The 143,566-nt window shown below is 47.2% G+C and overlaps 1 protein-coding gene across 12 annotated transcripts; it reads left to right on the forward strand.

The window, feature by feature from the left end:
• The first annotated feature begins 24,861 nt into the window (after nucleotides 1-24,861).
• Nucleotides 24,862-108,888, forward strand: RNF152 (ring finger protein 152). Of its 12 annotated transcripts, XR_011482617.1 has the most exons (4): nucleotides 71,389-72,029; nucleotides 85,546-85,680; nucleotides 87,679-87,862; nucleotides 88,510-89,123. XR_011482617.1 is itself a non-coding variant. In XM_070452428.1 (3 exons), the coding sequence occupies exon 3, from the start codon at nucleotides 101,043-101,045 to the stop codon at nucleotides 101,655-101,657; it is 615 nt and encodes a 204-aa protein (XP_070308529.1). In that variant the 5' UTR covers nucleotides 71,777-72,029; nucleotides 85,546-85,680; nucleotides 100,906-101,042; the 3' UTR covers nucleotides 101,658-108,888. The 12 variants fall into 12 exon arrangements, 8 of the variants coding, with proteins under 8 accessions (XP_070308528.1, XP_070308530.1, XP_070308531.1 ...); XR_011482615.1 differs by having other exon boundaries at nucleotides 71,391-72,029; nucleotides 87,679-89,123; XR_011482616.1 differs by having other exon boundaries at nucleotides 71,391-72,029; nucleotides 87,690-89,123.
• Nucleotides 108,889-143,566: the final 34,678 nt, after the last annotated feature.

Genomic DNA, 143,566 nt, shown 5'->3' on the forward strand with positions numbered 1-143,566 from the left:
GTAGGCTTCTATGTTGTTCAGTCGCTAAGTTGTGTCTGACTCTTTACGACCCCATGGACTGCAGCATGCCAGGCTTCCCTGTCTTTCATGAACTCCCAGAGTTTGTTCAAACTCATGTCCATTGAGTCAATGGGAATCTCAAGTTAAGACAGTGGACGACACGAACACACTTGTCAAATATCTGGATGACCATCATGCAGAAGAATGATTTAGATTTATTGTTCGAAGAGAAGACTTAGGACCACTAGCTAATGGATATTAGGAGGTGGGTTTTAGCTTGGCATGAGGAAGAATTCGATAATAACTCAAGCCTGTGATGATAATTTTATGTGTCAGCTTGTTTGGGTCACAGGGTACCAGACATTTGGTTAAACATTATTTCTGGGTGTGTCTGTGAGGTTGTCTGCAGAAGAGATTCACATCTGAATCAGTAGACCAAGTATAGGAGACGCCCACACCAAGGTGAGTGGGCACTAACCCATCCATTGGGAATCTGGAACAAAAAGGCAGACGGAGGGCGGGTTCACTCTTTCCAATTGAGTGGAGTCATCCTTCCTCAGATGCTCCTGGTTCTCAGGCCTTCAGACTCAGAGAGAGTCACACCACCACCATCCTGGGTCCCCAGCCTTCAGACTCAAAGGGAGTCACACCGCCGCCCTCCTGGGTCCCCAGCGTACAGACTGCAGATCACGGGACTTCTCGGCCTCCATCCTGTGCGAGCCGAGTATACATGATAAATCTGCTCATATGCACTGGCTCTGTTCTCTGGAGAACCCTGACTAATACGCTGTCTCAAAGTGCACCGGGTTGTCTTGGGAAATAATAAGCTCAATGTCACAGGCTGTTTGCGCAGAGGCTGGCAAACCACCGGGGACGCGTGATTGATGCGAGGCCTAAACTAAGTGACTTCGAAGGTCAGGGGTGGGCTCGCTGCGAAGCCAAGGAAGCTGAAAGCTTTGAGGCCCCTTTCAAGCCCAAGCGCTGTGCTTGCATGATCACACATTTCTCTGTGTGCAGGGCTTTGTATTGCAATGAATGAAGACCACTGCTACTACTGTGATGTCATTATTTTCTGGGAATTTCTTGAAACCGAGTTTATCTGAATCCCAGGGGTTGCAGGTAACACAATGTGCAGTGCTGCTAGAGATGCAGACAATTGTGCGTAAGGCTGCATCTCTTTCATGAATCCCAATGCATTTGAGTTGGGATAATTTTAAAATATCTGACGTGTCTTGTCTCGATGAAATTCGGTGGTTCCAGATGAAGTAGCAAGATCACCACCAACTCAGCAGAGTGGTCTGAAGAAACAAGTGACAATGGCAAAAAAACGTTCCAGCAACAAAACTCTCGTGACTTCCTGTGAATCTAAAATTATTTTAAAATGAAAAGTTAAAAAAACTCTTACACTGAGAATAATTCGATAACACATGTCAAATACACAATATACAACACAAAAGCAATTTGAATTGCTTTTGGGCATTTAAAAATTTTTTGTTAAAATATTTTTCCATAATTATTAACCAGCCAAAAATTTAAAATATGACAGGAAGGAAGTATCTTAGTGGAAATCCTAAAGGTAATCTGAAATAAAATGAGTATAGTATTTTTCAGGTTTTAGAAGTTTAAAAGCTATTATTTGTTGAGATTTCTTTTCTCATCTAGAGTAAAACTCACTCTTGTGCCTAATTTTGCATCCATAAAGTGCCCATCTCATGTTCTTTTACTTCGAGGGGTCTACAGATCACTGGGACCTACCCATATCTGAGAGACTTTTTAGAAAAACTGAAGGATAGTTGATGTGCAATGCTGTTAGTCTCAGGTGTGCACCACAGTGATTCAATATTTTTTGCAAATGATACTCTGTTACAGGTTATTACAAGATAATGGGCGAGATATTTTTGATTCTGAGACATGAATTCTCTTGTTTCTATAAGGTGAATGGCTACCATATTCTTGGCTAACCTGATTAAGAATATTTTTAGAGTAGAATAATGGGATTGTGGTGCTTTAACTGAAAAGTGCAGAGAAAACTGCCAGTCACGCTTTTAACCGAATCTTAAAACACAAAGCCAAGGTAGGCCAGACCATCTCTCTGTGGCTTTGTCCCCATAGGGGGCCATGAGTGTGGATGCCTACCCACACTTTCTACAAAGAATCTCCTAAGCTAAAGGAACTCGGTAAGAGTCTTGTTAAAAGTGAAAGTAAAATGGTAAAAGCTCTTTTTTAAGAGTAATTATTTTTTGGCTGCACAGAGTTCACTGCTGCACGCGGACTTTCTCTCGTTGCGGGACCAGGGACTGCTCTTCCTTGTCGTCCGCGGGCTTCTCACCGCGGCGGCTTCTCTGCAGAGCAGGGCTCCAGGGCCCGCGGGCTTCTCTGCAGAGCAGGGCTCTAGGGCGCGGGCTTCTCTGAAGAGCAGGGCTCTAGGGCCCGTGGGCTTCTCTGCCCAGCAGGGCTCCAGGGCCCGCGGGCTTCTCTGCAGAGCAGGGCTCTAGGGCCCGCGGGCTTCTCCCTGCAGAGCAGGGCTCTAGGGCATGGGCGCGTGGGCTCAGTGGCTGTGGCTCATAAGTTTAGCTGCTTTGCAGCACGTGGGATCTTCCTGGACCAGGGTTTGAATCCATGTCCCGTGCATTGGCAGGTGGATTGTTCTTTTTCTCATTTATTTTTATTAGTTGGAGGCTAATTGCTTTACAGTATTGAAGGGGGTTTTGCCATACATTGACAAGAATCAGTCACGGATTTACCTGTGTTCCCCATCCCAGTCCCCTCTCCTGCCTCCCTCCCCACCCACCCCATCCCTCTGGGTCTTCCCAGTGCACCAGTCCCGAGCACTTGTCTCATGCATCCAACCTGGGCTGGTGGTCTGTTTCACCCTTGATAGTATACTTGTTTCAATGCTATTCTCTCAGAACATCCCACCCTCGCCTTCTCCCACAGAGTCCAACAGTCTGTTCTGTACATCTGTGTCTCTTTTTCAGTTTTGCATGTAGGGTTATCGTTACAATCTTTTTAAATTCCATATATATGCGTTAGTATACTATATTGGTGTTTATCTTTCTGGCTTACTTTACTCTGTATGATGGGCTCCAGTTTCATGCATCTTATTAGAACTGATTCAAATGCATTCTTTTTAATGGCTGAGTAATATTCCATGGTGTATATGTACCACAGCTTCCTTATCCATTTGTCTGCGGATGGGCATCTAGCTTGCTTCCGTATCCTGGCTATTGTAAACAGCGCTGTGATGAACACTGGGGCGTGTGTCTCTCTCAGATCTGGCTTGCTCAGCGTGTGCCCGGCAGCGGGATGGCAGGTGGACTCTTACCTCTGCACCCAAAAGGAAGCCCTCCTCTGACTGCCTTCTGATCTACACAGTTCTGATCCAGGAGCGAAGGAAGGTGATGATTGCATAAATATGCATAAGAATCTTAATCCAGATGGTCAGCACAGAGAAAATGGAACAGTAAGACCACTCAATTAAAATTGAGTTGTTACAAAAATGCATTAAGCGTTTCTTGATTGTAAAGAAAATTTTGTTGGCCTAGAGCAGGAGTTAGCAATCTATGGGCCAAGGACCAAATCTGCTTCTGACTTGTTTTCTATATAAAATCTTATGAAAACACAACCACACTCACTTACTTGCATATTGTCTATGTCTGTTTTCATGCTACAACCTGAGAGTTGGTATGACGGAGACTTTGGGCCTGCAGAGCTTAAAATATTTGCTATCTAATAGAAATTGTCTACCAGCCTCTAGCCTAGAGGTAACCACTGAATAGCACAAAATTACTCTGTGGAAGTTAATAACATGAATATGTTTAGGGAAAAATTCGTTTTCTGTTAAAAATTCACAATAAAAGTTATCTTAATTTTGTAGTAGAAGAACTTTAAAAATTGAAGCATATATGTGTGTGTGTGTGTGTGTGTGTGTGTGTGTGTATTTGGCAATGAAAGTTGTGAAGCTTCTCTATATTTGAGTCAGGTTATGAATGATGACTGAAGAAGGGCGGAAAGATCAGGTTTAAAACTAAGGCTGTAAAGATAATTGGCATCAGCTATTAGCATAACTGGAAAAGCCTCTACTAGCCTCTTTATTTAAGCCACAGTTAAGATAGAAAAGCTTACCCTTATCCCCCAGGGCTGGGGCTGTTTAAAATGCAGGACTAGTCTATGTCTGAGGGCTTCCTCCCCACCAGCCTTCTAAGCTGCTCCTTCCCAAACAGCGTGTGTGTGAGCCTTTTCAGTGAACACCTGCGCTCAGCTGCTTCCATTGCCGTTCTTGTGCCATCAGCCACCACTGCCCCGTGACCCCACGTGTGTGCACGTCTGGATGTGGGTGGATACCCACATGCACACTCACATGCACACACACACTCACACACACGCTGTTTGGCTGCGTTAACCTCACGGCCCTCACACACGCCATGAATTTTCACGCCTCCTGTGTCTGCTTTTGTGATTTCCATGCCTCTGTACCTGTTGAAACCACTCATTTGCCCCCTAAAATGCAACTGTGAAGAACATGAAACCAAACTCACTTTCTCCTCTGAAGCATGCTTCAGAAATATCCTCTTCTGTTTCTGCCTCCCATTTCTGAGCTTTCATTTCCAAGCCTTTGGGAAAATGAGAAAAAGCTCACAAGGTCCAGTTAGTGGTCACGATTCTAATACTTTAGAGGAAAAATCCTAAATTCATGCAGGGCTAGAGTCTACAAACCACAAGGAAGTTTCTTGATTCTTTTTCAGGCAAGAACTAAAGTCTTTTCAACTTCAATCACCACTTCCCTATTAGCTCTATTAGAGCAAAGTCACTGTTTTATTCTTTGAGTGGCCACTGAGGTTTATGAAGGCATGTAATGTGTTTATCGCGAGAAAGAACAAGCGAACCAGGCTGTGTAGATGCGGAGGAATGCTTGGTGGCGGACGAACTAGTGTAGCCAGATTGTTGTCTGGTGTCCTGGCGGCGTGTGAGCCTCCACCGTGTCTGGGGCTTCCTCTGAGACACTTGTTCGCCGTGGCTGCCTTCCCACGGTCCAGGGCACGCCCGCCGTGCCGCCCACCTCTGGGATGTTCAGGGTACGGGCTGACCTGCCGCCTGCGGTTGGCCTGAGGTGGTGTTATGAGCAGGGATTTTGAGGCACACGTTTCCAGGTCCAGATCTGATCCCCACCTTTCAGCATTTACCAGATTACTGACCATGTTCAAATTCCTGAAAGTTCCCCAAACCTCCATCTCTTCACCTTTGTTGGCTGTTGTTTAGTCTCAAGTCGCGTCTGACGCTCTTGCAACCCATGGACTGCGGCCCGCTAGGCGCCTCTGTCCCTGGGATTCTCCTGGCAAGGACACTGGAGCAGGTTGCCATTCCCATTCCAGGGGATCTTCCCGACCCGGGATCAAATGTGCGTCTCTTATGTCTCCTGCGTTGGCCGATGGGTCCTTTAACACTGGCCCCACCTGGGAAGCCAGTTTCTCATTGACACCATCTGTGGGATGAGGAGATTGGATAACGGGCTTGCTCAGACCCCTCAGCCTTTACATGTGATGGTGTCAAGTAGCATCTCGAAGTCCAGATTTGCCGAACCTGACTTCAGGAGATTTTTCAGTAGTAGGGGCTTGCGATAACTGAAGGAAGGACGGCGTCAGCCCTCACAGGCAGCCTCCACGGCGTTGGCCAGGGCGGGCTCACTCGCTGGGCTCATCTCCTCAGTGCCCTGGGGGCAGCCTTCCCAGGGGAAATTTGCTATTGTCTCCTTCTTTCACTGCTAAACCACTGATACTATTTTTTATTTCTTTTTTTATAAAACCCAGCTTCATTTTAGTAGGGTCTACTATAGGGTTCAATTTTACATAGTTTCTATTGAAATTTCTGAACACTATTGAGAGCGAGCGTAAGACTCACAGGTTTGGGGGGCGGTGGGACGGATAGGGAAGCCACTCACGGGACGACCAATGTATTTGTCTTTATGTCAAGTCTTCAGACACCCAACTCTTCTGGAGGGACCACTGATGTGTGTCCATGTGGGTCCCTGGCTAAAAATAGAGATTCACATCTCACATGAACTGAAGTAAGGAAAAAGGAATCCTTTAATCTAGCAAATACTCCATAGAGAAGACTATTTGCTTTGTTTCTATGAAGCAACTGAACACTTCATAGCCTGAAAGAACACTTGGCGTGTCCCTAGAAATTTATTGTTAAATAACTTTTAAATCCCAATACTGCTGGAGGCTCAGAAGTTGTGATTTTTACTATGAAAGATAGCATTACCTAGGAAACAACCGCTTTAACCACACTCTTTGTAAGGATTATGTTGACTATACCATGAAAGGATAGATTTTTCTGTATGCATGCATTAAACAACAGAAACTTGCTAAATTGATTATGCAAATTTTGGAAAAAAGCAAGTGTTTACTGCATAAATATTTCTAATTTCTACACTCTATATTATATATGCTAGGAACCATATTTTGCTTTTTATTAAGTTTTGCAAGTAGGACTTAACAATAATAAAAATGGCCAAAATAGCAATGCAGAATTTTAATTGAGAATAATAATGTACTCCAGAGCCCAATAATGAATATAAATCTCATACAACCATTTAATCTCTTGATTTTTAAGGAAAGTGTCTGCAAAGGTAAAATTCATCTCAGTTCCTATTAAGGTAACACTGATTATGAATTAGTGGCATCTGAATACATGAAGTTTTATTTTGAATGAAACTTTACTTTTTAAAAAAATTTTGAAAAGCAAGAAGAAGTATAAGGGCACGATATTAAATTATAATGGAAAGGGAAAAAAATTTGTTTTGGACTTCCCTGGTGGCCCAGTGGTTAAGACTCTGTGCTCCCAAGGTAGGGGGCACCGGTTCAGTCCCTGGTTGAGGAAGATCCAACATGCTGCATGGCACGGCCAGAAATTTTAAAAACTTGTTTTAAATTTTGTTTTGATTATATGAAAGTTTTCTGTAGTTGCATCCATAATGTTACCAATACCTGAGGATCCAAAACGCCCACTGTGAGGGTCTCACTGTCAGGGCCATCATCACATCATATCGTATCGTGTTCTCCTACATTATTTGGGATCGCTGCTGGCTACGTTAATCCCGAGCCTGTGGCCCCTTCCACAGCAGTCTGCTTTCTTCTGATGATTGGGAGACAGAGTGGTGCAGAGTGAAGAACTTGAACTCTGGAGTCAGACAGACCTGAGTGCAAATCACATCTCACAGCACTCTAGCATGCGACCTTGGCCTTCCTTAACTTGCCCAAGCCTCAGTTTCCTCATCTGTAGAATGGGCCCTCCTTTGTAGGAGAGTTAACAGGGCTGAATGGGGTAGAGCTGGGACAGTGCTCTTCAGCGTACCATACAAATGTCAGCCGTGGCATGGACTAGCGTGAGGTCATGTTCACCACCCCTGCAGTGACCGATGTTCACAACTAGCTTATGGGAAATGTTTATGGAACAAAGTTGAAATGACCACTAAGTGTGCTGCAGGGTTCCTGGAGGTAAGAAGGGAATGAGCCTCCCTTTATTTTACTCTGGGAGAGTTGGTTTGGATTAGAGGGTCTCGCAGAGCCATCTCAGCTTAATGCTATAGCACCTGGGTGGTATAAAAAGAAATTAAATATCTGGTTTTTGTCCCAGATTCCTGGACAGAGCTCCTAAAACTCTTGGAATTTCCTGAGTTTAGGGATGATAGGATCATCTTTTTTTTTTGTTTTGGTTTGGCTGCACCGGTCTTGGTTGCAGCATGCAGGATCTCTGGTTTCATGGGTGGGATCTAGTTCCCTGACCAGGGATCCAGCCTGGGCCCTGGCATTGGGAATGTGGAGTCTTAGCCACTGGACCACCAGGGAAGTTCTAGGAGCATCCTTGGTCGTTCATGGGAAGCTCCTTTCAACCATTCAGACTGAATTTTTGCAGATGAGATGACTTTTGTTGAGGTCCTAGAGGTGGTGAGCTTCAGGATGAGGGGTGGTGGCGAGAAAGATCAAGTCCTTGTTCAAAGGTTGGCACTTTCGGGCCCACTCCTAAACCTCTGAGGAGGGGAGAGGGGCTGGAGTTCATCACCAACAGCCAGTGATAGAATCAATCATGTCTGTAGAACGAGACCTCCATAGAAACCTCCAGATGAGGGCGTTCTGGGGTCTTCCAGCTTGGCGAGCGCACCCGTGTGCCAGGAGGGTGGTGTGCTCCACTCGTGTGCTCAGGACTCTTCTGGATCTCGTCCCGTGTCCCTTTCCACGAGCAGGCTGTTCGCGTACACCGTCCATAATGAACTGTAATGCTAAGTGTAGCGTTTTCCCTGAGTTCTGTGAGTTGTTCTCGCAAATGGCCAAAGCTGAGAGCAGAGTGTGGGAACCCAGGATTGCAGCCAAATCAGAAGTGCAAACAGCCTGGCATCCCGCCCACTTTAGAAGGGAAAGGGGCCTTGTGGGACTGACCCCTTCCACCTGTGGGGTCTGAACTGACTCTGGGTAGTTGGTGTCAGAATGGAATTGACTTGTTGGATGCCCAGTTGGTGCTGGAAAACCAGAGAATCTGAGCGTCTATAAGGACCATTTCTCATAAGTTTTGCAACCCCATCCCCCTGTCACCAGCCACCACTGCATCTCTTGTTTCTAGACCACCCAGTAGAAGTGGGGACAGAGTTTCTCAGGCTTCTAGGCAGTGACCCAGCGACACTGATAAGGGGGCATCTCTCTGCTCTGGATGCCGTTTTCACACGGACATTTCAGGGTGAGAGGTCAACAGCCTAAATGTGCAGCCGTGGCCCAAGAGTCAAGAAAACAAGGAAGTTAGTTAACCACGGCCAAGGTCATCCTTGAACAGGGGGTGGTGGGGGGAGATACTGCCGGTAACATCTCTCGTGGGTACCATACTTAGTATGACAGTCGTGCAGCTTTGCATATGTTCAAAATACTGCCTGGTCCAGACTGAAAAGACGCCCTCTCCTCCCCGGAATTTTCACACTCACTACAAACCCCCCTTCTGGAAGCAGGTGGGGTACAGCAAACACAAACACATAAGTGAGTGCATCCCATCTTCACGATTCTGTAATATCACCAGGATGAATCTCATTCCAAGGAGCTTCTGTGCCCTTAGGAATCCTGTGTCTGCCCTGTGGTTCACATTTTTTATTCTGAAATGCTTTCCCACAGACCATTTTCTTCCAGGTTCTGGGCCTGTGAAGCGAAATTAATTCACTCACCTCTTTGCTGTGGTGTCAGCTCAGCCCTGTTAAGTTGGATGCTAGAGGACATGTGTTATAACGCTCCATGAGAACTAAAAAATGTTTTCCAGCTTGTAAATTGCTTTTTGTTTATTTAATTTTGTCTTTCACGGACTATATATTCAGCATATGCCTCTGGGGTCTTTTATACATTAACAATTCAAAAACCACTGACCTGTTATCATATTAAAACTCTCATTTTATCTCCAGTTTACCCATAATAGAATCCTCTTACATGAGTTGGGCAGAAGCCTTGTGAATAGATAATCTCGTCTCTAAAATGCTAGGGCTTTAAGGAGTAAGCAGGGATTGTAAATTCAAATTGTGAGCCATTTTATTATTGTACACTCTGTCATCATCATACGATTGCAAAGCATTTCAGATTTTATTAGTTAATTTATATAGCCGTCCCCTGATCAGTTTAGGGTTTTGTTTTCTTCTTTTGGTCCGATTGCTGACTCTTCCAAGAGGTGAAAATGAAAGCAGTTCACAGTGAAAGAAACTCCTTCCCGGTTCCTCACAGGTGCTGAATGAGACCCGAGCATTTTATGTCTCAGTGATTCAAAATCATGTCCATTTCCACCATCGCTCAGGGGGTTGGAATATGTCACTCAAGCATCCTGTCCTTGCCAAAAAAAACCTACTTGCAAAAAAGTAGTTTAAGCTCAGGACATTTGCAGGCTTGGCTGAAATTTGTTTCTCTAGCTAAGCTTTGTCCTTATTAAGCATGGAGGTTAGTCCCTTGGCCTGTTTCCGAGTGGAAAACCGAAAGTGTTTTAAAACAACAGTTACGTTGAGCGTGTGCCAGGTTTTGATTATCCAGATAAGTCGTAATGTCAAGTTAATGACAGCTTGATCCAAATTTCAATGTTCAGTGTTATTGAGAGCTAGATTACGAGAAAAAGGGGAAAGAAGCCTAAAGCCGCAGCTATCTATGGTCAGTCAGTCAACCGTCTATGTGTGCAATTATTTGGAATACCAGGTAGTTAAGCCAACTGGGTCATCACAATAGGGGACGGAATCGACCGTGTAGCAGCATCTTTATTTTGGCCACATCAGGACACATGAGGTGATGCTTTAAGGCAACGTAGCCAGTGTGCTGACTGGGATGATCTCAGTGGACTAACCAGGATGTGGCATTATCCATGTTTCCCTTCACGGCTCTCTCAGCACCACGGGCAAGTCTCGTGGCTTCTGGGGTGGCTTTCAGTTCCAAGAGTCATCTCACTTGGGAAGCAGTGACTCATCTTTCAAAAGTTAAAATGTCTCCTCTCATCTAACTCAAAACTTCAGTCTCCCGTTCAACCTGAAGCTTCTTCCTTCCACGCCTCTGGCCTCACCCTCTGCTCGGGGACAGTCACGAAGGGCTGGGTCCTTGCCCTTTCCTGGCCTCCCACCATCTTCTTCTTTTTGTTATTCTTCCTTAGTTAATTGATTTCTCTGGCCGCCCAGGTCTCAGCTGGGGCACACAGGAGAGTTTTGGTCTTTACGCGCATGTGGCTTCTAGCTCCCTGATGAGGGATCGAGTCTGGGCCCCCCCCCCCCCCCCCCCGCACGGGGAGCTCAGGGCTAAGTCACTGGGCCGCCAGGGAGGTCCCCCCATCTTCTTCAAGACCCCCAGCCTCTGCGCGGGGGTCTCTCAGTGGCCCCCACTTCTGGCCTGGAGCGGGAGGAAGACCTCCCTCGGCCACTTGGTAACTCTCTCTGGTTTACCCTTTCCTGGTCCCAGTCTCGCTCACCTAAGCCGCAGATGGAGGAGGGGATTGCTGTGCAGTGGTTCTCAGCCTGGGGCTGCCCACAATATATGTCAACAAGGGAAGTCCCGTCAAACATCTGTTCACGGGCACGTAGACCGCAGCACCGGTGCGGTCCAGGGCAGGAACTTCACTGCCTGGGGTCAGAGAGCTCTTCACAGACCCGCATCATTCTTGGAAGTTCTTCAGTTTACTGGGAAAGAAAGAAATGACTGTGGAAGTACGTGCTAGGAAGAACAGCCCACACTGAGCTCTGAGGCCGTCCGTCTGCACTTATGGCCCAGGGGAGCTGAGGTCTTCTTGGACCACCCCCTGGGCACAGAAGGTGGGGTGAGCGCCCCCCACTTCTCTGAGACAGGACCTGGGCTGTCTGGCTGCCTTCGGAGCCGCCCCTTTGGAAGTGGGGGGTCTGAATGAAGCGGAGGGGACTCCTGAACTTCGTGCTCGCTTTAATTTGTTTCTATTTTCATTTGACTGCTCTGCTGGGAACAGTAAATCAATGTGCATGAATTTTGAAGAATGTAATCTAGAAAATTCAATTATTTAGTGCCTGGAAGGGTTTCAAAGATTAAAATGCTGTGTTAAAAAAAAATGTATAAGCATTTATTATTGAAATTAAATGTTTGCGCCTTACAATTAAATTGCAGTGCTGAAATAGTTTGTAGAACTCCTCAGAACACATTTTTGTGTTATTTTTGTTTCGACTTTTCCTAATTCCCCCAGGCGGAATTAGAAACTGCTGCTCCCTTTCCTTTTTCTCCATTCTTCTATTTTAGCTACGCTCGGTTCAATTTGATTTGATTTAGTTTGAAATAACATTTACTAAGTGTAAACTGTGTGCTAGTTACTGTGCAAGGCCCCAAGGAACAAAAAGTTGAGCTGCACCTTCCAGCAAATATCTAGTATATATAAGTATACACAAATGTGCCTGTGTGTGTGTGCGCGAGTGTTAACTTGATTGCAATTAGGTCCACGAGAAAGAAGAACAAGATTCGAAGGAGGCAGACGGAAGGGAATACCTATCTGTGGTCCAGGTGCTGTGAGGTTCGAAGATGGATGACTTCAGATGTGCTCAGTTAGCCAGGAGAGCCTTCGGAGAATCTGGGACCCTCTCCGTTTGGGAAGATTCAGATCTTTGTGGCTGGGTGGAGAAAACACTCCTCCTGCAGCCCCCCAGAGGAGGCACAGCAGAGCAGGACGGGAACACACTTTCCTCCCCGAGTTTTGCCCTTGAGCTTGGTGAACACAGCTCTGCAAATCAGAAACATTTCTGAGGTTTCCAGGTTGTTTAGTTTTCCAACAAGTGTGCCAAGTGTGATGGCAATCTTCTTCTTGGAGTCAAAAATTTTCTTCCCTTGCTCATAACTCTGACTTGTTTATTGAGAGTTGATCTAGACTATTAAACAGTTGGTATTCAGGAAAATACTGGTAAGACACAACATTCATGGGAAAAAGTCAGTGCAAGTGGAAGAATTGGAAAGTGGAGATTTTGGCATAGCCCTTTGAGTATCTGCAGAGATTTTAAAAAGGAAAGACATTAACTAAACTAAACAAACCCAAACAAATTACATATTAGAGTTAAAATACAAAAAGACAGGATTATATTCACAAACCATTTGCTTTTCTTAAAAAGCAGGATAGGTGCCACCCACATTATAGATATTTATTACTGAAAGTTTGGATTCTGGAAAGGATGAGAAAAACATCTTCCTGTTTACTTCTTATCTATAAACATGTTTCATGGCCTATTAAAAGCTTCTCAGCAGCAAAAAGACTTTTTAAACAATTTTTGTGAGGCAGCAAGTTTGATAGAATATGAGGTTAACTGAGTGTAAAAGACCAATAAAATAAATAAATGCTGAAAGATGGGGTAAAAGAAAGCGAAGGGAAGGATTACAAAACAAATGGGATAATTTCCATTTTTTATATGCTCTGAAACAAATCACAGAGGACTTGAATTTCCATTCCTTGAGAAAGAATCTATTAGTAAGATGATCTGGTCCTGGAACTTCCGGGCAGAAGTAGTTAATAGTTTTTTTCAGTTTATTTTATTTGTATTACTCTAGTCCATTATATTATCTCTGGTATCAGTTTTGGAAATATACATTTTTTCAGCAAATTGCCAGATTTTGAAATTTATTAGCATAGATTTGAACATGGTAGGAGAATTGCATATGCATGTATATGCTTATCTATTTAAATTTCTGCCCACAGTAATTGTTGCTTACTTTATCATTTCTAACCTTGTGCTATTTCTATTTTTTCTTCATTTAATTTGTAAGGAACCCATTTTGCTTGTTTTTCCTCAAATATAAAGCTTTTGAATTTGTTGACCAATCGCTAATCTTTTTAGAGATTTCTCTCTCTCTTATTTTCTTCCTTTTCTTCATTTTAGATATTATATGATCTTTTTCTAGCTTCCAAATTCAAATGGTTATATTTTCTCTTTCAGCCTTTCTTGAATAACAGTAAGAGCTTTTAAAACTTTGGAGTTTGTTTTTGGGTAAAATTGTGGCAAAATATTTTAAGTTTTAATATGTGTGGTTCAGATTTCTATTCCTTCTCAACAGTTGTATTTTTATGGTAACATAACAAGAAGTATATTTGTTGTCAGATAGTGGAGTATTTTTCATTTAAACTTTTTTCTTATTTGCATTAATTGTTGTTGTAAGAGAATATGACCTGTACAATTTGTGCTACCTGGAATTGATTGAAACTATCTTTTTCCTTACTACATATGTAGCTATCTGTGTGTGCATGTATACATACATACATGTACAGGTGTATATACATGCACATATGTGTATGTATACACATACACATATGTGTATATATATGTCCTACGGATGCTCATGCACTTACATTTTTGAACAAATTCAGTTTTTAAGTCAAACTTAAGCAAATGCATCAGTCAAATAAATAATTCCTAGACTTCTTCCTTCTCAGTGGACAAACACACGCAAGTTTCTACCAGCCTTGGGAACTTCTCTCAGAAACGCCGCCGCTTCCAGCTGGCTCTGGCTTATCCTTACCTGCACTGATGAATGTCTGGAAGTGGTAGCTACACGTACTATCTCCAGCATCGCACTGCTGAGCCCTGCTCAACTTTCGTAAAGTTCAAACCTGTATAAAGTACACGTGTTTACTGCACAGGGAACTATACTCGATATGTTGTAATAAACTATCATGCAGAAGAATGAAAAAACAAAGAATATAGATATATACATCCTAAGTATAAGCAGATCACTTGGATACACACTTGAAACTAGTCCAATATCGTAAATCAACTGTACTGTGATTAAAAGGAAAGAAAGTGCTTCCCTGGGGGTCCAGTGGTTAAGACATTGAGCTTCCAAAGCAAGGGTCATGCCTTCGATCCCTGGTCAAAGAACTAAGATCCCACATGCCGCCTGGTGTGATAAAAAAAAAATTTTTTTTTGAAAGAAAAAGAAAAAAATCAGACCTTTAAACATTCATGGAGGACCCATCAAGTTCACATCAAGGTCCTTTGACTTGGTTTGGTAGAAGCCAGCTTCACACCAAGGCTAGTTAGGAAGGCTGTATGACAAAGTCAGAGGAATGGCTTCTCTGAGTAGAGGCGTTACTGCACCCTTCCCTTCTTTCATCTTTGCCCCAGAGTCGGGGTGGGAAAGCCTGACAGCTTTGAGCAACTCTGGCCTCGAGGGCAGAAGCCTGTGGGGCAGAACTCGTCTCCACAAAGCTGGAAGGGGGACCACCCATGAAGCTGCTGGAAACGTTTGCGTCTGCAGCTGGGTGTATTTGGCACCCAGGGAAGGAAAGTCAGAAGTCTGGCTGATAATCAGTTGGGTCTTCCACCCAGGGTGATACACTCTGGACCCCCAGCCTCGTGTGTGTCAGAGATAATATTGGGGGCCTCATCCTGGTCCCTCTCAGCCTCCATGGATACATTGTAACCACATGAGAGGTCCTGGACCAGAACTGCCTGATGTAACCACTTCTGGATTCCTGACCCCCACGAAGTATTGGGGATAATAAATTTTTTAAGCTGCTAAATCTGGGAGTAATTTGTTACAGCAATTCACAACTGTTACAGTGCAATAGGGTTTTGCAAAGAGGTGCAATGAGGGTTAAAGAAAGGAGCCATCACATCCCCGTGGGAGGACAGTCAAAGCCTCCGATGAAGGGGCAGGGCATCTGAGATGGGCCTTGCAGAGAACTGGGCATGGAGGAGAAGAGGAATAAATTTTGGGAGACAGAACAAGGAGCTGGAAATGTCAAGGTTGTATTCAGGAAATAGGGATGGGGTCAGCGACTGCGTCTTTATGGAGAGTCAGAAGCTGATGGGAGATGACTCAGGAGGGGTGCTGGCCACAAAGAAAGCACTTGTGCGGTTCCTCTTTCTCACCCAAGCCCTGAAGGACAGTCACTTTGCACGGTGTGGCCCTTGAGCCTCTTCTCTTTCCTTGCGGAGTTTCTTGGTGGCCTCAGTCACACCAGTTTCTACCTCGGTTGTTTTAAAATCTAACCAGTCCAAGCCTTAGTGAATCAGTCTCACATCTCCAATTGCTTCCTGATTTTTTCCACCCAAATGAAATGTTTCCAGCATCTCAAATATCTTTGACTCTTAAATCTATCTTCCTCTCTCGCCAGCCTCCTTAACTGACTGCCTACCAAACTGAATCTACGACTCCAGACATCCTCAGATCAAACCCCAAAGCACTTTCCTAGCCTGCTCTTCCATCTCCTACATACAGCCTACATGTACCCACCTACCAGCGAGCAAGTGTCGGAGCTCCATAGCACAGTGGCATCAACCTGCGGGGAAATGTGCAGATGAATCAGAGGCAGGTGAACCAAGCAGCTGGCTGAGAACAATTTCATAGGATAATTAGTTTTAGTTAAATGTAATCTCCAAGGACACCTTTAATTTCTCAACTCTCTGCTTCTGCCTCCTCTGATGCACCTGTGTACACAATGCAAATTGGGCCTTAAATGGTTCTTGAACAAACTTTAAGAGATAAGCGAACATAAATGTCATTACTAAATGGTAAAATAAAAGGTGTCTATCTCCCAGCTGGCTTCAGGGACACGTGACCTGTGCCCCACACTCTGCAGAGTACAATGCTTGGCATAATGCTCTCTTGTCACCATCTCAAAATTCTTAATGACTCTGGGGCAGGGGCCCCATGTTTTCGTTTAGTCTTGAGCCCTACAAATTGCATAGGAGGTACTGATAGCAAGGGACAATGTTTGATTATTCATTTATGTTATTTTTGTTCTGTTGTTGAAAAAGAATTTAAGGCAGCATAAAAGATGACTCAAATGGAGGAAGATAAGTGTCTTCTTAATGAAGCAAAGGAAAAATAAAGTTAGGAAGTTAAAATGGAGCTGGACTTAGTTTATTACATTAAAACCAAGATAAACACTCGCCTGCTAGAAGTTGCGGACGAATAAGGTTTTCAGACTTCTGGCAGCAGTGTGGGCAGGCAGGAGGGACGGGTTGTGAGGAGCACGGTGTTCCGGGCCAGCGTCTCAGGATGAAGCACAGATACCCCGAGAGGAGGCCAGAGGGCGTCCCCTGGGGCTCAGCTGGCAGCCAATCCGCCTGCAGTGCGGGAGACCCGGCTCGACCCCTGGGTCGGGAAGATCCCCTGAGAAGGGATAGGCCACCCACTCCAGTGTTCTGGCCTGGAGAATCCCATGGACGGAGGGCCTGTGGGCTACAGTCCGTGGGGCCGCAGAGAGTCAGACACGCCTGAGCGACTCTCCCACTCACAGGAGACCGCAGAGGACCTGGTCAGGGAACTCGATCCCACGTGCCGCCACCGAGAGGTCACAGGCCACAGCTAAAGGTCCTGCTGCTGCAGCTGAAGGTCCTGAACGTCGCAATGAAGATCGAAGTCCTGCAGCTAGGACTCCGTGCAGCCAAACACGTCTTTTTTCTTTTTTTTTTCAAATCGATTTGGAAATAACCCTAAATCCCACTCTGACTGAACTGGAATAACTGGGTTGTAACAGATTTGTAAAGAAACAACATAGAGAAAATCCCCTGACAGGGGATGTAGGGAGCATGAGACTCCGCAAGGAACAAAAGAAACTCCTGTTGGGTCATTTTTGAACACTGATTGAGCGCTGACTGTGTGCACGGCTTGGGCTCCCTGTTCCTCACGACGCTGAGGGATGAGTGTATGACGGGGTGGACGAGGTGAACACACAGCAGTTCCCGGGCTGAGGGACCTATTGATGTTGTGCCTGTTAAGTAGCTTCAGTTGTGTCGGGGACCCCGTGGACTGTGGCCCGCCAGGTTCCTCTGTCCTGCAGTGGGTTGCGTGCCCTCCTCCAGGGGATCTTTCCAACCCAGGGATCGAACCTGCCTTTCTTCCATCTCCTGCACGGGCAGGCAAGTTCTTGACCTCTAGCACCACCTGGGAAGCCTGGGTCTTAAGCGTTGCTGCTGTTGAGCCGCAGAGTCGTCTCCGACTCTGGGCGATCCCAGGGACTGCAGCGCGCCAGGCCTACCTGTCCCTCCACTGGAGGAGGGAATGGAAACCACCCCAGTTATACTTGCCACGAAAATCTCACAAACTATCGTCAGAGTGCATGCTGTCAAATCCAAGTTCACGTGCCTGACTCAGGGGCCAAACAAACCAAAACCTTGGAGTTTGGAGCAGAAAAGGTTTACTGCAGGGTCAAGCAAAGAGAACAGATGGCTCATGCTCAAAACCCCAACTCCCTGATGGGCTGGGGGAGAGAAACTTACAGGCAAAACGGGGTGAGGGCTGCACGGTGCCTGACTTTCTTCTGATTGGTTGGTGGTGAGGTCACCGGCAGGCATTCAGGCACTCGTTGCTCGGCCTGAGGTCACCAGCCTCCACCGGGTGGGGGCCTGAGTTCCTGCAGGATGCTCAAGGCTGCTGTTGTGTACGTGCCTTCTGGAGGAACCGGGACCTGCCCCACTGCTGCCCTCCTGTCTCCTGATTGTTCCTCCTTTGTTTCTGCATTCCCTTGCTTCCTGAATCAGCCTTTTGGAACTCTGGAAGGTGTAGGAGGCTGAATGAAGCCAGCCTATTTTCTATAAACAGGAAACAGGGGAATGTGGAAAAGAATTGTACCTGGAGGGCTTCACAGGATTTCATGCACAGAGGTAAAAATGAGTCTAGTTGGAGAAATCTGAATGAGCTTTAAAGGGACAGGGGTCAGGGTGAGAAGCAGCAATGTAAATACCCTTCAATTCAGTTCAGTTCAGTTGCTCAGTTGTGTCTGACTCTTTACAACCCCATGGACTGTAGCACGCCAGGCCTCCCTGTCCATCGCCAACTCCCAGAGCTTACTCAAACTCATGTCCATTGAGTCAGTGAAGCCATCCAACCATCTCATCCTCTGTTGTCCCCTTCTCCTCCTGCCTTCAATCTTTCCCAGCATCAGGGTCTTTTCAAATGAGTTGGTTCTTTCCATCAGGTGGCCAAAGTATTGGAGTTTCAACTTCAGCATCAGTCCTTCCAATGAACCAGGACTGATCTGCTTTAGGATGGACTGGTTGGATCTCCTTGCAGTCCAAGGGACTCTCAAGAGTCTTCTCCAACACCACAGTTCAAAAGCATCAATTCTTTGGCGCTCAGCTTTCTTTATAGTCCAACTCTCACATCCATACATGACCACTGGAAAAATCATAGCCTTGACTAGACGGACCTTTGTTGGCCAAGTAATGTCTCTGCTTTTTAATATGCTGTCTAGGCTGGTCATAACTTTTCTTCCAAGGAGCAAGTGTCTTTTAATTTCATGGGTGTAGTCACCATCTGCAGTGATTTTGGAGCCCCCCAAAATAAAGTCAGCCACTGTTTTCACTGTTTCCCCATCTATTTGCTATGAAGGGATGGGACCAGATGCCATGATCTTAGTTTTCTGAATGTCAACCTTTAAGCCAACTTTTTCACTCTCCTCTTTCACTTTCATCAAGAGGCTCTTTCGTTCTTCACTTTCTGCCATAAGGGTGGTGTCATCTACATACCTGGGGTTATTGCTATTTCTCCCAGCAATCTTGATTCCAGCTTGTGCTTCATCCAGCCTGGCATTTCGCATGATATACTCTGCATATAAGGGGGGTCAGAATGTTGCCAAAATTGTGACTCTCTGTGCACCAATACCAAGCAGAAATACAGAGAAAGAGTGGCTTTATTACTTTGCCAGGCAAAGTGGAAACACAGTTAGCTAGCACCTCAAGAACTTTGCCCCCTCCCTAGTGAGTAGAAAGAAGTTACATAGTCAGGCAGGGGTATGTGATAAGGATCAAGACAGTAACAGTCTCCATTTCTTCTTCTGTAAAGTTTCAAAAGGGTGGGGCTGCTGATAAGCTTCCCAGGTGGTGCTAGTGGTAAAGAACCTGCCTGCCAATGCAGGAGACATAAGAGAGGTGGATTTGACCCCCTGGGTCGGATAGACCCCCCTTGGTGGAGGACATGGCAACCCATCCAGAATTCTTGCCTGGAGAATCCCATGGACAGAGGAGCCTGGACGGCTAGTCCATACCGTTGGGAAGAGTCGGACACGACTTGGCGACTGAACAACAGAGGCATGCTTTCCTCCCGCAACCCTCCCGCACACTGCACCCCTGGGAAGAGAAGGGGGGAACAGCATAGGAAATCCATCGAAGCAAGAAGAGGCAGGAGGTAGGTGAAGAACGTCCTGGTTGGCATCATCCCGCACTGACCTCTAAAGGTCTGACCTTGGGAGACGCCACCGCTCCTCCTGACCACGAGAGGGAGCTCTGACTTGGTCCTCCGGCTCCAGCAGCAGAGAAACACGTTTGGTTCCTTGGAGTTTGAATGCTTGGGGCAGGAGGGGACCAGAGCCTGCGGGAAGAAGAGGGTGGGGGGCCGGGTCTGGGCCTGTGGCGGGGGCAGGGGCACCAGACCAGCCCCGGGGGGACGCAGGCGAGGACAGAGGAGCGGGTCCTGGGGGTCGGGGCCGGCTCTGGGCCCACAGGGCGAGGCCCTGGATCCAGACCTGGGCCTTGAGAAAAGGTGGTGGGCCTTCTCTGCTCCCCGCTTCCTTCCGTCTCACAGCCGCACTTTTGCAGTAACTGCCGCTGCAGCAGCAGGCTTAGCGGCCACATGTGAGGAGGAGCCAGATGGGCGCCAGGAGCTTCGCAGCCTGAGAGGAGAGACAGGAAGGAGATGGGACCGGCCCGGGTGGCGAGAGGAGGGCGCGCGTGGAGGGAGAGCGCGCAGGACCGGTGATGGGGGGCCAGGGGGCTGCACTCCCGCGCCTTTGCTGGCTGAGCCACTGTGGCCGCTCCCGCCCGCCGGGCAGTGAGCAGTGTCTCACGTCAGTGGCACGAGGACCGGGTACAGTTTATAATGACTTCCCTCTGCCGTGCTTACAGCAGACACATTAGTGACTCCCTGGAGGGAGTGACGAGCCTACTCAGCCCCAGCCTGTAAAGAGGACGTCCCTGTAGGTCAAACGGTAAAGTATCTGCCTGCAATGCAGGAGACCCGGGTTCGATCCCCGGGTTGGGAAGATCCCTTGGAGAAGAGAATGGCAACCCTCCCCAGGATCCTTGCCTGGAGGATCCCATGGACAGAGGAGTCTGGCGGGCTACAGTCCATGGGGGTAGCAAAGAGTTGGACACGACTGAGCAACTAACATACAACCTGTAAATATGAGGAGAGAGCAGCAGATACTAAGAGTGAGGAGGGGTCCAGAGGCCCGTGCTGTTATTGTCAGCTGGCACTCAGCCAGGACACTGAAATGGCCATTATCCAGATACATTGGCGGCTGCCTGTAGCTGTTGACTATCACCCCTGCTAATGGCCACGTAATTCTAGCCAGCAGTTTTGGAATGTGTATTGTACATATTAAAGATGAGGTTAAGCAAAAAGATGGCTTTATTCAACCCATTTCCACTTTTAGAAAAGCAGTCTGGATATGGTTCCTGTGAAATCCTTTGGAGTTTCCAGGATACTCCGCAATTATTTCGTTCCAGATGAGGCCTCCTAGTCCACAGATAATACCTAGTTCTACATAAGTAAAGATCAGACTGTGTTTCAAATATAGCAGCTCTCTCAGACAACACCTTACTGGTATAGTTAGTCTGTTGAGATTGGTTTATGTAGACCCCCTAAATAAAAATCAGTCCTGAAATGTGCACTATCTAACAATCATTAACGATCAACTGTCTTAGACTATATGTACTTGAAGACTGTTTTCTACACGTTTAAAAAGACTATGTATACTTTAAGGTGGCGAGAATCACACAAAGGAAAAGTAAATTTGCAAATTCAGAAGGAAACCCTTACTTTCTCCTGGGTGTTTCTCCTTCCCTCTCAGTAGAAGACATCACTCTGACACTTCTGGTTGCCAAACGTGTGGCCTTTTTTTCTCCAAGACAAGTAATTCTCTGTGACATCAGCTGAGCATCCTATAGTTTAGCTCAGTTCTGACATATCTACCTGGAGATAATGTCAGATCCCCGAAGTGAAGGGATTCAGTCCTAGGGGACTGCATCCCCTCCCAACTTAAGACGACAATCTCAGGCCCAGATTGTTGTCTGTGCTTCCGACCCTGCGGCTACAAGTCAGAGATTCCCTCCTTGGGTTTGATTCATTTGCTAGAGCAACTCACAGAACTCAGGGACACCGTTTACTCACTGCTTACCAGTTTATTATAAAAGAATAGAGAAAAGGAAACGGACATTCAAATGGAAGACGCGCAGAGGACACGGCATGAGGGAAGGGGCGGAGCGTCCACGTCCCCTCCATACCTGCCCCTCTCCGCGTGCTCACCAGCTCGCAAGCTCTCTGAACCCTGCGCTTTGGGGATTGTACGGAGGATTCATCACACTGGCATGATCCATCGGTACTGGCATTTCCAGCCTCTCTCCCAAAGTTCTTTGGGGTACAAGGAGTAGGACTGAAAATTCCAGGCTTCTGATCGTGTCTTGGTCTTTCTGATAACCAGTCCTCATCCAGGAGCCCACCCAGGGTCATCTCATTAGAACGAAAGACACTTCTGTCACCGTGATGTCAGAAACCAGCACCGAAGACCAAATGTTAGACCAGAAGATGTTCCCGGTGTTCGTATCACTTGGGAGCTCTGTGCCAGGAACTAGGGGCAGAGACCAATGTATACTTTTCCCTGGTATTTCACCCAAGTCAGCTTGGTTTAATCAGTGATTAGGAAGGATGATGATATGTTTGGTTCGACATGCATCTTCGGGTTATTTACAGCACATGAAAGCTGTCTGAATGTGGCTTCTACCTCAATGTTTTGAAACAACGTTAGGTATAATTTATGCACCATAAAATCCGCTTGTTTTAAGTGTACAGCCATCACCATAGTTCAGTTTCAAGATGCGATTTTAATATGTAAAACTCAGCCATGTTGAACAAAACTTCACCCTCACTGTTGGCCTGGATTGGGATCTTCAGGGGCCGTCAGCACCCGGGAGGGTCTGCTCGTTTCCCTGTGCTACTTTCATCTCTGCCTCCCTCTTAGAACATCAGGCGCTCAGGGAACAAGCTGAAATATCATCTCTGCCCTCGAAGATCAGGAAGACAGTCATGAAAAGGGATAAAAAAAGATTATCGCATTGTTTGTGGAAGTATCTTCCTGATAGAAAGGCTGTCCTGGGAATCACGGGGCCACATTTATCTCAGCCCCACCTCATGTTCTCGGAGATTTAAGGGTTCAGCTCAATAAACATTTATTGGATATCTGTACTTGATGCTGTGGGTACAAAGATGAATAACTCATCCCTGCCTGGATTTTAGCAGCGGTAATTCAGCCTCAGGTGACTAAGCATCAGTGTTATTGGTTTGACTGACCTTGTAACCCAGTCCCAATATTTCAACCTCCACCCAGGGGAGTGGGGTGGCGGGCAGGTTACAGCCCCCTTCCTGCACCTCGTCTGATAACAGGAAATCTTTGCTCAGATCGCTCCTCAAAAGCATCTTCTCAGGGGCCCCTTGCGGCTGCCAAACTAAAATTTCAGCTTTCACCCAAAGAAAATCTCCATGCCCCTCTTCTCACTCAACTCCCTCCTGCTTTTCACTCCCAGCACATACTTTCTTGTACTCGTTTATTATCTTGTGTGTTCTAGGCTTCCTCCATCAGAATGTAAGTTCTGTGAGGGTAGGGGTTGCGTCTGTTTCCTTCTCTGTCTTGATGTGAGGGCTGGGCTCTGGGTACAAAGGCCAGCCACCAGGAACATCTGTTAGTGAACTCGGGAGCGTCTGATCCTTAGCTGACTCCCCAGAGCCAGGGCCTCACCCTGATAACCGCGGATCTTCAAGGCCTGGGATCTTGAAGACCCTGATCACATCTCATTCCCACACATGGGCAACGCCTCAGTCTGGGGTGTGATGCCTCCTGAAGCTTCGACCATGCTGCCTGCCAGCTTCTGGCTCTGAACCCTGCCTGCTCCGAGCTGCTTTGCTCCTCCAAGCATCTCACTGAAGAATCCTCTCCGACATGTAGTTGCCTGTGTCTCCCCTGCCCTGGCGCTGGCCCCCAACTAATCTTAAGGCCGGCCGATCCCAGTCTGCCCGCGGTTAATTAACCCTCCCTGTGTGGCGGCTCCGCGAGGTTGGACAGGAGGCAGGACACCCAGGATGCAGCGTGAATCCAAAGACCAGCCGCTGGGAATGCATGAGGAAGGGTGGGAGAGTTTACTGTACAATGGACTGAAGGCTTGAATCCTCCCAAAGGATTGTTTGGAAAGCAGCTGAAAAGAAAGATTTCAAACACTTTGGAAGAATTACCCACCCCTGAAAGTAGCTTCTTCAACATAGCATTTACTGTCGCTTTTGTATAACGATAATATTTCTGGGCTAAATTTTTCTAGTAAAATCTTGCTGTGTTGTCACTCCCCATCCTATTCAAAGCTGCTGGTTAGCAGAGCTTTCAATATGCTCATTTCAATTTTGTCTCATTAAAGAGACAAAAATAAGGACAAAAAATGTGTTTTCAGGCTCCGAAAGTTGAGCCTGGAAATAAAGACTCCTAAAGCTTTCTACTGTGAGAATATACGTCTGCTCTTAGAACAGACACAGCGCTTTCACTCCTGCCAGGTATACAACAGAGGCTATAACTTCAGGGAACAAAAGGACGTGAGTCAGCCAGGCGAACGTTTTAATTGGGATCCTAGAGCGGCCTGACACGGGTGAAGCTTTATGCTTCTCGGTGACCGATTTCTGCACGTGCTGAGTGACCGTACATTTGGAAACACTATTAACAGATGTTATTTGAGTGACAAGACAAGCAGGGTCTGTTAAGCGCATTGTAAATTTTAGTAGGTCACATAGGGTGCTTCGCAGGCTGTCCATTTCATCATCTTGGCAGAAGCACTTCAGTGAGATGTGGGAGAGGTCCTTGCCCGTTGGGCAAGACAGTGGGATACAGAGACAGCTCTATTCCAGCAGCCGGCAAATCCAGCAAGCCAGCTTCGCTGGACGACTAGGGAGCACTCCGCTGAAGCCTGGTGAGGGAGATCTAGGAAAGCTGGCAGGCTTCACTTTACCAGAGTCACGGAATAGACTTCGGGGTTTCCAGGCTGTGTAGACGTCTCTCCCAGCGACCTTCCTCCTCCGTTCTCCTATTCTGAAATCAACATCAGAGGCACGCCTCGATTTTCTTAGAGGAACTAGACATGCGAAGCTTGTCCCTCAGGTAGGAGTTAGGTTTCAAGGTGGAGAAATAGGGCGGACCCCCAGGCCCCAGGTCCCGCTGGTTCCTACGGCCCTAGGACGTGCCCCTCCCTGCTACCCCCGCCCCGAATCCTGGGGCGCCAGGTGGCTGGTGTCATTCCGGCTTCTGTGGCCGCACCCTCTCCTCCACCAAAGCGAGAGCCCGCCCTGCCTGGGCCACAGGAACCCGCAGGGGCGGCCGGAGAGGAGCAGCACCGACGCGGATCCCGACGCGCAGTTTCTGGAAACGTGACGGTCTCCCGCCCCGCGCGCTCCGGGCCCGCGCCGCGGACCGGCCCCCGCCGCCTCGCCCCGCCCCGGCCCGCCCCCGCCGGCGGAGCCCGGCCTCCTTCACACCTGACTCGGGCCAGCCCGGGTCCCGCGCGCGCACAGAAGGGACCACGACGCGTCCCCGCCGAGGTTGGGCCCCTGGGGTGCGGCGCGGGAGGACAGGCAGCTCTTCAGCCCGGGGGTGGTCGGCGATTCCGGACAGACGGACGGTGCGGACCCGCGGGGGGTGGGGCCGCCGGGGAGGGGCGGTGCCGCGGGGAGGGAGCCGGCCTCCGGGTGTCGGAGCCCGGGCGGGGACGCCACACGCTCCGGCTCGGAGCCGAGTGCTGGCGGCGGTGTCCGGCCCGGAGCGCAGAGGGCGGCCCGGCAGGTGGGGCGCCTCCCGAGGGGCCGTGCCGGGAGCGGGGGCCGCGGGCACCGCCGCCGCGCCCCCCGCGCCCGCCCCGCACTCGGGGCGCGCGTCCGGCCGAGCGGGGGGCGGGCGCGCGGGGACCCCGGCGATGCTGCCGCCGCCGCCGCCTCTGAGGGAGCTCCCGAGCCCGCTGCGGGGAGAGGTCGGTGAGTTTCGGTTTGTTCCTCCGTTCTGTCCCTCTGGGGTTGCGGGCGGCGAGGGGAGCGCCAGGGGATGTCTGCGCCCTCTCAGCGGCCGCCCCCGGAGCTGGGCCAGCGGGAGCGGGGAGGCGCCGCCAGGGACTAGGTGGGGACGCCTTCTGGACCCTGGAGTGGGGGGCAGAGCCGCGGGGCGCGGGGGAGGTGGCCCCCGGAGTGCGCTTCTCCGAGCGCGGGCGGAGTCGGGCCAGCGGCCGGGGCGGGGAGCGGCGCGCCCGGCGGCTCCGCTGAGTCCTCGGATGCCCTCTGGAGCCCTGGTCCCGGGAGCTGGTCTCGGGCCCGCGCCGCGCGCCCCTGGAGTGCACGTGCGTGTGCGCGCGCCCCGACCCCGCGCCCCCTGGGGATGCGTCCCTGGGGCGTCTTTGTCGAGCGCCTTGCCCGCCCCCTGAAGTTGTCCCTGCTGATCCGGCCCCACCCGGGAAGAGAGGCGGCGGGGGAAGGCCAGATGTTAGGGGTCTTTTGTGCTGACCCCGCGCCCGGAGCGCTCGCTCCGGGAAGGGCAGCTGCAGGACAAAGGCGGCCGGACCCGCGGGACGCTGCTCGGGAGGCGGCCGGCGCCCCTCCCGCCGAGGGTGGGCGTGGGGCGGGGATCGCCGCCCGGGGTGGAGAGAGGAGAGACCCAGAGCGAGCAGTGGGACAGTGACCTGGGGAGGCGGTGGACGCGGCGCGGGGAAGGATGCTCGCGACCGCGGCGCTGGTGTCGGCCTGGGCGGGGGGCGGCGCGCCCCGCGCCCCCGCGTAACCGGGTTAACCTAGGGTATTTTGCTCGTGCTCCACGATGCTGTTCTGCGCCTTCTTGTTTTTCTTTCTGAGGGGCTACCGTTGCTAGTTGAGGTTCTGCCCCCGGAGGATAATTTAGGGGCGGGGGAGACTGCGGAGGACCGGGGGGCGGTGGTCACTGACCCTATAAAGACAATTACGACGCGCTACGCCCCCTCGGCGGCCCAGCCCGCCACACCCCCGCCTCCTGCACCGGCCCGGTGCCGCGCTCCGCCGCTCTGCCCGGGAGGACGCCTGCGTTTCTTTGCTGCGCGTGTCTAACCCTTACTGCGTGTATTTCACTGCAGGCTGAACAAAGCTCGGGCTCAGTTGTGCTTCCTGCTTGTCAGCCTCTTGCCTCCCAAACGCGTGCCATTTCCACTTGATGTCATCACGCAGAAGGGGGTGAGAGGGACTCGGGGACGGATGCAGGTAAAACCCTGATAATCCGGGTAGGCGCCTGGGTGTCCCCGGGTCGTTTGGATCAGCGGGGTCTGCAAGGGGGAGGCTTGGGTGGTTTCCGCGCCACACCATCCATTCCTGTCTGTGTGGAGGGGAGGGCACCGCCGAAACTCCTGGTCCAGAGAAAGAAATTGCAAATGACTTGAAACCTTCCTTTTGAAGAAGTCATTGAGGGCAGGCTGCCTTTTGAGTTGTATAAATTCCACCGGGTTCCCTTTAGGGCAATTTTGATGTAATCGGCAGTTGTATGGGAATGTGGGGTTTGAATATGTCTGCTTTCCTACCGGTAGAAATACATTTTGGCCTCAGTCTGTAAATGGAATATCATGTGTTGAAAAGGGCATTGGTCACATGTAGTAACCTTCTTATGAAATGCTATCTCTTCCCCCATCTCTTCATTGTAATAATAATTGCAACAGCAGGAGGGATATGCCAGCAGTTAAGTTCCTGGGAGGTGGGTGGGAGGGCTGTTGGGAGAGCAGAAAGAGAAGGGGAAATGGAGCTTCAGCGAAGTTTCCGTTTATGTAGCCGTGAACCATTAGGCTCTCAGTCTGCGTTTTATCTTTCTTCTTTTCCAAAAACCGTGGCCTGTTCTTTTCTTTCCAAGGATAGTTCTGTTTTGATGGTAGTGTAACCAGACCTGGGGTTATCTTGATAAGGCTCTGTGAAAGCCTCACCTTCAGACGGCTCAGGACACCTTGGTGTGGGTATTGTGTCCTGGAGGGCACAGTCCGGGCGTCCTCCGTGAGAAGCAGGGAAGAAGAATGGATAGGAGTGGATCAAGATTTCTCCTGTAGGCGGAAGGGGTGGCGAGGACCGGAGGCCCGTGTGCTGTCTCTCACACTGCAGTCCCCGCGCGACATCTGTGGCACATTCTCCCTTCCCCTTTCCCTCACCCGAATCCCCCCCAAAAATAGAATTTAAAAACCTCAAAGATCTGTCATTGCCCTCTAGGGTAGTTTTGTTCGGAAAGGTGACTTCAGAAGATGTCAGTGATGCTGGTATTTTTTTCTTCTACTGAGAGCATTCAGGTGTCTCTGGGAAAAGTAGATGAGTTTCCAGCCTGTCCCAGCTGAAACAGAGACCTACGCTTTGGAAAGATCAGAGGTGCAGTGGGGCTAGGGCAGAGGTACTTTGACAAGTGATTTTGATGTCAGCGATAATGCAGGCTGTGTGCTCAAGAGGAAAAGCCACGTGATGGGATAATAAAGAGTGTAATAATGCAATAGAAACAAAGGGCGTGGCTTTTTTTAAATAGAAAAAATAAATACCTCACAACATAAAATTCCACATGGGAAAAACAGCTGCCTGCACATGTAAACGCAAGTCCAAGAACAAAGAGAGCCATGGCTCGGGGTTGGCGTTCATGGTGATTTTCAGCTGAGTCTGGTCATAATTCCTAATCAAGCATTACCTTGATGTTTAACTGTCCTTATAAGTGCAAGCTCCCCACTCCCAGATGTGGGCAGTGGTGCATTTTAGTTTTTAGGTTGGAGCAACCCTAGAGGTTATGAGACTGACTTTGGCCTGAAGAGCTGAGTTCTTCCTACAGTGTTCACTTATTTCATTTGGGAGATGTTTATAGAGTACCTGATGGGTCCTGGGCTTGCTGACAGCTGTCAAGGGCTGGCCTGGGGTGGGGTGTGGAGACGCAAAAGTGAACCACCTCCAGGGAGCTTTCGGGGTGACCAAGAGCTGCAGACCTGACTCTCAGCTCAGGGGATGTTAGAGAGGGGGAACAGAGCAGGGTTCTGGGCCTCTGAGGAGGCGGCGTGTGTGGTCACTCGGCCTCTGTCTTGAGTGTTTCTTCATGAGGGTGCTCACTGCTTCACACGAGACTGGGCCTGTGGTTGGACGGGGACCTTTTCTTCATAGTGTTCTAGCTCTGCAGCTGAATTCCGTGCGGATGCTTGAATTTCCCCCTTGTTGATGGCCCTTCTGTTTTCATCCCTTGCTCTCTCAGAGACTGTGAGCTGCCAGTCTGCACTCTTGGCACCCTCTGCATTTCAAGGTGTTAATTTGGGCCCTGCTGCACTTGAATTTTGAAGTAAATTCTGCTTTTCTGTCTTAGAAAATGGGTGGCAGGGGGACGGTGGCAGGTTTTGGTTTTTTTTAAGCAGTGAGGTACCAGCAAGATTGGTTGGGTCGTCCGGCCGTGACAGGTGACTTCCGGATCTCAGTGGCTGAACACGGCTTCTTTCCGTCCCACGCTGCATGTCCAGTACGCTCATCAGCTGGGCCTGCTCTTGGTACTCACTCGACCCAGCTTCACAGGGCGGGATCCTGACGGGGGTCTAGATGAAAGGTCCCTGCAACAGGGCTGGGAACCCTGGAGATCTCGCTCTGACCAGGACACGGTCTGACCCGGAAGTGACTTGACTCCGCTTCAGCGGACTCGTCCCATGACCCCGTTTAACTGTAACCTGCTGCTCCTTGCACTGAACAGGGGGAAGCGGTCTAGGTGAGCAGCACCAGCCACCTTACACCTGTGGCCCGGCCTCGTGTGTTCCTGCAGGGTCTCGGTGAGCACATTGAGAGTTACATGAGTGTGGACTGAATGAACAAAGGGTATGTCTCTTAAAGAATCTGATCCTACTCAAACCTACTTTTAGTAATACTTTGATGTTCTGTTTGCTAGTAGGATTGCACCTTGGTCATCAAATGCCAAAGTGACAATTGTTTTCTCTTTTCGCCCGCTCTTGAGTCATGGTTTATTCTGATGTGATGGGCCAGGAGTTAAGGCCGGTTCCGGAAGGTTTCTGTGCTAAGTGTTATGTAACAGAGAGGTGTAGCTCACAGACTCCTTCTCCCTCGCCATCTGCCTCTTGTCTAAGCCTTCCTGAGCTTGTTTGGAGCAGCTGAGGGTCGAAAAAGAGCAAGAGTGGGCCTGGCGTCACCCCGGGCGGGGCTCCGGCAGCGAAGGCTGCGACAGAGAAGACCTCGAGGGGTGGGGGGCATGCAGGGTAGCTGTGGGTCACCTTTTGATGTTCAGAAGAACGAATTTGGGTAGGAGGCGTTTCCTGGTCACAGGGCTGATAGAGCAGCACCCGAGAGTTTCGGGACATTTGGACTTTCATCTGCGACCTCGCTGACTGTGAGGATGGTGCGTTTTTAAGTCTCCCTGGCTCCACCCTCCTTAAAGACCGCTGGGCGCTGGGGAACGGGCCTTGTGAGGGGCTGCGGGCTAAGCAGCTGCTGGCGTGTTGAGATTGTGCTGTGCGGAGTGCTGGTCCCTCAAGCATCTTTGCTGCGATACAGGAACTCATCGGTTAGAATGTCTAGGGTTTGACGTGTCCCTTTAGCATAAGGAGACTTCCCTGGTGGCTCAGAGGGTAAAGTGTCTGCCGACAATGCAGGAGACCTGGGTTCGATCCCTGGCTTGTGAAGATCCCCTGGAGAAGGAAATGGCAACCCACTCCAGTATTCTTGCCTGGAAAATTCCATGGACAGAGGAGCCTGGTGGGCTACAGTCCATGGGGTCGCAAACAGTCGGACACGCCGGAGCGACTTCACTTTCACTTTAGCGAGTATGGAACTGCATAAGATAGTGCTGATTCTGGTCAGTAATCATGTGGTTGAGGTTGTCTTTACAGACGGCTCTCTGTAGATGTGCTGCTGTCCGTGAGTTGCAAAAAGTCAGATGTGACTGAACAAAAACGACTTTGCAGACAAGTGCTATGGTAAACTGGCCGCTGGCCCCTGGCTCACAGTGACTTTCAGTGTTGACTGAAAGTCCAGAGGCTGCTCTCCAGTCCAGCTCCCTTCAGGGACAAAGGAGTGCACCCACCGGGGCTCAGACGTAGAGATGAGAGGTGAGAAACCCGTGGGAGATCCAGGTGCAGATTCACCTGAGACCCCCAGGACCCAGCAAAGGACGAGGTCCAGAGTGAGCCGGGGGGGAGTGAAGCCCTAGGAACTGGTCTGGAAAGGTCTCTGGGAAGCTCTGAAATACATGTCTCTATCATGTTTGGCCTCTGAGTTCCTACTGTTTTACTTTCACCATGAAGTCGGCCATCCAGGCCGAAGACGCTGGTGGAGGGCACGTGGCTGCCGGCATGTGGGTCTCTGTGTCATGGAAGCTGGAAGGGAGGAGGTGCTGGGGTTCGGGACCCTTCTTCAGGGCTTTGGGAGCTGCACCCTGTATTCCAGGATGAAATAAGTACTTGTTATGTGGTTTAGGGTTTTCTTCTTCCAGTTGACTTACTGTCATTTTTAAGGACAGAGTCATCCTCTGTAGATGGGACTTGCATTTCCTTTGGGTAGTTATTGAGGCCTGGGATTTCCTGGTGGAGCCCTGATGTGTCTGCCGTGGCCTTGGAGCACATTCTTTGTGGAGTTTTGTGTGTGTGTGTGTGTGTGTGTGTGTGTGTGTGTGTGTTGGGGTGGCAGGGCTGCGGGATATCTGTGGTCTGCTGGGAGTGCAGGGCTGAGTGGAAAGGATGCCTTATTTTCCACTTGATTTATAAATCCCTGCATGGGTGAAGCTCATTGCCACATCCTGCGTGGTAAAGGTTATTCTAACATCACATGGGATTCCTGGGGGAGCAGGCTTCAGGCAAGGAAGGGGATGATCAGATGCAGATGGGCTGCTGGTGGGACGAAGTCGTGATGAAATGGAATCTATGGACACTGTGTTCTGTGCTTGCGTTGTCTCTTTCTACGACTCCCACCCCCATCCCCATCTTATTCCTACCTTCCAAGGGAATGTAACTTTTCTGCCTCACTTTCCGTTAATAAATTCAGATAACCACACATCATGTACTCCTCACTGAGGTTCTATGAGAACTGATGAGATTTTGGTAAAAGCTTTGAGAGATACTGTGTAAATATATGCTGTGCAAGCAGGGACCATGGTTTTTGGCGTTGGTGTTCTGCTTTTTAACAGATGAACTGGGCATCTTTAGTGACAATTCCCACATCTTCCTTGATTTCTCCCTCCTAGCTGAGAACTCTCACACCTGGCTTTCCCACCCCCAACTTCCTGTCCAACTTTGACTTTTGCTCTGCCTGGCTTGAAAACACCACATTAACTGGAATGGTTAGCCTACTAGTCCCCCAAAATGCTTTCCATAGCCTATTTCTTAATTCTGGAATATTCTGTGGCCTGCAACGTCCTCTCCCACATGATACCCAGTCATTAAAGGTGACTCAGCTCTTAACTCTCCTGAAAAGTTTTAACTCCATCATTTTAGTTTATAGTGATCCTTGACTTCCTCCAGCATTCTTTGGAAAAATTGCCTGTCTCTCATTTCACTCAATATTCATTCATTCATATGTGGTCATCAGACCACATATCACAAGTCATTGCTCAGCTGGGGGAGAAGGGTTAGGGGTACAGTTCTTTCCAAGGGGTCTGCAGGCTGGCATGTGCAGAGATGGAGACAGCAGAATCTCAGTTCTCTTATAATTTCCTTGAAGATGAAGACTAGATGAAGTTTCACCCTATTTTGTATTGCCCACCATGTTTGCACAAAGTAAGGGCTCAATAAATACTAAATCATTGATAACAGAGAAACAGTTTTGACGTACTGGGATAAGGGAGTTGTAGATGCTTTTGGCCTGTGGAATTAAAGGAAGTTAAGAAGAGAGACCCTCACTTCTAGAGCTCCCCCGGCCAGCACTAATAGCGAGGAGGTGTTGAGTTGGGTTAGAGCTGGCACCGTGCAGTGCGTGCGTCCCAGTGGTCGGGAGGTGGACATTCTCAAAGAGCCATCGTTCTAACAAGATGAATTGTCATTGGTGGCCTGTTTTTCAACTTGAATTGGCCTGTTTCTTACAAAACAACAATAAAACAAACCAAAACCCCCTCTTCTTGGGACGTACAGTCATAAGCATTAGACCTCAACACCCTCGCAGGCTGGCCCACAGTCTCAAGGAGGAGACTGGGTTTGCGTTTGACACAAGTGATGACCCTTTGCCCACAGCTGGCTGCTCCACCTGCCTCCTGGTTCACCTGTGGCCATTAGTGCCTTTGGGAGAAGCGTCTGGTTTCCCTCACCTCTTTAGATTCTGGAATACTCATTCACATGATAGGAGTGCTTGATCATTATGGATAGTGCTATTGTGAAAGAGGAAATGTGTTCAGCTGCTTGGAGAAAATGGCCAGGAATACATTAACATTAACATAGTGTTCTCTGTTTGACGGATAATGAATGGAATGGAGATAAATGTCTCAAAACCAAAGTGCTTAGTGTGATATTCTTCTGCAGTTGTGTTGCTCTATAGGTTTGCAGATTGCTTCCTTTGAGGTGGAATGAGATTAAAAGTGGTTGGCGATCATGAGGATAGATCTCTGTTCCTTTTTTAGAGAATTGTTCCCTTTGTTGTATGATCCATGAGGATAACCGTCATTTTAAGTGAGTAATAGCCAACTCAGCCATGCAGTAGGGAGCCCTCAGTGACCGGGAGGAGCGCCTGTCCATCTCCTCCTGCTCCATCACACTCCACCTTCAGAAGCTTCAGGTAGGAGTCCATCTAGTCACCTATGGCGGTGGGTTAAGTAGCCTTGGAAACCCTGAGCATCAATAACTGAAGCCTTATGTTAGGGATGCAGTTGTATTTATTAAATTTATCCAAATATTGAGTGTCTGCCGCTTACCGGGCACAGTGCTGCTCAATTCTCACTGAAATCATAACCTTGCCGTAGCTTAATGTATGAGCTTAACTCAGCCGATTTGGTTTTCGGCCTTTTTTTTCTCCCCTTGCAATGGCAAAACTAAAAGTGGAGAAAATAAAAGAAATGTATCCGGTACTCTCCTCTCGTTACTATATATATATATATGCCCACCTTACTTGAACCTAATTCAGTTGAAGTGTTGAAAACATGGAGCTTTTGAAGCAAGATAGTTTGGGTTCAAATATGAACTCTGCCATGATGACCTTGAGCTTTGGTTTCTTCACCTGGAAAACCTTGGTCCGTCAACCTCATTGAGTTACCATGAGTATAAAGTTCCCATAAAGTGCTCAGCGTGTTGTCCTGCGGTCAGAGCACTGTGCAGTGTGGCGGCTGTCAGTAAGGTCTGTTCTGTTCAGTATTTACCACCCCAGTCTCGGTGCTGGATTCCAGAAATCTTGGGTGAATAGTTACGGTATAAACTCGAGGAGCTCTGAAGCTAGCCAGGGAAAAACCCACATCCCTATAACTACAGCCTTCAGCATTTATGTAAGGATTTCTTGTGTGTGTCGTGTAGTTGGAGTCCTGTCATTGGAAAGTCTTTGTAAAGCTTTTCTTAAGTGGCGTGGTGTTTAAGATGATAGACCTTCTCAGGAGGATGAGAAGGTGGATAGACTTTCTCAGGAAGATGCTAAGGAAGCCATGAGGATCTGAGATAGCTCACAGGCTTTCCTTACAGGGCACCAGATAAATGCCTTTCCCCGCTGGCCTCACTCAGACAGGTGAAGGACCTCCTGTAACGTCTGCGCCTGCCTTTGCTGGGGTGTGCTTTCTTAGGGGTAGGGAGACCCACCGACTCGGTCGTCCAGGACGAAGAGGGTACTTGGGTGGAAGGACTTACATTTTAAAAACCAGAAGAGTCCCAGGAAACCTGGGACCAGCTGGTCACCCTACTTCGGGGTCCTGCCCTTGTGCCACGGTCGTTGTTTGCCTCCTGAAGCAGGCTTTGTAGGTCTTTCACGTCGTTAGGGACACGGCCATCGGAAGGGAATGGGCAGGAGAGAACCGAGCGGGGAAGGATGGAGAAGGCCGCGTGGCTGGTCAGCCTCTTTATTTAGGCATCTGCTTTTGGGTAGAATCTGTATTAGCATTAGTGTTACTTTAAAGAAGAGAGCACTTTAATAAAGCCACAGAAGCTGGACAGTGTAAACTGGAAAGTTAATGAAATCTTTAAAAATTCCCCTTGGTCAGTGGTGCTTGCTGTGTGCTCAGTAGGGCTGTTGCCCAGAGCTTGGTACATAGGAGACGTTCAGTAAGTACTTGTTGAAGGAATGCTGCAATCAATGTAATCTTCAGAAACAGCTTTGAGAGCTGGGTTCCAGTTCAGGCTGGATTTGAGTCTGGGCCCTAATTTGAAAATGTGCACGCCGAGATCCGCTCTGGCTTCCTTATCGCGCTGATATCCGAGTGCATTTGTTATTATTGAGGAGCTTAGGCGCTTCTCAACCTGTCTCTTTTTCTTCTTGGTGGAAACGCCGGCCACCGGCAGATGAGTCGCCTTGTCTTTTGTTGCAGTGGGCATGCTTCTGGAGCGAGCCTGTCGTGCACACGTGATGGTGGAGTGGGCTGTGATGGGGCATTTGTGTACACAGTACTTTCCTCCCAGTGGTTGGGAGGGATTTCCTGCTGAGTCTGTTAATTCCAAGCGGGGGTTGGCAGGGGACCACACCTGGCTCCGTGAGCCTGGGTGGCAGCATCCAGAGCTGGGCTTCCGTTGGCCAGCGTTCCCGCTTTCGGAATCTTCATTTGGAGGGTTGGTTGGTGGCAACCTGATCAGGCTCTTAGGTAAGCCGTAGATTTTTCTAGTCTTTAGCTGCGGCTTCAAGTGATAATCCTTTGTTTTCTGTTTCTTCTTGAGAAGTGTTAGCCGTTTATCTGGGGATGTTAGGACCTGCAGCAAACTGCCAGAAACAGTAATTAGTTTGCTGGTTGCCAGTTCTGTAAATCTCACGCGCAGAGCACGCAAGGGCAATTGTCAGACGTTTACATCACCTTCCCATCAGACTCCCGTCTCATCATGGTGTACACTGAGAACTCACATCCCTCATGCTCCTGATAAGACAGATTTATTTCTTCATGGTTCCTTACTTCACCTAAGAAGAAGGTAAGCAGTTTGTGGAAGAGGAATCTTTTGGAAACAGAATTCATTGACTAAAGTTGTGTTTATTTCTACACACAAAATGCTGAATATTAGTTCAGACAGTGTTGCATTGCAGAATCCATAGTTTACTTTTTTTTCCTAATGGTGGAGTCGGAGCTCTCAAAAGTTAATTGGTCATACACCTTAAGTTTATATAAGAATAATAAATAAGGTCTTTGAGAATTGCATCTCAGGCCAGTCATACTTCCCTACAAGAAGTTCATTGATGTACAAGGAAAAATGTCTTTACTAAGAAGTTAAAAAGAACACATCAGATTTGACTCTAGACTGATTATACCTTGTTTGTGAAATCTGTCCATGCAGATGCCAAGCCCTCTTTTTAATGTACTCCTTAAAATAACATCTTCTTGGGGTCCAGTCCAATCTGCAGTGGAAATTGAAGAAGACGCTGTCCAGACAATTTAGAGTTCCTTGTAAATTAGGAGGGCAGTGATAATCAATTTTGAAGTCTAAGTGTGATTCAGCCTCATTCTTCTGGTTGGCTTGGCTTTTGTTTTATTCCTTGTTCTTGACTGACTGCAAAAGGCATTGCCATGTGCTTCTTTTTCCACTTTTTGTGAAGGTGGTCGGGATTGACTTCGCCGGGACCCTAGATGCCTCCCCTCACCGTAGGAGGAAGCGGTTCTGAACAGGCTGACTTTCCTCTGGGTTCTGAAGTCTGCTTCCTTCTCATTTTAACTTTTCTTTAGAGATTCTGACGTGAAAAGAAGCAAATATCTTTTATGAGGCTAGTGTCATTCAGTATAATCTGTGTACTGTTAGATACACTTTGTTTTCCCAAAGCTGGTCCAGAGAAAAAGAAGAGTTAGAGACAAGAGTTTGGGGGAGGAAAAATGAGTGAAAAGAACAATGAGGGTAAATAATTGCATGGGACTATGGTATTCTTAAAATTTTAACTTTAGCTTTAAAAATAAGAAACACCGTTGTTTACATGGTGATATTGGTTTGTAATTAATAGCATCTTGCCCAAGCAAATTGAAGTTGCTATTAATAATCTACAAAACAACATGAAAGTTCATCAGGTGCTTTTTTCCCCAAGCTCGGTTGGATTCTACAGTATATTTTATGACAGTTGAAGGACAGTTTTGGGGGGGGAGGAGATGGCTACGGTAGATATGTTTGTTATTTGTTTCAGGTGAAGTGCTGAGAGTTTTAAGCATATTATTTGGGAGGGAAGTTTCCTAAGATTCTGGAAACTTATGTAACTTCTTCAAGGTCACACAGTGAATTTACACCAAAGCCAGGATAGGAACCGGGGGAGACTGTGCTGGGGAGCCGGGAACCACTTTCACAACTGGGACTAAAGATGGGAAGAAGCAGCCCTTTTCTGTTGGGACCCAGCAGGCTCCGTGCAGTGTGATTTAGGAGGAGCTCTGCCTTCTGCCCTGTCCTGTCTTGGGAGCAAGGATGGATGCGTTTGGTCAGCCATCTGCCTGAGTCAGTCGCACGTTGTCTTGGAGGCAGTGTGGTTTGGAAGACTCCCCGACAGGTCCTGTTGGGAAATTTGCAGTGAGGTTTCCGGCTATTACCTGACTTTGCCCTGTGCTAACAAGTTCCTATGGAGTCTGACGGTGGGAAGTGTTTCTCTAAAGACCACTTGACTGACAGCCAGTATGTGTGGCTGGGAACTTGAGACTTTCATGAATACATTGCTAAAAAACATTGAACAAACAGGCATTTTTTTACTCACCTTCCTCTCCTAGTTCCTCTTTCCCCCCCAAACAAAAAGGGAATAAATCATATCCTTTCGCATTGGCATTCCTTTGTTTTTGCAGTTACCTTTTTCCTGGAACCACTTTTTCTGTCTACCCCTCCCTGCCAATAAAAACACAGCTTTCTGATGGAAAACCATGAGTATACGCTTCCTTCAAGACATCTTTCCTGTTCCACTTGCCCTATGGATTCTCTTCCAACTCTCTCAAAATTAAATTTTCCTTCCATTGTTTCCCTTAAATCCCACTTATCCACATATCTGATAATTCTACAAATGCTTGCCTCCGCTGCTCCACTGTGAATTCTTTGACTGTGGGACTTTGTCTTGTTTAGGAGCTTGGGTGAGTGAATGGAGGGACCAGCAAGTGAGCGGATGAACAGACTATCGATACGTGGATTTGCTGGGATTGGCGAGAATGTATGGTTGTGGGAAACGGTGGAGGATCCAAGCGCTGATGTGTGTGTGGTTCTGGACACTGGCTCAATGCTTACCAAAGTCTCAGCATTATCGCCGTTTGGGGCTGGTTGACTCTCTGTTGTGGGGAGACTGTTCTGTGCCCGGGGGCGCATCCCTGGGCTCTGCCCTCCGGGTGCTTGTTACCCAGCTGGGCGGCCAAGGATGTTTCCAGATGTTGCCACGTGCCCCTTGAGAGTCAGAGTCGCCCCAGTTGACACCCACTGTACGGGGCTGCTTTCCGCATCGAGGCGGGGCCACGTGACTGGTTCTCACCAAGAGGACATGTGTGGGAATGAGAGGCGCCGAGAGGAGGGGTGCTCCTGCCCATCGGCTCTCTTCCCGGTCTGCTGGCCGGCTGCAGGGGGCCGGGGAGAACCGCGAAGCCCTGGAGTATGGGGGAGTCGCAGGGGGAAGGCGCCTGAGTCCTGCCTGACCGCGTGGAGCAGAGCCTCGGGTGCCAGACTGCGCCGGGCCGCAGTGTGAAGGCGTTAAACCACACGGCGTTAGCCAGGGAGGCCTGGGGGCACTTGTTTTGGCAGTCAGTCTACCTTCCCTCGGGATTTCCCCGGTGGTTCAGGGATAGAACAGTCGGCCTGCAATGCAGGATCCGTGGCAGGAGCCGTGGGTTCAGTCCCTGGGTTGGGAAGATCCCCTGGAGAAGGAAACGGCAAACCACTCCAGTATCCTCACCTGGGAAATCCCATGGCCAGAGGAGCCTGGTGGGCTGCAGTGTGTGGGGTGGCAAAGAGTCGGACCGGTTTAGAGACTAAACAGGCGTACCCACTGCCTCCCTAGCCTTCCCTGACACTTGGGATTGCGCTGAGGCAGCCTTGCCAGTATTCCAGGTAGTGAGTAAAAACAGACATTCTAGCCATGGACAGTGAGAGTTTGTTCCTGTGTAAGCAGTAAGACATCAGTCTTACTGCTAAAATTCTTTTGCTCTCTAAAATTTATCAGAAAATAAGAGTGTGGTAATGTGGATTTATTATTCCACTAGTCTAATAATTCTGACCTGTGAATAACAACTATCCCTGAGCTATAAATATTTTTAGTAAAAAGTAATAAAACATCAAACGTCCCAGCAGTTCTCATTTCCCCAGGTAGGAATATGTGTCTGCAACGCAAGTTCAAGTTCAAATATTTGTGGTAATTTATGTTTAATGCATCTTTGTATTGGGCGGGGGGATGACAGATGTTGATACCCTACAGTCACAGCTGTTCCCCACACCGTTAATAAGCAAATCGCTATATGGCGTGATGGACTTTGAAAATGAACTCATATATGCTTCTTGCCGCTGAACGCGGTGGATTAGTATTCTTTAAAAAGCTGAACCCACGGCTCGCTTATCAGACCAGAGTCAGCGCCTCGGACTAGATTTCCTTTGAAGCCATTGATTGTATTTGTGGTTGTGTCTACGTCGAGCGTAAGTCCGGAATGCATAAGTCAGACGGTTTCCTTTGACACCCCTTTGGACGACAGCGGTGGGGTTGTTTGTGGGAGACCGTGGCTGATTGTGGGTGAGCCCTTCGTTGGCTGAAACCTTTGTGTTGGAGCCAGTGGTCCAGCGCCTGCCTGTTTGCATACCGTTCAGCCCACTATACAGAGAGACACCCCAGGTGAATGTCGCCTTTCCTGTCAGTCAGACACGCCCACTCAGCAGATGGAGCAGCTTTGGCTTGATGACTTTAAGACGGTGAAGCCTCTCTTTTTTCTAGAAGAAATCTTGCTAGGCATCCTAAGTACCAGATATTTTTGGTTCTTCTGTTTTTCATCCCATATAAAACATTTTACAATAATAATAATAATAACAGCTAATACAGTACTTTGGTCATCTGGTGCCAATAGACTCATTGGAAAAGTCCCGGATACTGGGAAAGATCGAGGGCAGGAGAAGAGGGTCAAGAGGATGAGACGGCTGGACGGCATCACCGGTGCAATGAACATGAACTTGGGCAAGCTCCAGGAGATGGTGATGGACAGGGAAGCCTGGCGTGCTGCGGTCCATGGGGTCGCAAAGAGTCGACACAGCTGAGTGAGTGAACAGTAGCAAGCTGATACAGGTGGCACTAATTCTGTGTCGGGCTCTTAAGTGTTTTGGATACAGTATGTGATCATTATTATAGTCGTCTTAAGGGGGAGCTACTATTACTATCTCTAGTTTAATTTCTTCGTTTACAGGAAATTGAGGCACAGAAAGGCTAAGTGGTTTACCCAAGGTCACAGAGGAGTAAGTGCCAGAGCTGGGATTAGAACCTGGCCTTCGGTGGCTCCAGAGTTTATGCTGTAAGCCACTGCGGTATCTGCTGCAGACTTTCCATTCTGTTAAGATGACTCACTTTCTCTGAGATGTCCTGTATTTTTATGACTTCAACTAACATCTGTATGTGATAATTAAAAAGAGTTATTGATGTTATTGCATTATTTTTTTGCATAGGTTGAGCATCATTTCCTTGCTAAGCTGTCAGCTGATGGTCTTGTGTCTTCTATAACTCTCGGCACAAATGCTTCCTTGTAAGAAAGTGCTAATTTAGCATGTCGTTTTGATTATTTTCATATGGGAGGTGGGAGTTTCCCTGACGGCTCAGACGGTAAAGAACCCACCTGCCAATGCAGGAGACGTAAGAGACACGGGTTCGATCCCTGGGTTGGGAAGATCCCCTGGCGAAGGAAATGGCAGCCCACTCCAGTGTTCTTGCCTGGAGAATCCCACGGACAGAGGGGCCTGGAGGGCCTCAGTCCCTGAGGCCGCAAAGAGCCGGACACGCCTGAGTGACTCACACACACAAATGGGAGGCTACCGCTGCGGGAGGAAGCACGGCGTGTGCAAGGGACTCAGATGCCAGGTGATAACTGGATGAAGTGGCCTTGGGATTCAGAGGGGGACAGATGGCTTCCTGCTGGAGAGTGGCCTCCTGGAGGAAGTGGCATTTACCAACTCCTGGACAGGTGGGTAGTCATCTGGACAGGCGGGCAGGTGCAGCGGCATTTCTGCAGAGCAGGTGTAAGGTGGGGGGCTTGTCTTCTGGACAGACGATGCTCTCCAACTGACGTACGGGGTGAGCAGGACTTCTGGGGGGAGGACTAGAGTGGTTGGTGGAGAGGGGCTTTGGGATTCCTTTGGCAGGAAGCCACTGACGACGTGGGGGCCGGGAGGACGCGGTGTGGAGCTGTGCTCTCGGAAACTTACTCTGGCCGCGGTGAGTGTGGATCTGCGGGGACAGGACAAGGGTGGGGAGGCCGCTGGGGGCCGGAGCAGAGACGGGGAGACGGCCTCCCGGGGCGCGGAGGAGGGGAGGGACGAGTGAACACGGGCGGCGTTCCAGAGCCAAACTCAACCGAGTGAATGGGGGGGGGGAGGTAAACAGGGCTTCAAGTCTGAGGTCCTGGGTGAAGAAGGGTGCTAACAAGTGTAAGACTGCAGAGGAAGGACCGACGTGGCAGACAGCAGGAGTCCACTCTGGGAATCCAGCAGCGAGGTCAGAGCTGCCCTTGGAGGGCAATCCACATCTGCGTGGTCAGCCCGAGGTTGAACCTGTCGCCATGGGTGAGAGACCCTCTCGAGGTTTGGCTGTGAGAGGACAGAGGTCAAGAGGATGGTGGGAACAAGGGAAAGAATTACTGGAGCAGAGGATGCCTGAATGTGTTGAAACTGAAAGTGGCTTATGACGTGTTGGGGCTTCCTTGGTGGCTCAGTGGTAAAGCATCGCCTGCAATGCAGGACTTCAGGTTGTCATATAGCTTGATTTCTATTTATCACTCCCTGACTGGTTATGATTTCTCCTAGATTTAAAATTTTCATAGACTGTGCATGAGGGTTGCTGTCTATAGGACCCTGCCTGGAATACAGGGAACCTGGTTGGAAGACCCTTTCCTCATCTGAGCCGGTTCGCTCTGGCCAGAGGGCGTGTGCGCTCAGTCATGTCTGAATCTTTGTGGCCCCATGGGCTGTAGCCCACCAGGCTTCTGTCCGTGGAATTTTCTAGGCAGGAATCCTGGAGTGGGTTGCCATTTCCTGCTCCAGGGCATCTTCCCAGCCGAGGGATCAAACCCGAGTCTCCTGCATTGGCAGCTGGATTCTTTAAAACTGCACCGCGTGGGAACTCACCAACTCCTAGACGTGCTTTTGGCCAGCCAACCTGCATGCTCTTGTATTCAATTCTGTCTTCTATTCTTCTGTGCTTCCCGCCTGCCAGTGCAGGAGATGCCAGAGACGTGGGTTAGATCCCTGGGTTGGGAAGATCCTCTGGAGGAGGAAATGGCAACCCACTCCAGTATTCTTGCCTGGGAACTCCCAGGGATGGAAGAGCCTGGTCGGCTACAGTCCACAGGGTCACAAAGAGTCGGACACGACTGAGCACACACACTTTCTGTTCCTCTATCCTCCTCCATCCTCTTACTCAAACTATAACTCTTCCTTTAGTTTCCTGCTCAGGTCTCTTCACCGAATCCCCGATTATTATTTGTGTGTGTGCTCAGATGTGTCTGACTCTTTTCGAGGACTCCAAGCAGTAAGACTGGAGTGGGTTGCCGTCACCTTCTCCAGGGGATCCTCCCAACCCAGGGATCGAGCTCGGGTCTCCTGCCTGTCTTGCACTGGCAGGTGGGTTCTTTACTGATGGCACCCCTGGAAGCCTTGATAATGGCCCCTAAAAGCGACCCGCACTGCCTCGTGTGTCTCTCAGACCTTCGTGCAGGTCCCAGGCACAGCCAGCTGCGGTCCAAGGGTGGGTGTGGGCTCTCTGAGGGCTGGGTCTGCCTTATTCTTCTTTGCAGTCCGATGACCTAACTTATTACTTTTTTGACCAGTAAATATGAGTGTGAACTGTTATGCCTTTAACTAGTTCTCAATCTCCTTGAGGATTGCGGAGATCTAACTCTTTTTATTTTTTGTATTTCCCATGCCCTTTTGGATATCTTCATAGATACTGGTCAATTAAAGGCAGTGTCCTCAGAAAGTTTCCTCTTTGGGGACACTGAATCTTGGCAGCTGAATCTTGTGTCTGCACTCAGAAGTGTAATATGTTAGTTACCACCTTTGACTTAGTTTATACTTGTCTGCTATTGGAAAGACGTAGTGACTATCTTGATAGATTCTTCTCTTGATGTGGTGTTAGGTTGTGGCTGCAAGGACAGTCTCAGGGCACATTGCCACGAACTTTTTGTTCAACCCAGTGGTTTTCCCTTTGGGTTTAAAGTAAGATATTGAGTTAGGTTTTCAGGAAACAAAATATACTCAGAGCCGAAGTGGGTACAAATAGAAGTAGAAGCATGAAATTCATTTTTATACTTCTAAAATTAACTTAATCAGACAAAATTCATTAAGTATGGTATGAAAAATGGTTGTGAATAAACAGAATTAAACTATGCATGTTAACATAGATTAGGAGAATATTTTGGAGAGTAAAGCAGCTTTAATTTTCCTTTCCTGAGGTTTGTTACTAACACAGTCTCGGCTCCATCAGCCTCAAAAAACTCCTAGCAATTAGTACTGATTAACTAGAATCTGCTGGTCTGGGCTCTGGCCTATTTCATTTTCTCAGAAAACAAGCCCACTTTCTCTGGGTTACAGAGAAAGAACCTTTACTCCTTCAGAGAACGTTTGGTGGGCTGATGCTCATAACTCACTTGTGAATAGTGAGACTTTAGTATGTTGGAAGAGAAAGAAGCAAGTGGGGGCGTTGGCCCCAGTGCTGTAAGAGGTAAGCCTGCCAGTCTTTAAGTTTGGAGATTGCAAAATTTTGGGTAAAGTATTAAATACCTTTGAATTGGATTTGTACTTTATGTGAAAAAATTGCTACTGTGTACTTCAGTTAAGTTCAGTTGCCCAGTCGTGTCCGACTCTTTGAGACCCCATGGACTGCAGCATGCCAGGCCTCCCTGTCCATCACCAACTCCCGGAGTTTGCTCGAACCCATGTCCGTTGAGTCGGTGATGCCATCCAGCCATCTCATCCTCTGTCATCTCCACCTTCTCCTGCCCTCAATCTTTCGCAGCATCAGGGTCTTTTCCAGTGAGTCTGTTCTTCCCATCAGGTAGCCAAAGCATTGGAGTTTCAGCTTCAGTGTCACTCCTTCCAATGAACACCCAGGACTGATTTTCTTTAGGATGGACTGGTTGAATCTCCTTGCAGTCCAAGGGGCTCTCAAGAGTCTTCTCCAACACCATAGTTCAAAAGCATCAATTCTTCAGCGCTCAGCTTTCTTTAAAGTCCAACTCTCACATCCGTATATGACTACTGGAAAAGCCATAGCTTTGACTAGATGGACCTTTGTTGGTAAAGTAATGTCTCTGCTTTTTAATATGCTGTCTGGGTTGGTCATAGCTTTTCTTTCAAGGAGCCTTGCTCCTCTTTTAATTTTTGGCTGCAGTCACCATCTGCAGTGATTTTGAAGCCCAAGAAAATAAAGTCTGCCACTGTTTCCATCGTTTCCCCATGTATTTGCCATGAAGTGATGTGACCAGATGCCATGAACTTAGTTTTCTGAATGTTGAGCTTTAAGCTAACTTTTTCACTCTCCTCCTTCACTTTCGTCAAGAGGCTCTTTAGTTCTTCTTTCCTTTCTGCCATAAGGATGGTGTCATCTGCATATCTGAGGTTATTGATATTTCTCCCAGCAATCTTGATTCCAGCTTGTGCGTCATCCAGTCCAGCGTTTCTCATGATGTGTTCTGCATATAAGTTAAATAAGCAGGGTGACATATACAGCCTTGACGTACTCCTTTTCCTATTTGGAACTGGTCTTTTGTTCCATGTCTGGTTCTAACTGTTGCTTCCTGACCTGCATACAGATTTCTTAGGAGGCAGGTCAGGTGGTCTGACTATGTACTTGGCAGTCACTAAATCTAGTCTCTTGTGAAACTCAAGTCACCCAATGTAACCCTCACGGTAATTTAGGAGCAGGTTTCGTCCGCATTTTTTGGATGACCGCGCTGAGGCACGGAGAGGTTTAGCATCTTGCTCAAGCTTGTGCTATCACGTGGCAGAATGGAAACTCAGTCAGTAGCATTGGTGTGTCAGTGCATTATGATACAGTGATCTTTCAAAAGCTTGCACTGTTGAAAAGTACCGGTAAAAAGCAACTGGTGTCGGCACTTCCTGGTGGTCCAGTGTTAAAGTCTTCCGGGTTAAGACTTTGCCTTCCAATGCAGGTGGCTCAATCCCTGGTCAGGGAGGTAAAATCCCACATGCCAAAAAAACCAAAACATGAAACAGAAGCAATATGGTAACAGATTCTATACAAACTTTAAAAATGGTCCACATTAAAAAAAATCTAAAAAAGGAAAAAAATAACTGCTATCAGAAGCAAGATATATGGACAGCAAGCATCTTCAATGAGCATACTAAATATGAAATTCTAAAAAATTTAGTTTTCATGTCAGTTACTCTGTGCTCTGGTCAGGATAGCACTGTAAGTATTTATCTTATTATGGCTATTTTGTTTCTATACCAGAAATTCATCCTGAGATTATAGTGCAGTGAGTAGCCGCTAAAAGCATGTGATGGTAGAGGATACTGAGGTTATTTTGAGGAAAGTGTTCTCTGGTGGAATAGTCAGTGCTTTTCCAGTGTAGGCCAAGCCAGAGAGAAAGGAGGCCTGATGATGGATTTGTAGCATATGATGGAAATGGGTCGGTTTTCAGCGGTGTTTTGGCGATTAAAAGTCAGACTGCTCAGAGTTCATTCAGAAATTTTAACCATGTGTATCAAGGTCATTAGCAATACTTTTTGGCTGGGTATTAAGTTGTTTTTTTTTTTTAATAAACGTTGTTCATCTCTAGCCTGCTGTTCTGTGAACCCCCTTCTGAGTGTCGGGGGTAATGAACACCAACAGGTTTGCCCTCCTGACCTCAGGACCCTTTTCTGGAAGCTCCTCATGAAAACTTCGGCCTTTTGCCACGAACACTGCACGATGAAAGCAGCTCATGCCCTCCCGAGTAAACGGTTTCCATTTGATAGTCAGGAGAGTCTGGGTCTAAATGGGGTGAATTGTTCGCCTGAGGTGGCTGCGATTCAGAGACGGCGTGAGTGAGCCCTGATAGGACATTCAGCCTGTGTGGTCCCAGCCGCGCTGCAGGAACCACCTGATGCCCGCTCGGGTCGTCCCGCCCTTCCTTCTGACGATCTGCCATCTGCAGACCGCAGAACCCCGCTAGCGCACGCTCACCCTGCAGCCTGCCGGCCTTGGTTTACCATTAGGCGTTCATTCCTTGTGGTGTGCAGAAGACGACATGAACTGGCCCTGGTGGACTCAGAGCTGCACGCCTGCTCTGCTCCTGTGAGCCTAGCAAACCACCCCGCGTTCGCAGCTCGCGGGGTCGCTGCCGTGGAGGCTCATGCCGATAACCCGGTGCCTGGCCCACTAAGGCGCTGGGGGCTGTGTTCATTATTGCATGCATGTTAGTCACTCACCCTCAGAATAAGGCCGAGGGAGGAATCGGAAGCGGGCAGAGAAGTTACGTGATGTGTTTGAGACCGACAGTCAGTATAAATTAGTTCTTTGTTCCTTTTGGGTTTTATGTCCGTGAAAGTGAAAGTCGCTTAGTTGTGTCCGACTCTGTGACCCCACGGACTATACAGTCCATGGAATTCTCCAGGCCAGAAAACTGGAGTGGGTAGCTTTTTCCTTCTCCAGGGCATCTTCCCAACCCAGGGATCAAACCCAGGTCTCCCACATTGCAGGTAGATTCTTTACCAGCTGAGCCACAAAATGCTTTGCTAAAACGTGAGTGCCCTTGCGTAGGGTTACTATACATTCACCTCCGTAAGGGTGTAGCAGCTAACCCTGTGATTCAGGCTTCTACCAACCCCTCTGAGAAGTGGGTGCAGGGCTTGGGGGTGGAGGGCAGAGGGCGGGCCAGATGGAGGGAAGGCGAGAAGGAGGACGCAGGGTGTAATGTGATCCGAGCTGGTACAGGCCCTGCTGAGACTTGAGGATGGGGTGTGAAGGAGTCAGGGGAGCTTCAAAGCCAGGCAGGAGGTCCAGATCCGGAAAGGTGGGGGCGCCCAGTCCCAGCTGGACCTCTGCCTGGGGCAGAGCTGGTCCCTTACTTTGCCTGACTTTTTTCTCGATCGGACCTGAGCAAGTGAGGCCTGCAAACTCTCTGATGGGAAGATAGGACTTGGATTCTTTCTGTTTCTTGGTTAAACTTAAAAGAAGCCTTGGTCTCTCCATACCCTTAAAAGGAAGGAGAGACGAGTGATGTCCTGAAGCAGAATCTCCAGGCAGTGGCTCTGGGGAGACACCCGGGGCGCGACTTTTGGGGGGATTTCAGGGGTGTGACGGGGCCACGCCAGCGGTGAGGAAGCAGGGGTGAGGGTCGGCTGGGTGGGGAGGTGTTCTCCTCGGGTAGAAGACAGCAGAGCAGGTGAGAGCACTTGGTGGAGACGGGCTCTGTGCGAGGCAAGCAGACGTGGACAGGAAGATTTTTAAACTGCCGTTGCACGTGTATGTTTGCAAGAATAAATCCCACCCTCAGAGCCTGTGAGCGGTGACGTTTGTTTGGAGAGCACAGGCCACGTCACAGCTGCAGTGAAATCTGGCCGCTGAAGGCTTCCTGCTGTGCTGTCTACGCCCCACCCCACCCCAGCTGAATAATCCTTAAAGCAGGGGACTCGTGTTAGCTGTGGGTCCAGTAAGGTGCTATTTCCGTATTTTCAGTTCTTTCTTTCCAGGAGAGGCTTGAGAGGAGCAGGAGGATGTGGCAGGAAGGACAGGTGGCGATGCTGGACTCGAGCTGGTGAACGTGCCCACCTTTTCCTTCCCGAGTTGAACTGAGGAGGAACAAGCTCAGCGTCTAAGGGTGTATCACGGAACACAAATGCTTGCCGTGCAGCCCAGTCACACGACCACCGTCGTAGCTTCCCGTCCAAAGGTGCCTCTGCTTAGACACTTTCTCATCTTGTCTTCATCTCATGGTTCCTTGTATTGTAAGCAGTTGAAATTTGAGAGAAATTTCGCATGTCTATGGATTTCCATCATTAGAATTTTGTGATGGAAATGGTTAAGACTGGAATTCCTTGAACTAGTCCTTCCCACAAAGAAACAGAGAACTTAGGATATTCCTAGAACACACAAGCTTAACCAAGATGTCAGAATGTTCTGAAACCCTTTTCTGAGAACCTGACATGCTTATGAAAGATCATTTTTATGAACAATGGATGCTCTTTAGTTTTTCTATTTAATCATTAAAGTGGAAACCCTAAGAAACTCAAGAATAGGCAATTCTTTGTCTGCTTTTAAGTCCCTTGGGAAGAGTGCTGTGTGCCCTTGCCCTTTCTGTGGAGCAGCCTGGAACGCCTGGTCCTGACCATCCTGCCCCGCATCCTTCCTCTGGAACTGCAAGGCCAGATGCCGCTGCATGTGTCTCATCATTCAGCCGACAGCTCGGAAGGTGCTTCTAAAGGCCATGCTCAGCCTGGTGACCCGAGGGGGCCTCTCTGGATGCCCAGGGCAGTAGGTGCCCTGCAGGGTCAGCCCAGGGTGTCTGGACTGGACTGCCCTCTGTCCTGACGTCTCCAAGCTGACACTGAGCAGGCGGGGCTGCTCTGGAGACACTGAGTAAACGGGGAAGAAATGAGACAAGTTAGAAAATATCTGGCAAATGCTTCTCCCTGGGAGAAACACCCCTGAACGTAGCCCAGATAGTTGCTGTAAAGCGACGGCCAACCTCTAGGATCAGGAGCTTGCTCTGAAGGCCTGTGCCGGCTGCAGGCGAGGTGCAGGGACAGGAAAGCCAGCATCGCGTGTGACGCTGTTACCAGGAGTCTCCTTGGAAGCTTTTACCAAAGAGACACGGGGCATCCAGAATGCCCCCCAGGGGCTCGTTAAGTTCTAAGAAGGTGAGGGAAGATGATTTAATGTAGTGTTTGTTTTAGCTAGGGTATGAGCTGAAGGTTAAGTTTACATAGCAATCCAGCGTATTTTTGTGTGTTTTCCCAGTACCTCGGAGGAATCACATGCACTGGACGTTTGCACCTGTTCTAAGGGGGTCACAATTTATGTGATCACCAATAGTTGCAACTGTTATTTGTGCTTTCTGTGTTGTCTGTGGCATCTGGGTTTGTTTGATGCCAAGTTCGTGGTCAGGAACGGAGGCCTGAATGGTTGGGACTGGTGCTGTGGGGAGTCCAGGCTGCTTTGCATCAACTCATCCCTGCAGAAGGGTCGACAGACCTCCCTCCTTAAAATTAAAAACGAGACAGCTACAAAACCCCCAGCTTCCAGGTATCTCTTTGCCCTCCCTTCTGCTGCCAGGAAGCAACAATAAAAGCCAGTTGGAGCTGGGGATTGTTTGTCTCTCTTTGCTTTTGTAACACATGGGTGACTCTTGAGTTTCCCCCTCTAAAGATTATCCCTGGCCGATTTAAAATCCGAAACAGGCTTGCTTCATAAACCCATTCGCTAGTGAGCAGACAGCTAGGTGTTCTCTCCGTCACATGGTGGCCATGTTTGAATGCCTGATGGAAAAAATAAAGCTCCCTGACAGGCAGAGCTTTGAAAAAGTGCACAAAATCCCTTGCCCACTCTTAAGGGTCCTGAGTCAATTTGGCACAAGCCCCTGAGTCTGTTGTCTGCTTTGGCTTTGAACGCGTTTGTCACGGCACATTGTCGGTTCCAAAGGTTTAGGGACCACCTCTCTGCGGCCCTGCTGTGGGTGCAGGGGCCGGTCATGGAAGAGCCAGAGTTGTTGCCTTGGAGAAGCAGTTCGTGGATTCGAGGGGGAGACTCACGTGTGCCCCCAGTGTCGGGGAAAGTCACTCAGTCGTGTCCGACTCTTTGTGACCCCATTGACTGTACAGCCCATGGGATTCTCCAGGCCAGAATACTGCAGTGGGGAGCCTTTTCCTTCTCCAGGGGATCTTCCCAACCAGGGATCGAACCCAGGTGTCCCACGTTGCAGCCGGAATCTTTACCAGCTGAGCCACCAGGTAGCCCCAGCGTCAAGAGTAAGTTGTGAACGGTTGACAAGGGGGATGCATGTGGCCTGCAGGAGCAGAGAGGGGGGTGAGGGGAGAGATGCCCACGGGGGTCTCAGGAGCCCTCCTGGGAGGAGAGGCAGAGAACAACAGGTGTGTAGTCTGGAGAAGCCAGAGTGTGGGGAAGATGGAGCAGCTGGAAGTGGAGCCAAGCCGCCCAAGTGTCTACAGACCTCGGCGGGCGTGTGGGCCTTGCTGCCTGATCATGAGGAGTAAGGCGGATATTCGAGGCTGGGGGTGGCGTGATCAGAGAGTCCACAGCGTGGGAAACTGGGCAGAAAGTGTGGTGTGGATCCTGGCTCTGCCGTGTTCTTGCCCTGTGACCTAGGCAAGTGCATTGAGTGTGTTTGCTGACTTGCCTTGCCCTGCATTACGGGGACCCTGAGGGCGCCTCCCCTGGATTGTCCCCAGGGGTAAGGCGGCATCACATTAAAGCCCTGGCGTGGAGGAGTGCTCCCGAGGGCTGCCTGGCCTCTGACTTGCCCCTGAGGACCAGCGTGCAGGGTGGGGAGAGAGGGGGAGGTTGGAGATGGGGGACCCAGTTTTCCGGCTCTCAGGGTGGTCTGGACTGCAGTTCCCCGGGAGATGTGCCCTGTGGGACCTTGGTCTCTGGGCTCCTTTGTGGTCACGTGGTCAGGAGCATCCCTGCTTCTCCACCCTGGTCAGGGTGTGAACCCTGGTGCTGGCTGCAGGAGCAGACCTACGTGACGTTCTAGGAGGCAGCACAACCTGGGCTCCAAGCAGCTTTGGAGACTTCATATTGTCTTCTCTTTCGGACCACAGGGTTTGTTCCAGCTCCCAGTTGTTCCAGCAGGGAGATATGTAATTGACTCTCAGCTGGCCAGCCTTCCTTGCAAACTAAAAGAAAGCTCTCATTTTTAGAGTTTTATGCAGGTTTCTTTCAGGAGGACATGGACAGATACCACCTAGATATTTGCCTTAAATTTAAAACTGCCTTGGAAATTCATCAGACTATACATCTAGACTCGAATGTGGAGAAAACTCTTTTTTTCCGAGGCACCAAAGGATTAGTCCATCCTGAACCTCTCTGAGGCAATAGAGATGCTAAGAACTAGATTCTGCAATGAAATGGAGGCTGCTGGCAGGGGATTATTTAGAACTTGGGTTTAGACGGTTTGCAAAACAATTCGGCAAGTCTGTGAAGGCAGTGGGGAAAGAGTATTGCTTTTCTGTGCTGCCAGCCAGGTTTGTCACTTGGATTAGTAATTTAGATAGGAACAGCCGTGAATCACCGCTCAGCGTTTCACATTTAATTTTATCCTGGAAGCAATTTCCCTTTCAAATTCTCGAGCTGTAGTTATCATTAATGAATTAAACATTATGAAACCCAGAGAACTACTAATTCATTTTGAAATAAGTAGACATTTAAATCTGAAAAAGAAACCTTAAATTTCCTTCAGTGGTGTTTAATATTTTCAAGCTGACAAGTTGGGGAGGGCACTTCGCAGAGGAGATTTCTCAGGGTGCAGGTGGGGAGTCCTGAGGCCTCCGTGCCCGGCATCTTGGCCGCGGGTTTGGGGGCGGGAAAGGCATGTTTTCTCGGTGACCAGTGGTGGGTGTTCTCCAGAGCAGGAGGATTGTAGTGTGTGGAAGAGGCAGCTGCTTGGAGTCAGAGCTGCCCACCCAGCTCTCCTCGCCGGTGCTTTCCGCCTGGTCATTTCCTGGGGTCCCTGCCTTCCCTGCTCTTGTTCAGAGATGCTTTGGGGAAGGGTCCGGTCCCTTCCGTCGTCACAGTTGTTGGACATGAGACTGTGGTGCTCCAGCTTCTCACTCTCTGAGGTCCAGCTTGCCCGGGGTGATGGTTATGAAGGGTCCCCTGCTTGCACAGATGCTTCTGACGACTGGGAAGCCCCGAATGAGACAGAAGGCCAGCGTTCTTACGTGTTTGGGGGTTCCCCTCAAAGACACTTGACCATGCTGGTCAGAGAATCAGCAGATCATGTCCACAGCAACGTTATCTGAACGACTGAAAAAGATAAAGGTCTACTTTTCAAGGCCAACAGGTCTGATTCCCTTTGGAACTTTTGTTTGACCCCATTTTTTTTTTTTAAGACGAAATTTAGAGCTTTTTTTCCCCCCATGCCCGTTGCCATGCCTTTTGGTTTGTTAACTGAACTTCTTTGCAGGATGGTCATTGCATCTGTGATCTTATGTGAGCCTCAGTTTCCTTGTCTGTGAAATGGGAGTTATAATACTTTCCCTCATTCCCTCTTGTATGAAGATGACACCAGACCATGCTGTGAAAACACCCATTAGTCTTTCTGTAAGCATGTGAGCAGGGAAGGGACTGATGGTCAATATGCAGGAGGCAGGATTTTGTAAGTAGGGGGGAATAAAACCTTCCATTTCTATGGCCCCCCCACCGCCACCCTGTTCCTTCCCCTCCTTGGGGCCTGAATTAGATGGTCTAGTTTCTTAGGGGAAGGAAGGTTCCTTCCAGGGATGCTGGGCCTTGTCTGTCTTCTTCCAGTTCAGCCAGGTGGGCTACCACACTATGAGAGATGTTCCTGATCACAAACATCTACAGATCTTCCTTGGCTTACAACCAGGTTATATCCCAGTCAACCCTTCGTACATCAAAAGTATCATAGTAAAACGTGGTTTGAATACACCCAACCTGTTAACACCGTGGCTCAGCCTCGCCCACCCTAGACGTGCTCAGAGCACTTCCACAAGCCCACCGTTGGGCAAAGCCGTTGAGCGCAGAGCCCCTCCCTTCTCCAGAGGATCTCCCTGACCCAGGGATGGAACCGGGTCTCCTGCATTGCTGCAGATTCTTTACCATCTGAGCCTCCAGGGGAGCCCAACGCAAAACCTATTTTGTAATAAAGTTTTGACTGTCTCGTATAATTTATTGAATGTTGTACTGAGCGTGAAAGACAGAATGGCCACCTGGGTACAGAGCGGTCGCTTACGCTGGTGATCGCGTGGCTGGCGTGGAGCCGTGCTCGGGGCCATTGCCTGGCGTCAAGAGTGAGGACCAGGAACCCAGGATTGCTAACTTGGGGAAAGAGCAAATTCAAAATCCAAAGTTTGGTTTCTCGCAAATGCGCATTGCTTTCACTCTGTTATGAAGTCAAAAATCCTAAATCGAAGCATCCTCAGTTGGAGACCGTCCATATCTCCTCCTTCTCAGTCAAGAGGTTTTTGTGATCCCCCAGTTGTTCATTTCCCCTTTGCTTTCCTTTCCTAGGGATGTTGTAATGAAGTCTCACACACTGGGTGGCTTCACACAAGAGAGTCTTATTGTCTCGCATTTCTGGGGGCTGGGAGCCCATGCTGAAGGTGTGGGCAGGGCCACGCTTCATCTGAAACCTGTAGAGAAGGATCCTTCCTTGCCTCTTCCAGCGTCTGCTATTGCCAGCAACCTTGGCTCATAGATACATCACTGATCTCTCCCTCTGTCGTTACATCACCTCTCCTCGTGTGTTTCTTCTCTTAAACACATCGGTGCTCTTGGATTAGGGGCCCCCTAATGCAGTGTGACCTCATCTGAGCTGATGACACAGCAGGCAGCAGCCCTGTTCCCCAGTCCAGCTACATTCTGAGCTCCCGGGCGCTGGACATCGTTTTTGGAGACACAGTTCAGCCCATAACATTGGCTTCTCCCCCAGCAGACGGCTTGATGCTCATTCAGGTCACAGCTTCAAGTGCATTTTAGAGGGTGGCATATGCCGCCCCGCACCCGGACAGGGACGCAGCTCAGCTTTCCGGAGCTGGGAGCTGTGATGGAGCGTCTCTGATGACTGCTTCGTGGAGCCCCTGGGAACACGCTCTCTGAGAGGCACGCAGCGCTTCGGAAGCAGCTGAGGGTTTGAATCAGCACCCAAACAGCCCTCTCCTGCAATGCTGCCTATTTCACTTAAGTCAACTAAGCCTGAAACCAGGGACTTAGATGGTGCCAGTGGGAAGTACAAAAGTCCTTCCAGTTTTATTAGAAACAGTTGGTTTTATCAGAAGTACTCAAGTGGGAATTTGAGCAAATGCCTACCCTGTCCTGCTCTGCGAGGTGGAATGAGCTTGAGATGGGTTCTGCATGGGGCGTGCAGGTGACCTGGACGCCAGGGAGCCCCAGCCCTCCTCAGTAATAGGGCTCGTGTCTTAGGGGCATCGGATCAGCCCGCGTGGCTTAGAAAGTGCCTCCCCGTCCTCTCATGCTCGGTAACTGACCCAGCATAGGGTTACCCCAGATAGGATTCATACAGTAAGAAGGAAGCCAGGTCAGCCTGCACTTGGTCCTGCTTTTGCCTCAGTCTTGCCAACGGAATCTAAGCACATTTCTTATTAAAATGGGATCCCAGGTTTCTCATCACTGTGTGAAAATACTGCAATCTGCTGCATCATGGTGTCTGCAGGCAATTAATAGATGGCCGTGTGCAGGCCCCTGGCTGATCCCAGGTAAACAGTGAGGGTGGTGAGGACAGCCTTCATGAGCTCTGTCTCCACGAATCAATAGATGTTAGGCTCAGACAGAGGCACTTAAGTAAGAACAAGGTCGGAAGTGCAGAGTGTTGGTTGAGAAGAAGCTGCTGATCTTTTTTGGGGGTCAGGCCCGGCCTGGAAGGAATGCGTGGTGAGGGCCCTGGGCGGAAGTCCACTTCCAGATAAACTGGAGGAGCTGCAGGAGGTCTGGGGCCAGGGCTGCGGGTGGTAAGGGAGTGGGGGGGGGGGGGGAGGGGGCGGCAGGGGGTTGCAATAGGAGGCTGAGGGAGACAGAACTGGAGACTATTTCTAGTCACCAGCATCTCAGGACAGGCTCCCTGTCCTGGGGTACATGGTTGTTGTACACTCACTGAGTTTTGTGTCCGACTCTTTGCGACCCCGTGGACTGCAGCACGCCAGGCCTCCCCGTCCATCACAAACTCCCGGAGTTTACCCAAACTCATGTCCATTGAGTCAGTGATGCCATCCAACCAGCTCATCCTCTGTCGTCCCCGTCTCCTGCCCTCAACCTTTCCCAGCATCAGGATCTTTTCCTAATGAGTTGGCTCTTTGCATCGGGGGGCCACAGTAGCGGAGCTTCAGTCTCAGCATCAGTCCTTCCAATGAGTGTTTAGAGTTGATTTCCTTTTGGAGTCACATCGTTGTAGGGACAGCAGGTCCAGGTGGCTTGAGGGACAGAGAGGCCGCCAGGAGTACAGTGAGCTTCAGAGCCGAGGGCTAAGGACCAAGAGAGGGCTCAGGTTTAGGCAGGGGCGCCGGGGCAGGTCACAGCGGAGCCCGCACTCGGAGGGGCTGGGAGGGCGTGGTCCCGGGGGGCTGCACCAACGCCTGTGTCTGCATGGAGGGTGGGGCTGGTCCTGGAAACTGGGGTGGCTGGGTGGGGGGAGGGGACTCCGGCTGTGAGAAATGAGGGATGGGACAAACCGTGTCTGGGACTCGGCGTTTGCCTACCTGGCTCCTCTCTGGGTTTCAGCCCTGCTTCATTTATTTCAGTGGATTTAGTGACAGTGAAGATCGCAGAAATAAAGCCAGGCTCATATCCACCACCTCAGCACAGGCTGCTGCTGCCGCTAAGTCGCTTCAGTCGTGCCCGACTCCGCGCGACCCCGTAGACGGCAGCCCGCCAGGCTCCCCCGTCCCTGGGACTCTCCAGGCAAGAACACTGGAGTGGGCTGCCATTTCCTTCTCAGCACAGACTAGAGCAGTTAAAAAATAATAACTTTATTTTTAACTGCTTTACAGTAGCGTGTTGGCTTCTGCCAAACATCAGCATGCATCAGCCACCCCGTGACCTCCCCGCGCCCCCTCCCCACCCCGCCCTCTAGGCTGTCCCGGGGCCCTGTTTGAGTCTCCCTGTCACTCGGCGGGCTCCGGGGCGACTCTCGTCCGCCCCACCCTCCCCTCCGCCGCCAGTCCCACCCCGTGTCCAGAAGTCTCTCTATCAGCCGTGTTTGCTGCTGCCGTGTTGTTTTACTTATTTGATCATTTATAATCACGGGGCAAATGCATTACTTTGGCAAACGCTATTGAATGTAGATGTTTATACACTTCCATGACAAATTTACTTTTAAACGGCTATTGATTAACCGGGCTGAGGCTGAGAGGTGTTTTGCGCGATATGGTATCACCCAAAAATAGAATGAACAAAGACCCACAGTCAGATTTTTGATTGCTGGCCAGGGCCTGGAAGCGGAGAGGGGGATTATTTGCTACTTTTGTGCCTCTATGTGATTAGAACATGACCGCCAACCTAGGCACGGTCGTTTATAAGAAGTAACAGTGGGTTAGGAGGCGGACTGCAGGAACTACGACAGACTGCCAGGGACCTGCAGCTGCTTGGAGAGAAAAATCCCATTTACATGGCAGTTGGAAATACACTTGGTTTTGAATTGAAGTGAAGTCAGTCAGTCGTGTTCCGACTCTTTGAGACCCCATGAACTGTAGCCCACCAGGCTCCTCCATCAATGGGATTTCCCAAGCAAGAGTACTGGAGTGGGCTGCCATTCCCTTCTCCAGGGGGTCTTCCCGACCCAGGGATGGAACCCGGGTCACCTGCACCGCAGGCAGATCCTTACTGGCTGAGCCGTGAGGGAGGTCTTTTTCCCTTTTACTTCATTTTGCCCAGATTCAAATCAGAGTGTTCTGAGGCCCTAAAGTTCAAAGGCAAGGCCCAGGCAGAATATATGACAGCCTTTGATATGTAAATTATTTAGGTTTCACCATGCAAATGAAATCCACGAGACACACTGGGTGGAATCCTGGAGGAGTTTTTGAAATGAGGAATTCGGGGATCTGGGTTGATTGTGACTCAACTTTGGGCTCACCTTTCAATATCCTTAAGTCTCCTTTTTCTCTTCAGCAAAATAGAAGAATTTCCATTTCTAATACACTGTCTTCCCCTCCCAGTGTTGAGGGTTATCCAACGAGTCATGCACAAAACAGTCTTTGAAAACTGAATTGTACAACTGATAAGTAGGAATTACCAGCATGAAGGTAAAAAAGTCAGATTCCTTCTCTTTGATGCCTGTTTCCCTGCGTCAGTTTTAATTATATTCACACCAGAGTTTTGATTGAAAAATCCTGGTTTTTCCTCATTTTACTACTTAATTAATTTAAAACACGATCCTGAGTAATAGCAGTGTCTCTTGATGAGGGCTATTCAAAGATGGGGATTGTGCAGAAGGATGTTTGTAAATAATGCTTAGGTGACACACTATTGTGATAATTATGGCTTTTTGAAGATGAATTTTATAGCAAGTCCTCAATTTTCCTGTCACTTTCCCCCCCCCTGAGCTTTCCCACTTAAGCTAGTGTATTTGTTCCGTGGAGCTAGCAGCTCGGGGAACTAAATCCTGAGAGAGCTCAACAGCTCTTTGAATCAGCTTTCCATTTTCTGTGGCTACTTTTCCGGGCTCTCGAGAGGACAGAGGTCGCCTCCCCTCTCCGCAGAAAGTGTAGCAAAGTGATGCCCAGTCTCTGGTGCCAGTGAATCAGTGGACCAGGGTGATCTTGAAAGTTATGTTCGGTGGTCAGACGGGCCCTAGTGACGATGTCTGTGTGGGATCTGAGTCCTGAGTCCTGAGTCCTCCCCCCGACCCATCCCTTTGGTACCTGGGAGGCTCTGAGCGCAAGAGGCCAAAGGAATGAAGACCTCCTGCGGATAAGCTCTCATGACCTCCAGGCTTCGTAGCTCTCCCAGCAGGGGGACCTGATGTGGATTTCGCCGTGTCTGCTCACAACTTGCACGTGTTCTCCAGGTTTTAGTTGTTGAGAGGCTCGGACGTCAGCTTCATTGTCTTCTTTTTACTCACCAACTCAATCAGAATCTCATTTCAGATAGAAGTCAGCCAGTGAATTTTCTTAATGGATCTTTGGAAGCTTTTAGAGCTGGAATTGGAGGAGCCCTTGGAGGTCATCGTAACCAGCCCTCTTCACTGTACAGATGAGAGCTCTCAGATTCAGAGAAATTGAGTGATGATGGGTCCAAGCTCTACGGTGAGTCAGGGGTCAGAGTCAGGTCAAGGACCCAGGGCTCTTTAACGACCTGGAAACATCGTGTGGTCATATAAAGTACGGGGCAGGGGGTCCCTGGGAGGTGTGTGTGCCCGTGTGCTCAGCTGTGTCCAGCTCTTTGTGACCCCATGGACTGCAGCCCGCCAGGTTCCTCTGTCCATGGAATTTTCTGGGCAGGAATACTGGAGAGGGTTGCCGTTTCCTCCAGGGGATCTTCCTGACCCAGGGACGGAACCCAAGCTTCTCGGGTCTCCTGCATTGGCAGGAGGCTTCTTTACCACCGCACTTTGAATTCTTCCCCATGACCTTTACAAGCCCTGTTTTGCTGCGGTATTATAGTTTTGGAGACAGAGACAATGAGTTCTCTTAGTCAGGAAAATCATGTAGCTTGCTGATATGATACCAGTTGCATTCTGATGCAGTGCAACATTGATTTTTTTTTTTTTCTTCACCACCATTTTCACATTAGATTGAACACAGACACAGGCAAGGTGTAAGCTTGGCAGTGAGATTTGCTTGGCTTATTTTCTCCCATTGTTAAAGTGCCTATGATTCAGCATCAGGTTCTCTCCTCCATGATGTGTGAGTGAGAGGAGGGGATGGGAGACCCCAGGCTTCACGGTGTGAGAATACCCTGATGGCCCAGCTGCAGTCTCACCGCGCACCAGGGGACCAGCCATGGGGCTCTAAATACCACACCCCCAGCCCTCTTTGATGGCTTCCCTGCGAGCTCAGCTGGTAACGAATCCACCTGCAATGCAGGAGACCCCGGTTCCATTCCTGGGCCAGGAAGGTCCCCTGGCGAAGGGACGGGCTACCCACTCCTGTATTCTCGCCTGGAGAATCCCAGGGGGTCCTTGGGGGTCACAAAGAGTCAGACACGACCGAGCAATTTCCACTTTCAGTTTCAGCCCTCTCTAGTTCTCTCACTTGAGAGAAAGAGAGACAGGAACCGTGGATGATCTCCAAGGGGACAGTTTTCTGTATTTTCTAGTAGATTGTTTCTAACTTGGAGGATAGAAATGGAAGTCCTTCGTCATAAGTTTCACTTGAGGCTGTTACTGGCATGCGTAGGTCTTCTTGGTGTTGTTCAGTTGCTCAGTCCTGTCCAAACAGTGGCACGCCAGGCCTCCCTGTCCTTCACCATCTCTTGGAGTTTGCTCAAACTCACGTCCATTGAGTCTGATGCCATCCAACCATCTCATCCTCTGTCGTCCCCTTCTCCTCCTGCCCTCAATCTTTCCCAGCATCACGGTCTTTTCCAATGAGTCGGCTGTTCGCATCAGGTGGCCAAAGTATTGGAGCTTCAGCTTCAGCAAGTTCGGATTGTTTTCCTTCTTTAAAACTGAGAGCTAGCTCCCTTCCCCATATACATTCTTTTTTTCCTTTAAGTTTTACTGAATTTATTATACTCTTGCTTCCGTTTTATGTTTTGGTAGTTTGGTCACGAGGCATGTGGGATCTTCGTTCTCCGACCAGGGATCGAACCCACACCCTCTGGGTTGGAAGCGGAGTCTTAACCACTGGACCACCAGGGAAGTCCTCATCTCCCATAGCCTTTCCTGTGAGACCGATCTCTCCGGCAGTTGTTACGGTGGAGTCTGTTAATGAATCTCTGCCTCCGTGCCTTGCTGGTTTTGCTGGGCCAAAGGGGAGGGGTCAGACTCGAGGCAGGCTTACCGGCACGGGTGCACAGAACTGGAAATTTCCACCTGGCATTTCTGGCTGAGGAGCAGTGATAATGACTGGGGCAGGGTTCAAACACTTCTTGTTAACGGTGTGGCGAGAGCCTGGAAAAGGAAACAGTATCACAAACATGGCCTTATCTGGGGAGGCACCAGGAGTGGCTGAAAGAAGTGGGGCTTGGAATTATGAGATCAGGTTTGAATTCAGCCCCATTCCACACGGGGAACCCGGGTAAGGCAGGCAGCCCTGAGCCTCAGTTTCCATTGAAAGGTGACGATGGTGAGCAGAGGGGTGAGTATTGTGGTGATGGCGGTGACACGGGCCTGACTCTGACAGATTGAACGTGGGCCCCCAAAGACGTCCTTGTTCTAATCTCTGAAATCTATGAATGTTTGATTAAGGGTATGGAAATGGAAAGGTTACCTTGAATTATCCGACTAAGAGTCAGACACGACTGAGCGACTGGACGCAAGTGTAATCACAGGGTCCTCATAAGGCTTCCCGGCTGGCGCGCTGGTAAAGAGCCTGCCTGCCAGTCCTGGAGATGTGGGTTCGGTTCCTGTGTCGGGAAGATCCCCTGGTAACACACTCCAGCATTCTCGCCTGGGAAATCCCGTGGACAGAGCCTGGCGGGCTACAGTCCGTGCGGTCGCAGGAGAGTCGTATACGAGTTAGCGACTAACCAGCCTCCTTATAAGATGGAGAGAGGGAGGCGGCTGAGGAACTGAGGAAGGGCTGTTTCTTATAATCATGGGTAGCCAATGAGAGTCTTAGGGAACAGGGCAGAGGAAGCTTGTTGGCCCATTGCTGGTGCTCCAGGTGGTCCCCTGGAGTGGACGTGGTTCTCTGATCTGATTGGCTGTATGGTCAGTCATGTGTCAAAGCAGACGGGTGGCTGGGCATCTCCATTTGCTCGATGCTGCACCAGCTGTTGGGGTCCCTGGTCCCTGCCCAGGTGGAGACCCCTGAGAGCCAGGCGGCCTCCTGGGTGAGGGGTTGGGTGTGGATGCCACATGGGAGCTTCTGGAAGCTTGCATCAGGTCCCTGAGCTCAGAGAAGCACGTGGGTATTTTATGATTCATGAAATTGTTTCTTTTATAACTTATATTTTTAGGTGCCATTCACAAACAGATTTCCCTTACTGACATGAATTCTGTCTTTTTTCATAGAAAGTGGTCTGAAACGAAATCTTCTTTTCCCAAGATTTCCCTTGGTACGCATTTCTTGTGCTGTAATCAAGCCTATGGAGCTTGGTCCTGCTTTTTAGCAACTTGGGTTTCGTTAGCCATTATAGCTACTAATCAAGTTTGGTGGGATCACGACAACTGTGTGTGTTATTTTCAACTCTACTTTTCCAGAAGAGAATTATTTTAAGGAGAGAAAAAATTCTAGAGAATGCTCAAGGAAAGTTTGTTCTTTCACCAGACCCACTTAGAGCTGCTTATGAAAAATGATAAGGAGAATGATAATGATGGTAATGACTGCGATGATTACATTTGCTTTCGAGTGGTTATTCCATGCCAGACTGTCCTGCGGGCTTTGCATGCATACTCACGCTATCACCCGCAGTTGTGCGAGGTCCTGCTTTCTTAGTTTTCACTTTTTACAGAGAAGGGGCAGTAAGGCACAGCAGAGTTGGATGTATTGTTTAAGTTCGAATGGGGTTCAAGTTCAGGTGGCTCGTCAGTGAAAGGTCTAGCGTTTTATTTCCAGATGAGTCTGACTCAGACTTGCTTTCCACACTGCTGTATTATTGCCTGGGGACAAAATCCACAGTTAGGAGGCTGGGAACGAAGATGCTCTGAAGGAGACAGGAAGGATGTATTAGCTAACTCACCTCAATTTGTCCCTGGCAGGCTTGAATGAGGAAGCATCGTATTTATCTTCGAGTTAGGGACACAGAGCTGCTGAGAAACTGTGGATTGCCTGAGGCCTCAGAGTAAATCATTGATAGAACTTAATCCAGAAGCCCGTGCTCCTCCGCCTCGTTTGGTGGGGATGCACAGTGGTTCAGCTGCGTGGATGACGGAGAGATCTGTTTTGCTTTGGGTCATCTTAAGTCAGAGGTTTAAGAATTCTCAATTTGGATTCATTTCTAAAGCTTCCTTTACTTCTTTTCCCGTTTTGGAAAACTGCATGGGCTTTGGGGTCTGCTCGGAAGTCCCTCTGCGGAGCTGTCGGGAGGGCTGCGAGTGGCCCTGGGACTCTGGGCATTTGCTCAGTGACGGGTCACTTACTCTGCATTTGAGATAACTTTGGAAGAGAGAGCAGGGCTCTTGAGACTGTAGTCGTGGGTCTGGGGGATTCTTCAGGGTCAACATCAGGGTGGAAGGAATGGAGATTTTCTAAAATGGAAACTCTGGCCAAACCACATAACAGTTCCTTCTGTGTTTGTGTGTTGGGTGCTGGAGACCATCTGCTTTGGCTGAGGGACCTGGTGCTAAGGTTATGAACCAGCAAACAGCCCCCCACCCCCTCAAAGACGGGACCTCCCTCCAAAGGCTTGGCTGAGAAGTCCTGGTGGGTCCGCAGCTCGCAGTGAGAGGTGCGGAAAGCTCAGGCCCCCTTCCATGCTCGTCGCGGGACCAGACTCCAGGACAGCCATGGGCTAACGGGTGTGCCGGACCTTCCCCCTTCCTTCCGGATCATTCTCTGATCTTCCCAGGTTCTTGGGCTGCGTCACCTGGGCTCCCTTGCCCTCTGGCTCGAGGTTGAGCCAGGCCACTGGCTGGAGGCAGAAGGACAAGAGAAGAGAGGTGTCAGAACACGTCTCCTGGCCCGCTCCAGTCCTGCCCGAACCTGGGGTCTCTGCCTCTCTCTTGCCTGCTGCTGGGAGCCTATGCAACAAGCGTTTGCTGAGACTGCTGACAGCAGGCTGCTTGCGCCCTTCGGCCCCGGAGGTGGTGGGATCTCCCCCGGAGGCTGATCCCTGGGGGTATGGATAGACCGCTCCACCCTGCACAGCCCCTTCCTTAAGTCTCTTCTCCTTAGGAGCATGCAGCCATGCCCAGCTTCAGCCACACAGGGACAGGTCCCCGTGTGTTAAATGGAACGTGGGTGTGGCTCACTGTTGTCAGTGACTTCCAGCTCTCTTTGGGGGAAGATGATGGTCAACGAGTGGTATTAACTTTTTCTTTGCCTATATGTGACATAGAAGGTATGGGTCCTTCAAACGTGGTGTAGTTACTAGTGGCCTGAAAAATTATGGAAGCAGTGATATTTCCTGCAAAGTGTTGAAAAATCTCAAAACTAACTAGTGTGATGGGAGAGAGAGAGAGATGGGGACCTGTTTTTCCTGCCGTCTACTCGGACGTTAGTTGGCTGATGTAACAGAAGTCCGGAAGCATTTTTTAGTCGTGTCTAGGGTGTGCTCCGCAGAGTTCTGGGGGCTGGGGTACCAAGTGAGATGTACAGGGAACTGTACATCTGTTCTGGGGGCTTAGACTCCATGCAAAACCGAATGAACGGAGCGCATCAAGTGTGAGGAAGTGGCATGTGTCTGGGGGGCATAACCCAAGAGGGGGAGAGGGGATGCTGGGAGCGTTGGAATCTGTGAACAGGCCGGCAGAGGAGGCTCTCTGAGAAGGGGACCGAGCACAGGCCTGCCAAGCCGAGGAGGGGAGACACAGTGCACCTAAGGAAGTCTCCGCAGAGGGCCCGGCCCGCGGGGCGGAGGGAGCGGCGTGGGCGGGGCCGCCGCTTGGTGGGGTCGGGTGGCGGGGTGGGCGGTGGGCGGTGGGCGGTGGGCGGCGCACGGTGGGGTCGGGCGGTGGGGTGGGCGGCGCGCGGCGGGGTGGGCGGCGCACGGTGGGGTCGGGCGGTGGGGTGGGCGGCGCGCGGCGGGGTGGGCGGTGCACGGTGGGGTCGGGCGGTGGGGTGGGCGGCGCGCGGCGGGGTGGGCGGCGCGCGGCGGGGGCGGGGGCGGTGGCGGGGTGGGCGGTGGGCGGTGCGCGGCGGGGTCGGGCGGTGGGGTGGGCGGCGCGCGGCGGGGTGGGCGGCGCGCGGCGGGGGCGGGGGCGGTGGCGGGGTGGGCGGTGGGCGGTGCGCGGCGGGGTCGGGCGGCGGGGTGGGCGGCGCGCGGCGGGGTGGGCGGTGCGCGGCGGGGTCGGGCGGCGGAGTGGGCGGTGGGCGGTGGGCGGTGCACGGTGGGGTCGGGTGGCGGGGTCGGGCGGCGGGGTGGGCGGCGCGCGGCGGGGTGGGCGGAGGGGTGGGCGGTGCGCGGTGGGGTCGGGCGGCGGCGCGGCGGCCTGTGGGCCCCGCAAGGGCTGGGGTTTTACTTCTCACACGAGAGGCTCCTGTGGGGCTTCTGGAAGGTGGTGGTTGCAGCTTCCTCTGACTTTGTTTTAATTCTATTTGTTTTTGGCTGTGCTGGATCTTCACTGCCGCACGGGCTTTTCCCTGTTGCAGAGGGTCGGTCTGTGCGCTTATCGCGGAGCCTGGGCTCCAGGGCGTTCAGGCTTCCGTGGTTGCGGCGCGTGGGCTCCGTGGTTGCAGGTCCCGGGCTCGAGCACAGGCTCAACAGCTGAGGCGCACGGGCTTAGTTGCTCCAAGGCGTGTGCGACCTGCCCTGGCCAGGGACTGAACCTGTGTCTGCGTCGGCAGGCAGACCTGAGCCGCCAGGGAAGCCCTCGCTCTGACTTCCGTTGTGACGCCCGTTTGGGCTTCCCTGGCGGCTCAGACGGTAAAGAATCCGCCTGCGATGCAGGAGACCTGGGTTCGATCCCTGGGTGGGGAAGATCCCCTGGAGAAGGACATGGCCACCCACTCCAGTATTCTTGCCTGGGGAATCCTATGGACAGAGGAGCCTGGCGGACTACCGTCCAGGGGTTTGCTAAGAGTCAAACAGCGCTAAGCAGCTAACACGACCGAGCGGCTAACATTCCTCTGGACCCGGTCCTGGGAGCAGGCAGGCGGCAGGGGTAAAGAAGGGGCCAGGACCAGAGAGAGACGGGACTAGTGTGCAAGGTGAGAGGGGTCGGAGCTTGGACTGAGGCGGGTGCCGCGGAGCCGAGAGTAGATTTAGGACCTTCTTAAACAGATGACGCTGAGGGGGGTAGATGGAATATGAGGTGTGACCCAGAGGATGCTGAGGGTTTTGGCTTGAGCTGCTGGAAGGATGGAGCTGTTCTGGGGATGCAGAGTCAGTTGAGTCAGCAACAGAGATGGGGAGGGTTGTGGGAGAGCAGGTTTGTGGGTGAGTTGGGGGTGGGGGCAAGAATCCCATTCCGTGAGAAGTCTATGAGAAACCCCAGTGGTGAACTCAGATGTGACTGTTGTCTGTGTTTAAATGGCAGTTTTTCGTTTCAAATTGTATCACCCTTGGTGGCTGGCTTCCTCTGAGGTATGTTTTAGGAAAAAGAAATGTTTATACCGTGGCTGTAGTGATTTTGCAAGTAAGCCTCAAGGCAGAATATGCTATGCCTATATTTTCCATTGATGCAAACCCATCTTTGCGTAGTTAACAGATTCAGGACACTTGTGGGAATTTGTTCTGAGCCAAGAGACTTTTGGCACTGTTTTACCAGCCTGACTGTAACGACACCAAACCTTTTTAGAGCAACTCTGCACATTATACCATCAAGCAGAGGGGTTCAAGCTAGCCACAGAAGCAGACCTTCTGCAAATGGAAAGCACTCTTGTAGCGAAGCCTGTCTGCTGGTGTGTTAAAGCTTTTGCTGTCCTTTAAGGTTTGTTTTTTAGTGTTATTCTGTTATGTCTTCCTTGTCCTTCCCCCCACGCGCTTCTTTCTTTTTATTTGTTTCTGAAAGTTCTCTTTTCTTGTTGGCAACATCACCGTTGCTCCTGAAGTGAAGTTAGACAAAGCGTTGGGGAAAGCGCCGGTGTTTGTGGAGCAGCTGTGATAGGCGGCCCGGCGGGCACCGTCCTAACCCGTCTCCTCCTCAGAGCAACATCCTGAGATAGGTGTGGGTGTTTTTGCTTGTCTGACAAGGAAGCTGAAGTCAGTGAGGGCGAATGACTTGCAGGAGGCCTGGAACTGTTTAGTCAAAAAGTTGAATTTCCGATTCTGAACCGTGAATTTCCAAGGTCCGGGGGCCCCAGCTCGGTCCAAACTGAGTTCTCTCTTTGGACAGTTCGGTGCTCCTGGATGCCAGTGCCTTGCTCTGTCTGCCTTCCTACTGATGAGGTGATGTTACGGGTCCTCAGGGGGCTTCCATTCCAGCAAATGTCGCGTAAGGAACCACTTGGGAGAAGCGTGGCGGGCAGGGGAAGGCGGTGCTCTGAGAGCGTGCATGTGTTCTGGGACCACCTTTCACCCAATCTCAGCCTCTCGGCCGAAGAGGTGTCCAGCTGAGGAGATGGTGAAAAGGCTCTTTGCAGTAGGAGCAGCACCAAGCAAGGCCTGAGGTTGGGCCAAGACTGGATTAAAGGAGACTGTGCGGGCGTAGTGGGTGGGAAGCAGAGAGAAGGGGTAGATGAAAGTGGTCCACTCTGGTACTAACTGACCCTTGTACCTTTGGTTATTTTTAGTTCATGATGATGTCACCACTTTTCAAGATAGTCTCTGGGGATTTTTTAAAAAGATTTAGGAAAAAGCCAAGAATGAGAGCCAACACTGTTGGACTGAGAATTATAAAGTGTGCATGGGCTAAATTTTTGAGCAGGCTTTTGAGACTAAACGGGCTACCCTGGTGCCTCAGCTGGTAAAGAATCTGCCTGCAATTCAGGAGACCCCAGTTCGATTCCTGGGTGGGGAAGATCCCCTGGAGAAGGGAATGGCTACCCACTCCCGTGGGGTTGCAAACTGTCGGACATGACTGAGCGACTAACACTTTCACTTTTCATGGGACTAAACAACAACAATGGTCAGGTTCACCATATGCAAAGATTATTAGGAGATGGTTTTAACTGGGAAGCCTGTCAGCCCAGCTGCCTGTGCCTCTGCTATAGGAAGCCAGTGTCTCGAAGAGTAGGGTGTGTGAGTGCTCAGAGGGTAGTCATCCAAACCGGGCCGTGTCTGCTAGTGCGGATAAATGTATCTACCCATGTAAGGGGAGATGCTAGAGAAACTGTCAGAACTTGTTGTAAGGGAAGAAAACTTTTTGATTATAAATGTCAAATTTCAGCACTAATTAGATGAAAGGTTGATGTTTTCTAGCACAGACGGCCCCAGGTGGCCCTGGTTTGAGTGGCGGCTTGAAGGGCACGCTCTGTATGCCCCGTTGGCATGGGGCTGGTGTGGGGGCTTGGCGAGATAGCTGGCACTCTGAGCCGACTTCATTGTTCACCGAGTTTTATCTCATATCCCTAGCATTTCCCTTCCTCCACAGCATGGCCAGAGCTGTCACCCCTGTAAATGAACAAGAAAATCTTCTTAACCCAGCCTCTCTCCTGGCATAAAAATCCTACAGTGTCACCAGCATCGTTCTGCCCTCAGATCCACTTCTGGCCCAAGGAATAGAGGGAATTAAATGAATGAAATAAGCCCTTTGTTACTTGCCCTGCATAAATTGTTCATCACCGGGGTGAGTAGGTGAATAAATGCCTTTTTGCAATGCTGTTGTGAATATCTAAAGCAGTCATCAGCGCTTTAAAAACCAGGATAACATGCATTTTGCAAATTCCCTTGAGAGAAAAAGTTTCACTGCATCTTATTGCTCTCCTTGGAGGTAAAAGTTTAAGCACATATGACCCACAGACCCATGCTTTCAGTATTCCTTTAAATAAAAAATATTATTGGAGTTGCTTTATTCCTCTTATTCCTCATCACCCTCCAGAATTACTGGGTAGACGTAAGATGAGTAATTTGGTAGATGGTGTGTGCTGGGAGTGTAGAAAAGGAAGCTTCCCTTCCAGGTAAAACGTTCTGCTGTGAACATAGCAGACTCAAACATGCTTCTGACACCAAATAGCAAAACAAGTACTCAGAACCCACCACCGTCGGTGTGGTTTATTGCTCCAAGCCATGCCGATGGACGGCCTTTGCCATGTGAAGGGTGGCGGTAGGGGATCATTTTTATTATTTCCAGTGTTCTGTTCCTGATAACTCTTTGAATTAGTTGGGATTTTATAAAAGACATTTGCTCATGAATTTGACTTTGGCTCTCATGTGAAATGATAACCTGATCTGTGCTCAGGAGAGTCTTACTGTTCTTCTCAGACACCTAGACTACCACATAGGGCTTTTTATACCACAGCGACATTCCTAAGGGAAGCTGATATCTAATTTGGTGAGGCTTGACTTGAGAAACCAAGAGAAATGTCTAGAAATAACACTGGGAACCTAAGTCATTTCTAGCTGGAGCTGGTTTTTCTATGGGAGTGTGCATGAGTTCTAAAGAAAATAGCCTTACCAATCGCTCAGAAATGGTTATCCACGTTCCTCATCACACGTACAAGTCCACGTGAGCCACTCTACCATCCTTTCCGTAGCTGGTCAGCCAGCGGCTAGCCAGGTCTGAGCTTTAAAATGCAGGCCGCTTGGGGGGAAAACCCACCTAACCCACTTCCATCCTGAGGAGTCGAGTGGTTGTGCTTGATGGATGTTCAGGACACCCATCCAGGTCGCCTGGGAAGGCACTCCATAGTCACGCGTTTAAGCTTCGGCCACGAAGGCAGGGTCAGCCGGAGGGGAGCCTCCTGTGGGCCCTAATTTTTATGAAAACAAGTCTCCAGGGAAACACAGCCCTGTGCCTCTTGGCCTGAGTCTGACAGCTGCCAGGCTTGTTAAAGAATGACAGCAGAGAAACGGCGGGCGGCGGGGAACACGAGAGGCTGTGTTCTGCTTTTCCATCGTGCGCGTGGTCAGCTGTCAATTAATAGAACTTCGCTGCGAGTCAGAGAACTGGGCCACAAGAGGTCTTTCAGGAAATGTTCGTAATGTGGAATTATTCTGATCCTTACTGTGTCAGTTGAAAAATGGAACAATGGCTTGTTCATAACACGTTGTTCAGTAGGAAGAAATATAATAATGGGAATTGCTGGGTAAGTAAATAGCAGACTGAATCTGACATTTGTGGTAGAAATAAGTGCGAACCCTTAAAAAAATCAGAGCTGAGTTGAGTTTTGTGATTTGCTGTTGCTGTCCTTGTTCTGACTTTGAAGTGGTACCTTCCAGTGTATCCCTTGGGCCAGATGCAGCCCGACTCCTGTCTCTGTAAATGAAGTTTTGTTAGCACACAGGCACGGTGTTGACTGTGGCTGCTTCCTGCTACAGTGGCAGAGCTGAGCAGTTGAATACAGTAGGATCCGCAGTGCCTAAGGAATTTACCATCTCTCCCTGTACAGAAAAAGTGTGTTCATTTCTGTTCTAGAACATAGGCACTCAGAGCAGCCTTGGTGATTCATTGGCACGTTGAAGTCTGAGAAGTAACGGCCTAGGGCGTTCTTTATCTGGGGCTTCGGTCGTCAGACTCCGTGAAGTTATAGACACAGTTCTGTTTGTGTGCTTCTGTGTATTTTTCTGCGTCTCTACCTTCTCAGACATGGAGAGATCTGTACCCTTCATCACTTTTTCAAAATCGTTTGTAACCCTCCAAAACTGAGAATCAGTAGGCTAGAAAAGGGAGGCCTTGACTCAGAATTCATGGATTCCTGTTTGCAGTGATAGTAACAAAGATCTTACTACTTCACGCTAAGAGAAGTCAGGCCCAGCTGGTGCGTCTTCGTTTATTTATTCTTCAGTAGAGAATGTCAGGTTTGCAGCGCAGTCCAGTTGTGGGCTATGACATTGTGTGACTATTATTAACGGGTAAGGGATTATTTCATGGATATTGGTTCCTTGAGCCGTAATAGCTATTGTCATATCACATTGTGGTTCTGAAGATATTTATTACCTGACTCTCCCACCTTGGAAAAATGAAAGCTCTAAGGGCCAAAATTATAGGCCTTTGTAGTGACTTTTTATGGATCCCCACTAGAAATCACTGCTAGTTAGCCTGACAATGTTATTAAACATCCATCATGTAGAGAACCCTGTAGGAATTTCTAAAAGGCAGAAGATGGAATCTGAAGTGGACTGAGGCTGACTGCTGATCGCCTTTCCTGTGAATGGCTGCTTCACATGATCTGTGCGTCTTCCTCACCCTTAATCAGGCTCCCGCAGGAGGTATTAGGACCAGAGACTTACAAGTCATCTCAAGGTTACCTGGACAGACATGTGCTTCCGGGGATAGAAGCTGTACAGATCAGTAGAGGGAGGAATAACAGTGATTTAGAAAACTGGGGTGTCAGAGGTCAAGAAAGAAAAGAAGCTCAGAACTATCTGAGGAGCACTGACCTTGGAACCAAAATATGACCCTCAAAAACCAGAAAGATACTTTGCTTCACAGATGAAATTTTTTTTTTATCCATTAGAGATTCATGTAGGTGAAGTGTTAGGCACTCAGTCGTGTCTGACTCTTTGCTACCACAGGGACTGTAGCCCACCAGGCTCCACTGCCCGTGAAGTTCTCCAGGTAAGAATACTAGAGTGGGTAGCCCTTCCCTTCTTCAGGGGAATCTTCCTGACCCAGGGATCGAGCCTGGGTCTCCTGCATTGCAGCAGATTCTTTACCTTCTGAGCCACCAGGGAAACCCCTAATGCAGGCTTACAGTGGATTACAGTTAAGAATTTAAATACTTTCTGGTGCTGATTTTCAACTAGGGTTGAAGCAAACAGGTGGCTGAGATGCTGGATTCTGGAAGCTGGAATGGAGTTGTGTTCAGCGCAAGCCTGGCTCTCGGGCTGCCTGGGACCCAAGGACTCTGAAAGTTAGCCTGTGAAGTCAGGAAGTTAGAAGCAAACAGTGTGTGCCTAGGAGCGAGACCAAGGTTGCCTCATCGGATGGAACTAGGCGGCTCCAGACCCCAGAGTGCGAGGCTCTGGAAGAGGAGGAGGAGCTGCGAGGGACAGGACTCCACTGTGTAGGTTCAGGTCCTCAGGAGTGTGGGTTTCAGAGAAAAGACAGGCCAGTTCAGGCTGCAGCATTCTAGGAGACTTGACTGATGTTGAGGATTTTCTACTTCACAGGAGCAAACCTTTGAACATTCCAGTAGAGCTCTGAGGTTGCGTGTATTTTCTAGGTGTGTCTGCTTACAGCCCCGGAGCAGAGATATCCAGTGGTCATGAGCACACCTATTGGCCAAGTCTTGGTTTCTAAACGCCATTCTGCAACTAAGAGGAATTTCTTAGTTGGAATTTCTTAGTTTCTCCTTGGAGAAATCTGATTCTGGGCTAGGAGAGGGGAAATATAATTTGAACCTAAAACACCATTTTGTGCCAGGAAGTAAGGAAGTGCTCAAAGGATGGCTGGGTCATTTCAAAAGGACATAGCAGTCAGGTTGAAGAAGCTCCCAATAGCCAAACCTGGGTCATTTTCAGCATCAAAATAAATATAGCAATAATGGATCACAATTCATTGAGTAATATAACGTCAGTGAATCCATACTAATATGAATAAAATGAATAAGGAAAATAAGACATTCTATTAAAGATAGATAATACTAATAAACGTAGAATAAAAGGTAGAATTAACAGTCATCATTGGTAATCATCTTGTAATGGTTAATTCAGGAAAGAAATGTTAAAGTAAAAACAAAATTAGCCAGTTAAAGCTTGATAAAGAGCAGGATTTAAATAGCTTCAGGCTGTCTCTCCACAAAATACTTGTTAAATACAAAAGAAGAAGGGATTAAAGAGTAACTACTTTGGAGAAACCTGGGAGACACAAGTGATCAAGTAACTATAATACAGTCACTTGCTAAGATAGAAGGAGAAAATGATAGTATTGCTTCTGTAGTATCTCCCCTCTCCCCACCAAAAATGTATAACCCTAATAATCTCTTCCTGAGAAAACATCACACAAACGCCCAGGTGGGCCCTAGTGATAAAGAACACGTCCACCAGTGCAGGAGACCTAAGAGACACGGGTTCGATCCCTAGGTCAGGAAGATTCCCTGGAGAAGGACATGGCGACCCACTCCAGTGTTCTTGCCTGGGGAATCCCATGGACAGAGGGCCTGGTGGGCTACAGTCCTTGGGGTCGCAAAGAATCTGACACGACTTCTGTTTGTTCTGTGCTGCAAAATTAATTGATGGTAATCTTCAGATTGTCAAGGTTATAAGGGAAAGGGAAGACTGAAGAACTCTTCCAGATGGAAGAAGAATAAAGAAACATGACAAGTAAATACAGCCTGTGACTCTGGGTCCTATCCTTTTGTATTATTAGGGCATCTGATTAAATGTGGGTGTGGTCTGTGGTAGTGTATCAGTGTTAATTTCCTGATATTAATGGTCCTACTGCAGTGAATTAGGAAATACATTGATGAGTACACGAGGGTAATGGGACCTCCAGTCTGAAACTTTCAAGTGATTTAGGGGAGGGGGAAGTTATTTGGTATTCTGCAACAAGGTGGATAATCATTATGTTTATTGAAGTTGTGTAAGATGACAAAGGTCAGCTTGGATTGCAGATGGGTGAAGAGGTTGGGGATGAATTGGCAGCTTGTGTTGTCTTTACCAGAAAAGCATATTCCAGTGGGGACAAGAACGAAGGAGTAAATGGGAAAACTTGTCAGTGGAGGATAAAGGAGCATCAACCTGTGAAAGGCTCTAACACCGCAAGTGCCCTCCAGGAGGGGGTCGTCGGGAGGCGAGGAGCTGAGTCACGAGCAAAGGGTGGGTTAAGGCTCTGTGGGTCTGGGTGTGGAGTGGAAGCAGGGGCCTCGGGCGGGCTCTGAGCAGGATCTGGGCATCGGTCTACATGTCCCTCGCGGCCCCCTCCAGGGCCGTCCTCATCGGTAGCGGCTCCGCCAGCTCGTCCTTGCCGTGGGTGTTAGAGCTGTCGGGGACGCGCTCTGGCTGTGCGCGGCTGCTCTGCGGCCGGGTTGGGCAGGAGGAGTGGTTTGCCGGGCACTTCAGATGGATTATTCTGCAGTTTATTCTGGAAAGAGAGGTTGGTTTAAGCTCACACTGAGGTACGTTCCATTTAATCTCAGTTCTCTGAGGTTCATTTCTGTTAACGCTCATGAAAATCTGGCTGTCTCCAAGTACAGGCGGCAACGAGGGGAATTAAGTATCACTCCTCTGCCTTTGGCTAGGAGGCTGATCTTTAGAGTCCTTTTCGTGATTGCCGCTCCGGTCCCTTGAACATGTCAGTAAGGAAAAAGCCAGACGAGGCTCAACTTGGCGGTATAGGGTTGTTTGTATTTCATGTTACCTTAATTCGCTGAAGATATGGATGTGCTGTGGTTTACACATAAAGAACATGCACCTGCTGCTCTCGAGGCCCCAGAGTTTGGAGAAGAATTGTGAGTGAACATGTAGTTTTAATGCTTCATGGGAAGGAACTTACTAGGGGCTGACAAAGAGCAGAGGGACTGAGGAGGAGAAGCCTCCGATTTTGTAAGGGCTTGTGAAGAGAAACCTTCAAGGCAGGAGGACCGGCCTGTGTGTTTCTTCAGAGAGAGGCACAGAGGCGCCAGCCAGGAGTTGGAGGGCGTTCCGGAGCCTGGGGCTGTGGGAGATGCGATTAGTGGGGCTGGATGAAGGACCTTGCGGGCAGCCCTGCGGAGTCTTGGGGGAAAGAGTGCGTTTGGGCACTGTGAGCTAGGAGCTGCTCTCGACCCTTTGCCTGGCAAAAGAGAAGTTCAATCAAGACAAGCCCAAGTTCAGTGTGTGAGTTTGCTTCAGTTGCCGCAGTAAGAAGCGCAGATTTGGGTGGCTTGAACAACCAAAATTTATTTTCTCACAGTTTGGGAGGCCAGAAGTCCAAGTCCAGGTGTCCGCGGGGTGGGTTGCTTCGGGGGATTCTCTCCTTGGCTTGAATGACCATCTTCCCCTGTGTTTTCACATGGTATTCAAAATACCTGCCCGTCCCCAGCTCCCCCGTCTTAAAGGACATCGTTATGCTGGATTAGGGACACCCTAGTGGCCTCGTTTTACCCGAATCCCCTCTTTGAAGGCTCTCCACACACAGCCGCGCTGTAAGGTCTTGGCGGGTGGGGCGAGGGATGACAGAGTTCAGTCAAGGAGGTTTATTTTTGATGGGTCACCGTGCTAATTTCTGAAGGGCGATTAGCAGCTTTTCTATGCGTGTGAGATACTTGTAGCTCTATTGAGGCTTTCTCTCGCGCATAATCTTAGAAATAAAATGACTAACTAAACAGGTGGAATGGGATGAGTTTAACGTTTCACGGTGTTTGCAGCATCATGACACTTCAACCCAGCATGTATCTCCTGAGAACAAGGACATTGTTCTGTAGAATCACAATCACCACACTCAAGAAATTCTCCATTAATGTGGTAGTGTCATTAAATATACAGTCCATATTCAACAATATCCTTTATCACCATAGCATTTCCCCACTGCCTCAATCCTGGATCACATCAAAGTGCAGACATAGTATTTAATTACCACATCTTCTTAGTCTCTTGTAATCTGTTACAGAACCGTCTCCTTGCCCCCCACCCCTTTTTTTGCCTTTCCATGGCATTGAAAGTTCTGAGGAGCTCATACCAGCCCTACATGTCTTGCACCCTCATGGTGAAATTCAAGATGACATTTTGCTTCAGTTCAGTTCAGTCGCTCAGTCGCGTCTGACTCTTTGCGACTGACCCCTTCCCTGATGCTGGGAAAGATTGAAGGCAGGAGGAAAAGGGGGCGACAGAGGATGAGATGGTTGGATGGCATCGCCGGCTCAATGGACATGAGTTTGAGTAAAGTCCGGGAGTTGGTGACAATTTTATATTAACGATATTCCATTGCGTCACCACTGAAGGACCGTGACACGTGTGCTGAATTAGATCTTTGGTTAAAGGTGCTGTCTGCCCAATCTGTGCATTGTAAGGATGACTTTTTACCATTTAATAAGCAATCCATGCACTGATTCTTTAAGCCAAGTAAATATCCTGTCTTTCAACAACCTTTCACCCAGTGATTTTTAGTATCTGTTCATGGACTTTGCCTAAATCAGTCACTGTGTTGGAGATGGGAAAATGGTGTTCTTTAGGTTTAACCAATGGTTTTTTTCATCTGTAAGCTAGCACTTGTCAGTTATAAAACAGCAGTCTTCCTCCCTAGCTCCTCTCTTTCCCCTTTTCTTTCTGTATTTTTTTTTTCCCGCTTGAGTATCACTGTGGAGTCACAGATCATTTTTATAATTCAGTGTCTTATACAATGTTACTTTGTCTTAGTCATCTTGGATTGCTGTAAACAGAATACCATAGACTGGGTGGCGTGAACAGCAAATCCTTATTTCTCACAGTCTGGAGGCAGGGAAGGTCAAGGTCGAGGGCTGGGCAGGTTCAGTTCCTGGCGAGCGCTCTCTTCCTGGCTCGCTGGCGTCTGCTTTCTCACTGTCCTCACTTGGTGGAGAGAGCGCTCTAGCATCTTCCTCTTCTTAGAGAGGACTGATCCCATCTTGAGGGCTCCACCCTTACAGCCTCATCTAAACCTAATTACCGCCAGCGGCCCCACCTTCAAGCACCATCACCTTGGGTTTAGAGCTTCGGTTTCAGGGAGAGACCAACATTCCGATGGTCGTTCTTTCCCATGTTCATATGTTGCCATGTTTGCGGCAGTGTAAGCACTTCAGGCTAACCCTTGTGGCTTCTGACACACCCCGTCACTCTTACTTGATGGCACTGTGGGATGATCCTGGCTCTCACTTTGTATTTTCTCTGCCCTGAAATCAGCCATTTCCCGAGGATTTCAGGTTCTTTTTAGTGAGAAATAGTATTTAGAAACCAAGATCTAGGATTGAAGCATGCTTATTGTTACTGGACTGTCATTGTTTCTAGACTTTTACAGTGGACAAAACTTAGAAATATTTATATACTATTTTAAATTGTGATTGTATGCCTGTGGTTCCAGTTTATATTCAGCACAACTGATTCCTTTTTACCTGCCCTGGTTTCAGTAGTTTTTTATATCCCCTTTTCCCACAGTGTGAAAACCTTCTTTCCTAACAACATCAATATAATTGCTTATTTGTTTTAGCATGTGGTATGTACAAAATAGTTTCAGAGTTACTACTACACTGGCACCAATACCAACAACAAACCAATTAAGTAAAGGTCAGAATTGCTTGGCAGGTATCATCATCATCATTACTATTATTACTAGTAAATAATGTACCCCACTGAGAGTGTGCCAAGTGTTTATGTTCAATGTTATTGAATGTAGCTGTGCTGTCCACCTGAGACCAGTTCCCTTGTTTCTGTTTGTATTAATTTTGGGGTCGGCTTTTACCCCCCATCTTCTTTGATTTAGTTATTTTGAGGGGTGTGTAAAATGTTTACACGACCTCAGAGTCACGCCTGTTCAGAAGATACACTGAGAGGCTGCAGCCCCGCACGCTGCCTCTCCGCTTCATGTCCGCCTGCTGATGACCATCTACTTAATGAATTTACTCTTTTGTTTATTTGTGTAGAAATAAGCAAGTAAATAAGCAATGAAAAAAAAAATATTTTTACTCTCCTTCTTAATCTTCCACCTTGCTTTCTTTTCACTTCATCCAAAGCAGTTCATAGCATCTTTCCCCTTCTGTATGGCCACGTGGTACTCACTGGGGAACAGACACCAATTAGTTTCCATGAGTGGGAATTTAGATGACTTTGCCCCAGCCTATTGGTGTTGCAGGTAATGATGAAATGGATGAATTACCATGTGAACATGCTATTTTGTATTTTCGAGGTGTATTTTCAGAGTGAATATTTAGAAGTGGAAATACTGGGTTGAAGGTAAGGTCATAAATAGCTTTCTAGATAATGACACACTCCTACTGATTTGTTGTCTCAAGAGCAGTATGAGAGAGTGCCTGTTCAGGGGTGGATTATCGGAGCCCTTTTTCAGTTAGAGTAAGGAATTTTCAGTGGCTCTCAGCCCTTCGTTGACGACACAATCACCCAGGGAGCTTTTGCAGATATTTACCTTAGAACCACATACCCCAGAAATTCATTTGTTCAGCCTCCAGTGGACATTATGAGGCATAGATTTAAATTATTTTGTTGAAGTACAAGCTTAACATCTAAGTTTAGTTACCAACATAGTAACTCTCTTCTTCAATGAGCTCACCATTCTCACCATTCTGGGAAGAGGAAATGCAAGCATCCTGTTAATCTGTAAATCCAGTCATGGTCATGATTTCTGAACTACCTACACATACTGGTGACGATGTAGCTTTAATTTTTCAAAAATGACCTGATTTCAATTAGGTTTCATTCATTCTACAAGCATTTATTGAGCACCCACTGGATGCCAGCCATTGCCTAGATACCAAGGAAAGGATACACGATCAGGTCCTGTCCTGAGGGTGTTCATTCCGGTTGGAGGAGAGGCAGGCACAGGAGAGGTCGTTGAACCCCTCAGCTGGCCAATACGGGGTGAGTGTAGACTCTTGCCCTTGGGGAGCTCCCTTTCCAGCGGGGCAGACACAAGTAAATGAAATATGATCACTATAAAAAGGGCTCCTCAGAGAATGCAGCAGGGGCACCTAACCCGGGTGGAAAGACGAGGGAGGCTCCTTGGAGTTGGTGGTGGGCATTTGGGCTGAGTGTCGCCCTACTGAAAGAGGGAGGGGCAGCGCCCCAAGCCAGGAGGGTGACGTGTCCAAAAGCTCAGCAGCGGGAGAGGAGTTGGCTTAAACGCAAGTGCCTCTGAGTGGCTGGAGTGTGAGCTTCAAGCCAGGCACGACAGAAGGAGGATTGGATACGTACCCACAGCCGCATCACCTGCCCCAGTGCCTGGCGCGTGGTGGGTGTTCAATAAATCACTGGATGGCTGATTGCACCAATGATGACTTGCTGAGTTGTGAAACCCAGCAGTTTTGCATGGGCGTTTTGCTAACCACACTCAAGATGAAAGGAGTTGGTGTTCCCAGTGTATTTGATACTTTATCTTGTGGATAAAGTAGATTTTTTTTTTTCGTAATGCAGATGGCAATCAGATTTTGAAAGTAGCCATGATTGGAAAGGGTCACCTGGATGATGTATTGCCCCATTCTGGATTGATGGGCAGAAAGAAAAATCTCTTCGAATTGTTTTCACAATGTTCCTGTCTCTTTATCTGCTTATTGTAATCCAGCTTCGGGGATAGATGGCATTTAAAAAATGCATAGTCCTTTTGGCCCTGAGAGCCCATCAGCTAAAGAAAAACAAACGGGCTAGACTCACAGACAGCGCTTCTGTTCAGTCGTGTCAGCTGTGGAATGGCTTCCTCAGGAAATCGTGTTGTGTGCGAGTCTGGTTCTATAGTCTCAGATACTCCACTAGCCTGGAAAATGAGCAGTTGGAACAGTTCAAGCGACCAGGTGAAGGACAGGAGTTCTGGTGGAAGCTGGATTGAGTCTGCAGCTATAGCGGTGGAATCCTGTGAATCACCTTACATTTGAATTTCCTTAAGGCTTTGCTCCCTCTTCCCTCCTTTTAACGTAGGTTACATCTGACCTTCTTTTAACTCAGTGTTTTGAGAGCATTAGAGAATTATTTTCTGAAATAGACTGGCTGTCTCAATAAACCAATGTAATCTGATTCCCATGACCTACATCAGCTAATGGCTAGTGAGACGTCCGCTTTCATTTAAATCTGTATTTGTTGTTTTATTCCTATTATTATTATGTCTCTATGAAAAATGTCATAATATGCATAAAGTAAGGAAACAGCTGTTTTCTCTGTTGGTAAAAGTCATTGAGTTTAGTAGAAGAAGCATAGAACCAGGAGCAGAAGGAAGCTGGCTGCCATTGTATAACTGGTATAAAGATTTGAAATATGTTTAACCATTTCTTCTGCTTTGAAAGAATACCTTGAATTAAGCAGATATAGATTTACTGTGTTATTAAAGGTATTTGTAAAACAAGATCAGACTGACAAAAACTCAGCAATATGAAGCATAGAAAATTACCACTTGGTGGTTGAAAACATGCTTGAAAACCAGGCAGGACCTAACATAGGTGGGCTCCATAGAGAGTTGGCTTCTAAAATCCTATCAGTTTTATTTTCTGGCCTGAAAGACTCTATTTTAATTTGCTTTCTACTTACTAAATGAATGCTTATTAAATCGGACTATTTGAAACTCAAAGATAGAGTTTGGGTAATGTTAAGAATATTAGCTTCCTGTTTTTAGGTACATTTTATGAATCTTAGAAGAATGATAAGTTATAGAGAATTTTTTTCTTAAATGAAACTAGAGCTCAGTAAGTTATTGGTATATTAAATAGACTTGAGGTAACAGGATAGTATCAGTCCATGACTATTTGGTAAATGTAGTATTTGCCTTAGTGAATTGGGCTAGTGGTTTTCATCAAATAAGACTTATCAATTGCTTTATTTAACTGAGCTGCTAGCTTTGGAAAATAAGTATTCTGTCCTATAAAGGTACATAGTTTTATGTTTTAAATAGTTTTGGTTAGGTACTATGTCTATACATGTGTGAAAAGTGAAAGTGTTAGTCACTCAATCATGTCTGATTCTTTGTGACCCCATGGATGTCGCCCACCAGCCTCCTCTGTCCATGGGATTCTCCAGGGACGAATACTGGAGGAAGTTGCCATGCACTTCTCCAGGGATCAAACCCAGGTCTCCTGCATTGCAGGCGGATTCTTTACCCTCTGAGACAATAGTGAGGCTAGCTTTGAGAGATAAGTGTTCTGTCCTATAAAGACACATCCTTTTATGTTTTAAGTAGTTAAGTATAATGTCTATACACGTGTACCTAACACAAAAGAATCCACATACTGTGACTAACAATACCAACTTCCCTACTTACTCAAATCCAAAATACTCTAAGATGACTTTATTCCAACAACAAAAAAAAAATATGAAAAGGATATTGCAAAAGGCATTGGTAGAAATTGTTTGTAAGTGTTGGCCATTATTGATTAACTCAGATGTTGTGACTATCAGTTGTTTAAAAATCTGGCTTAAATATTTTACTTCCCCTAGAATTGAATGTATTTGATGTGATGGAGAAAAATTGCAATAATTCTGTAACAAAACCAGTTTGACTTAAGAACTGTCTGTCTCTGTTAGTTTCCACAAAATGGATTGGATCTTATGTGACCTATATATATAAATATCCTAACAGATCATGACACATATATATTGCCACACATACATGGTATATTTAGAATATGTATTTATATTCTAAAAAGGTTACATAATTTTCATGATGATGAGACCTCTAAGCTTTAATATTTAACAACAATTTTAGTTAATTACAGAAGTCATTTACATGTCAAGTTTTAAAATAAAATGAGTTATTGCTTTTGTCTGACACAGAGATTGTATTTTTACAGTGTCTTTTGCTTTGAAGGTACTTGGTGAGAGTAGGGGGTGAACACTGTGTCCTAAATTGCCAAATTTTTTTCCTCCCAGCAAGCTTAAATGCTTTGTTCATGGTCTTGGATATAAAGGTTTGGATCATTCATTACCTCACATTTCAGTTTGCCCCTCCTTGGAAAGTTGAATTGTTTTAGTTGAGATAAAACGAGAATACGTGAGAGTAGGTGTGCCCTTTAATGCCGTGTCATTTATAAAGAAGTGCCCACCATCGAAGGTTGTACCATCTAAAGATGTGTCTGCTTACAGAGGAGCAAGGAGCTCTGATAAATAAATAAGAAAGGGAGAGGAGCTGAATCCAGCATTTGCCTACGTCGGTTTTATAATCACAGCCTGGTGTTGAGTGAGAAGGGAATTTACAAGGCAAGGAATGGCTGTGGGCCCAGAGACAGTCCTTATTTGACAATGTGATGACCTAGTGATCATTTTAGCCCCCCACACCCCCTTACAGGTATTTGACTGTAGGTTCTCAGGTGAAAAGAATGGGAATACTGTTAAGGTTTGATCCCTATAAACTTAAACATTTGTGATTCACCGTGCTCCTCCCTTGCTTCCATTTTTTCCTAGAGGGCCTATTAATGAAAATACCTATTTCTTTGTTGTCTAATAATTGACTTGGTGAAATATAACTTCATATAAATAACAGTGTGTGGTAAAGCTAGTTTCCCAATAGTTGTCTAAGCGTCCCGTGGAAGTCAGGACTCCAGTGCTTAGACAGTTTCAAAATGTAGAGAGTACTGGCTGTCTCTGTGACCTCCAGACCCACCCCCCACCCCCCAACCCCGCCCCGCCCGTTGCATCTCAGCAGAGCCACGCTCCTCAAAGTTGCCACCTCCATCCACTGGTCTGAACCAGAAACTGGCGTCTTTCGCTCGTCCTTCCTTCCTTGCTCTCCTCTCGCACTGTCCTGCTCTCCTGTCTCCAAGCCGTCTTCATTCGCACTTCCCTTTTCTTCCATCCTCACAGTTTTCACTCCAGCCTTGCCCATCCTTCTCTTTCAGCTGAACTCCTGCCAGCTCATCCCCACTCCTGGGGAAGCTTTAAAAAATAATACACAGTGTAATCTTACGCAGCCATAAAAAAGGACACATTCTGAAACTTGCTTTAATTTAGCATGGAGGGACCTTGAACACATGCTTAGTGAAATAGACCAGACCCAAAAGACAAGTATTATGTGATTCCCCTTACATGAGGTCCTACCTAGATAGCTGGTTCCTTGGAAAAAAATGCAAAAGAGAGGCTCCCAGGCGCGTGGGGAAGAGGAAGGTAGGGAGTTCCTGTTTAATGGCTATAGGGTTTCTGTTTGGGATAATGGACAAGTTCTGGAAATAGATCATGGAGATGAATCACCTCTGTGAATGTACTCAGTATTATGAATGTACTTCATGCTATATTCTTTCAAATGGTTCAGCATAATAATGATAATGCACTTATGGTTGGGAAACCTCTCTCCCTGAAACTCCAATACTTTGGCCACCTGATGGGAAGAACCGACTCATTAGAAAAGACCCTGATGCTGGGAAAGATTGCAGGCAGGAGGAGAAGGGGACGATAGAGGATGAGATGGTCGGATGGCATCACCGACTCAATGGACATGAGTTTGAGTAAGCTCTGGGAGTTGGTGATGGACAGGGAGGCCTGGCGTGCTACAGTCCATGGGGTCGCAAAGAGTCCGACACAACTGAGCGACTGGATAACAACTCTCCTATGAAGTCTTCCCAAGCCCCAACACCTCCCAGATGAAATCCAGGCTCTGTGTAGGAGGAAAGAGGGGCCCCTGTCCCACTCCTTGGGATTCCACCTCTTCCTAAAGAAGAGCTCCCGGGGCCCTGGCCTCCATCAGCATCCCCTCTGAGGACTGGCTGCGTGGCCCGCAGCCCCTGCCCCCGTTCGGCTCGGTTTGCCCCGTCCCCGCTCCCCGTCTCGGCCCCGCCTCCGTGGGGCCTGCATCGCCACTCGCTGCGCCTGGCCGCCTGGCGACCTCGCATCTCCCCGAGCAGACAGGTGCGCGGTCGTTAGGACCAGAGCGGGCGGGAGGGGAAGTGGCCTTGCTCGGGGCCCAGCTGTTTCCTCCTGTCTTGCTTTGGCCGAGGTCGTGTCAACCCCCAGTTTCGCCATCCGTTTCTCCGCTGAGCTCGGAGCCGGGGTGGGTGCCGGCACTGAGAGCTTCCCGGGTGCTGGCGGAGCTCAGTCTGGACGGTGGGCTGGGCGCTGGCCCCGTCCCCCCTTACAGGGCACCCAGGCGCTGGCCCCGTCCCCTCTTACGGGGGCACCCAGGCGCTGGCCCCGTCCCCTCTTACAGGGGCACCCAGGCGCTGGCCCCGTCCCCTCTTACGGGGCACCCAGGCGCTGGCCCCGTCCCCTCTTACAGGGGCACCCAGGCGCTGGCCCCGGTCCTCACCACCCCCACCTGCCCCACGTGGAACTCTGCCTCTTGCCTAAGCTGAGTCCTCAGCTTGGAGTCAAGATGCTGTCTTTTCCTGCAAACACCTCTCCTGACCTCCCCAGAGGGACAGGGGCTCCTTCTCCGTGTCTACCTGATCCTCTACCCGGCTGCCTTAAGCCCAGGTCACGCGGTCCTGTAGCTATGAGCGTGGCTTCTTTGCAAGGATTGGCCCCGTGTTTTTCCTCTTTCCACCCCTCAAACCGAGAGCAGTGCCTCTTACTCAAAAATGTTTGAATGCATGCATTTATAGTAGTGCTTGTCACTCTAGGGTTTTCTCTGAGAAGTTGAATAAACACCTTATTTTCAGAAATCATGGTCCTGGGCCAATCTGAAATACCCTCAGAATACTGCTACTTTCCCCTAAGTAAAAACCCACAGGTAGGGTTTTAAATACACAAACAAATTCAAAGATAGAAAGCAGAGCGGTGACTTTAGGGGCTGGGGGTCCGGGTGGGGGTAGTAAGGGCAGGCTGGGTGAGGTGCACAGGCTGTTTGGGTGGTGGAAATAGCTTGATTGGCACAGTGGTTTCACACCCTCTCACTGGTCAGAACTCATTGAACTGTACTCTTAAAACGTGGATTTTATCATTGATAAATTTTACCTCAAAGTGACTTAAAAATATCAGAAAGCAAGAGGAAAAATCTTTTGGATTTATTGTTTGGTTTGGAAAGATGAATTAATGATTGATAGCCTTTGGTTGCAGCACCGTTCAATATCTAGTTTAGGGGTTTGTACATTTTTCTTTTTTTGTTACCTTGCCTAAATGGAAAATCAGCGCTCATTGAGTTACTGCAGCTGGAAGTAAGAAAAAGCAGAAGTAATGAACAGACTGACAGCTGCCTCCCTGTGGCGCTTAATTTTAACACTGATGCCTTTAGGATTCTTTGGAACTTCAGTCTGAGGCTTGATTCGCGCAATGAATCATCGATATTGAGGGCAGGTAGGGAGACTGAAGCAATAAACACTCCCTGCTCAAAGAAAATAATCTCGTGAATGGTTTTTGAATAGACTTATTTAAAGTGATGGCCATAAAACCCACCAGGCTTTTAATGTGCCATCCTTTTTTCAAATGTTTAATATAGAATATTCTCCAGGTAACTAGAAGAACTCTTAAGAAATAAAGGAATTCAAAAAAGAGGGGGTGTATGTATACATATGGGGCTTCCCTGGTGGCTCAGTGGTAAAGAATCTGCCTGCAATTCGCGGGAGCTGCGGATTCGATCCCTGGGTGGAGAAGACCCCCTGGAGGAGGGCATGGCAACCCACTCCAGTATTCTGGCCTGGAGAGTCCCACGGACGGAGGAGCCTGGCGGGCCACAGTCCAGGGGTCACAAAGAGCCGGACACGGCTGAAACGACATAGCACACATGTATACGTATAGCTGGTTCCCTTTTCTGTGCAGCAGAAGCGAACAAGACATTGTAAAGCAACTGTGTGCATGTGTCAGCCACTAAGTCGCCTCCAACTCCTAGCGACCTCATAGACTGTAGCCCACCAGGCTCCTCTGTTCATGGGATTTTCTGGGCAAGAATACTGGAGTGGGTTGCCTTTTCTTTCTCCAGGGGATCTTCCCCACCCAGCGATTGAATCTGTCTCCTGCATCTCCTGCATTGCAGGCACATTCTTTACCACTAAGCTATCTGGAAAGCCTGGAAGGCAATTATACTTCAATGAAAATTAATTTAAAAAGAAATATATCTATTAAATGTTTTTCATGTGTGAAAATAAGAGTCTTAACAATTAGGTGGTTTTAAAAAATTGAGCTAAGACTTTCTGGCCCTGTATCTCCTTCCAGCCTTCAGAGGCCTCAGCTGGATGGCACTCTCATTGTAAATCACACATGTTCTGTCGCACTTTGAAGGGATGCCCATGTGTTTGGGAAATGTATCCCAAAGTTGAAGCATCAGAAGATGCTTCTGTACAGGGCTGAGATTCACCTGACCAAATCTAAATTTGTTGAGCTACTGCAGGATGATGCAGATGAAAAACAAGAATTGTATCCAAAGTTCAGAACATCAGGAGGCATTATCATGGTGTCTTTGTGAAGTTCCATCAGATGAAGGCTTGTCTTTAATCTGGAGCTGTCAAAAGGAATTCTAGAGCCATTGCTTGTTTGTTGAAGCAGTAGAACCATGTATTTCAGTGTGAAGAAACTTTGGAGCCCTGACTGTAAGTTCGCACCAACGGTCTTAGTAAATATCTGCTCTTGGTGGGACTAGCAGACGTTGGCCACTGTCAATGTCCTTCGCTCAGCCCTCCTTCCTCCTGTTGTCTGGGGACAGTCATTTAAAGGGCGATGCCGGCGCGAAGCTGATACTGCCTTAGTGTCTTCCTCTAGTAACTATGAAAATATTTTGCGTTCTGTGGCTTGACAGAAAACTCAGGTAAGATAGCTCATGTTAGAGCAATAAGCTGATTTGAGGATGGGTGTCTCCGGAGTAATATACTGAATTTCAGGGATTAAGGGCAGAGCTGATGAGAAACAATGTGGACCTGAGGTCAGCAGATGACGTCCTGTCGGCCGGGCCCCATCTGTGGCCTGTTTCTGTGAAGGGAGTCTTATTTAATGCAGCCTCAGCTGCTCTTTGACGCTTGATCTGACTGTTTTGACACTTTGATGGCAGAGCTGAATATTTGCAAAAAAGCCTGCATGAACCCAAAAGCCTAAAAGACGCTTCATCTGCCCCACAGAGGAAGGTTGTGGGCCCTGACGTAAATGAAGTATCATGGGAAAACATTAAAAAAATGAATTGCCTCAAGGTTTCAGTTTGTGCTGGAATTTGTGCTTGGGAAAGAAATGGGCGTGGGATGCGCGTGTGTGATTCGTTTTGTGAAAATGCAGATATTTACACCGGCCGTTGTCGGCGCCTTCGGAGGCTCTCTGTCCCCTGCAGATGAAGAGCAGGGGCCGTGGGGGCCCCTGGCAGAGAGAGGCCTCTGCTCTCCGGGGCGCTTGCCCCTCTGACAGCCCCTCAATCCTTAACGCACAGTCTTGGCCCTCAAGCCATTCGCCCCAAAGGTGACTTAATGTGCTTCCTTGGCACTGGGCTGTCTTTAGATTTCACCTTGCAATACCACCTTAAACTCCGGCATCTCTTGAGACTTGTGAGTTCAGAGCCACCTTTGCTATCTGAGATTATGCTGACACGGGTCAGATGGGATGCTTAATCAAATAGAGAATATTTCTGTGTCCTTTTCTCTGACTCTTGCTCTCCAGTGTCTGGAGTCAAAAGAATAGTGGGCCAGCTTAGGTTACTTGGGCTCTAATATCCTCTAACAGGCAATGATAGCTCTTTGCTTAGCGGTTCTGTCTAAGCCCTGTGCACGATCAGCTGAATTTGTATGGTCGCCTGAAGAAGAGCCTCCCTTTTACTGATATGTCGACCCTTCCCCTTGACTTTGGTTCTCAGATCCTTCAGCACTACTCAGGATTCTGCAAGGTGAAGTGATTGATCTTTCCCCCTCTGATGGCATCTTTTGTCATCGCCTCTCTCCAGGGAGCTTGGAGATCCACTGACAGTCCTTTGTATCTCTTCTCTACCTTGGTGAGCATCTGCACCTTTCTTTCTTCACCATCCTCAGGTGATCAGAGCAAGTGAAGGTGCAACTGTATGTCCGAGGCCAGTGTTAACCTTGGCTTCTGTATGAGCCAGACAGTTAGGCAGGCGTCTCCTCAAGGGACAGTTGGAACCTCACCTTCACCTACTAGCAAGCTTGGATAATGGGGATATCTTGCTTGAGCTGAGAAGGTTATTAATTAGATATAAAATAGTAATTCCTTTCATTATTGCTACATCTCAAAGTTGTGGCTGTTTTCTGTTAGGGTGTTAGCTCTCTTTATGCTCATTCATTAAATTCAAGGCATAAAGGAAGAAACTTCTTTTTTTAAAAACGTTTTATTTTTTGTTGGGAATATAGCCGATTAACAGTGTTGTGACAGTTTCAGGTGGACGACAGAGTGACTCAGCCATACATGTGCATGTATCCATTCTCCCCCAGACCCCTCCTATCCAGGCTGCCTTGTAACAGTGAGCAGAGTTCCCTACACCATACAGTAGGGAAGAAACTTCTGATGTTTCCTGTTTATTTTAGATGTCTCACATAACCATGCATGAGATCACTGACAACTAATATGTATAGATGATCTCTCAGGTATAATGAGAATGACTGTAGAACAAACAGCCTGACAGCTCTGTCATTTGCTGAAAACCTGAGTGTGGTTAGCAGTTACTCAGGTCATGGAACTGTTCTCACTAGAAGGGACTTGAGGGACCATCTAGTCCAGTGTCCTTGGAGAGGAGGACCCTGCACTCACCGAGAGGTGATTTGCTTAAGGTAACCCGTCTACTTAAGGGCAGAACTGGAGCTAAACGCTTTCTCTCCCGATTCCTAATAGTAGTGATTGTCTGATAGATACTAAAGCAAACAAACCAACAAAGCCCAGTGCTTGTTATACTGAAATCTGGCTTTAATTCCTAAAAATGTCTTGATTCCAATATACTTTGATTTTAAATATTTACCCCCGAGTTGTGGATGGGTCTGATTCACCCCTCTTTTCCCCACCTTGACTTAACTGAAATGCTCCTGAGTAAATACATCTCTGGAGGCTGTGGTTCTGTTTCAGCTGCTTGGGTAGTTGCATTTTTGCAGCTGAAGCTTTGGCACGTGGAGGGCGCGGCACCTCGGCCGTGGCCGTGCCCCCCGCCCGGGTGGTTACCCCACGAGCAGTGCTGGCAAGACTAGTCCCACTGCCGTGCGCGAGTCCCAAGGTGGCCACTGCCTTCTGGTGGGTCTGCTGCTCTGCCCGTTTAGCCAGTGACCTCCGTCCTCCCCACCTGCCTCTGCTACTGGGGCCGATCTGCCTCCAGCCCCGGCACCATCCCTTGCCCCGTACCCCCTGGTACGGGGGACTTGTTTTTTGGCCACACCGCGTTGTTTTGTGAGATCAGAGTTCCCTGACCAGGGATTGAACCTGTGCCCCCTACAGTGGAAGTTCAGAGTCTTAACCACTGAACTGCCAGGGGCAGCCCTGCTCAGGACTTTGGAGTAACCATTCTCACCCTCCCGGTTTTCTGTATCATCAGATACTGCCAACCATGATGCTCATGGGAGGAAACAGGACAGCTTTCCTTTAAAGCTTGGGCTGATAGAGTTCTCACTGGAGGTTTGTCGGAGCCCTGGGGTCCACTGCCTTCTCCCTGAAAACAGGCAGTTGTTACACCAGTTGGACTTTACACGCTTTAGGCAATTGTGTCCTGAAAGGGTTGCTCTCTGCTACCAGAGGACCAAATGTCAGCCACACACCTGTCACTGCCAAGCCATGCCCATTCCTGCCATTAATCAGAGTGTTTGCCAACATCCAGTATAACTACATGGTCTTGCCAGCTGAAATGCCAGGTTAAATGGAATTGTAATTATTTTCTCTAATCTCATTTCAAATATTTACATTTTCTTGAATAAGTAAATGACCTGTATCAAAAAGACATGCTACTTTAAGAGAGTAAGAAAAGCGTATAGTAACTAGCTTCATCTCTGACTTCGAGATTTTTTTCAGTGTGACCATTGAATTTAAGATCCTCATGTGGACCAACAAATGGAACCATTCAAAGTCGGTCAGATGTAATTGGTATCAGCTCACATCACAGTGCTGGGGAGAGGCTTCATACTTGATGTCACAGTCGCAAACCTAAGTCACAGTGTGTGAAGAATCGTGGAAGTATAAACAGGGTAAAACTACCTGGATTGTGGTTGGCGGCTTCCATATCCTAGAGTTCAATGTTTGAGGGCTGCACATCTGAGGATACAGAGGGCCAGCATCCTAGGCCATTTTAAATAAGGAGCTTGAACATTCTTGGATTTTTTTTTTTCATTCTTGGATTTTGCTATCCTAGAGGGGATTCTGGAACCAGGCCCCCACAGACACCGAGGGATGACTGGATATATTTTATCAGCTTTTTATCTTTATGTGCCTGGACTTCTGAAAGCAACTGAACTTTAAAAATTCAGTGTTGAAGACCTTTGCTTTTTACCACCCACTAAATTCATGGGAGGACTTGATCACACCCACACTTTAATAAAGATGCTTAAAATTATGTAGTTTTTTAACAAGAAGAAATTTTATTTTGTGAAAATGTACTGGTTTTGTAGAGCACGGAATGTCATTTTCCCTCCAACTCACACCTTCCTCCTTTCATACACATCTCAGCTTTTTAAACTGTTTTAAATCCAAGGCATGAATTAGCATTGAGTTCAGTGATGATTCAGGGCCTTTTATTTGTGTATTGTGTAATTGACATTATTTATGAAACTGTTTTTAAGTATTTTTAAATTAAGGTATATACTTTTTTTTGTCGGCTGCTCTGTGCGACACACAGGGATCTTAGTTCCCTGACCAGGGATTGAACCTATGCCCCCTGTAGTGGAAGCAAAGCCCCAGCCCCGGGACTGCCAGGGAAGTGCCAAAACTACTGTTTCATGAAGATATGTTTGACCATATGTTGTAAGCCATATTAGTTTGAGAAGGCCCTCCCTTAACTGCTATTCCTCTTTTTGTGGTCTGTCTGGTTGGTTTCTTTTTTTTTTTTTTTTTTTAATTTTTATTAGTTGGAGGCTAATTACTTTACATCATTACAGTAGTTTTTGTTGTACATTGATTTGAATTAGCCATGGATTTACATGTATTCCCCATCCCAGTCCCCCCTCCCACCTCCCTCTCCACCCGATCCCTCTGGGTCTTCCCAGTGCACCAGGCCCGAGCACTAGTCTCATGTACCCAACATGAGCTGGTTATCCGTTTCACCCTAGATAATACACATGTTTCAATGCTGTTCTCCTGAAACATCCCACCCTCGCCTTCTCCCAGAGTCCACAAGTCTGTTCCATACATCTGAGTCTCTTTTTCTGTTTTGCATATAGGGTTATCGTTACCATCTTTCTAAAGTCCATATATATGTGTTAGTATACTGTAATGGTCTTTATCTTTCTGGCTTACTTCGCTCTGTATAATGGGCTCCAGTTTCATCCATCTCATTAGAAGTGATTCAAATGAATTCTTTTTAATGGCTGAGTAATATTCCATGGTGTATATGTACCACAGCTTCCTCATCCATTCGTCTGCTGATGGGCATCTGGGTTGCTTCCATGTCCTGGCTATTATAAACAGTGCTGCGATGAACATTGGGGTGCACGTGTCTCTTTCAGATCTGGTTTCCTTGGTGTGTATGCCCAGAAGTGGGATTGCTGGGTCATATGGCAGTTCTATTTCCAGCTTTTTAAGAAATCTCCACACTGTTTTCCATAGTGGCTGTACTAATTTGCATTCCCACCAACAGTGTAAGAGGGTTCCCTTTTCTCCACACCCTCTCCAGCATTTATTGCTTGTAGACTTTTGGATAGCAGCCATCCTGACTGGTGTATAATGGTACCTCATTGTGGTTTTGATTTGCATTTCTCTGATAATGAGTGATGTTGAGCATCTTTTCATGTGCTTGTTAGCCATCTGTATGTCCTCCTTGGAGAAATGTCTGTTGAGTTCTTTGGCCCATTTTTTGATTGGGTCATTTATTTTTCTGGAGTTGAGCTGGAGGAGTTGCTTGTATATTTTTGAGATTAATCCTTTGTCTGTTGCTTCATTTGCTATTATTTTCTCCCAATCTGAGGGCTGTCTTTTCACCTTGCTTATAGTTTCCTTTGTTGTGCAAAAGCTTTTAAGTTTCATTAGGTCCCATTTGTTTATTTTTGCTTTTATTTCTGAAATTCTGGGATGTGGGTCATAGAGGATCCTGCTGTGATTTATGTCGGAGAGTGTTTTGCCTATGTTCTCCTCTAGGAGTTTGATAGTTTCTGGTCTTACATTTAGATCTTTAATCCATTTTGAGTTTATTTTTGTGTATGGTGTTAGAAAGTGTTCTAGTTTCATTCTTTTACAGGTGGTTGACCAGTTTTCCCAGCACCACTTGTTAAAGAGGTTATCTTTTTTCCATTGTATATCCTTGCCTCCTTTGTCGAAGATAAGGTGACCATAGGTTCGTGGATTTATCTCTGGGCTTTCTATTCTGTTCCATTGATCTATATTTCTGTCTTTGTGCCAGTACCATACTGTCTTGATGACTGTGGCTTTGTAGTAGAGTCTGAAGTCAGGCAGATTGATTCCTCCAGTTCCATTCTTCTTTCTCAGGATTACTTTGGCTATTCGAGGTTTTTTGTATTTCCATACAAATTGTGAAATTATTTGTTCTAGTTCTGTGAAAAATACTGTTGGTAGTTTGATAGGGATTGCATTGAATCTATAGATTACTTTGGGTAGTATAGCCATTTTGACAATATTGATTCTTCCAATCCATGAACATGGTATATTTCTCCATCTATTTGTGTCCTCTTTGATTTCTTTCATCAGTGTTTTATAGTTTTCTATGTATAGGTCTTTTGTTTCTTTAGGTAGATATACTCCTAAGTATTTTATTCTTTTTGTTGCAATGGTGAATGGTATTGTTTCCTTAATTTCTCTTTCTGTTTTCTCATTGTTAGTGTATAGGAATGCAAGAGATTTCTGTGTGTTAATTTTATATCCTGCAACTTGACTGTATTCGTTGATTAGCTCTAGTAATTTTCTGGTAGAGTCTTTAGGGTTTTCTATGTAGAGGATCATGTCATCTGCAAACAGCGAGAGTTTCACTTCTTCTTTTCCTATCTGGATTCCTTTTACTTCTTTTTCTGCCCTGATTGCTGTGGCCAAAACTTCCAAAACTATGTTGAACAGTAGTGGTGAGAGTGGGCACCCTTGTCTTGTTCCTGATTTCAGGGGAAATGCTTTCAATTTTTCACCGTTGAGGGTGATGCTTGCTGTGGGTTTGTCATATATAGCTTTTATTATGTTGAGGTATGTTCCTTCTATTCCTGCTTTCTGGAGAGTTTTAATCATAAATGGATGTTGAATTTTGTCAAAGGCTTTTTCTGCATCTATTGAGATAATCATATGGTTTTTATCTTTCAATTTGTTAATGTGGTGTATTACATTGATTGATTTGCGGATATTAAAGAATCCTTGCATTCCTGGGATAAAGCCCACTTGGTCATGATGAATGATTTTTTTAATATGTTGTTGGATTCTGTTTGCTAGAATTTTGTTAAGGATTTTTGCATCTATGTTCATCAGCGATATTGGCCTGTAGTTTTCTTTTTTTGTGGCATCTTTGTCTGGTTTTGGAATTAGGGTGATGGTGGCCTCATAGAATGAGTTTGGAAGTCTACCTTCTTCTGCAATTTTCTGGAAGAGTTTGAGTAAGATAGGTGTTAGCTCTTCTCTAAATTTTTGGTAGAATTCAGCTGTGAAGCCATCTGGTCCTGGGCTTTTGTTTGCTGGAAGATTTCTGATTACAGTTTCGATTTCCTTGCTTGTGATGGTTTTGTTAAGATCTTCTATTTCTTCCTGGTTCAGTTTTGGAAAGTTATACTTCTCTAAGAACTTGTCCATTTCTTCCAAGTTGTCCATTTTATTGGCATAGAGCTGCTGGTAGTAGTCTCTTATGATCCTTTGTATTTCAGTGTTGTCTGTTGTGATCTCTCCATTTTCATTTCTAATTTTGTTAATTTGGTTCTTCTCCCTTTGTTTCTTAATGAGTCTTGCTAATGGTTTGTCAATTTTGTTAATTTTTTCAAAAAACCAGCTTTTAGCTTTGTTAATTTTTGCTATGGTCTCTTTAGTTTCTTTTGCATTTATTTCTGCCCTAATTTTTAAGATTTCTTTCCTTCTACTAACCCTGGGGTTCTTCATTTCTTCTTCCTCTAGTTGCTTTAGGTGTAGAGTTAGGTTATTTATTTGACTTTTTTCTTGTTTCTTGATGTAGGCCTGTAATGCTATGAATCTTCCCCTTAGCACTGCTTTTACAGTGTCCCATAGGTTTTGGGTTGTTGTGTTATCATTTTCATTCATTTCTATGCATATTTTGATTTCTTTTTTGATTTCTTCTATGATTTGTTGGTTATTCAGAAGCGTGTTGTTTAGCCTCCATATGTTTGAATTTTTAATAATTTTTTTCCTGTAATTGAGATCTAATCTTACTGCACTGTGGTCAGAAAAGATGACTGGAATGATTTCAGTCTTTTTGAATTTACCAAGACTAGATTTATGGCCCAGGATGTGATCTATTCTGGAGAAGGTTCCGTGTGCACTTGAGAAAAAGGTGAAGTTGATTGTTTTGGGGTGAAACGTCCTATAGATGTCAATTAGGTCTAGCTGGTCCATTGTGTCCGTTAAAGTTTGTGTTTCCTTGTTCATTTTCTGTTTAGTTGATCTATCCATAGTTGTGAGTGGGGTATTAAAGTCTCCTACTATTATTGTGTTACTATTAATTTCCTCTTTCATACTCATTAGCGTTTGCCTTACATATTGCGGTGCTCCTATGTTGGGTGCATATATATTTATAATTGTTATATCTTCTTGGATTGATCCTTTGATCATTATGTAGTGTCCATCTTTGTCTCTTTTCACAGACTTAATTTGAAAGTCTATTTTATCTGATATGAGTATTGCGACTCCTGCTTTCTTTTGGTCTCCGTTTGCGTGGAATATTTTTTTCCAGCCCTTCACTTTTAGTCTGTATGTGTCCCTTGCTTTGAGGTGGGTCTCTTGTAGACAGCATATATAGGGGTCTTGCTTTTGTATCCATTCAGCCAGCCTTTGTCTTTTGGTTGGGGCATTCAACCCATTTACATTTAAGGTAATTATTGATAGGTATGGTCCCGTTGCCATTTATTTTGTTGTTTGGGGTTCACTTTTATACCACCTTTCTGCGTTTCCTGTCTAGAGAAGATCCTTTAGTATTTGTTGAAGAGCTGGTTTGGTGGTGGTGAATTCTCTCAGCTTTTGCTTGTCTGTAAAGCTTTTGAGTTCTCCTTCATATCTGAATGAGATCCTTGCTGGGTAGAGTAATCTAGGTTGTAGGTTATTTTCTTTCATTACTTTAAGTATGTCCTGCCATTCCCTTCTGGCCTGAAGGGTTTCTATTGATAGATCAGCTGTTATCCTTATGGGAATCCCTTTGTGTGTTATTTGTTGTTTCTCCCTTGCTGCTTTTAATATTTGTTCTTTGTGTTTGATCTTTGTTAATTTGATTAATATGTGTCTTGGGGTGTTTCGCCTTGGGTTTATCCTGTTTGGGACTCTCTGGGTTTCTTGAACTTGGTTGGCTATTTCCTTCCCCATTTTAGGGAAGTTTTCAGCAATTATCTCCTCGAGTATCTTCTCATGGCCTTTCTTTTTGTCTTCTTCTTCTGGGACTCCTATGATTCGAATGTTGGGGCGTTTCACATAGTCCCAGAGGTCCCTGAGGTTGTCCTCATTTTTTTTTATTCTTTTTTCTTTTTTCCTCTCTGCTTCATTTATTTCCACCATTTTATCTTCTAAGTCACTTATCCTATCTTCTGCCTCTGTTATTCTACTCATGGTTCCCTCCAGAGTGTTTTTGATCTCATTTATTTCATTATTAATTTTTAATTGATTTTTTTTTATTTCTTCTAGGTCCTTGTTAAACATTTCTTGCATCTTCTCAATCTTTGTCTCCAGGCTATTTATTTGTAACTCCATTTTGTTTTCAAGATTTTGGATCATTTTTATTATCATTATTCTAAATTCTTTTTCAGGTAGATTCCCTATTTCCTCCTCTTTTGTTTGACTTGGTGGGCTTTTTTCATGTTCCTTTAGCTGTTGGGTATTTCTCTGCCTTTTCATCATGTTTAGATTGCTGTGTCTGGAGTGGGCTTTCTGTATTCTTGTGGTCTGAGGTTCTTTTTTATTGTGGAGGTTTCACCCAGTGGGTGGGGTTGGACGATTGGTTTGTCAAGGTTTCCTGGTTAGGGAAGCTTGTGTCAGCGTTCTGGTGCGTGGAATTGGATTTCTTCTCTCTGGAGTGCAATGGAGTGTCCAGTAATGAGCTTTGCGGTGGGTCTCTGTGTTAGGTGTGACTTGGAGAGCCTGTATGTTGACACTCAGGACTATGTTCCTGCGTTGCTAAAGAATTTGCGTGGTATGTCTTGTACTGGAGCTTATTAGCTCTTGGGTGGTGGTTGGTTTTGGTGTAGGTATGGAAGCTTTGGGATGGTCTCTTATTCCTTAATGTTCCGTGTGGTCAGGAGTTTTCTGGTTTTCTCAGGATTTGGGCTCAATTCTCCTGCCTCTGGATTTCAGTTTTATTCTTCTAATAGTCTCAAGGCTTCTCCAACTATACAGTACTGATAATAAAACTTCTAGGTTAATGGTGAAAAGATTCTCCACCGTGAGAGACAACCAGAGAGGTTCACAGAGTTACATGAAGAATAGGAGAGGGAGGAAGGAGATAGAGGTGAGCAGGAGGAGAAAAAGGGGACTCAAGAGGAGAGAGACAGATCTACGCAGTTATCTGTTCCCAAAGTGTTCTCTGTAGCCCAGACACCCACAAAGATTCACAGAGTTGGATTGGGAAGAGAAGGGGAATGGAGGAAGTAGAGGTGTTCTGAGGGAGAATAACAAAGATTGAAAATCTAGTGTAGAGGTTAGACTCTTTGAAGTACAATATTTAAAAACAAAAACACAAAAAAATTTAGAACTGTATATGAAGTTCAGTTTAAAAATAGGGTTTCTCTCTCTCTCTCTTTTTTTTTTTTTGGTGTGGCTATAGTGAAATGAAAATGAAAGTTAAGGAATAATAGAGGAGTATTAGAGGACTCTAAAAGGAAATAGGAGAGAAAAACAAGAAAAAGAAAAAAAAAAAAAAAAAAAGAAAAGAAAAAAAAATTTTTTTTTTCCCCAAATAAAAAAATCGTAAAAATATATATGAAAATGAAAGTTGAGGAGTAATGGGGGAGTAATAGGGAATTATAAAAGAAAATGAAAGAGAAAAAATAAAAAATTTAAAAAAAAAAAAAAAGGGAAAGGAAAAAAAAATTTTTTTTTTTTTTTTTAATTAAAAAAAGATGTACATATATATCTAGGAATTTCTCTGAGGTTGTTGCGGTCAGCGTAGGTTCAGTTCAATTTCAGATAGCTCCTCTTTCCAGCTTACACTTCTCGATATCTGTAGGCCCCTTCCCTTGTAGCCGGTGTTACCTTCAGGGATTTTAATCTGTTGCACCGGTCCTTTCTGAAGCGGTTCCCTTTGTTTATTTGGCTTCTGTTTGCTGTCTCTTTGGTGTCTAATTTCCGCCCTGACACAGGCGGGCGGAGGTGATCTCTTATCTCTAGTTCAGTTCAGTCCTGCTACGGGGAGGGCGGGGCGCTGCAGACAGATACCGCTCTGTGTGGATAGCGCTCACCGTGTTCCGGCCACACTGGGTTTGCCCCGCTCACGGGTGTCTGTGCTTTCCCCGTCTACACTGCTCAGGCTCGCGGCTGCTCCACATGGAGCGGGCCCTGCGTTGAGTGCGGTTCCAGCCTTCGGGTACTCCACAAAAGCACAGATTCGGTTGCTCCTGCGTTTTGTGCCTTCCCCGGCCTGAGCGGTTCAGGCAGCCAGAGGCTTGGGCGTATTCTCCCGGGTGCAGCACGCCTTTTCCCTCCGCGTCGAGCGACCCAGGCAGCCAGAGGCTTGGGCGCACTCTCCCCGGGTACGGCGCGCTTTTTCCCTCCGCGGCCCCAGCACGCACCGCCAGTCGGGTCTCAGGAAGTCTTTAGCTAGAACCCGGAGGCCTGTTTGCAGTGTGGGAGGGGGTGGCTTCTCAGGGGCTGAGTTTGCCCTTTTCCCCTACCCCCTGCCTCCTACCTCCAGCGGGGATGGGCCGGCTCTTCTCTGGAGATTCTCAGTCCCTTTGTTTTGCGAACCGCCGGCAGTGTGTTCGGGCCGGTTAATTTTGTCCCTTGCTATCCCACAGTTCAAAAAAGCCCCCTCCGATTGCTCTCAGGGTCTTCGGGCCGGACCTCACCCCAAGCAATGCCGCCCGCTCCTCTCCGTTCCGCCCCGCTTGTTGCTGGCGGGTACGGGCGTCTGGGGTACTTTTCTGCTGGGAGTTGCTTTTAGGCACGTAATCTGTGGGCCTTGTTTAATTTTTCCTCCCAGTTACAGTGCCGAAAACTTCCCCCAGTCCCGCCAGTGAGAGGGTTTCCTGGTGATTGGAAACTTCCTCTATTAAGACTCCCTTCCCGGGACGGGTCTCCGTCCGTAGCTCTTTCGACTCCCTTATTGTCGTTTATATTTTGTCCTACCTCCCTTCGAAGACAATGGGCTGCTTTTCTGGGCGCCTGATGTCCTCTGCTAGCGATCAGAAGTTCTTTTGTGAAATTTGCTCAGCATTCAAATGTTCTTTTGATGAATTTGTAGGAGAGAAAGTGATCTCTCCGTCCTATTCCTCCGCCATCTTGGCTCCTCCCTCTCTTTTTTTTTTTTTAATCTTTATGTTCTTTCACAATAAACTGTACTGACGTTTAAAAATTGTTCCAGTGTATTTCAGTTTACACCTGTTTTTATGCATTCTACCAAAATACACTTTCCTTTGGAGTCTGAGTATTTACTTGGAGTATCACGTCTTCCTCCTGTAAGAATGGCAAAGACAGGTTGCCAGTGTGTGCTGGTGTATCCTGCGCTTGGGAATTTTGGGTTTCTTTTATAGCTTATGTGGACCTTATTTTTTCTATAGTTGACTCATATCTTTTGGGTTTATGAAAGGATGAAAGGGAGATGAAAGGGAGAAAGAATGATTCATCATTAGCTTTGGTCCAGAGCCTCATAAATCTTCTTCTCTTTACCTAACTAATCATCATCATTACTAATTATGAGACAGGAAATAAACTGGAATTCAGTATGGGCTGGCTTCACATAGAACAGATCAGCGTATAAATCAAGGGGCTGTCCTGTCGTCAGAATTACCTGAATAGCTGAGCAGAGAGGGGAGGAACTGTCTTCCCCTCTGATTTTGTGTTCGGCCTATGTTTTAAGGCCTACTCTGGGATAAAGTTGGAAATTTTAACTTGGATATGTTGGAAATTGAGTCGTATAATCTAATTTTAAGGGAGCTCGACATCAATTAAGTGAACATTACTTGGAACATAAATTCATGAATAAAGTGCATGTTGGTTTTGTTGAAAAAGGGTGGTGTGGCAGGTCTTGGAGCAGGGCCAGGGGACTGCGCGCCTTCCTGCTCCTGGGCTGCGCTCACAGCCGTCCTTCGGGGGCCAGGAGCGCCCTGGGCAGATCGCGCCGCGCCTGGCGGGTCCACGGTGGAGGGAAGGAGGCGTCAGCGCCAGGGCTCCCTTAGTCCTTCCCTGCCTGGCTGTGCCTGAACGCGCCCTTCCGCCGCGAACCTGCAGCCACGTGTGTGAGTGTGTGTGTGAGCGTGTGTGTGTGTGTGTGTATGTGTGTGAGCGTGTGTGTGTGTGTGTATATATATATATATATATATATATGCATATACATACCTACATATATATATATATATGTCCCGGTGGCTCAGACAGTAAAGAGTCTGCCTGCAGTGCAGGACACCCAGTTTCTGCCCCTGGGTCGGGAAGATCCCCTGGAGAAGGGCCTGGCAGCCCCTCCAGCCCCCTTGCCTGGAGAATCCCGTGCACAGAGGAGCCCGGCAGGCTGTGTCCGTGGGGCCGCAGCGTCAGGATTGACTAGCCGCCGAGCTCTCAGACACTCCTCACGGTCTCGGGCCGCCTGGGCCGTTTCCATCTGAGGGCCGTGCTGGGAGGGGCCCCTGGGCGTCCTACGCGGCCCCCGTTCTTCCGTCCAGCCAGGCTTGATGGCGAGTGCGCCCTGCGCGGGCTGCGGGCTGGGCGTCTGCCGCTGGCTGATCTGCTCTCCGGAGGCGCCATCTCGCTCTCTCAGGCCCGGTCCCGACTTTGCTCTACGATATCAGACCCACGCCTTCAGCTTCCTTTTGATTCTTTAACGTCTTCCTGAGTAACTCTTTCTTATCCCCTCCCAGCACGTCAAATGGAGCCCGAACAGGAAGCCTCGTGTTTCTCTTCACCTTGCCTCTTCTCGGGCGCCTGTCTCACCCTCCTCTCACTGGGCCTTGGCCTCTTCCCCGTACAATCCCGTTGTCAGCGTGGCCAGACCCCACTCGACTGCTCTAGGAGCTGTCAGCACTTTTGACCTCTGCATCCTCATCACCACTGTTGACTTCAGACACGCACACGCACACGCACGCACGCACGCACACAGGCACACACACAGTCCTCATCTCTTGTCTAATATTACAGTAGCTTCCCAGCAAGTCTTTCCCGTCTATCCTGACTGTGGTTCCCTGATGAATCCCGCGTCCTTGGCACTCGGGGGTGTCCACAGCTTGTGGTCTGGGGTCTGTGGCCCGGGAGGGTGCCTGCAGGTTCTGTGTGAATTTTGTTCCTTTAAAAGGCTTCCGGGGACTCCCTGGTGGTCCAGTGATTAGGATTTCACCTTCCAATGCAAAGGGTGTGGGTTCAATCCCTGGTCAGGGAGCTAAGAGCCACATGCCTTGCAGCCAAGAAACCAAAAACAGAAGCAGTACTGTGACACATTCAATAAAGGCTTTAAAAAATTAAAATAAAAAAAAATAAAAGGTGTCTGTATCAAAGACCCAAATGTCTAGGCTAAAACTGTGAAGCTCTTTCTTAGAGATGGCATCTGAAGGTTACTCTTGTGTTAGAAAAAAACCTAGCCAGTGTCACAGCTAGAGTATAAAGGTAACTGTAATTGCTCACCCCTTTCCTTTGCTCTGCTGATTTCTGAACCTGAAAGTACCCTGCCCCTCATTTTCCCTGTCTAAATCCTCTCCATAATCCAGACTCTTCACTGGGCCTCTGATGCTCCATCCAGCTCCAGTAAGGCAAGCATCACTGTATTTATGTTACAACTATTTACTTGCATAGCTGTTTAAGTACATCTAGGCTGTGAGTTTCTTATGGATGGTGACAAGCTCTTTGCTACAAGGGACAGTAATAACTACCATAATGCTTGACACATGGCAAATATTCAGTGAGAATTTGAATGAATAAATGAATGGAAGAGAAAATACGTTCATGAGTTCATTCTTGCCTAACTTTAAATAGCTTCAGTTCAGTTCAGTTCAGTTCAGTCGCTCAGTCGTGTCCGACCCTTTGCGACCCCATGAATCACAGCTTAGGAGTGGTATTTGGGTCTGATTCATCTTAATAATCTACCATGGCTAGTATTGTGCTTTTTGCATCATAGATACTCAGTAGATATTTATTTTTTATTTTTATTTCTTATTTCAACTTTATTGAGGTATAATTAACAAAATAGATTGTAAGACATTTAAGATGGACACTTTAAAGTATGGAAATAAGTATGCATTGTGAAAGGACTCCCCACATCTCATTGATTAACACATCCATCATATCACATCTTAATCTTTTTTTTTTTCTTTTGGTGAGAACATTTTAAGTTCTACACTTAGAAATTTTCAATTATTCCACAACTGTTTCTTGAAATAGTAGATAGATGAGCAGTTGATTATAATATGCGCTTTCTGAATTCTATGTTACTATATTTTATTTTCAATAATTTAAGTCCTCTTACTACAGCAAAATATTTTAAAATATTTCTTTTTTGATTGTCAGCATTAATTTTTATCAGTGATTATTTCTGACTTTAAACTTTTTCTACATTTTGATTTTGATCTTAAATCTTAATCACCGCAGAGGGGTGTATTCATAATCGCACAAAGGAAATCAGAAAGAAAAAGAAGTTTCTCTTTTTAAGAAAATTGTGAAGGAGGTTATCTGTATTATTAGCTCCTGCTTCTGGGTGTAGGTGGGGTTCTAGGACTAGCAATTATTTCTACAACAATGGTTGAATAGTTTTTTCCAGAGTCATCATGGTTCCATTCAGAACACATAATTTGGATGCTTTCAATAGGAAATGGTGTTGGGCAGCCTTTATTAAAGCATTTGATGGATTCTTTAAACTCCAGTTGAGCTGAACTATGTTATCCTGCCTCCTGTCAATACCAGAAGGCTAACATTCTTCTGGTTTTTTTTTTTTTTTTTTGGTGAAGGCTGCTTGCCGGTTTTCTTTGACAATAATACTTGATTATAATCAGTGAATTAATGGTATTGGCTCTTGGTCCTGTTGATGCAGCCCCAAATAATCATGAAATTAAAAGAATTGACTGAAACATACTCGTGATCCTGGGTATTTTTGTGACCCCTCCCGTCTAAAGATTCATTGTTGTTATTTGGCAGTTGTTTGTTTTGCTTTTTGATTCTTTTTAAAGCCATTTGACAAAAACTGCCTTGGTTCAGGAGATTTGGGGGAAAAGATAAGCGATGCCTGAGTGTGCTTCTTCGATGGCGCCGTGTTAATTACCTGTGAGAGAGGAATAGTCCTAACACAGAGCCATGGGGTGAACTGGCTACATGATGTACCTGGATTTCTAGAGGTGCCTGTATCTGGCAGTGAGCACTTACAGGATGGTGAGCAGAGTCAGGAAAAGAAGGTCCCAGGTGCAAAGGAAAGAAATTTAGGAAATGCTAGAAGCTTATTGGAAATGAGTTTCTGCAGTGTATTTAGAAGAACAGTTAAGAACAATAAAACAGAAACAGCAGGCTCCCGCTGTAGAACATTTGGGGGGCATTGCATACCCTGTAGAGATACTTGTTTCTTTAGAAATAAGAAAAGTATTCGAGGAGAGGCCTCGCTCACTCACTGTCCGCTGGACATCCCGGGACTCTTCCAGTCTCAGGAGCGGGAAACTTGTACCCATATATCGTGACATCCGGACTTTGGAGCAGTGGAATACATCCATCTCGGCCTGTTGGAAGTAATTCACTTTGTGTGCGTTTCTGTCTCCTTCAGAAATGCGCACGCCTGAGGATGCTGGAAGGCTGTGAGCGCCCCCACCCCCTGGCGACCGCGGCGAGCCCCGCCGGAGGAAGCGGGCGGAGCGGCGGACTCTGACCCGGCCCGGCCCGGCCCTCGCGCCGGCACTCAGCATGGAGACGCTGTCGCAGGACTCGCTGCTGGAGTGTCAGATCTGCTTCAATTACTACAGCCCGCGGCGGAGGCCCAAGCTGCTGGACTGCAGGCACACCTGCTGCTCCGTCTGCCTGCAGCAGATGCGGACGAGCCAGAAGGACGTGCGCTGCCCCTGGTGCCGCGGCACGACCCGGCTGCCTCCGGGCTTCTCCGTGTCGCAGCTGCCCGACGACCCCGAGGTGCTGGGCGTCATCGCCATCCCGCACGCCTCCGAGCACACGCCCGTCTTCATCAGACTCCCGAGCACCGGGTGCCACATGCTGCCCCTGCCCGTCTCCAAGGAGCGCGCGCTGCTGCCCGGCGACGCGGGCTGCCGCCTGCTGCCCGGGGGCCAGCCGAAGGCGGTGGCCGCGGTGAGCGTCCCCGCGGCCGAACAGCAGCCCCTGCAGCCCGCGGCCCCGGGCGACGCGGCGGCCGCGGAGCCGGAGCGGCGGGGCGCGGCCAAGAGCTCCACCTGGTCCGGGGTGTGCACCGTCATCCTGGTGGCCTGCGTCCTGGTCTTCCTCCTCGGCATCGTGCTTCACAACATGTCCTGCATTTCTAAGCGCTTCACTGTGATATCCTGCGGCTGAAGGGGCTGCGGGCAAGGCTCGTGGGCGCCCACTCGGGGCTGAGCAGCTGTTGGTGGGGGATCGTGGTGAGAAGGCGGGGGGCCCGCTGACCCCGGGGGCCTGGCGCTGGCTCCCGGGCCCTGGGCCGCCGTTTGATTACCCGAAGACAGACACGAAGGGAAAGCAGGCAGAGCGCTCCATTCCTGGTGGTGACGGCTTCGAAGATGGTTGCATGCATCCTCATAATCACCTATTAAAGGGACTGTAATTTATCATTTCTCCAAATCATGTTACAATATTCTGCTTAGACGTTAAACTGTTGGAAGTGCATACAATGTGATCTTCTCTAAATGTGGTAGATTAAAACAAAGATGCTCTGCATACAAGTAGAATTAAACCTGAAAATCCATGTAAAAAACTCAACCGCAACATGCAGTGCTGCTTTCTTTCCTTTTTTTGAGAAAGTGAGACCCTGTCTCCGTTTAGTTGCTAAGACTTTTTATACCATTTTGAATGGCACCCAAATTAAAATAAGTTATGCGGACAGTTGTCTTTTTAGGAAAACATCTGAACAAGTGTTTCCAATGTGCTGTGTTTTGTCACGTACCTTCGTTTTTCTTCCCCTGTAATTAGAGCTCGCTATGTGTTTATTAAACCGAAGGCCGGACGGGGAGAAATAAACTGAGTAATAATGAGAAATGCCTAATCCCACAGGAAACCTACATGCCAATTTTTCTCAAGCCATCTCACAAAATAAGAATTTTTAAATGTAAATATTGTGTATTTGTGTGTGTGTGTGATTTGATTTACCTCAGGTTTTGAATCTTTTCAGAAGAATCCCAGGAGTAAGACTCTGTAGGCATGGATGAGTCCAGAGTCTGAAACAGCGGCCACCTTGAGGCCGCCTGGACCCCCCGGCGAGGTGTCACAGGCACGTCCCTTCCACACTTGCTCCTCTTCTATGTGTCCAATCCTGTATTCTGTAAGGCACAAATGGAGAATGCAGAAGATTCTGTCTTTTCTCCCAGTTGTGATGTATTCCAACAGCTCTAAGTGTTGGTAATTGCTAACAAACCTGGACTGGCGTTTTAAGACAGTCCATGATTATTTCTTAAAAGAGATTGCTCCATGAGAGTTAAGCCATTTCACATTCCAGTGTCTTCTTGTTGGTAGAAGTGAGACTTTCTCTTGTATTTCAAGATATGTTTTTATCGAGAAGTGTGGCAAGGTGAACTAGCAATGCACATCCCAGTGTAAGTGGGCCAGCTCACCATCAATTCGCAAATGTGCTGAAATGTTTAATGGCCTGCAGTTGCTCGCGAAGAAAGACCTGCTGGTTTTAAATGATACATTCTATGTCTGAATATGTGTGCATTCAGACATAGCTGTGAGCTTTACAGTTCTCATTTCTTTTATGGAATTCATTAGCAAGTGGTGCATGCCAAGCCACCCTGCCCCCATTCACAGATATGTCCGTGTTCCACTGAATTCCTGAAAACAGGGGACAGGAAAATAAGGCTTGACTGCCTCCAAAAAGTAAGGCTAGAAATAATCCTTAAGACTGAGATAATTTAATTTACCTACATGCCAACTTTTACCTTCAAGCAGCACAAAACATGCACATAAAAGTTATGGCATTAACTGAGATAAAATGACAATATAATGAATAGAATCCCAAGCTAATATTCACTGACATGAGAATCTGATATAAAAATATGAACTCGGGTTTTTCAAATCTTTCAAATTTGTCATTAGCCCTTTAGGAAATGTATTTGAAATCTCAAACTAGAAATTAGGTTAAAATGCCATTTTATTGTGTAAGCTATTGGGCATTATACAACAAATAATCTAGGATTTGTTTGGTATTAATAATTTAGGTATCATATTAGCTGAATACTATCCTCTATTATGTAACCTAATATACTGTTGGGTTAGTTTCAATTTCTCAAACTCTCCCAGGCTGCCGTGATGCATGTCTGACCTAATTTCTGTTCCTCTTGGGAAAAAAACCCCACAGAAATGTTGCACTAAGGATTCTGCATTTCAAATGGACTTTACCCTTGCAATATTAAGTCATGCCATATTCAAATTGTTTTTGTGAATGATATCTACATATGTTTATGTCCTATATGAAATGATTAGCCCCGGAGTGTGGTGTGATAGAATTCTACATGGTCTGTAGGTTATATATAGACACTGACATATGTGATGATACAGTGCCCTGTGTTTCTTAGCACAAACCCGTAGAGTACAAATGTCCACATACTTTCTACTGAAAAACAATCCCAATTGCAGTTAGCAGTGCAAAATTACTCGGTTCTATGATAGATTCTTGACATTACAATTTAAGGTACAGTAGCACCTCCAATCAGGATTTTTGTGTGAGTCTTACTGATGTAAAGCCGTTGTTTAAGTGGGTTCTGCCGCTAGTCATTCATTTGTGTACCTGCTTATCGGTGTGAGGTCCTGTGTGTGCCGAGTGTGCGTGCGCGCATGTATGTGATGTCTCAGCCTGCTGGATAGAATGTTTATAGGCTTCGTGTTGTTTGATGTTATTTGGCATCCACTGCTCTGGCCTCTGGCACTTACTCATGACCCTGAGAACACGTCTACCCCATGTGACACAAGCCCAGTGACGCCATCAGCCAGAACTCACAGTTCACATCAGTGAAAAAACTCACAACGGAAAGCACAGAAAGTCGGATCTGAAAGCAACCTCTGGTGGTTTGATTTTTTAGATGACTCCACTCAGGCCCACAGAGATGCAAGACGGTTTGTTCTGCAGCTAAAGGGGGACCAGGACTTTGCAGGGCGGTTTCCTCCTGCTCCTTCCTAGACCTGTTGCCATCTCTGTCGGGCTACGATCTCTTTTCAGGGTGGATGAATACCCACCCTTTACTAATTTAACTATTGTTTAAGGTCTTTGTTTTTGTAGATTTATATATTCATTTTAGTTAGCATCTACCTCTCTGGGAAATGAAAGGAGGGTTGATTTAGGGATGAGTACAGACAATTAGAGAGAACCATGTGATCTGAATTTTTTGAGTTGCAAAACATTGGTTTCCCCCCTGCCTCCCACTTTACCTGTAAAGGACAGTGAGTGTTGTGTAAATAGTAAACTATAAGAAGCATGGATTTTTCTTTATTAATGATCTTGACATAACCAAGAGAATGCTGAATATGCTAAGTAGAATCAAGTATGCTATCAAAAAGCATTGTTTTGGGGAAATTTTGTACAATGACCTGGGGCATAGGTTGTGATGAAAAGGCAATAGGTTCTCAGTTCCAGTCATACTTTATGATCAGAAACCTGTAAGATATTTCCTTTAAAAATATAGTTCAGTTTAATCTTGCTCATGACTTAAGAGTGGTTCCCTTGATGGTTAAACCTTGTACTGGTGCAGCCAGCCCTTGGGATCTTCATGATTGGCGCTGCTCAGTAGAATGTTCTGTGATGCTGGAAATGTTCTAGAAGTTATGCTGTCCAATACAGTAACCACATTGGTTCCTGGGCAACTGAAATGAAATTAGTCTGAATGAGGAACTGGATTTTGTATTTTAAGTTAATTAAATTGATGCCACTCACATGTGGCAAGTGGGTACCATTACTGGACAACGGAGTCCGGGAGGGTCATGCAGTGGAATCTAGCATCAAGGTGTTAGTGGAGTAGACAGTAAGGTGGAGAAGAGTTTGTGGTTTAGTAACATGCAGTTGGCTTAAAATTTTTTTTCTTTTCTGGGCTTAAAAATAAATGATCTCAAGTATGACAGTAAAAATGCACTGATTGCCCTTTGGGGTTATTACTTAGATACTCTGGGCCAAGGAAAAATCAGTGAAGCTTAAAAGAGTGCTTGATAAAGCCCCTTTTCTGGGATCATTAGCTGCATGTGAATCTATTGTCCAAAAATAGTAAGTAGTTAGACAGTAGCTGTAAAATGTTTGACCTGCATGACCTGTACCATGAAATTGTGTTTAGGGTCTTGTGGCCAAAAAGTAAATGTTACAGAAAAAAAGAAAAAAGCCTAATGAAATCCCTCTTCACTTCCAACATCTTACTCAGACTCCATCACTGCATTAGCAAGGTGTGAAATATAGGAGCAAGCATGTTTTGCAGTGTTCATAGGCAGTGTTTTTGTTTGCCCTTGAAGTCTGCCAGCTCGTCCTTGTATTTGAGGGGGGCATAGGTAGGCATCGTTTTTCAGATGCCAGACTAAAATGTAGGTACTATTTTTAGAGTGAGATTTGACATTGTTTTAGTTTTTTTTTTTCTTCGTTATCACTGAAATAATTGAAGATTTGAATTCTTGTACAATGACACTTTGTTTGACATTAGAAAAACATTGCCCATGAAATGTAAAGACCTGAAGGTTATTAAAGTTACTAAGATTGCTTTTTAAGTGAGTAAAGGGAAGCAGAAAATTCAATTTGAGATATATTTTCATTGATCAGACTCTTCCTGATAGTATTTATTCCAGTCTAGATTTTGATTTAAAGAGCTCTTGTAGTTTTATTTGAAAACTTGCACTGTGTCTTAAGTGGTCAGTCTGCTTTTCATTGTCCAAAACAATGTTAATCAAATGCATTTGTTTTAAATTCAGAGCTTGTCAATGAGCAGGACTGTTTAGTCTGTCCTTAAAGATGACCACGTGTTTTGCCCAATAAGAGACCTTCTCTAGACTCATGAGGAAATCAGAGGGCCAAAGATCACTGGTACGAGAGCAGTGGGTGCCAGTGGTGTGAATTTCTATCTTCTCTTAGAAAAATGATGCTGCCAACTGGTCAGCATCTCGTTCCCACGTGAGAAGAGTCAGCAGTCAGTTAACCTATCATCCTCGGCCCAGAAGGAGAAGCTGCCCCTTGCCGCTTTCATCCTTCTCAGGAAAACGTTGCCCACAAAGCAATCCTTACCAGAACGGGAACTGCAGAGAAGGATGAGGCAGTCAAGATAATTCAGTAACTGTTTGAAAGTAATAGTCTATTTCAAGAGATGATGACTAGTTGCTGAATTTTGTTAAACCTGAAACATTTCTAAAAAAGTAAGTAGAATTTCAAGCCATTGACTTTGCTGACACAATTGATTCACTGTATAAAGATATATATCTATACATATAGGTATAAATATATACATATATATAGGCACATGATTTAGCTGTAACTGAAGCTTAAAAAAATCAAGTAAAATGTTTGTGATGTTTTCCAATGTGGGTTATATAATGTTGAATTTAGGTATTAATTTCTCAACAAATGCTATAGGCTGCATCCATTTTGTCAAACCAGCTATCTTTGGGAGTGTCTATATAACCAAGGTCTCGAGACTTCTTATATATGAAGAGGTGAGTTCTACCATATGAAGAACATTAGTGGGTGGGACATTTAATCTCTGTCTTCCAAATGACTTACTTTTGGCTCTGCTCAGGTGGTCATGAGTAGAGCGCCATTATTCTTGAACTCTTGCAACATGGCTCCATTTTTCTGCACAAGTTTCCTTGCACAGTCGGGCCAATGATTTTTTTTTTTTTCAGGATTCACTGCCTGGGGTATCCCACTATCTATATCCCACTTATGATGTAGCGGTGCTTGAAAACACTCATCTCGTTAGCTGGACTTTATTATTTTAGTCTAAGGTTTTTGATACTATCCATATTATAGTCTTTTTTAGAGACAATCAGTAATATTTGGGGCAAAAGTACTGAGGGGTCTCTTGAAGCCTACAACAGCATGTGTGTTTTGTTTTTCTGAGGGATGTTCCCTTATAGCTGGCCTGGTTCTTCTAGAAGACGGCTCTAAGCTCATCATGGGATGCAGGGCTGGTGGCCACTGTGAAGGTCTTCTGTGATCTCCGTGGGCTGTGTTACTGGATTATTCTAATAAGAGTGTTCCAAAGGGAAGCTCAGTCTTTAATCTGACCTCTGCATTTTGAGAATCTAGAAGCAGAAGGTTGGCTATGATGGCAGTGGAGGAGCATGGGTGGAAAAGGGAGGAAACTGATGAGGCAGGTGCCCCTTGGGGGAACAAGTGGAGGTATCCGTGTCATCTCTCTTTCGAAAGTGGGGGGACACAAGAGCTGGAGTCTTACACTGTGCTGCAGAAAACTCACGGTTGGCTTTTCCTGGCTGAGAGATGAGCGGACTCTAAGGCAGGCCCTGTTTGGTGGAGGTGGGGCTGTGACCTTGAGCCTGTAGCGAAAGAGAGGCAGGCACGCCCAGAAGGTGAGAAGATGCCGGCAGAGAGGGAGGAAGCCCATAGTGAGACCGCAGCTCCCAAACAAAGAAGAAGCTGAGGGTCAGTCCTGGCAGAAAGCAGCTGAAGAAAGAACAGAAGAGCGGGAATTAACTGAGCGAAGCACAATTAGTCACTCCAGCGTGGCCACCGAACTCAGCTCAGGACGCGTCAGCTGAGGACACGGGAAGGAGCTCAGCCGATGGGCGCGTCCGAGGAGGCCCTCCTGGGGTCAGCCGGCACACCATACGCTTTCAGGGCCTGCTCTCGCGCTGGTGGTTCAGTCACTACAGGCAGACCCCAACGATGTCCTCTTACCTGTGGAATGCAGTGCCCATGCCTGTGGATGTGACCTGACTTGAGTAGGTTAATATTATTGGGAAGGCTCATTCAAGAGCATTTCGGTTTCTCTCCTGGTTGTGGTCATTTGTTGCATTTTTTATTCCACCACTAGTTCCTGTTTCGCTCCCTTGGCAGCTGCCGGAGGCTGGTTTCAGCCTGGGACGGTTACAAGCTCCCAGCGTGAGCCACGCAGCTGTTACACTGAGGCCCGGCCACTTGTACGACTCCGCTGGTGGGTTTCCTGGCCTTCTTGATAACTAGTACTCCAGTCAAATGGCTAGATTAACGCTGCTCAGAGGCTGTTAACTCAAGTCCTTGACGTGTTTCATTTAAAATTCTGTGGATTATTTATTTTAGAATCTTTTTCAAAGGGCCAAACAGCCCTACAGATAAACAAGCTGCTGGGCTGTGTAGAGAATATTGTCCAATTGTTGCCAAATACTGACTTCATAAGGGGGATATCAAGCTGCTGTTTATAAGTCTGAATGTCTTAAAAGCATTCTTGCTTGCTGTCTCTGTTGTAGGTGGTGTCTTAGCAAGTCCTGAGTTTTTCCAATGAACCTGATTTTAATATATGGTATTTTTGTATGCCAATCTGGTGTCTTGTCCTTTGTATATGTGGTAATGTTGATTTTATGACTACTGTTAAAACACATTTGCTATGATTAAAATTCATGAAATGATTTCAAATAGACTCATGTGTTGGTTTTCTTCCCCCCAACCTCATGAAGAGGAAAAAAAAAAGCTGGCTGGAATTTTCATCATCAGAGACTCTGAGAATTTTAATAGACTTGGGTCATAAAGCAACAAGGAGCTTCTGAGCCAAGGATTTTAAGTGGAGGTGACCTTCAAGTGGCTCCTCTGAGAAGCTAAAGAATGCATTTAATGAGTGAGTCCAAGTGTGTTTTTGTGCAGTTGGGGGTTTTTGTGACTTCTGGTGGCCCCACCTTCACCCTGTACTGTTTAGAAATGATGCTGTTTGCACCATTTTTATGTACCTTGTGCAGAACAATTTCGCACAGGTCCCTGTGTAGTGAGAAGTACCATGACCTGGTCTCTTGGCTCTGTGTCTGGAAAAGTACCTTTTAACAAATTTTTCCAGTGGTTAGGACTCTGCACCTTCACTGCTGAAGGTTCAGGTTAAATCTTTGCTTGGGGAAACAGGATCCCACAAGCCACCAAAAAACAAAAGAAACAAATGTTTTCTTCTGTGGGACAGAGGGTGTTTGAAGAGCTTTTTTTTCTTTTCTTTTTTTTAAATAAAAAACAATCTGACTTTGAATAACTCAATATCCTATCAGTGAACTGCAGTTCAGTTGAACAGGTGACCTAATTAAGGGGTTATCAATGATCGGGTATGCATGAATGCTAGTGTTGGTATGCCCTGGCTCTCTGGGAAATTTAAAAAATGATCCTTATTAAGTTTAAACTTGAGAGGTGACTGTGCTTCCATATCCATTTCTTGTACCAAAAAAGCAAGATTTTTAGAGTCCAGATGTTTGAAAGTATAAAAGTTGAATCAGCATATTTTAGAATTTCTGGTGTGGATTTCCGTGATCTCAAACGGGGGGGGGGGGGTGTGTGTGTGTGTGCGCGCGAGCGCGCCCATGCATGCGTGAGCGTGTGTGCTGGGGCCAGCGAGGGATTCCTTATTGTCGTTAGAGCCGCTTGCTCTTGCTTGAGCTTTTCTAACAGCTTGAGAAGAGTTGACTCGAAGAGGGCACTGACGGCATATAAATGCTCTTAGCTCCTCCAGGAGTTTGGCCAGGACTGGGTCCCATCTGGAGTCTGATCTCAACTTCTCTGCAGAGGTGACGGTCCAGCGCAAGGCAGAGCGGATCACGGGGGAGCCCTCCATGTGCGTCTCATCTGGGGATAGCTCACACCCGCAGCCTCTTCTGATGACATTGTTTGGGCGGCCTGGGTGGCCTGACTGTGGGGGCAAGGCTGGAAGGACAGGGTGGGCCTGCATCAGCTCCGAGAGCCTTGCCGTCCTCACCCTCCTGTTGTGACTCGGGGGGACGAAGTGTCAGTCGCCCAAGGTCCCAGGGGCACGGCGGGAGCGGGCCGGCCCGGTGTCCCCCGCAGCCAGCCTCGCCTTCAGTCCTCACGTACATCACCCCGCCAGCTCTCAGCACACTTCCTGAAATGAGGGCCTGTCCATTTGCCGCTGCACTGGTCTTCTGGATACTTCTGCTTCCAGGGCTGATTCTTGCGGGAGGAGACCGTGTCCAGCGGCCGCAGTGGAGCTCGTGGCCGGGGTGAACAGCCGCGGGGTGGGGGCTGGGGGAGGGGCTGACCGGGAACCAGAGGAGCCGCTGCTTCTCTGTCTGTGGGTTTGAAAACTAATGCACAGTTTCACTTGACCCAGAAAGTGCCGCAGCTGTAACCGGATTTGGCCTCTCATTCCCCAGACGTGCTGTTGCCTGCAGTCCCCGCCTCTCGTCACACTGTTACACTTGACAGACGGTTGCTGGTGTCTTTAGATTTCACTTGATGGTTTTATTCCCGCCTGTGCTGAGCCTCTGGTGCTCCGGGGGCCCCTCCCGGGTTGCCCTGGGCAGGGCTCGTCTGCGGGCGCAGGGCGCGGGTCCTCCCGGCGGTGGGACCCCGAGGGGCAGCGCGGCTCCAGGCTTCCGGGCTCCGGGCGCTGCGGCTCTCGGGCTCTTGGGCCCCTGGGCTCTCAGGCACCTGCTCGGCAGCTGTGGCGCGTGGGCTCAGTTGCTCCGCAGCACGTGGGATCCTCCTGGATCCCGGGTCGAACCCATGTCTCCGCCATTGGCAGGCGGGTTCTTAACCCCAGAGCCACCGGGGAAGCTGTGTTCTTATTTTATTATTATTCACTGGAGTAACTGGGTGTACAGATGGACATGTCTGCAAGCATGCCTGTGTCTGTGTGTGTGCGCACGCACATGTATGAACAGTTCATAGACTCTTGGTATAGATCTTTTTCTTAAGGTTGAAAAAGTGAAGATGTTTAGAGAAAGAGGAGAGAAAAGCAGTCAGGTTTGGCTGCAAAGAAAGGCTAGCGACGGTAGAGTCATGAGAAAAATGAGGAGAGGAAATCTCTCATGAGAAAAATGCGGAGAGGGAACCTCCCCTGCAATCCCGCTTCCTTCGCTCAGAGCTCCCAGGATGGGTCCCCAAGCACTGGGGCTGCTGAAAACAAACAGGATGGGAACTGGCCGTCCTCTTTAACCTCACAGGCTAGTAGCGAAGACAGCTATTAACAAAGAATGTTTCCCTCCAAAGCAAAGGTATGGGCTGAAGCGGAAAGGCGGGTGGGCTGACCTGGTGGGTTCGGATAGGAGATAGAGTCAGAAAAGGCTTTCTAGAGGAAGTGTCTTCTAGGATAAGATCTGAAGGATAAATCCGGGTCAGTGAGGACCATATGTGGAAACACTTTCAGGAGGGGGCAATAGGAGACAAAGGAGGTGGGCGGGCTTTTATGGAGACAGAGTTGGCTCTTCTTAGGCCCCCAGCTGTGGGAGCCGTGCCTTGTGCCTGCTGGACTGTGATTGATGGTATTTCAGGATGACTCCCCAGTCCACGAGAAGAGCCTCAAAGGAGCCCTGGACAAAAGCGCAGGTGTGTGGTCCATCCCACCAGCAGGTATTTTCACCTGTCATCACCACGTGGACATTTCACCTCCTTGTGCCCCCATGACACGCAGTTATTTCTGCTGCCTTCACCATGTGCAGAAGAAGACGTGGTGTCTTGTGTCCCAACACTTACGTTATTTGTTTCATTATCAAGTGGATTCAGGGTCTGGTACTGCTGACAGCCTAAGATGAGAAATGATAAAAAGCATCCCCCAAGTTATATTTTGAGAGATTAGCAGGTGTTATATGAAAAATGTTCTATGATTTGAATAGACGAGGAAAATACTCGGTTAAATAGGTTTTTCTTTTTTTAAAAAATTATAGAACTTTACAGAGACTTAACATATGTATTAGTTCTCTAGAGAAATAGAACCAATAGAAACTGTGTGTGTGTGTGTGTATTCTCTCTCTCGATATAGACCCTTGAACAACACAAGGATTAGGGGCTGACCCGCCACTCGGGTGAAAATCTGTCTGTAACTCTAGAGTCAGCCCTCTGTATCTGCAGTTTCCCATCTGTGGGTTTAACCAACCCTGGATCACCAGATCATCTAGTACCCTGCTGCTGCTGCTAAGTCGCTTCAGTCGTGCCCGACTCTGTGCAACCTTATGGACAGCAGCCCACCAGGCTCCTCTGTCCCCGGGATTCTCCAGGCAAGAAGACTGGAGTGGGCTGCCATTTCCTTCTCCAATATAGTACCCTAGTAAACATGTATTGAAAAATCTGTGCATAAGTCGAAACCCTTACCATTCAAACATGTAGGTGCAGGTGTATCTACATGAGGTCTCTACACACACACACACACACACACACACACACACACACAGAAGCAATGTATTGTATACATATATATGACTGCTGCAGTCCGTGGGTCACAAAGAATTGGACACGACTGAGCAACGGAACTGAACTGATATGCATATCAAATATACATCCAGACCTACATGTGCACACACAGATCTGTAAGTCTGTGTGCACCATCTAGAGAGAGGTTTAGTTCAAGGAGCTGCAGAGTCTGTGGCAGGTCCCTCATCCCCAGAACAGGCTGCAGACCCAGAGAAGAGCTGATGGCGCAGACTGAGTCCAGAGGCGGCCTGCTGGCAGAATCCCCTCTTCCTGAGGGGCAGTCAGTCTTTTTTTAAAATCATCAACCGACTGAATGCCCCTCAACTCCACCCACACTACAGAGAACAGTCTGCTTTACTCTAATCAATTTACTGATTTAAATGTTAACCTCATACAAAAAATACTTTCACAGTAACATCCAGACCGATGTTGGATCAAATATCTGGATACTGTGACCTGCCCCAGCTGACTCATAAAATTAACCATCACAAGATGCTCAAGGGCCTTGCAAATCTGTAAATGGGGAATGCGATGCCCGTCACTTAGCCCCAACTTAGCTGAGTAAAAACTCATTCTTTGCAGAAAACCTATTAACATCTGTTAGAACACAGTTTGGGGAATTCTGACCTTGAAAATGATAAAATTTTGATTTACTCCGCATCATCAAAATCTGGTTTTAAAAATGCATCAAGTGCTTATTATTATGTAATAAGGCTTCCCAGGTTGGCTCAGTGGTAAAGAAATCACCTGCCAAGCAGGAGACACTGGTTCAATCCCTGGGTTGCAAAAATCCCCTGAAGGAGAAAATGGCAACCCACTCCAGTATTCTTGCCTGAAAAAATTACATGGACAGAGGAGCCTGGCAGGCTACAGTCCATGGGGTCCTAAGAGTTGGTTGGACATGACTGAGCACACATTATGTAGTAAAATTAAAACAGTAACTCATGTTTGCTTTTTTTAATTTTAAAACAATTATTTTACATACAAATGTAAAATAAGCCAGTATTTGTATTAGATTTACCTTGGTAGTATATTGTGAGTAATCGGCATGCTAAAATTCCATGTACTGCCCACATTACCAATGAAATGTTCTCACATTAGCAAATCTCAGGGAGGAGTATGTATACATCTGCTGTGATAATAAGGGTATGGATGATTCATACTCGAACCAGTGCTTAGAGATCAGAGAGAGTTTGGAAAATTATAGCCTAAAAACTCATACATATTCATTACTACGTACGGTGGGGTTAAAAACAACCCACAACAAACTAAATTGATAATGATGAGCAAAATGAACAACAATTTGCTATTAAGAAGCAAGAGGAGCAGCAATTAAAAAACATGATCATTCAAGGCAGTGCTGATAATGAACACACATCCTTCTCCCAGATTGTAGGAATTCAGCTGTTTGCATATGCACATGTGCAGTTAGAAGCCTTGCGATGTTAATAAAACACAGAATTAGTAAAACACTGAATTGGAGCCATGCATAAACTCTCTCAACTTGCAAAGGCACTAATTTCAGTTTAAAAATACTGAACTTATCGAAACATATATAGGCAGTTATTAACGAGTTGCTCTCGTTCAGGCATTTAAGGAAAAGTTTTGGGGTTGGAGGAGGCCACTCATGAGGAAGACCTCTTGGCCCCTCAGTGGGCAGAGGGCCGTACTTTGAGAACCACTGTGTAGAGAATTAGGCAAACAAAGGAATTTACAAACATATACAAAATACTTAAATTAACAATAATTTTTTCCCATTTCATAGAATATTATTTTAATAGAAATATAAATTTCACAGGATGAAATCAATAGTTGTGATACAGTAGTCTCTGATTATCAGCGAAGGAGTACGTTCCAGACCCCCAGTGAAAGCCTGAAGCCATGGGTGGTACTGAACCCTACGTAGACTGTGTACTTCCTGGCATACACATATCTGTGATAGCATTTAATTTATAAATTAGGCACAGTAAGCGATTAACAACAGCAACTAATAATAATAGAACCATTCTATTATTATACAGGATAATAATAATATAGAACAATTAGAACTATATACTGTAAGAATTGTTATATGAATGTGGTCTCTCTCCTCTCTCTGTCTCAAAATATCTTGTTGCACAAAGTTAGTGCCTTTTCCAACTTCACTAAGCATTTATCAAGCACTGTGGCCATAACTTTTGCAGTTTGAGATACAACAGGAAGACTATCACAAATTTCTTTTTCCTTCTTCACGATTTCATGGATAGGAGATTTATTCTTACTGTAGATCTGTGACCTGAGCATACATTTGCTTGTGAAGTTGAAGATTTTCACCTTTTCACTTAAAGCACTTTACGGCTTGTCTTTGGCATGTCTGAATTGCCAGCGTCCTAACTCTTGGCCTTTGGGGTCATTGTTAAGTAAAATAAGTTACCTGGTCACAAGCAATTTGATGCCGTGAGAGTTGATCCAATAACCGAGATGGCTCTTAAGTGGCTAGTAGGCGTGGTACGCCGGGCAAAGGGATGCAGTCCCGGTGCTGCTGACCCAGGAGACCCCGATGACCCTGCCTGGGATCTGTCCCTGGTGGGCTGGGGAGCGCCCCGCGCTTTGCACTCGCCGGGGCATCCCGCGCCTGGTGGAGCGATCGGTGCTCCACCGCCTTCGCTGCGTGGAGGAGTATGTCACCTGTCTGCTGAGATGGCTCAGTAACCCTCAGTTCTGTGCACCCACACTTTGGGGATCCCCAGGGTGGGTGGGGCTCTCTTCTGTGCAGAGCTCATCACTTTCTGCACATAGAGTCTTGCTGTTGCTCTGGGGAATCGTTTGCTTTCTCCTTCCTGCCCATCAAACCCATTTTAATGAGTTGTTCCTGTTCAGCTGTCTTCCTGCAATAAAGGCATTTCCTCTTCCTCAAAGTGTTCCTGCTCTAGGCTGACTGGCTTGGCAACTTCGCTTGCTAATCAGAATTCACTTATGTCAAGTCTACACCAACCCTCTCACTTTGACCACCTATAGATGTGTGTGTTCCTCATAGTCCATTTACCGGAATGTATGACCATGCTGTTGTATTAAACTGTGGCATGTGGTGTGTATTGAAGAGGAAGGGGGCATGGTCTGGGTAAGGATGAGACAAGTAAGTCATCTAGGGTGGACTGTTTAAGGAGATGCTCACTCTCTGAGAGGCCTCCCACTCCTCACTGTAGTCCCAGCTCTGGGAGGGGGAAGAGAGGGTGTGTGTGTGTGTGTGTGTGTGTGTGTGTGTGTGTAAGTCCTGACTGTGACTGGATTGGCGGTAACATCCAAATATGACATCACTAGTTTTCCCTTTGGAGAAGGCAATGGCACCCCACTCCAGTGCTCTTGCCTGGAAAATCCCATGGATGGAGGAGCCTGGTGGGCTGCAGTCCATGGGGTCGCTAAGGGTCGGACTCAACTGAGCGACTTCACTTTCACTTTTCACTTTCATGCATTGGAGAAGGAAATATCAACCCACTCCAGTGTCGGACACTGACTGAATCGACTTAGCAGCAGCAGTTTTTCTTACTGTTGCCAACATGGTCTTCCAAATATGGTTTGTGCTCAGTCAATACTGCATATGCTGAAGTAGAAAATAATCCCAATTACAAGGTCACAATTTATCCTCCCAGTTGAAAGATCTAAAAAAGAAAAATGCAGTTTTCTGCATTTAAAATGCATTTTTGCATTTTAAGGCCAACTTAAATATATAAACTTTTAAAGGCATAGACGTCAAATATTTACGTTATTTATTTTTTTAGGCCACACCACACAGCTTATGGGATCTTCGTTCCCTGGCCATGGACTGAACCTGGGCCCCCGGCAGTGAAAGCATGGAGTCCTAACCCTGGGCCACCAGAGAATACCCTAAATGTTTACTTTGAATGTATTGTACAGTACATTTGAAATCTTTGTTGATTTTTCTCTTTTGCCTCTTAAAGGAACAGTTCTCTCGGGTGACCTCTTGAAAGTCTAAAACTAGCAATTTCCTCACAATAATGAGGGTGATAAAGACAATTTAGAGTGTTGTTGTGAGAATTAAAACAGTTAATACAAATATCGGACTTAGAACAGAGCCTGGTATATTGTGGGGTCTCAACCAAGCATGATTATATACCTGGGTATGTGTGTCCCTAGCTCATATGTGTGATCCAAGTAGAAACTTGCAGTTCAAAGTATATTAGGAAAGACAATAAGGATGTGAAAATTTGGGCTACTTCCTCCTTTCTGAAGGGTGACTTTCTAAGGCATAACAACCTTATCTTCTCTTTGGAGCCATGCAGTAATTGTCAAGTAACTGTCACTGCCAGTTTTAAAAAGACCTGCAATGCAAATCTCAGTGGAAGGCTCTAGAAATATAAGCTGAGTTGAGGCTACAGAAGAAGGCAGTTGGGAGACAAGGCCTCAAAACTAATCATGACTATCTCTCTGTGCAAACATGACCCGCTTTATTTCTCGAACATTTTCATGGCTTTTGAGTGAGATTTTTTTTTTCTGCTCTTCTTGCTTTTTCTGAAACAAAAACCTGTCTCTCATTTCATGACAGTCTCCACTTTGCTCTCTTCAACACTGAGTGACTTTAGGTGTGTCTAATGCGACTGGATTTATTTGAGAAGCTCAAGCACTAATTTATTTATTCCATTTACTTCGACAGCACGCCCATTACCCCGGGATTCTGAGCACATATAAATGATCTGCTCGGGGTTGGCAAACAAGAGCTGGTGATGGATGGAGGCCGAGCAAACAGTCTAAAAGCATTCGTCAAAAGGGCTCTTCCATCCCAGAAATGCTTGGTTAAGCAGGTTAGTCTTGCAGTTTGCTTGGATCCTGACATTTTAGGTTCGCACCGCTTGCTTTTTATTTGACATACACAACCAGAGGAGAAATCCCTGGGTGAGGGGGGCATCAGAGACGGGTGAGGGCCAGGGTGGGGACCCAGAGGTGACGCACGCCCCTGACCACTCGACCAAGCCCTAGGCTCTGTCTGTGTATTTTATGATTCACAAAAGGAAAGGCTCTGGGAGGTGGATGGATTGGTGTGCCTTGGAAGGTCTCTAGTAGGTCAACCTGCTTCAAGGAGGTAAAAAAAGAGATGCTGGTCTCCACGAAGAGGGGATCAGAAAGGAGCAAACCAGAGAGGAACCCAGCTTGAAGATCCACCAGCGGTTCTCACTCAGGAGAAAGGGGCTGACTTCAGAGCCAGCGAAGAGGAACCGGGATGCCGGCCCTGGTCCCCCTTTCAAGTCCCTCCTCGACTTAGGAGGCAGCTCGCTGTCCTCGTCACTGGCTGTCGGCCTTGGAGCAGGTCTCGTCCTCTCTCCGCACCTCTGTTTTCCTGTTTGTAAAGTGAGGAAGCTGACCTGCAGTGGAGAGTTTTCCCAGGGTGAACCCCTGGGAGCCAGCAGGGGAGGACCAGGGTGAGAATGGCCAAGCCAGTCAGCAAGTGCGTGTTTTGTCAGCCGAAAGGAGTTCTGCTGGAGGAGACGGACTCGGGGTTTACTCTCCCGGGTGATTTCTAAGGTGCTTTCCAGTCTTTCGCTACTTTTTCTCCAACCAGGCTTTCCCCACTGATGCAGTTGGGTCTAGGTTCCAGATTATGGCAGTCTCTCCCATGAAGGTTCAGGAAAACCAATTGCCAACATAAGTAGATCCAACCAGTCCATCCTAAAGGAAATCAACCCTGAATATTCACTGGAAGGACTGATGCTGAAGCTGAAGCTCCAGTACTCTGGCCACCTGATGTGAAGAGAAGACTCATTGGAAAAGACCCTGATGCTGGGAAAGATTGAAGGCGAGAGAAGGGGGCGACAGAGGATGAGATGGTTGGACGGCATCAGTGACTCAAGGGACGTGAGTATGAACAAACTCTGGGAGAGAGTGAAGGACAGGGAAGCCTGGCGTGCTCCGTCCCTGGGGTCACAAAGAGTTGGATATGACTTAGCAGCTGAACAAGAACCTTCTTTAAGGCTGTTTGCTCTGCCAGCTTATGGGGGTGGGAGGGGGCGAGGGGTGGGGGTGCATTGTGTTTTGAGGCCATTTGTCACTTTCACAAAGTCTGTTGGGATAAAGGGACTGATTTTAGAAAAGCATCATCAGAACAATGTGGCTTTGAGTGGGGCGGTCAGCCCAAAGAGTTCTCTAAATGGAAAATACCCCTTTCTAGAGCAAGAAAACACAGACCGCTCATATAAATACAGGCGTGGAATTAGCCAGATTTGACTCTGAATGGAAAATGTCTTTTGACATTCCTAGTAGGTCTGGGAGCCACAAATAAATGATGAACAGAGCAAGAGGAGACGAGGTGACTTTGCCTTTTTGAAGGGAACTCGTGTCGGGGGTGCAGGTGAGTGGAGACCCCGAACACAGCAGGAGTGTAAATGGGCTGAACACCAGCTCACCTCCCAGTGCCGCAGATGGCAGAGGAGACTGAAAGAGAATGAAGCCTAAATGGGTCACCAAATGCTTTTTGGTTTCCCTTAGTGATCAAGACAGAGCTTCATGGCCCAATCAGCCTTTCCATCTAACGTGGAGATTTTACAGATATTTATTCCTGCAGCAGGGAGAGAAGTCACCCCATCAGCACCCCCTTGAAAAAAAGTCAAAATGTCAGCAGCTCAGTCGTGTGTCTGGCTCTTTGTGACCCCAAGGACTGTAGCCCGCCAGGCAGCTCTGTCCATGGGATTCTCCAGGCACGAATACTGGAGTGGGTTACCATTTCCTTCTCCAGGGGGTCTTCCCAACCCAGGGATCAAACCAGGGTCTCCCACGTTGCAGGCAGATTCTTTACTATCTGAGCCACGGGAAGCCCTTATCAGTTCGGTTCAGTTGCTCAGTCGTGTCCTACTCTTTGCAACCCCATGGACTGCAGCACGCCAGGCTTCCCTGTCCATCACCACCTCCCGGAGTTTGCTCAAACTCATGTCCATTGAGTCAGTGATGCCATCCAACCAACCATCTCATCCTCTGTCATCTGCGTCTCCTCCTGCCCCCAATCTTTCCCAGCATCAGGGTCTTTTCAAATGAGTCAGCTCTTCGCATCAGGTGGCCAGAGTATTGGAGTTTCAGCTTCAACATCAGTCCTTCCAATGAACACCCAGGACTGATCTCTTTTAGGATGGACTGGTTGGATCCTTGCTATTAACTGTGCCAGGGGCATCTCCAGTGGCAAAGAATCCGCCTGCCAGTGCAGGAGACCCAGAAGATGTGGGTTTGATCCTTGGATCAGGAAGATCCCTGGAGGAAGGAATGGCATCCTTGCCTGGAGAACCCCATGGACAGAGGAGCCTGGTGGGCTCCATGGGGTCGCAAAGGGTCGGACACGACAGTAACTAAACAACTTCACCTGTGCCAGAGCCATGTGAAAATAAGTGGACTCACTGCTTGTTGAAAAAAACAAACCAGAAGCAGCCCTGCATCCCTTCCCATCTGTGTCTAGATCAATGGCTTAGAGAATTCCACAAACTGCTAAAACTTACCTTTTTCCTTAAAACTTTCCATTCCCCTGACAGAGAACCCACTGTCAGGCAGACTTTCATTTTCCGGGGATCCACAAATAGGGAAACCGTTTTGGACTCTGATGTCAAGAATAGGGAAGCCTGGCGTGCTGCAGTCCACGGGGTCACAGAGAGTCAGACGCGGCTGAGCACCTGAACAACAGCGCGATGTCGTGGGCTGGGGCTGGAAGGTGCACCTGGGCCAGAGTCGGAAGATTTGGGTCTGAGCTGAGCCTCGCAGCTTGGTACCTGTGAGGCCCTGGGGGGAAATTCAGTTCAGTCTCTCGATCTTCAGTTTCTTCATCTGTCAAGTGGGCTAATAACACCTGTTTACTACCTCACATAGGTACCCTGGGGAGCAAACACGGTAGTGAAGTCTGTGAACGTGATTCGAAAAGCTTAAACACAAGTCATATGTTAATGAAGTACTTGGCTACTAGTGGATGCTTGTTGAGCCCCTGTTACGTGAAAGACTGTGAAGGCCAGAAAGAATAATCACAGAAGCACCACACTTGCTTATTTTTCTTCTGCATCCTTGCCACAGTCTAGAAGCTTTTCCGGAGATTCCAGTCGACATTAGCCAAGGCTGACGTCCCTGCCTTCTGCTCGGTCTCTCCCGCTAGTTTTGTATCCTCTTCACAGAAGCGCGTGTGTTCTCGAGCGCGACTCTCAGGAGCCCTTCGCTGGCTCCGCCTCGGCGTCAAGACCGGGGTCCTGGTCCTGAGCAGCACACGCAGGGCCCCTCCCCACCCCGCGCCTCTCCATCATTCTCAGGCTGCCGCGGCGTGAAGGGGTCTCCGCCTCCCCGAGCGCCCCTCCCCGCCACTCTGCTCTGGCCGGGGCTCCCACGCCGCTCTCCAGCCTGCACGGCGCGGATGGCAGGAAGGTCTCTAGACTGAGGGCAGCGGGCCCGTCGGCCTCCTCTGTGGCCCCGGCCCGTCACTCGTGGAGGACCCCGGGCCCCCGCGCCCCTCTCTGCGGACGGCGGGCGGCCTGTGGGGGCCCGGAGAGAGCGGGCTCCCCGCTGCCCCGCGTCCCGCTGGCCTCCTCCTTCAGGGCTTGGCTCTGGAGACCGCTGGTGCCCCTGGGGCTCCAGGAAACGGAGTCAGGATTTCTGCCCCTGCTCCGGGGATGGGGTTCCTCCTTCCCCCCGCACACCCTCTACTCATCTCTCCCTCCCTTCCAAGTTTTCCTCTCCACTTCCTTACTGGCGGTGGTCACTGCCATCCTGCCCTGTAGCGTGTTCTCGGCTCCCAGCCTTCATTGTGAAGACAGAGGGCGGGACACCGTCTGCCTCGGCGGGGCACACGCCCGGGCCTTTCTCTGCCTCCAGCAGCCCTGGATCACTCAGGCCCCGCTCAGTGAAGAGTCAGTGTTCGCTGGCAAGGACTTATTCAAGGAAATTATTTAGAGTCTTTTAAAATTATTTGGAATATATATATATATATATATATATATATATAATGTGCATATTATATATGACTAACCCTAGTCAATTTTCAAGAAAATGAAATTACTAAAAGTCTTCAGAATAAACGGTTGCTGCGGTGTTCATGTATGTTTGTATATAACATCGGATAGTACCACACACACAGATTATTACCGTGGCTTTGGAGATGGTGATTCTAAAGAACAGAAAGTTCAGATAACATTCCTGGAGCCATACAAGTAGTGGATGGTGGTGCCTGTGTGCCAAGTGACTTCAGTCGTGTCTGACTCTGTAACCCCGTGGACTGCAGCCCGCCAGGCTCCTTGTCTATGGGATTATCCAGGCAAGAAGACTGGAGTGGGTGGCCATTCCCTTCTCCAGAGGATCGTCCCGACCCAGGGATGAGACCCGAATCTCTTACTTCTCCTGCATTGGGAGTTGGGCTCTTTATCACTAGCGCTTCCCCAGTTAATGGTGGTGCCAGGGTTCAAATCAAGACCCTTTATCTTTAAGAGAATTAAAGCTTTGAATATTATATCCTTAGTGGTTTTTATGCTAAAGAAATATCTTTTTTGTATGTGAAAGGCACTCAGTCGTGTCCAACTCTTTGCGACCCCATGGACTATACAGTCCATGGGATTCTCCAGGCCAGAATACTGGAGTGGGTAGCAGTGCCCTTCTCCAGGACATCTTCCCAACCCAGGGATCGAAGCCTGGTCTCCCGCATTGCAGGCAGATTCTTTACCAGCTGAGCCACAAGGGATATATTTACCACTAAAACAGGGAAAGGGGTGAAGGAAACACGGGGAAAGGAATAACATTAAAAGTAGACGGGATACTTGCTACAACATAGGTGGACTTTGAAACCATTATGCTAAGTGTTACAGGCCAGACACAGAAGCACGTGTCTGATTCCACTCACCCGAGGGATCCAGAGCAGCAAGTTCATAGAGGCGGGAGGTTGAATAGAGATTCCCAGGGATGGGGAGGGAGGAATTGGGAGCCACCGTTTCATGGGTACTGGTTGGTATTTAGGACAATGAGAAAGTTCTGGAAATGGAGGCTGGTGGTTGCACAGCACTGTGAATGTACTTAACGCCCTGGATGGCATACCTTACACTGGTTCCAGTGGTAAATATGGTGTGTATTTTACCATGATTGGAACAGGAAATAAAATGTAAATGGGGAGGAATGCCATAACAGTTTCATAATCCTGGACAAGAGCTTTCTCCTGAGGCGTCTGGAGAGGCCTCAGGCTTGATAGAGCGCTCCGCCGTTTGCTCTCAGCAAACAGAGTTTCATTAATCACAGCCCACCCCCTTCCACAGCTCTGACCAGCCTGGCGGCAGCTCAGTGCACTTACTGTTGACAGGGCAAAATTAATGGGGGGGTGGGATGCATATCTTAAAATCCTCTCAACAGTAAGGAATTATGCAAAGTAAATTATGCAAAGCCAAGTGTGTGACATCTAGGATCAGTTTAACCAGGGTTAAATACATTCTGCATGGAGTAAAACCAGAGCCGTTTGAAATGCAGAGGCTCAGGTGACAGGCGAAGAGTGAACTTCCCTCCAGTCCACAGCCTCACTGACTGCTCAGAATGCAGGACAGTCGTCCCGCTCGGCCAGAAATTGCTATTGTTGTTGTTTGTTTGTTTTTCGACCGCACTGTGTGGCATGAGGGAATCTTAGTTCCCGGACTGGGGATCAAACCCATGGCCCCTGCATTGGAAGCATGGTGTCTTAACGACTGAACCACCAGGGAAGTCCCCAGAAACTGTTCTATTTGACCGGCAGCCCTGTTTATCTTGTCAATATTTTAAAATCTGGTTATTTCTTCCAAGCATCTGGGTTTCTAACTTTTCTTGAATAATCTGAAGGCCCATTAACCTGGTACCTGCACACCTACACAGAGGATGGGCATGTGGGATTAATGTTTCTCTCCCGAACTAGCATCACTCAACTCACGTTCTCTGCTCTGCCCTGTGGACGTGTGAATTCCTCTCTCACATGCAAGTCTTAGCTTTCCTTTCTCTCACCTAGGGAAGGCTGCAGGGAGCATGATTTGGAATAAAAAATTGTTGTGAGTACCAGTACATGGCAGCCGCTGTGGGAAGTAGAACTTGGTGTGATTACTATATAGTTTGTACTCCCCAGAGATTTTAGAGTGAATGAAGGAGACAGAGAATATACAGACTATAATGAAGGTTAAATGTGATTTTTATAAAATAGGAGTTAATGTTACAGACTATCAACCACATGCCAGGCTTTGTGCTAAGCACCTTTCATAATTTAATTTATTCAGCATTCACAATCGCGGGCTTCCTTGGGTCTCAAAATAGACAAACATGGAGGTGTGACTCAGAGAAGGTAAGCAGTTTCTCCAAGCCAACACAGCTAGCAAGCAGCGGGGCTGGGCTCAAACCCAGTTCTCTGCCTCTAAGGCTGTGCTGTTAACCATGGTGCCCCGCTGACTTCTCTAAATGTAATAATATCACAACGGAGTTGTAACCAAAAGGTGAGTCTACTACTTAGGAGAAGGAGAATCAAGGAGGGAGTGGCATCTGACTTGGGCCAGATGAATTACAGTTGACTTTCGAGGAATGTGGAGGTTGATCTGTGTATAGTTTATACTTGGTCTTCCCCACCTGAGGTTCCTCCACACCCATGGATTCAACCAGTGGCAGACTGCAGTGTCGCCAGTAGCACTGACTCTTGAAAAATATCCATATACAGGTGGACCCATGCAGTTCAAACCTGTGTTTGTTAAGGGTCAACTGTACTTGGACTCAAGGAGAGGGCATTTGAGAATGTTCAAGTACAAACAGGTGTGGAGTCAAAAAGGCATAGGATTTGTTTGGGGAGGACAAGAAATTTGTGTTTGGATAGAATTGCTGGGTAGAAAGAACAGAAATAAACTTGGAAAGAAAGTCTGAGGTCAGATCACAGGAGGTCTTAAATGCTAGGCAAAGGAGTTTGAACTTGTTTGGAAAAAAGCAATGAAACTTTTAAGCAGAGTAGAAAGAGGATAGGCCATGTCTTAGAATAAACCAGCCAAGTGTGAGAAGACCAGATGAGACTGGGAACCATCTGGTCAGGAAGATGGATCAGGAGCTCTGACAGTGGCAGTGTCGGTGGAATGGAAAACATGAGACAGCAGTCATTTTAGGGGTAGAGTGGATGGCATTTGTAATGAATGTGGGAGGGGACGGGAGGGGATTGGGAGGAAAGAATAACAGGTAACTCAACCTGACGAAAAGTCTAGATAATTCTTTATTTTATTACAATTTATACTTTGTTTCTTTTTCTAACACTTATCTTTGATCCCCAGACAGGAGTCAAAAAAGGAATTTTACTGCAGAGTCTTTTGGTGAAATTCAATGAATGCCAGTGGAACAAAGCTGCTCAAATTATGAGCTGTAAAGCTTCAAATCTCTTCTCCCAATGAAAATCTCATTAGCCTGCCATTTGAAAAGTGGTGCATTCAAATCTGACTTTGTTTGGTTTGTATGGTTTGAACCCTTTAAAGTGATCGTTTTTTAAGGAGTGTAGCAGGAAGCCTGAAATTTCAATTAGATAAGCCAGAGGTTTACCTGTTGGAGGAGAGAAAGTATTATCTTTCTGTTGCTAGGTGATGGGTCTCTAAAGCAATTGTTCAGTCTTAGAGGATCAGAGCTCTTTTAAAATTCCTTTTCTTTTGAAAACAAACATCAATTTCAAACCAACCCCAAAGGCCCTGCTCTTGTTCTGTAAGGAATAAAACAACCTGTCATAAATCCACCAAGCCTTCTGCTCACCCCTTCCTCAAACCAGACAGCCCCGATTTACATGAATGGCCAGCTTTCCTGTAAACACAGGGTACGGACAGGAATAATGATGCCCAAGATCAATGCCAGGAGTCATCCTCCCTGCTTTGTATGCTTCAGTGCATCACAGTTCTATGATGTATGTTCTACTTTCCTCCCTTCTGATGGGTGGTGTGATAGTTAATTTTGTGTGTCGACTTGGCTCAGCCACGGTGCCTGGTTGTTGGTCCAACACTAGTCCAGATGTTGCTCTGAAGGTATGTTTTAGATGTGTATGTGTGCTCAGTTATGTCCAACTCTTTGCGACCCCATGGACTGTAGCCCGCCAGGTTCCTCTGTCCATGGGGTTTTCCAGGCAAGTATACTGAAGTGGGATGCCATTATCCTCCTCCAGGGGATCTTCCCAGCTCAGGGATCAAACCCTTGTCTCCAGCGTCTCCTGCATTGGCAAGCGGGTTCTTTACCACTGAACCACCTGGGAAGCCCCTTTTAGATGTGCTTAACATTTAAAACAGTAGACTTTGAGTGAAGGGGATTATTTTCCATAATTTGAGTGAGCCTCATCCAATCAGTTGAAAGCCTTAAGAGCAAAAACTGAGGTCACCCTCAAGAATGCAAAGCAGAAAGCCTGCTGCCCTGGAGAGCCCTGACTCAAGACTCCAGCATCAACTCATTGGAATCCAGCCTGCAACCTGTCCTACAGATTTCAGACTTGCCAGCTCCCACAATGGTGTGAGCCGGTTCCTTGCAATCTCTCTCTCTAAAATATCTGTGTCTATATCCATATCCACATATCTATGCATATTGGTTCTGTTTCTCTGGAGAACCCTAGTACAGGCGGAGAAACTAAGGCTCACATGGCCTAACTTGTTCAAGGTTACACAGGTGATGAGTATTAAGTGGTAGAAGGGGGAGGGAAAGGAAGTGAGGGCTGCCCTCCTAATGAGTAGGCTATACTCCTGTCCAAGGATGGAGGGTTACCTGTAAAAAACAAATATTCAAACTCAGTAACAAAGCCCAGGTGAAACAAAATCTTAAGTGTATTTTCCAAATGAAGAGATGCAGATGCTACAGGAGATTCCTTGGGTTTTTACCGACCTCATTATACTTGCTCTTGGGCTTCCCTTATGGCTGAGATGGTAAAGAATCAGCCTGCAATGCAGGAGACCTGGGTTTGATCCCTGGGTCAGGACGATCCCCTGGAGAAGAAAATGACAACCCACTCCAGTACTGTGTCTGGAGAATCCCATGGATGGAGGAGCCTGGCAGGCTACAGACCGTGAGGTCACAGAGAATTGGACATGACTTAGCAACTAACACACACACTCGCTCTCAGCTCCAGTCTGAGTCGGCCTAGGAGGCATATGCTGTTCTTTTTCCAGAACCTCTTTCTTCATCCTGGTCTCCACGTGTTCCAGGTTTGCAACCCTCTCCCTACAAGAGGTTCTAGCAGTGATTCACTCATACTTTTGGCTTAAGGGAGAGGATGATAGTGTAGGTTTGATTTCTGGGAGAGAGAGATTCACAACAGCATCAGAGACATTCTCTTCTCTTGAAAGTGCAGGGGTTTGGTTCCCATGGAGATTAGGGGTGTATATGAAATTTATGAGGCCACTTTAAAGTGACTTAAGATTGGAAAGCATAGTTTCCAGAGGTGGAATGTAGCACAGTCCAGAGGATGAAGGAAGTGTGTATCTCCAGGTGCCAGACTGCATGAAGGGTAGTGATGCAAGAAGGTACAATCTTCCCCAGACTCTGTTCACTGGGGACAGTGAATAGATTGAGTGTATCTGAGTGTATATGGATTTGGGGCCCAGGACCAAAGAAAGAACTTCTCTTATAGCATTTTCTGGGCGATTCTCACCTAAAAACCTATATCCTGGTAATGGGATACTGGGGTAGTTGTTTGCACAAAGGGCCATGATAATTTCCTTCTCTGCCCTCTCACACTGACTCTGGGCTTGCCCGTATGAGTTGCTTTGGTCAATGGGACACAATCACAGACTGAAAAAGTAATTGAACATTGGGCCTTGTTCTCTGTTTTGTGGAACCCTGAGACCACCATGCGAAGATGTCCAGGTTAGCCTACTGGAGGATGGGGAGCCACAGGGAGGAGAGATGAGCCATTCCGGCTGTGTGGGCCCTAGACGAGCCAGTCTTCCAACCAGCAATCTTGTGAGTGAGGCCGTCTCACCACGTGACTGCAGCCTGTGAGAATGCCCAACAAAGATCAGCTGAGCCAATCGAGAAGGCATGCCCAGCTGATGCACAGGATTGTGAGCTAAATAGAATGGGGGTGCTTTAAGCGCCTCCTTTTCAGGGAAGTTTGTTATGCAGCATAAGCTAACTGATAGATACTAGTGCCCTTCAATAAATACAGCATTTCCTCTTAACAAGATTATAAACATGTCTATCAGCTTCAATAGACTCAAGATATGCATGAGCTGTCAACCTTATGGAAGGTTATGTTATGAAATCTTATGAAATGAACTTGAATTCATTTCTTTTCTATAGTTTATTATATAGGCTTCCCTGGTGGCTCAGAAATGGTAAAGAATCTGCCTGCACTGCAGGTTCAATCCCTGGGTCGGAAAGATCCCCTGGAGAAGGGAATGGCTACCCACTCCAGTATTCTTGCCTGGAGAATTCGAAGGACAGAGGAGGTTATAGTCCATGGGGTCGCAAAGAGTTGGACACAACTGAGCAACTAATACTTTCACACTTTATCTGATTCATTGTTTATGTTTCAACAAGCCAACTGTTACAACACACTGATAAAAAAAAAAAAAGCAAAGCAGCTTTCTCTAAAGTAAAATTTCAACAACTAAGCATATTTCATAGTGAATTTTAGAGTTTCCTTCGTATCTTGATGTCATTGTGATGAAAGGCCACAGTGATATCAATATCAATAATGTTTAGAATTTATATAATATTTCACATTTCCAAAAATATCCAACTGTTGTTAGGCAATTTCAATAATCTTTTTGAAAGTGGACATGTATTCTAATATGCCACAGAATATAAACTCTATAAAAGCAGTTCTATTGCCTATTTGGTTCATTAATTCTCCATAGCACCTAAAACCTGGAACATAGTAGGTGCTCAATAAATATTTGTTTAATGAACAAATGAGTGAATGACTAGGGACCCAAAAGACTTGGTTAAGTGTGTAGCTGTCTTTTGGATGGTGTAAAACATTTTTTCACATTTTCTATTCTCTAACAAATGGATTTCTGCCTTCACTCTATTCTTTCCAGCAAGACTACTTATGCTAAAATATTAAAGTAACTTGTTTTTAGAAGTAATGTGTTAATTTTTCTTCGGTTCTGAAAATCATCAATCATTTTCAAAGAGTTCTGGAAAACCCACTATATTATCTCTATTATATTATCTCTTTATATATTTTCTAATCTAACAAGGAAGAGTCCTCCAAGACCTGTAATAACTGATAAGGCCACTGGTTATGCAATCTGAAAGTACAAACCCTGATGGTTAGCAGTGTCATCTTCATCTGAGTGAATGCCAGTCTCATTCTCAAGCATGGGCTGTTACTTTAAGGAAAGGTATTGAGAAAACCTGCAGTTTGGGCTGTGGTTTAATCAGAAATTTTTTTTAAAAGGCTGTTGAGTCCCAGTGGTGAGGGCAATGGTAACACAACTGAATCCTAAGTCCTGCTTGCATATCTGAATCACTGTGGGCATTGGAAAATGTTCTATATGATATATGGGTATGGTTCGATATTGTCAGGGTTCCAGATGTTGACCATTCTAACAGGTGTATGTTAGGAGCTTCCCTGGTGGTGCAGACGGTAAAGAATCTGCCTGCAGTGCAGGAGGCTCAGGTTCCATCACTGGGTTGGGAAGATTCCCCTGGAGAAGGGAGTGGTTACCCACTCCAGTATTCTTGCCTGGAAAATTCCATGGACGAGAGGAGCCTGGTGGGCTACAGTCCATGGGTTCCCAAAGAGTCAGACATGACTGAACGACTAACAAACACATATGGGGCTCTGCCCAGTTTTCCTGTAAACCTAAAACTGCTTCAACAAACACACACAGACACACACGCACAAATATTGGGGTACCGATGGCTGATCCACAGACCAAATGAATCAAAATTTCTGAGGTTGGGGCCTGGGTATCTGATTTGTTTAAGTTCCCTAAGAGGCTTCTAATGTGCCACCAGCATTGTGAAGAATTGTCTTAAAAGGACAGTAGCTTTTCTGACTAATGCAAATAGCCCCTTGATTGCAAATGAGTAAAGAAATTTGATTTTGCTTTAAAATGTCTCTGAGATGTTGAGCGGAAATGATATATAGAGGTGCTGCAGGTCCAGAATTGAGCTCATGTCTGGAAATAGCGAAGGACTACTAAGTGATGCATTGATCACTGTTGTGCTTATCTGCCAATCGTCTAAAGAAAGCCTGGCTGCAATCAGCCGTCTCCTTATTTTATTAGAGCTTCAGCTGCCTGTCGGTACAAGATAATGGACTTGAATATAGCAACTGTGAGCACAATGAACTCAAGGAGGCTACCTCCCTCCCCCAACTCGTGTACAGTCTAGTCCGGGGGTTGGCTGAGGGTCCTAACTACCGTTAATAACCAAGCACCCTTCACAATAAACTGCAGACAGGATCCTAATTAATGAGCTCGATTCATCGGAAGCAGAATCCACCTCCTGCGTAAGAGGGACGTGTATCCATCAAGCCGAGTGAAACGCGGAGCCTGCAGAATCTATGAATGCCATCGAACGTCTTTTATCGGAGGCTTTCAGAGCACTTTATAAACATCAACTCTCACTGCACTCTTGGGAAAGTTACTGATAACAAGCAGGCGATCGAGCCGGTAAGCTTAGCCTTCGACCCCTCCAGGAGATCTGGCTGTCAGCAGCAGGGTGGGGCCTCCCGGGGACCCTCCGGGGTCTCCTCACAGTCTAGGGAGGCGGGGGTGGGGGGCGGCAGAGGGTGGGGGAGGGGATGGCGGGAGGCCTGCGGATTGGTGCGGGAAACAAAGTGTAGAAACTGGCTCAAGCTCAAAGCGAATCTCAGCTTTCAGTGTCTCCATTGCGAAATGAAGATGAAGCGTCTTCTTCCTGGTTTCCAATGACTGTTTGAGATGGATGATCTGTCTTTTTCAGGGGCTCTGCTTGCTCCTTCCAGCCTCGAAGTGTGGTTCCCGCCCTCCCCCACCCCACCCAAGCAAATCCAGTAAGGAGGATGGAGTAAAGGGTCAGCTAGATCAGAGTTCAATTTCTAGCTGTGTGACCTCAGGCTAATGACTCAGCTTCCCTGGGCTGGAGTCCGCCCAAGCCTCCAGAGGGGGTTTGCAGTAAGCACCAGACAGAGGACCCGGATGAGGGCGGAGATGCGGAGCAGGGGTGCGCGCCAGGATGCTGTCGGTGCGCACGCGGCGCGAGCTTGTGCCCCCTGCAGACCGTGGCGAGAACGCAGCTCTTCGCAGACGGGGCTGCGCTGCCTTTTAGGCTTTCCCCGAGGCGTTGTTGTGGCCTCTAGTAGGGAGATGGGTTAGGAGCACCCTGGAGTCCAGTCAAGGGGGCGTGAAGGCCTAGACCTGAGACGCGGGTGGGCCTGAGCGCTGCTGGGGCGACGGCGCCCTGCTCCGGCGGCCGTTTGCGCCTGTGTGGGCTCTGTCGCCTCGCCTTCGGCTCCTGTTCGGTCCCATCCACGGGGTTCCCAGTGTTTTCATTTCCTAAGTCTACTGCTGCAAAGCACCACGAACTGGGGGCTTCGCACACCAGAAATGTCTTTCTCTCGCAGTTCTGGAGGCTAGAAGTCTCACATCAAGACCGCTTCTGACGTTTTAGGGAAGAGTCTGTTTCCTGTTTCTCTCCCGCCTCTGGTTGCTGCCGGCAACCCCTGGCGCTCCCCGACCGGCACACACATCACTCCAGTCTCTGCCTCTGCCTTACATGGCCTTCCTGCGTGCCCCCAGCGCCAGATTTCTCTTCTTATTCGGACACCAGCCCTTGGATTAGGATCTGATCCAATGGCTTCATCTTAATTTGCTGACATCTTCGAAGACCTATTTCCAAGTCAGCTTACATTCACAGTCATGGATCCTGGAAGCAACAGCCTATGCTGACACTCTCCAAGAGGTCTGATCACAGTGCCGATAATTCAGTGGTCAGCAGTGGCCTTTCACCTTCATGAATTTTATTGCCATCACCCCCTAATTGCCTTCTTCCCTCCAAGCAGTGTGGGAAGGGATAGGGATGTTAGCTCACGTGATGATGTAATTCCCTCAGGAATCGAGTGAGTCAAGTCTTTGACTTCAAAGATAGTGTTAGTCATTCAGTCCTGTCCCACTCTTCGCAACCCCATGGACTGTAGCCGGCCAGGCTCCTCTGTCCATGGGATTCTCCAGACAAGAAGACTGGAGTGGGTTGCCATTCCCTTCTCTAGGGCATCTTCCCAACCCAGGGACAGAACCTGGGTCTCCCACACTGCAGGGAGACTCTTTACTGTCTGAGCCACCGGGAAACCCTGAACTTCAGAGGGGCTCTGAAAACCTGGGTCAGCCTCCAACAGGCTTCAGAGGAGGAGATGAGGACTCCCCAACCAGCCCTTCCTGGCGAACTTCAGCTGACTGCCTCCTTGCTACTTAACAGGGCTTTGGGCCATTAGGACTGATGCCTTATCGTCTAACCACAGATGTTTTTCCTGGGGCTTCTAGAAACAACTTATCAGGCCTGCTGATATTAAATACACACTTTTACAACAAATACAGTTTGAACGCTTCAAAAGCAGCCTTTAGAGAGCACGCTCAGCCCCAGGATTACTGCGTCCTCCTGAAACACCGATGGCTGGCGACTGACTTGAACTTTTATCCAAACGCACAGAGAAGAGCACCATTAAAATATTTCTTTTTGACACACAATTAAATGTTATCAGTGACCTCCTAGCTGGGCAGAATATTATAAGTTTCTTCTCGGGGGCACTGGCCTACCTGGGGAATTTCTAATTTCCCCAGACCGGTAAAATGGACCTGATTATAACCCGTGAGAAATGGGCATGAGAAAGAGGGAGAAGTAGAAGATGACGTGGACTTTCTGGTTGGAATATTTAATGGCCATTCTGACATTTCACCCAACAGTACGTAGGAGAAGGAGTTGGTATGTGCGTGATGGGGAGGGGCCAAAATAAGCTCACAGGTAAACATGTTGAATTTGAAATGAGTCTGGGACATCTAAGGGGAGCAGTCCAGAAGGCCAGGAGCTCCGGGTGCCAAGATCTGGCGTGAGATCTCTGCTGCGTGTGATGGAAAAGGCCAGAATGGTTGCAATCACTCAGAAAGCGTGCAGAGTGGGAATAAAAGAGAACTCAGAGTGGAACTGGGGGTGGGGGACCCAGCACTCATGCACACAGGGGGAGGGGCCACAAAGACCTTGAAGAGGAGTTGGGGGCTGAGACCTCCAGTAGCAGATGAGTGGGGGCCCGGTGTGACGGAAAGAGGGGCAGAAACAATCTAAAGGAAGAAGAGGAGTCAGGTGGGGGAGACGGCTGCTCGGGGTCCAGCCAGGTGAGAACTGAAAAAAGGGGAGGAGTCAGGTGGGGGAGACGGCTGCTCGGGGTCCAGCCAGGTGAAAACTAAAAAGCATTTTAGGAAAGGGATGGTTGCTGATTGAGCGGAGAGGATGCAAGTCTGAAGATAGTGTTTAGGGAGTGATAAAACAGCTTCTATAAAGTGCACAAAACTATTTGAAGAATATTGACTGGAAAGTGGTGAGAGAGAGAGAGGTGGGGGGAAGAAAAGAAAAGAAAAAAAAAAAAACCACACACACACACAAAATGGGCTTGAAAGTCCAGGAAAGAAAGAGACAGAATGATGAATACAGTTAAAGCCTGAGAAGACGAGAGACAGTGGGATTCAGAGGCTTGGACTAAGGTCATGTCTCTTTCTTTCTTTCTTTTGTTTTGCTTTAAAAAACTAGTGGTAAAATACACTTACTATAAAAGTTACCATTTTAACCACTTGAAAGTATACAGCTCAGTAGCAGTAAGCACATTCACGTTGGGCAACCATCACCACCATCCATGCCCAGAACTCTCTTCATCTTGCGAAACTGAAACTCTTCTTATTAAACAGTAACTCCCTCCTTATCCCTCTCCCCAGCCCCTAGAAACCACCATTCTATTCTCTGTCTCTATGAGTTAGACTATTCCAGATACCTCATGTAAACGAAATCATACAATATTTATCCTTCTAAGACTGGGTTACTTCTTCACTTTGCATAGTGTCCTCAAGGTACATCTATATTGTAGTGTATGTCAGAATTCCCTTCCTTTTTAAGGCTGAATAAAATTACATTGTATGTATCAGTTCAGCTCAGTTCAGTCCAGTCGTGTTTGGCTCTTTGTGACCCCATGGACTGCAGCACGCCAGGCCTTCTTGTCCATCACCAACTCCCGGAGTTCACCCAAGCCCATGTCCATTGAGTTGGTGATGCCATCCAACCATCTCATCCTCTGTTGTCCCCTTCTCCTCCTGCCCTCAGTCTTTCCCAGAATCAGGATCTTTTCAAATGAGTCAGCTCTTCGCATCAGGTAGACAAAGTATTGGAGTTTCAGCTTCAACATCAGTCCTTCCAATTCAGGACTGATTTCCTTTAGGATGGACTGGTTGGCTCTCCTTGCAGTCCAAGAGACTCTCAAGAGTCTTCTCCAACACCACAATTCAAAAGCATTAATTCTTTAGCACTCAGCTTTCTTTATAGTCCAACTCTCACATCCATACATGACTACTGGAAAAACCATAGCTTTGACTAGACGGACCTTTGTTGGCAAAGTAATGTCTCTGCTTCTTAATATGCTGTCTAGGTTGGTCATAACTTTTCTTCCAAGAAGTAAGCATCTTTTAATTTCATGGCTGCAGTCACCATCTGCAGTGATTTTGGAGCCCCCAAAAATAAAGTCTGACACTGTTTCCACTGTTTCTCCATCTATTTGCCATGATCTTAGTTTTCTGAACATTGAGCTTTAAGCCAACTTTTTCCCTCTCCTCTTTCACTTTCATCAAGAGGCTCTTTAGTTCTTCTTCACTTTCTGCCATAAAGGTGGTGTCATCTGCATATCTGAGGTTATTGATATTTCTCCCAGCAATCTTGATTCCAGCTTGTGCTTCATCCAGCCCAGCATTTCTCATGATGAGTTAAATAAGCAGGGTGACAATATACAGCCCTGACATCCTCCTTTTCCTGTTTGGAACCAGTCTGTTGTTCCATGTCTAGTTCTATGTGTGTATACCACATTGTATTTATCCATCTATCTCTCAGTGGACACTTGAGTTGTCTCTAACTTTTGACTATTGTGAATAATGCTGCTATGAACACACATGTACAAATATCTCTTGAGTCCCTTCTTTCAGTTATTTTAGTATGTAAGATGGTATGTAAGATGGCGTCAACAACTCAATGGACATGAATTTGAGCAAACTCCAGGAGATGGTGAAGGACAGGGAAGCCTGGTGTGCCGCAGTCCATGGGGTTGCAAAGAGTCAGACATGACTTAGCAACTGAACAACAAGGTCACTTCTTTTTTTGGCAGGTGTCCCGTATATCCAGACTTCAGCCCTGCAGCTCTCTCACAAAATCTTGGTTATTTCAGTGAAAACAGTCAAGAACCTGCTGCTATTGACACTGCCTCTCAAATTATAGCACAGAGGCCACATGTTCTAATCCCATTACTCATAAACTTGATGCTACACATTATATATAGACCATAATTCATTTTTAGAAATTGTTGTCATAAAGTGACTGTCATAAGGCAAGTTATATTTCCCCACAGGAACCATGTTATAATTGGGGGTTCCATCTTGGATCCAGAATGTAATATCAAATAAATAATGGCTAGCCAAAATATGTGCTATAAACTCAAATATACAAAACTATTAACCTCTACAATTAACTAAAATAGCAATGCCTATAAATTGGTTATAAATGCACGGTGCACATTATACAACAGGCTCTCGATGGGCTATAAAGTGCACTAATAGCACATAAAAATTATGGGTGGCCACATCAGAGATGTGAGCTGAAATAGAAGCTGAAATGCACTCTAAATCATAGATTAACAGCATTTCTATGTGTTTTAGTAGGTAATGGAAAGAAGTTTCTCTGAGGGAATGTTTGTATTACAAAGCCCTCGTGATAGCTTCTGAGAGCAAGTCTTGGGTTATGTAAATAGTGCTATTTGCAGTGGGACTTGGAGGAAAGAGAATGGGCTGGGGTTCAGTCCACTTGAATCACACCAAGTTGCTTCCTATGAGCAAGGCAGTGTACAAGGGGCAGATTTAGTGCCAGCTGAGGTATTGGGACTAAAATGTCTTTAGCTATTGAATGAGATGTTGGGTGACAACCACCAACTCTAAACGGCCATGACTCCATAACCCAAAGGGGCTTTGTGAGGATGATACTGTTAGCCAGGATTCTTGAAAAGCCATCTAAAGATGCTTAGACTAGTATCTTTTATATTTTTATAGGTAGGTTCACCTCTCAAGAAGGAAAGAGATTTATAGTCATTCCATCGACGTTCGGATGTCTGAAGCTATTTTGACAGTCCCTCTGTGTAGGGATAGATGTGGGGTGAAGCTGAGGGACAGGACGTGACATCTCACCAAAAGTTTACTCAAAATGACAAGATGACAAGGGGGGCACAATTGAACTCTCTTTCACCTTTCGCATTATCTTAGCTTAGAGCTTCACATGCGGCTGCTGTGAAGATCAAGCCATATAAAGGTCACTAGAGAATAACACACTTGCTACAGACTAAGTGTTTATGTCCCCCCACATTCACCTGCTGAAGCAGCCCTAGTTGCCAGTGTGACGGTATTATGAGGTGGGGCCTTTGGGAGGTGATCAGGTCAGGAGGGTGGAGCTCCCAGGAATGGGGTTAGTGCCATTCCTGGAGAGGCCTGGGAGAGGCGATCGTTCCTGCAATTCGAGGGAACATGCAGCAAGAAGCAGCCCCGCAAACCGGGAAGAGGCCCTCGCCAGACATGGGGGCTGCTGCTGCCTTCATCTGGAACGCCCAGCTTCCTGAACCATGAGGAGTAAATTTCTGTTTTTAAGCTGTCAAGCCTACAGTATTCTGCTTAGCAGTCTGAAGTCACTAAGGCAAATTCCTGTGAATTATTTTGCTAGATACATGGTTGAACATTGTCAAGTTAATTCTACTTCATTAGAAACCTGCACAGATTAAAGTAGCCTTTCTATTTCTGGTGGGATGTTGGACTTGATAAATGAAAACCAAAATGAAACATCACTGCACATCTATTAGAATGGCTAAAATTAAAAAAAGGGCTAGGGAACGTCCCTGGTGTTTCAGTGGCTAAGACACCATGCTCCCAATGCAGGGGCCTGGGTTCAATCCCTGGTCAGGGAACTAGATCCCACATGCCTCAACTAAGAGCTGTGCAACCAAGTAAGTTTTTTTTTTTTTAAAGGACTATATTGAAGTTGGAAAGCATGTGAGACAACTGGAATTGCTGGTGGGAATGTAAAATGGTAAAAACATTTTGGAAAACAGTTTGGCAGTTCTTAAGTAGTTAAAGATATACCTAGTATATGTCATTCCACTTCTAAATATGTACCCAAGAGAAATGAAAGCCTATATTTACACAAAGACTTGTACTGATTGTCCATAGCATATTTATAACAGCCAAAAAACTAGACATAATCCAATGTTCATCAACAATTGATGAGATAAACAAATTATATCATATTCACACTGTTGAATACCAACCAATAATAAAATAGAATCAATTGTTATAAATGCAATAACATGAATCAATCTCAAAATAATTATGCTGAGTGAAAGAAGCTGGTTTAAAACAACTCTTTACTATGCTATTCCACTTATATAAAATTCCAGAAAAAGGAAGCTAATCTATAGTTACAATAAACAGATCAGTGGTCACCTGGAAACTGTGATGGAAGGAGACAGATGTGGAATTTGAAGGGGCATGGAGTGATGAAAATGTTCTGCATCTTGATTGTGGGTGGGGGTTTCACAGGTTTTTACTTTTGTTAGACTCACTGTACATTTTAAATATGTGTAATTTACTATACTTAAATTATACCCCAATAAAGTAGTAAGTAGAAAAAATAGAACAAAGCCAAAAACTTATTTTAAGACAAAAAAAGCTAAAGAAAGCTCTAAAAAATTTATTTTGGCTAGGAGAGTGATTTTATAGGAAAGGTATGAGGTGCATTAACAAACAATAAGCGGGTGATTAATATTGGATAAATTAAACAATCATTAAGTGAATAAAGAAAAGAATCATATTATTTAATTTTCGGAATTGTCAGTGGCACAATTCAGGAGAGAGGTGATGGGTACTTGGTCATTTCAAGTTCCTTACATTATTCGTTAAGAGTGTGAGGTGAGTGAATAACCTAATCTTTAGATAAATTTAAGCCTCTAAAAGAATATAAATATAGAACTTCTAAACTAATAAAGAGAAAAATGGGACAATTAAAACAAAATCATAAGGAAGTAAATAGAGAAGAAGAAACATTACAAAGGTGGGCAAAATAGCAGCAGTAAGATGTTGTATTAGTTTTCTAATGAGACAGTACCACAGACTTAGTGACTTAAAAGAGCACGCATTTATTATCTTACACTTCTGGAGCTCCCAGTCCAAAATCGGCTAACATCAAGCCATCAGCAGGCATTCCCGGTGGCTCAGCAGTAAGAATCCACCTGCAGGAGACGCAGGAAATGCGTTTGATCCCTGGGTCTGGAAAATCCCCGGGAGGAGGAAATGGCAACCCACTCCAGCCTTCTTGCCTGGGAAATCCCAGGGACAGAGGAGCCTGGTGGGCTACCGCAGTGGGGTCGCAAAGAGGTGGGCCCAACTGAGCGACGGAGCATGCGCGCCGGCACGGGCGGGGCTGTGATCTTCGGGGGAGGGTCTCCTTCCTCTGCAGCTACTAGGGGCTTCCCGCGGTCCTCAGGTCTTCGCCCTGTTCCTGGTCTCCCGTAATTCCGGAGCGTACGGCTGGGTGAAGGGAGGCAGCTGTCAGCATGTGGGGACACGCTACGCATGCTAGTCTCCCGTCTTGTCACAGCAAGTGTGAGCGAAGTGGTGAGTGGGCAGTCAGCGGAGGACTTAGGGGCCTGCAGGCTGCCTGGCAGGGGCCGGGGCTGGGCAGGACTCAGAGGTCAACAGCTAGCATCTGTGACCTTCGGAGAGGCTGGATTCCCCGCCGGGCAGGGGCCTCTGGGTCCTCAGACACCACAGAACAGAAGGGCTCTGTCGCTGGTGCATCCTCTGTGCCTGGGTCCTCGAAGGGAAGGGGAGCGGAAGTTGCTCCGTCATGTCTGACACTTGGCGACCCCATGGACTGTAGCCTGCCAGGCTCCTCTGTCCGTGGGATTCTCCAGGCAAGGATACTGCAGTGGGTTGCCATTTCCTACTCCAGGGGATCTTCTCGACCCAGGGATGGAACCTGGGTCTCCTGCACTGCAGGAGGATTCGTTACTGAATTACCTGGCACTCATCACATTGATGGAGGGTAAGAAAGAAAGAAGTCACGAGCAGAGTACTCAAAATATGAAAGGGAACATAACTGTAGATGTTTCAAAGACTAAAAATGTAAGAAAATACAGTAAAAAAATTTAACTCTACTATATTTGAAAACTTAAGATAGACATGTTCCTGCCGCTGCTGCTGCTAAGTCGCTTCAGTCGTGTCCAACTCTGTGTGACCCCATAGACGGCAGCCCACCAGGCTCCGCTGTCTCTGGGATTCTCCAGGCAAGAACACTGGAGTGGGCTGCCATTTCCTTCTCCAATGCATGAAAGTGAAAAGTGAAAGTGAAGTCGCTCAGTCGTGTCCGACTCTTTGCGACCCCATGTTCTGTAGCCCACCAGACTCCTCTGCCCATGGGATTTTCCAGGCAACAGTACTGGAGTGGGGTGCCACTGCCTTCTCCAAGACATGTTCCTAGGAAAATGTAATTTACGTGAAATACAATGCACGTCTGAAAGAAGATTATGTAACATGTAGTTTCTCCCTATAGCACAATGCCAGTCTGCTTTCACTTAGGGGACACTGGATAGCACGTCAGCATTATGCTTTGGGGGCCGTTTTAAGCAGTGGAATCACTAACAAAGATCACAAAAATGTGGAAAGCCTAACACTGAATAGACCACCACAAAAAGAATGCTTGTTTACGGTGTGAGAGCTGCAAGAAGAAGGCCAGAGCTCACCCGCTTGCCCTCGCTGGGGCCCTGCAGCAGGGTGACTCAAAGTTTCCTCCGCTCTGCACCTACGCATGTCTGCGAAGGACAGCAGAAGCAAGGTATTGATTTTGGCCTTACAGATAAGTTTTAGCAAGCAAGTGAGCTTGCAGATACGGATATCACGAATAATGAGGTTTGGCTCTATTCCCTTTAAGAGTAGAAAGAAGATGATGTTGAGGATCCTAGTCAGATTTGGAGAAGACACGATTTTCTTTTTATAAAGATGATATGATTCTTGTGAGATTTGGAGAAGATATGCAGATGATACGATTATGTACATAGAACCCCCAACCCAGAATAATCATTAGAGTTAATCAGAATTTAGAAGACTGCCTAATACAAAATGCATGTACAAAAATTAAATTTGTATATGTCAGCTGCAAACATTCAGAGAATGTAATTTAATAAGAGATATCAATATTATAACACTGAAAATATATTATCAAGTACCCAGGAAGAAAACTCTTGAAGAGCAAAATCTTAATGAACAAAATCTTTTAAACTTTATTGAAATATGTCTACCAAGATGCCAGTAAATGAAGGATATACTGTATTGATGGATGGGGGTAAATTAGCAAATAAGGCAGTTCTTTCCAAATTTATATGTGTGTGTGTGTACTCAGGCATGACCGGCTCTTTGCAAGCCCATGGCCTGTGGCCCGCCAGGCTCCTCTCTCCATGGGATTCTGCAGGCAAGAATACTGGAGTGGGTTGCCATGCCCACCTCCAGGGGATCTTCCCGACCCAGGGATCAAATGTATGTCTCCCGTGTCTCCTGCATTGCAGGTGGATTCTTTACCTCGCTGAGCCATCAGGGAAGCTATACTGCTTATGGGTATGTAAATTCTTGTAACTACACTAGTGGGTAACTGACATTATTTGGTAAATTTTAAAATGTGTATATCCAATAACCTAGTCATTCTGCTCGTAGGGGAACAGGAATTCATATGACATTGTTTATAGTAGCCCTGTAATAGCTAGAAGCAGTCGGAGTATCCAGTGGCAGTGGAATGGTTAAATACACTGTGCTATATTCACATAATAGAATGCCGTAAAGCCGTGAGCACATTTGAATTACAGCTACACACAGTAATGTGCGTGCGTGTGTGCTTGGTCCCTTCACTCGTGTCTGACTCTCTGTGACCCTCTGGACTGGAGCCCCCCAGCCTCCTCTGTCCATGAGATTCCTCAGGCGAGAACACTGGAGTGAGTTGCCATGCCCTTCTTCAGGGGATCTTCCTGACCCAGGGATTGAACCTGCGCCGTTTATGTCTCCTGCACTGGCAGGTGGATTCTTTACCGCTAGTGCCACCTGGGAAGCCCACACAATAATATGGATGGGACATAATCGTGAATGAAGAAAGCAAATCTCAGAATACCCTCAGTATGATTACATTTGTATAGAATTTTAACATACTAGCTTAGGTCTATTGCATAGGAATACAAATAAGAATTTAAAAGCATAAACCCAAAAGCAACCAAGAGAGTGATCTCCAAATTAAAAATAACCCTTTATCTGGGGAGAGGATGAGATCAGTGGGATTTAATGTGCTTCCCTGTAATGGTAGCTTTCTTTTTCTTAAACTGATTCATGAATTATTATGCTGTTATTATTTATACCTTATGCATAGAAATAGTTTGGTGTATGTACAGGCATTTCATTTAGCAATTAAAAAAGAACAACAAAAATAACAAGACACCAAACAACAAAAAGAAAATTTCAAATAATTGCCAAAGCAGGCAATATAGTGACAGGCCTTGACTAAGATTGACCCACCCATTTATATATTGCATTGTTGTTGGCATTTTACATAGACCATTTTATTACATTCTTTCTGGTATCTTTTGAGGATATGTCTGATTACCAACTGGGCTTCCCTGGTGGTTCAGAGGTTAAAGCGTCTGCCTGCAATGAGGGAGACCTGGGTTCGATCCCTAGGTCGGGAAGATCCCCTGGAGAAGGAAATGGCAACCCCCTCCAGTATTCTTGCCTGGAGAATCCCATGGATGGAGGAGCCTGGTGGGCTACATTAGTCCATGGGGTCGCAAAGAGTCGGACACGAGTCGGACACGACTGAGCGACTTCACTTTCACGTTCTGATTACCCTATTTTATAGGAAAGGAACATTGAAGCTTAGAAAGTTTAAGTGGCTTGATGGAAAAAAGAAGTAAATGATAGAATGGGAATTCAATTCCAATTATCTCATGTTCCCAAACTGGCAAAAACCTGTGTTCTGAAACCTTGTTCTTTGATATAAAATTTCAAATCAGCTCATCAAGTTAAAAACAAATCAGGTGAAGAAAGCAGAGACAGGCATTTCCTCTAGGCCATCTAGGACCCCGGACCCCTTTGTAGTCAGCAGAGAAGCCAGACACAGATAGAGCAAGGCCCCACAGCTGCTGCAAAGGGCAGAATCCCAGAGGAGAAAGCAGCATTAAGGAAAATGGAGGCCATTTTCACTCCCAAAAGATGTCAGCAGGGACTTCCCTGGTGGTTCTGTCGTTAAGACTAAACCTTCCAATGCAGGGGGTGTGCATTTGATCCCTGATCAGGGAACCAAGGTCCCATATGCTGTGGGGTCTGCCTAAAATTTTTTAAAAATAAAAATAAATTAATTAAAAATAAGCTAAAAACAAAAAGATGTGTGCAGCCCCCAAAGGAGATAACCTCTGGGCAAAACGAACAGAACAGAGCTCAGTCTGCAAGTGAAGAAGTGGAAATTCAAAAAAACAAACAAGCAAACAAGGAAAACGGGTCATGTGGAGCTTCCAAGGTGAGTAATGCTGCTGCCCCCGAGCCAGTCCTGGGCCAGACCCAGCTGATGCTGCAGGCAGACGGACGACAGGCCTGCCTGCTGTCCTGAGACGCTTCTCTGCACAGAGAAGGCCGTTAGTGCAGGCGCCCCCAGCCTACCCCCTACTTCTGGACCCAGCCAATTAACGTGACTCATTTAGGAGAAAAGCTCTTCTCAGAACTTAATCTTTCAGTGGTGAGCTGGGATCAAAATAATTTAGCAGAGGTGATTTAGGGCCTAAGAATTGGGCAAGAAGCAGAGATTTCTGATGTGATGTGTTTACTACAAACATTGCAAATCCTTTTCCCGTTGGGCAGGCCTTACGCTGTATGGAATGTTGTCAGAAGTCTGTATTTTCCACTTTCTTTTCCCTCTGTGGATCATTTTACTTTCAATAGCCCCCTCTTCTGAACTTGCTTTGCATGGAGGAGGGGAGGTATAACATTTCCCCAAATCGTGGCCTTAACACACTTAGGTTTTGAAGTGAGACTTGCAAAATATTCAGCGTCATATCTTCCAAGGAGCTAGTCGCCTGCATTATCGGGGTGGTAAAAATCCCAGGTTCCATGGTGAGCTGAATTCCTGGGCTCTCATTGCTACTGTCTCCTGAAATTTCCTTCAAAATAAAACAGCCACTTCATTCCCTAGATCCGAGGTGGCAGTTTGGTGGCATTTTTAGTTTTTCAGTCTCTAGGTTTCACTCTCTGAGATCTGCTGACTTCCCCAAATCCATTTAAAACTTGGCTCCCCCACCATCATCCCCCCACCCACCAAAAAACAGCATTTCTTCACTTTACTTCACACCATATAATTGGACTTTCTGGATGAGAAGTTGCACCTCAGACATTTAGCCATGGTTTTCACAGTCAATAAATGAATAAATTAAAGAGCTCTCTGCCAGCTGTGGTTTCTGAGAAGAAGAAACATTTTTCCTCAGTCACCTGACTCTATTTCCCATTCTTCCCTTTCAGGCAGAGATGAACTTGTAGGTGGATACAGCTTCCTTTTTTTTTCTATTAGAATTTGAAAATTAATATTTATAGTTAGTCAACCCAAAATAAGTTTTTCTAGCAGGTATTTCCATACTTAGAGAAATTAGAGCGTTAGAATCCAATGAACTTATGAGGATTTCTCATGCCCA

The sequence above is a fragment of the Odocoileus virginianus genome, chromosome 22, assembly GCF_023699985.2.
Source record: "Odocoileus virginianus isolate 20LAN1187 ecotype Illinois chromosome 22, Ovbor_1.2, whole genome shotgun sequence".
Taxonomy (NCBI): Eukaryota; Metazoa; Chordata; class Mammalia; order Artiodactyla; family Cervidae; genus Odocoileus; species Odocoileus virginianus.

Excerpts from the sequence above, each read along its gene's own strand:
- RNF152 (XM_070452427.1), top strand. The coding sequence starts at position 101,043 with ATGGAGACGCTGTCGCAGGACTCGCTGCTGGAGTGTCAGATCTGCTTC.